At 46.6% G+C, this 144,179-nt stretch overlaps 1 long non-coding RNA gene across 1 annotated transcript; it reads right to left on the bottom strand.

Annotated features, from left to right (window-relative positions):
* Positions 1 to 29,391: 29,391 nt before the first annotated feature.
* LOC138521568 (uncharacterized) lies at positions 29,392 to 141,276 on the bottom strand. The gene is made up of 3 exons (XR_011283075.1): positions 141,167 to 141,276; positions 66,361 to 66,551; positions 29,392 to 29,693 (listed from the first exon to the last, which is right to left on the bottom strand). It is a non-coding gene; the product is annotated as an uncharacterized lncRNA (long non-coding RNA).
* Between the last annotated feature and the right edge of the window lie 2,903 nt (positions 141,277 to 144,179).

The following is a 144,179-nucleotide window of genomic DNA, read 5'->3' as shown; positions in this document are numbered from 1 at the left end:
CCAGAGTTGGCAGCCAGAGAGAGAGAGGAAAGGAGGGAGCTGGTCTTCCGATGAGGCGGATCTCAGTCTTACTGGCATTAAGGCAGAGATCATTGGTGGCACACCATTCCTGAATTGCAGCCAGATAGTCTGGTATGAGAGAAGGGGAAGAGACGGCTGAGGGGAACCTGAAAGAGAGCTGGGCGTCATCTGCATAACACTGAAAGTTGAAGCAGAAAGTAGCGATGCGGTGGGCAAGAGGTACTAGTAGTGGTTGAAAAGCCAGGGAGAAGGTTGGACCCCTGGGGGATACCACAAGTAGAGAGAGAGAGAGAGAGAGAGAGAGAGAGAGAGAGAGAGAGAAGAGAGGAAAGACCCCACTTGCACCCGAGAGGGTTGGTCAGTGAGAAAGGAGGTCAGCAAGGCTAGGGCCTGATCAGTGATACCCAGCTTATCAGAAGACGAGTGAGCAGGATGGCATGGTTGACCATATCAAAAGCAGAAGAAAGATCGAGGAGAATGAGGACAGAAGGAAGGTTAGAGTCAAGGTTAGAGAGCAGGTCTTCATGGGTGTTCAGGAGAGCACTTTCTGTGCTTCTGGCAGCTCTGAAGCCAGACTGGTGGTCGTGGAGACAACCAACAGATTCAGTGTGCACATTAAGCTGGGAGATGGCCAACTTTTCCAACAGTTTGCCCAGGAAAGGATTGATGGAGATCGGCGATAGTTAGCCAGAGTGGAAGGATCGGGAGGGGCTTCTTTAGAAGGGGGTGCCCAAGGGAGTGCTTAAAGGGGGGGTGGGGGGGTTCCAGTGGCAATTGCAGAAATTAGCCAAGGTTGGAGCAAGGGTGTCAATGTGGTCCTTGATGCTTCTGGGTGAGCAGGAGAGAACCTGCTTTGATGAGGCGTTCACAGATCGGACATGTCTAGAAACATCCTCTGGGGTGAACAAGAGAAAGGAGGAGGAGAGATGGCCGCAGGGGGCCCTGGAGTGGAGGAAGGGGAGGAGCTAGAGGTAGAGAGGGTGGACAGGATGTCCTGAGTTTTAGTGATGAAATGAGAAGTTAGGGCTGTGCAGAGGGATTGGGAGGGAGCAAGAGAGTTAGAGACTGCAGCAGGATTGGTCAGCTCCTTACAAATTTTGAAGAGTTTGGCTGAGTTGTTAGATGGTGCAGAGATGCAGGCTTGGATGTGGGCTCTCTCCTTAGCGAGGACAGAGAATCTGTATTGCCTTTGGAGCAGGCGACAGGCCAGTTTGTCAGAGGATGAGCCTGAAGCCCTTCACTTCCTCTCAGCCACCCTGCACTTGCGTTTAAGGGTGATGAGGTCTGAATCATACCAAGAGTTGCACTTGGATTTGGGCTTCAAACAGATCCTTATGACAGGGTCAAGGACATCAAGAGTGATATATAAAAGTTAGAAAGGGCTGTGTCAGGGCATGAGTCGGCCAAAGGTGCAGAAGGAGGAGCAAAAGTAGCGGCGAAAGCCTCAACTGACACATGCTTCATGGGTCAGATGACCGAGAAGGTAGGTGGCAGTGCTGGAATCGGCCTGATGGGGAGAGAGAGAGGTGGGGGTAAAGGAGAAAGTGATCACTCCAGGAGAGAGGGGTGGTGAGAGGGTTGGATAAGGGGAGATCTGAGGAGCTCATAACATCCAGGGTGTGCCCTGTAGAGTTTGTTGGGCCAGAGGGAAGAATAGAGAGAGAGAGAGAGAGAAAGTTGCAGAGGTTGCGAAAGAGTCCTGAATAATGGCAGTTAGCATCCAGATGGATTTTTAAGTCTCAGAGAAGGAGAAGTTGAGAGGTAGAGGCGAGGAGGGATCAGGGGAGGTCAGCCTCCTCAGAGAGGAAGAAGGTGACCCGGCCAGGCGGCCTTCAAAGAATGGCCACAGTGGGAGAGAGGCCAGGAGAGATAGAAAGCCTGCAGGACAGGCATAGAAAGGAGGAGTAGTCCTGCATACGAATGATAGAAGCAGGGATCCACTCTGCGAAGATCAAGGCTACACCCCCACCGGGATGGTTGGTTTTGGAGAGGATCTTGTAGCCACCTGGAAGGAGAGTGCCAAAGCTTGTGACAGAGCTGACCGTGAACCAAGTCTTGGTGAGACCGAGTACATCCAAATCAAGTTCTTCCAGAAGACAGCAGATGTCAGAGGAGTTTTTGACAGCTGAGCAAGAGTTGACAGTAGCAATGTAGAGCAGGTTGCCCCTTTTGTAGGACTTCCGTGGAGGGTTACAAGCCAGAGGAGCGCTCTGCGGAAGTGTTGGAGGTGCGCAAGGATGGGCAGAGGAGGAAGGAGGAGAAGACAAGGAAGCCAGGGAGGAGGAAGAAGGTGCCAGGGGTGTGGCGGAGGAAGGAGGTAACATGGTGGCCAGAGAAGCAGCAGAGGGTGCCGTAGAGCTGGCAGCAGATGAAGGCGGCAGAGGAGCCAGATACAGAAAAGGAGGGCTAGAAGGAGAGGAAAGGAAGTTGATAGGGCGCAGGAAGGGTCTATCAAAAAGGAGGAGGTTGGGCTGTGGGTCTTGAAGCAAGACAAAGCCATTTAAGTAGACATTAATGATGGTCTTGGAGGAGTGGAAGGGGGCCAGGAGGGCCTCACACCAGGTGCCACCATTAATGGGAGAAGAGGAAAAATGAGAGAGAACAGAGACCATATGGTGGGGGGAGGGGTCATAGAATGAAGATGGACACACAAGCAGCAGCTAATTCTGACTTGCACCCATCAACATGACAAGTTTTGCATCTGTCTCTCCCAGTGTGCCATTAATGACCCCAACCACCCCTCCTTTATGTTTTTTTTATTTTATTTTATTTTTTTTAACAGAGCCACGTGCGGGAAAGCCTCCAATAGTGGCAGAAGAGCGCTATGCCAGACAAATGAAATGAGAGTCACACCCATATTAAACACAGGGTCCTCTATAGGAAAGATTAGATAGATGGGGAACAGCAAAGAGTAGAATTCTGGGTCTGGTCATTGGAGAGATACGGCACTCTGCTGCAGAGCATCTGCACATGCCATGAGCTCGGATGAGACACTGATCCTCGGAGCATTTTCAGACAGAACAATGACAAGGCGGAGGGTTCACACTCGATAGCCATCCTCAGCTCCTCCCCCTTTTCTCGTAGGTTTGCAAGGGTTAGGTGGGGACTATGTTCCCTGGTGTGCATTTGCCAAAGATACCCAACTGCCAGAAATAGGCTCTCACGGTGGCATGTTGAAAAGAACTGCAGGGTGAGCTCTTGAGCTGCAACGATTTGAAGGAGGGGAGGGCGCAGTGCAGTTTGCACGGTGCATTACGTTTTCTCCGCAGCTGGAACACACCTCTGTGGCGCTCTCTTGTGCAAAATGACCTAGTGTCGCCGTACTGCAACGTTTCTACCCGAGTACGATTGGATAAGTGAGCTTCTAAGTTCTGTCGTTTTATTGTACATTTTGGGTGTGTGAAGATTTAGGCTTTTTCATTTAGTATAACTAGTTGTACACCACCTGGAGTGCAGTTTGATTTTGGGATTTGTACATCTAACGTTTCCTAAGTGCAGGCGCTAAGGCCAGTGGTCTAAGTGGGCGGGAGCGGTTGGGAGCAGTGCTCCTCTGCTTTCTTTTTTTAATTAAGTTTCACTGTTCCTATACTTTATTTGAAAAAGAAACCGTTCTGGAATGGTTTAGTTTTCAAGTTAAAGTGTAGGAAGAAGTTCAAACTTGCACTTCAGTGCACTGCACTGGACGTTCACTTAAACAGCAGGCACATGTGTTTGGGGGTTTGTATGGTGCGTGGCAGGGGGCGTGGAGATAGGGTTTGTGGGGAGCGGGGGCAGGCCAGCAGGGAACATAGTTCCACCGCTTCTTTTTGTACACTTCGACCATTGGCGCGAACAGCCTCACTCTAAGTCCCGGTGTCTAGGCAGTGAAGTCTTCCATACGAAAGGCCTTTCCGCATGTTATATGTTGGTAAATAAACACGTTAAATGGTGCAGCTATTTAAGGTGGCTCAGCTGCAGAAAGACCCTTTGATAACTCTTTTTGACTTAGGCAATGATACAAAAAATAATATACCCACAACGGCGCACTATAAGGATATTAAATGTCACTGCGGCTCTCTGTCAGGTACACGACTGTGGACCAGTATTTTAAATAAGCAAAAGTGACTTCATACCTTTAGGCACGCTTCATCATGGTTGGACTGGCCTACAGGGAACTGTGGAGATTTCCTGGTGGGCCTCTGCACCCTGAGCCTCTTCTGCATTTTATTTTCACATGTCCACATAGGAAAAGGGTTGGGCTTGCTCAAAATGTGCAATATGGGGCCACTTTTGGTTCCCAGTCCACCCATGTGCTTTATAAATGTTCCCCTAATCCCATTTCACTTTCCCACTTGATGGGGGTACATTATACCATATAATACCAACATTCCAAGGGGTATTCTCCTTTTTAAGGCATCAAGGGGTGCTTTAAAGTTTAGAAGGGCTTTGTGTTGCTATTGGAAATTCAACTGCTTGGGGGTCAGTCCCCCCAGCTGCGCTTCCTGAGAGTGGATTGTGGACCACATAAGGAGTCAGCCACCTGCAGGGAACTTGGCTCTCTGCCAGCACAAGTCTGCAAGGTGCTTGGCCAGTTGTGTTGTCACAACTGGAGCATTGGAATATAATCTGGCAGTTGTGATCTGGCTGCGGGAGGACTTCAGTATAACTGGCTGCTTGTGATGTCACGTTAACAGGATTACAATGTATATTGGTTAGTTGTGACACAGCAAGTGTAGGTTTAGAACAGGAACTGCCCATTGTGATTTCAAAATTGCAATATTAAATACAGAATAATGGTTATTTTAAATTTGGTCCCATCAAACTGTATTGCCATTACCTTATTACAAATGGTAGTAGGTGGTGTTAGTCTCCATTATTTGCAGTCCATAGGACTCCCTGGGGGATTTTAGCTATAAAACTGCCGAAATGGCAGTAAGGTGGAAGAATTACCTCCAGCTTCTTGGTGGAGGTGTTTCCTTCACTTTACCCCAAATCTCGTAGTTGGACAGTGCGGTAATGCGGCGGTAATGATACTACTGCCACATTTTTACAGCACTGCCCAACTTATAATGAGGCTTGTCCTTTCCAACTGTGCATTACAATAATATCAAGAGTAACCAAGACGTTCTGTGCCATAACGCCCTAGGTCAAATGCTTTATAAAAACTCCAGGGTGACTTAATATCCTTATAATGTACTTTTGGGTGCATGTTAATCTTATTAACACCTAATCAGCGGAATTCAAAAAGGTAAAAATATTCACTTGTGATTCTCCAAAATATCAAGTGGGAATGAATTTCACTGGAGAGTTTTAGATGATCGAGAAATGTACTTAGGTTTCTAGTTTTGATCTTAGTGAGGTGCAGGTATTGGCCTCCTGGTAAGAATGAGCCTTATGATATGATAGGTTATTTATAACGTGCTTAATACCCAGAGGTTTCTAAGCACGGACCCGGGGATCAAAACCTATGTTGCTCCGTGTTGTCTTGCTTCCAAGGCAAGCACGTTGCCCCTGAGCTATCCTCCCGAGACATAGCCTTTGGTTATGGATGGGCCTTGAGGCAGGCATAAGGCTTGTAGGAAGACTAGGTTTTGGGCCAGAATGGGCCCGAGGACACAGATGGGACTTCATGCAGAAATGTGCCTTGAATGAGGTGTCTGGCAAATGCCTAAGAGAATAGTCGGATAAGATTAACTTTGGCATGGGAGAGCAGCGAAAACAATTTCTCTTGTATGAGGTGATGATGTCAGAACTGGACAATTACAATATAAGCACTTACTTCAGACCCCATAACCGGTGGATTATAAGATTGTGACCTGAACATTTTGGGGATAAGAAGGCCATTGTGTTCTTTTATTACATACATATAGCATATAATGATGTGTGACCATTTTCGGTGAAAACTGTGGGAAGTAAGGAGTAGGTTTTCCACGAGGCCCGTCTAATGGAGCTGCAGAGACAAGGAATACAGCAAGCAACCTTTGGCACTCCAGATATTTTGGACTACAGCTCCCATCAGCCCTAGCCAGCACAGTTCATTGTGAGAGGTCATGGGAGTTGCAGTGTAAAACACCTGGAATTGCAAACTCCTGAAATAGGGATGGGGCAGAACAGAAAAGTATTAGTGCACATGGTGCCGAGACCCAGATGGAAAGATGGCCAACAACACTACACATCCCGGAAGCTGTCGCTCCCAAGGACTGATAAATACCATCTGAAAAACGACCAGAAGCGAGACACAAGGGCAAGCAAGTTGAAACGTGCAAAGTTAAGAAAAGACAAGGGACGGCTGAGAAGAAGGAACAGAAGCCATTCCTCATACAAAAATGGGTAGTGGACAAACATGTTATTGAGAGAGGAGATGGCGAAAGGGGGCCAATAAAGGCTGTTGAGGCCAGAGGTACAGAGTCGGAGTTGAGGAGAAGGAAGAGGATGATTGGGGAACTAGAAAGAGAGGGCGGGGAAGGGGAACACAGTGAAGGAGGCCTGAGTGATATGAACGCTAGAGTTATGGTGATAGTAGCGTGCTGGCACTGATAAACCGAAAGAGAACACAGAAACATGGGGCTGACGTGGGAAGGCATGTCAAGAAAGTGGAATGCTGGGAGTTGTGGCTCCAACACTCCGACAGCAGCATGGTTCCACTGACAACTGAAAGAGAAGAAGGACATCTGGAGGTTGGGACACCAAGGCGCTCATTCCGAGTTGGGTGGTGCAGAAGGGAATTGAGGTAATTCCGTTACCACCGCTTATTTTGGCAATAACGGAATTACCTCAGATATGCAGAGAAGGTGAAGGATGAATAAGGGAAGGGAAAGCCAACGCTAGAAATGAAAAGCCACGAAAAGGAGATGACGCACAGGGAGGCTTGGAAACGGATAGAAGGTGCCAGGATGGGGAATGAAGAGGACGCAGAGGAAAGTATAAAGAGATCAAGGAGGAAAGATGGAGCGGCGCGAGTCCATGGATGCACCTGTAGGCAATACAGAGGAAGTCAAAAAGAAGACGAGCGTCAAAGGGTAGGAAAGAAAGAGAGAGAAGAAGGCATGGAAGAGCAGAGGAGATGGAGGTATAGATAGAGCAAAGAGTAGACAGGTGAGAAGCAGGAAGACCAACCAAAAGCACAGAGAAACAGTCAAGGGAAGAGAAAATGAAAGGATGAGAATTGAAAAGACAGTAAACAGCAAGCATGACGTACTTTGTAAAGATGAAAATGACAAATGCGGACAGTGTTGGAAATATGTGAGGACGTAATTTCACCAAATTGGTAGGAGCAGTGGAAGTGACATCACATGACCCTTGACATCTGATGACATCACAGGAAGTGATGTCCATTGACCCTGCCCTGGGTAGTGATGGCACACAACCTTTCACCCCTTAACAAAACAGGACGTGGCACATAGCATTGGTCCTCAGTACACTAAGAAAAATGTGGTTACGGTTTCACTGTAATATGATAAACATGTCATCCAAGAATGGATCAGTGTATGTAGCATTAATAGCAGTGTGTATAAGCCCATATTACCAATTTACTGTGAATGTAAGCAGGCGTCCAAAACAACAACCTGGACTATTTTCACTTGGGCTCAACTGTAAACAGACAGAGCATCTCAAAGAGTCCCAAACCCCAAAGCGCAGACATCCAGTGCCTGCCAAGTGTCTGGCCACAGACTGGAAACAGCAACTGACCAACAAAAGTCCAACCAGAAAAAAGATGGTCTGGAGGGTTGGCCGAAGCTGTGCCAGTGGTTATGAATGATTTGAAACATTCCAGCCATCACCTTTTGGCTTTGCTTATTTGGTAAGTAACTCGCCATTTATTTTGTTAGAAGGGAGATAGAAGGGAAGTATGTGTTGCAGATCACAATAATTGCAGGTTTTTTAATAAATGTTTTTAAACTGCAGCATCTCCATAACATCACCCCTAGAAAAGCCTGCTGGGCCTACAGACCTAGTCTACTCCCCACTGATGACGCCCAATGAGGCTGAAACATGTCTGCGGATGCCTGTGGTTTCATGCAGAAGGGATGTGACCTAGTAATTTGGGCTGGGCTGCCCCTATCGGGGTCGGACCAACCCTGATTTGCATATGGTCTTTTCCCTTCTGTAATGACTTTGGCAGGCTGAATAACAATGGTCTGCAGGGCTGCCCAGAGCTGTACCAGTGGTTATGAATGATTTGAAACCTGTCAGCTATCACCTTTGTGTGTTGCTTATTTGGTAAGTAACCCACCCTTCTTGGGAGAGTGAGGGGACGTGTTGGAGGATGTATAGCAGGTCACAATAATTGCAGGTTTTTAAATTTTATAATGTAAGCAACAGCTCCACGACATCACCAACAGGAAAGCTTGCTGGGCCTTGAGACCTGGGCTACTCCTCACTTATGACTCCCAATGAGGCTGGAACATGCCTGGGGATGCTTGTGGTCCCGTGCAGAAGGGATGTGACCTAGCAGTTCGGGCTGCACTGCCTCTTTTGGGGTGGGACCCAGTATGATTTGCATATGGTCTTTCCCCTCCTGTAATGGCTTGGCAGGCTGCAAAACGATGGTCTGCAGGGTTGCCCAGAGCTGTGCCAGTGGTTATGAATGATTTGAAACCTTCCAGCCATCGCCTTTCTGTTTTGCTTATTGGGTAAGTAACCCACCGGTTTCTTTTGTTATATGGGCGATAGAGGGGAAGGATGTGTTGTTGCAGGTCACAGTAATTGGAGTTTTCTAAAGTTTTAAAATGTAAACAGCAGCAGCAGCAGCAGCTCCATGGTATCACCCCTAGAAAAGGCCAATTTTATTTTTTTCTTTGGTCCTTTACATCTTACTTAATGCCAGCCTCCTCCCACTTCTAAGCACTAGAACAGGAACTGAACCCATGTTACACTGCATCCTCTTGTTCCTAAAGCAGGTGTGCTGCCCCTGAGCTATCCTTCCAAATATATATATTTATTTTGTTTGAGGAAGCAACAGATGGTTTACTTCAAACCCGAAGGGCAACTTCATGTAAATTATCTCACCTTGCGTCCATCCATATTGTGCCTGTGATGCAGGTAAGGCCGATCTGGGTCAGGTCACACAGTGCCCAGGCAGGATTGGTGGCATAAGCCACTGGGGCACACCCCTCTCATTACAAGCCCAGTGGCTCACTGGATGTGCAAAGCAGACAACGAGAAACACTGATGAGATGTGAGTTCATGCTGTGCTGTCACTGAGTACTCCAGGCTGCTCTTACCCATCCCCAGCCAGCTTGACCTAGCCCCCATGCCCTTCCTGTTGCTACAATACTGGGTATGGTATGAGCTGCATGGACAGCCCCCTCTGACCCCAACCATTCCGTCATTCTTCATTAATAGACTGCCAACCTGTTAGCGATGGCGGCTTCATGGTTTTTCCTGAATTCCTGTTGTTTCTCCATCTAACGAGATCTAGATTCCAGGTGAGAAAAGCTGTGGCACATTTAGCTGCATTTACAAACACCTCTTTCAGATGCAACACAGATATCTGCTCTTGGCACTGCCTCTTTGTCCAGTGGCCCAGGGGTCGCAAGGACAGGTCTAGGGGTAGCACAGGGGGAGCCAGGAGCAGCAGCTGCTACCTCTGGTAACCCCCAAATGACATCCCTGGAGGAAAAGGAGAGGAAGAGTCAAAAGTGACACCAAGATTGTGAGCAGATGCAGAGAAAAAGAATCGAGACAGGAAGGGAAGGAGTGGAGTGATTAGAGTTGTGGCTCTAACACTTCCAGGCCGTGGCCAAGCAACGCAGACAACTGATCAAGAACCCGGCAAAGTAAAAGGGTTGGGAACTGCGCTTTAACGCATCGTAAAAGAAGCAGAAGGAGGCGGACAGATCGAAGAGAAGCAACTGAACTGAACGTTGGAAGTTACCCTTCTACTCTGATCCTGTGTCGCTGCCAGACTGAAAATAGAACCAAGAGAACTGAATGCTGGGAACTGTAATCCTAACCCTCTGCAAGAGCAGCATAGTGTCACAGACCACCTTGAAAAGAGAACCAGTAGTTCTGAATCCTGGGAACTATGAAGCTAACACATCGTAACAGCGGCACAATAACGCGGACACGCTGAAAGGGAGTCCAGGGAAAGGAACACTGGATGCTGTGTCTGCCCTGGCACTGAACCTTTGCGTTTGTGGCTCTGTGCAATTTCAGAAGACCCAGTGAAAGGGGAACTCTGAGCACTATTTATTTATTTAGGCATTTGTAGAGCGCTCCCAACCCCGAGGCATCTGAGCGCTAAGTGGATGCGCCATTCTGCAAGAAGAGTGCATGTGGTGCAAGCAACTATTACACTACCTAGTGCAATGCAGTGCAACTGCCCCTCATACTAGATAGTATTTACAATACACTCCTGTAGATTTGCCTGCTTTTGCCTCTTCTAGCAAGTGATAAAGCAGGCAGATTCCATAAGAATCCTATGCGTTAGTGCCTGCATGGAAATGTGGTGCTTTCGTTATTGCATGCTTTGTGTCAGGCAGAGTGTATGGGAAAGGCGAACATGCTAAGTTTCTTCTGTGCACCTGCTTAGCCAGACAAAAAAAACAGAAAATGCTCTGGAGTGTTAAAACAGGTGCCAATCTATTGCTACACCTTTTATGCCTGGTTTTTCAACGGTTTTCACACTGATCGGAGGACAGCTATCCTTACTCTGAAACACGCAGAATGGCCTATTGACCCCAATGGAGTGACAGATGCTGCAGCCCTTTTATCCTTACATTCAAATTCTGGGTCTTTCTGAAACAGTATATAGGGTTCTTGTTTACAAACATTTAAATATTAGGGTGTAATATTAGGGTGAGTGTTGTGAAAAATGCATTGAGCACAACGCCAAGTGTGCATTACATATCTAGTCCTATTTGTCACATATAAAGATCTGTGCTCATTCGAATTTGCCACCATTCAAATGTGCTTTTGTGTAATGCAAAGCCGCAAGGAGCCCTCATTGGTGTTATTTGCCCACTTTCCTCCTCCTTGGGAGAGAGTATTTTGAAAGGGTACACTACAAGTGTACCAGACTGCCCATATCGGAATACCAACCTTCTATCAGAAAGTAATTATTAGGATTATTCTAGGTTTTTGTAACATTTTCATTATGACCACAATATGCACTGGAAATGATCTTTAGAAATCAAGATTGTAAACATTTAAAAAGACCCAGTTTACAATGCTAGCAACCTTACATTAAATTTATTTTTGAAAAGCCTCCATTTGAAAAATAAAACAACCCCCTGCTCCCCTCCTTTCCAAGTACCCGCGATTTGTCTCTGGTTGCGCTAGTCAGAAAGCGATGATTAGGGTGGCTCTTGGAAACGCGCACCTGACATCACAATTATAGAACTAGATTCTGTGCTGCTGGCTGTGAAGGAGGCAATTGGTCTGTCAGCAAAACCGAACAGTTCGGTGTGGGCCTGTGCTCCCCTCCGTACTGCATGTGGATCCTGGCACCCCATCAGACTCACCGTGTGATCTGAAATGCGTTATATATACACCCTGTGGCTCGTTTACCTCTGTACCAGAAGTACAAGGGTGCTCTGCTACCAAGTGAAACGGGCCTGGTATCACGACTCAAGGTCAGACCTTCAACGGCAGAAGGAGCTGCTGCACCCTGGGCCACGCCTCTTCCTCAGTCATGCATTTCACCCCGCGGCCAGGAATTAAAGAGCCAGGAGTCCACGTGCTTCACGTCATGGCGCAGTCTGCGTTAAAAAGTACCCGGCACACTATGTCCCAAACGCTGGCCCACACAAGCATGTTGGGCCTGTCCTTTCAATTGCCCCATTGGCCAGTCCAAGGCCGAGAACGGCTGGACAGAAAACTCTGTTGCAGCTTGGCCTGGCCATGTGAATGGCAACAGCTAAAATGTAACGTCAATGCTGTTTTGTCGTGAGGGGCTTCCCGTCAGCTGATCACACAAAATGACGCACAAGAGTCTGACACAAGTTTCAGCGAGTTTTCAAAATAAAAGGCTAAAATCCTGCCCAACAGGTGAGAGTCAATATTAATGTCAGGGAGTGACGTGTTGTGGCGCCATCTTAAGCCACCAAATATGTGGATGAATACACGTCATTCTCTCCATTTTGTATAGGTCTGTTTGAATCTAGCTAGCACATCTTGGCCAGTCTACATCATGCACAGTTATCACAACATAGCCAGTTTCCAGCAAACCCACTTAGCAGGCCCAGCGTGCCCAGGCAGTCTGTAGGCAGGTATGGGCGGGGCGCTGACAGCACTCCCCTCTGGGCACTTCATTATGGCGCGTGTCATATTACCAGAGCAATGACCCACTTTCCACTGCAGCAGCGACCGGATCCATGCTGGCTGCAGCGCCAGTAAAATGACTGAATATGGCAGAAGTTCACTCTAGTGCAATGGCAGAATTTGCAACCCTGGGTGGGCAATTCCTGTCTTGAGTTGCAGTTCCACCCCAGTAGCACAGCACCACTGGGCTTAGCTCTGATGCAATGACTACATTTGCACTGGAACTAACACTAGTGCAAACGTGCTCGCTGCAGCTCTAACCGTCGTGCAAATCCTCTCACTGCTCCAGTGCTAAGACCACCGTAAATCTGGTAAAGGGGCTGCATCTACAATCAGGAATCCAGGCCTGCCATGAAAGTGGTCCCAGACACACACTTCCCAGTGTGCACATGAAATGTCATGATCTGGACATATCATACTACATATCATATGACTTCAAGAACTGTCATGCTATGTGGCATAATAGGTCATAGGATGTCATGTCAGGATATGTCCTGCTAATCATGGCATTCCCAGTAGGTCCCCAGTAAGAGTGACATTTCAAGTAGGCTGCTAGTTTGGCATTCCCAGTGAGCTGGACATCCTCAGCCATCTTCCCACACGGGGGCTGGGTCTGCAATACCTTCAACTCTCCCTTTGGAAATACCTTCCTACTCGAGGTCTTTGTTCCTCCACCTATGACTCCCTCAGGGTTAGTCGCTTCTCCAAGCAACGAGTTGGGGCCTCCCTCTGGAACAGCATCCTTGCCTCTCCGAAACTTGAGCAGAACCATCTTCGGTTCCGGAAGCACATCAAGACCGCCCTCTTCCCTTCTGCCTTCTCTCGTCCTCTCCCCTGCTGATCTGTCTGTTTCTGCACTGGGCACCTGTCTACCCTCTAAATTTGGGCCCAGATCCCTGCCCACCCAGCTGTATAACCACACTGCCTCCTGTCAACCTCTGCACTTGGGTCTGTATCTGCAACCCTCAGTCCTTTTACCTGCACGTATTAGACACACATTGGCTGCGCTTAATTCTTGCACTTGCCACCTGCTGGCCACGGTATTACCCAAATTGGTTGCTTCAAATTAACCGTACGGTACACCTGGCCGAATTCTGCCAGTTCCATTTGCTCATTTGGAAACTGCCAATTTGGCTAATCACTACCAAACATGGGGAGCGGAGGTGTTTGATAGTGATGACCTTTGGGAGTAGCCGGGTGTCCCCTGCTTTCGGAGGTCTGGAGACAGGGACGAAAAAAAAAAAGGTGACCCTACAGTGTCGGACCGACCCGCGTAGGAGGGACGGATCCGATGCTGCAGGGTCAGAACATGCAGGGACAGCGAAAAGGTAAGTAGTGGGTGGGGGGGTAGGTTACAGTGTTTTTTTTTTAATAGGGCGGTTTTGGCCATGGCAAAATTGGCTCCACGGACGAATTGACCACGGTCGATTCGGCCGCAAACAATTGTGCCACAGCCAAATCATATACATCCCTGGCTGCACTACCTGTTGTTGTTTGGATCACGTGTTCAGCACTTTCTCATCTACCCTGCCCCTTGCAATTTCCCCCTTCCGTCTCCACTGCACTTGCACCTTCTCAATATCACCGGGGCTAGTAAAACCGTTGTTTTCCTCCCTTGTACCCCTCCCTTGCCTCGTCGCGCCTTGAAACACTTGTCTATGGGCGCGCTATATATAAAATATCATATCATATTCCTAGTAAGTTTAGTTTGCTTTTGTCAGCAAGCTTGATATTCCCAGAAACCAGCAGTTTAACATCCATGGTCAGGCTGTTATAATAATTTGCGTTCTAACATATCACTTCCTGCCGGACTGATGTTATTATTATCCCATTTAATAGTACTTAATGTGTCAACTTGGGGCGGATGAGTGGCTGAGTCAGCCTCCCCTCAGGAATCGAACCTGGAAGGGTAAGCTGTCCCCATGTCTGAGACAATCGCTCAACTCAGGAGCGCTACACCCGGACAGACCAATGAGCTCCCAGTTTGGCATTCCAGACATCATACAAAAGGGCTGTGATCACAGCCTTACTGATGAAACTCAAGGGGAACATTTAAGAGCTGTCCAGCTGCACAGAATAGTCTCCAAATTGCAATTGGAGGTGAACATCCTGGAAAGGGTATTGACAATCCCAAAGTGAAAGCTACGTTTTCTTCTGTGACCACTACCCACTGCCTGTACACTGCTTTTTTTTTGGGGGGGAGGGTTATTTATTCCCTGTTTCATTTTGTTTTTTGGGACATAATGCCATGTATTTTATCATACAAGCTGGTTACGCCATGTCCTGCCATGCCATGTTCCCCTGTAGAAGGCTGACCAGCACTTCCAAGCAGCCAGAAGGCAGCAGGAAGCACTCCAAAAACACTCAAGCAAATAAGTGGTACACATGAGCGGCACTTAGTTTCTGAAAAGGGGCCACAATAAATGTCCAAAGCAGACCTATACATTAACCCTGTTAGAGCTATGATCTCCATGCTGCCCCCTTCTTACAGGACAGGGTAACTGCAGCCCAGATAGAAAAGGATCTACTAGGCTGGATTATCCAGAAGAACTCCCAGCTGAGCCCAGCCTCAACCCAAGAGAAGCCCTGCTTTACCCGCCACTAAAACCATCCCCGTAAAGTTCCCAACAGGACTTAAGAACTTACAGGAAGCCTGGTCCAGGGCTTTGCTCCCAGAGGAGACACAGTTGAAGCCCGACTCCCATTGAAAAGTGCCCATAGTCCCTCCCAAATTTCCTGCCCAGAGATCCTGTCCGTTTGTTGCCGTTCAAGGCTTGCAGAAGTAAGCAGAATGGCGCTGCTCTCCTGTTGCGCTGCGCAGGATTTCAACACGCTCACTATGACACACTGGCACGGTGGAAGGCGTAAAAGCCACAGTTTAGCCACAGTTTAACCACAGTTTAGCCAATAATGTGCTCACGAATTTAGAATATTTTGCAAATTGTTGCGGCATGCAGGAGGACAGATATCTGGCCCATCTCTCCCAACCCACCCTGTTTGTCACCATCCACATTTACCTTTCACACGATCTATTCTTGACCTGGCTACTCTTAGCCAATATGCTTGGCGGGCCCGGAATTAGGATTCTGGATTTTCTGGGGGAGAAACTGTGGGCCTGATTCATGGAAGTGTTTTATAATGGCGCAATCCCAAAGGAAAACGTTCTGTGAATCAGGGCCTGTATGTGTCCTTGGGCAATGAACCCAGACACACTTCAAGGAGTCATGCCGCGGATCCAACACAGAGTCACACACTACAATTTGTATTATTCTATATTAAACCTGCCCTCAAGTAAATTCTCCATTATCTACAGACACCTTTGAACTTACTATTAGCGTTCTGCCAATTCTTTCACATTCCAGGCTTATTGGAGAATCATGCACTCAAACTTTCGCACGCATTACACATCTCTATTTTACCCACCAGTTTATACCTTCCCCCCGTCTGCCCTTTATTTGTTCCCCCTTTTATTCTACTCCTCCACTCCGTCCACTTTTCCCTTTCCGCGCACACTAGAATCTGGAATCCTCTGGCAGGGGCAAAATGCGCCACTTTTCAGACAAACCTAGGGCATCTGAGCCTGCGACAGTAGTGATTTGGAGCAGTATAGAAACTTCATAACATAACACAAGAGACAGAACAACATGGTCCTTTTTGGCAAAGTGAAAATTGAAAATAGGCAATTGGCATTCCTGATATATAACTCATCCCAAGTGTTGCATTTAAATGTTTTACCGGGTGTACAAGCCTCTCGGGCCATCTTTTATTTAGCTTGTAAATTTATTTTTTTTTGCAAATTCACTTGTGTTTCAAAATCTTTCTCTCCACCATGGACCTTAGGACTGTCCTGGAACTTTGGGCCTGAAGACTGGTCAGTGCTGTACAAAGAGCAGTTTGTCCAGTAAACATACATGTGGTTTTTCTGAAGCTCTCTGGGTTCACCCTTCTGCCACTGCTGACCTAACAAGGTAACTGCGTCTCAGGGAAGCCGTTAGAAAGGGGTGGTTTACATGCATGTTATTCCCAGAGCAGCCCAGCAACCACCAAAGAGAGCCTCAGTCTCCACACCACCCCATTAATCTTCAAAGGTTTGCTAGTGTGACACAATGAGTGCTTGGCCAGCAACCTTGGGAATGTATCCTCAGAAGAGGACCTGGTGGGCCATGAATTGCTCCATAAGCACCTCTGCAAGAATGTCCACTTTTCCGCTGCTGCATCAGACTGGATCAAATCGTTCCTTTGTGAAGATACTTCCAGGGTCTCCATCGGACCCTCCTCCGCTGAACCCATTCCTGTCCCCATCAGTGTCCCCCAAGGATTCAGCCGGTCACCTACCCTTTATAATACCTACACCAAACCCCTATTCGACCTGCTTGACTCCCTTGGTATCACTGATAGCAATTTTGCCAACAAGCCACAAATCCTGATCCACCTTCTCGGGTCACCACACCGAAGACACTGCCACTGTAAATAGAGTTTACAGAGTAATTCAGTTCTGGATGGTCACCCCCAACCTCTGTCTCAAAGACGAGAAAACTGAACTACTCACTGTGGGCATCCTTGCCCGCCCAAACACCTAGATCCCGCTCATGCCTCATTCACTGTTGATGGCATCCTCACCCCGGTCTCTAAAAATGTCAAACCTCTGGCTATGCACCTTGATTCTGAGCTCACAATCAACAACCATATCAAGGCCCTCGCTTCCTCCACGGCAAGCTCATTTCCCTGAGCAGGCAGTTCCTTTCTCCAGACAACTGCCTCATACTCGCCCGAGCCATCATCCTCAGTAAATTGGATTACTACAACATCCTCTAAATGGGCACTTACTCGAGAAACATTGCCAAATTACAGCTCTTACAAAACAAAGCACTCCTCCCAGCATTGGGACAACAGCGCTCGGACCACATCTCAGACTCCAGATGAGATGCCCACTGGCTCCCCATCAAATCTCGCATTGAATTTAAAATTCTGATCCTCGCCAATAGATCCATCTACAAAGAGGCCTTCTTTGCCTCACCAACTGCACTGTCCCAAAACATCACGTCCACACGCTACGCTCATCTACCAGTATATCACTTTTCACCCTCAGATTCAACAGTAAAAAGGCAGGATGGGGGGGGTTGCTTCCCATCTACCGCTCCTTCACTTTGGAACACTCTGCCACCCAACATCAGAAACAAATGCACCTACTTGACCATCAAGAATTTGTTAAGACCTGGCTCTTCAACAGATATGACTAATAGGCCACCACTGGTCATCACTAACTATCAAACTGTGACCACATTGCCCTCTCATGTCCTCCCTGAAACTACTCCCTCTGATGCTGCCTCACCCTCCCATGCCCCTACCCTTATGATCACCTGTACAAACACTGAAGCCTGCATACTGAAAGCTACCCTAATATGGCACTGTCTTCAGGGTCACCTACTTATTCCTGCTACAGAACTGGATGTTTAGCGGTGGAGGGGCTCTTCAGTGCTAATCGTTGGGTGTACTGGTGTTAACCTTCTTGGCCTGCAGCCTGAAAGTTTCCCTCCCCACACCTCAGTCTTGTGATCTGCCCTCACAGTGGCATGAAGTGTTATACAAGCATGTATAGCCTTAAGTCAAAGAACTTATGCAGCCTCAAGCATAGGAACTCTAAAACAATATATTATAAGAATTGCGAGTGGGTGTGTGCTCGCCTTGGCTTTTTTGAAAATTTAAATGAAACTGAATGATGATAGATCAACCTCTGGAAAATGTGTGGGGCTAATCCGCACACATTTTCCTATGCTCACAGCACGTCAGACACATAGACCCATGTACTCTGGGTGGACACAGCCTACAGGCGCAGTACTCTGTCATATTTAATTGGGATCTAACAGGTGGAGTACACAATGCATCTCAGAATCGGGACAGCCAAAACCTTCCTCCTGCCATGGCCAACCTAATTAACTATCAAAGGCTTCACGGATCCACCCTGACCGTTTGTTTACCCTCAGCAGATGGTGGCAGCAATTAACATAATTAACAGACTAATAGAGTATACTTCAAACAGGCCCACATGGGGCCTGGCTGCAGAGGCTAAAACAAAGGAGACAGGAAACCCAACACCCCTTTCATATGCAGTGTGTTAACCTGAAGCCAGGTCTTGCCCTAAAGTATCAATGACAGTGAGCTGTCATGTCTGGGACTATGTGTTTACAGTAGGCAACCCCTGCAGGGGGACCCCCTTCAGAAGGTACGAGTATGTGGATTGATAGAGACAGAAAGTCTGTTCTCGCAGCAGCTTCAAGGGAGACCTGCCACTTTAATCAGGAACCACAGAGAGACCCTTTGAACCTAGAGAGACCCTTTGATCCACAACAGACAGGAAGATGGGTGGGACTTAGTATTACATTTGTTCACCCCTTTAACTTTTCTGTTGCAAAGTACTGTGGTTATGACCTCACGCATAAAGGAGATTGTTGGTGGGGACCCAGGATTGGTTCATAAAGGTAGGCTTAGACTAAACCAATCACTATGACCCGCTTTTGGGTAAGTCATCTGAAGACTTTGCAAGGAGTCACAAGAACAACTCAGCATTAAACACCAGCTGAAGGTACAGCCTGCTTATAGCTTCCGCCAGTGAAGGAAGGCCAGGATTACCAAATTGGGAAGCAAGATCCCTCCCCTAAACATTTCCCAGGGAACAGAGGGAGGTACTGAATCCAGAGGACCCTCCAGCAGCTCCAGAACTGGTACCCAGCCAGCACACAGCATGCCATGCTAGGCTCTGCAGCAAGCTCCCTGGGTGGGAAGTGCCAGAGACTCTCTAAACCAAACCAAGGACAAGGCTGTTGCCTTCAACACACTCCTTAGCTTTGAGCCGTCCATCTTAAAGGATGACACAAGCCCAGTGAAGAAGCTCGGAGGAGTGCATCGACAAGCATCAACCAGTGTCTGCCTTAAAGGACATTTTCGAGTCAGTCGAGCCCCTCGAGCTGCAACCGACTGAATTGCTGACTGTTATCACGCGGCAGTCACTAATGTCGTGCGAGCCTCCTTGACCAGTGCTTCAGACCCATCAACCAGCACTGAGAAAATAATTCCTGACCCTCTCCGGCCGTGTAGACCAGTCTGCTGCCATCCATCCAGCCTTGCTCGATGAACTGCCTGCCGCCTGATACCCGCAGCTGTCTCCTGTCTTGAACTTTTTTGCAGGAGCTGGAAAGCACCCTGAAACCGACTCAACCCTGTGAAACACCAATAACCTCTACAAGCATAAGGTACATTGTGGTTCTGGCCCCCCGGTCCTTCTCCGAAGGTCCACACTGACATTTTACAACCCACTTCTCCCTTTGTGCTGAAACCAAGTATCCTTGAACTATTGCAATGAATTACTTCTCCGACTACCCTCCTGTCAGTATCCAAAGTGCATCTTTTTCCTTCTTGAAACTGTCTGTCCTCTGCATTCCTTTACAGGGTGGGTTGTATTTTATAGTGTGCTAGAACGGTCTGTTGAATAATAATAAAGTAGATATTTGTATATAACCTTGACTGGACAGTCCCTTTTATCATTGGGTGATAATTGTATTTTCGCTGTGTTGCAACTAACCAACGATCCATGATCTTGTGGAGATAAGCCTGCCGTTCCATCCAAGTTACCAAAATTGGACACAGAGGTTTATAATTTGCTTGTGTTTCCAATCTGTTTGGATCCCTTCTGGTGTACTAGAGGTGTGGGGCTGATTGATGGTTTAGAAACCGATATTCATTCCTGAACCACTGGTTCCCCAGAAGTTGATTCGTCACATTAATATTAAACGATTCTCCATTGTTTCTGGGGGTCAAGCCCGCACCACATCCTAGAATGTGTCCACAGATCCGTAGGAGCCCAACATACACGTCTGTTCTCCAACTACATTCACCTTTCATACAGTCTATTCTAGACAGTGTCACATCTGTCCTGACAGCTTGCCAACCCCGACAACTCACTATTTGGGAGTTTGCCCCAATTAAAAAAGGAAAGTAGAATCCTGGATTAAAAAGCTGCCTTGATCTAACTGGGTGGCAGGAGCAGATCACACAGCCAAACACTAGGCTTTAACAACATATTGCCCCTCTAGCGCCTTGTTTCCCATGGGTTTAGAGCGCTTTACAAATGGGCAAAAAAATAAACTGCTTCACAAAGAATCCTTTTGATGCCAGACAGGTTTAGAACATAAGTCCTTCCTGCAATTCCAATCTATTCTCTACCTTAATGGGTCCATGAGCAACCCAGCTATCAGAAAACATTCCTTTTCCCCTCCTACGTCACCATATCCCTACACCTGTTGCATTTGCAGTAGACATCAAATTGGCTCGAGAGATTCTCCTCTGCGGGAAGAACGTGCCACCGACCTTCAAATGGAAAATATTTGGGGGCAAGGCCTGGGGTGCAGCAGAATCTAGAGCTTGCTCTCTCGTTTCCAGTCAGTGCTTCACGCCGGACATTCTAACGAGACCGCCCTCGGATCCCTCCCGGACTCTTCGCTGGATCTCAGGACAGCTTTTGACCTTTCTACTTTGCTGCGTAGTGCTGCTTCTTTGGGGATTTCTAGATCTGTTCTTTGCAGTAGAGTAACTTTGCTGAAAATGTAGGGGGGAGGGGGTGATATCTAAAGGAAATGCACCTGTGCAAAATGAGTGGAACAAAATGGTGTGCCACGAATGTTAGGGGGCGCAAACACCCTTGCCCCCACCCTAGAATTACACCCATGGTTCTTTCTTGGTTGTCTCTTCTTCCTAATCCTTCATTCACCGCTCACCTTCTCACGGACTTCCATTTGGGGTTCCTCGAGGTTGGGTCTTGGGATCTTCTCTTTTTACATTCTATATAATTCCACTTGCTTCTCTTATTCTTGTGCGGACAATAAGACGGTCTTTCTCTTCCTTCCATCAGTGGGGATCTCCACCCACATGTGTCTGCCTGTTTATCTGCTATTAATTCATGGATGAGTTTGCATTTCCTCTGCTTAAATCAAAGCAATGAAACCCTCTTCTTTCCAGACTCTTCTTCTGTGTCTTCATTTCTTCCCCACTTCGATTTCTGCCTATAATTTTGATGCTAGCTTCTCCTGTCAATATCATATCCTGACAGTAGTTTCGGCTTATCGTTTTCAATTGGATAATATTCACAAGAGCCGCCATCGTCTTACCTTCCCTGCAGCTGTTGCTTTCCATTCCTTCCAGGATTAATTATTGTTGCTCAATCAACATTGGTCTGCCTGTTTATGCTATGTTGGCTCTTGGTTCTATTTTGTAGTCTGCTGTTCTTGTTCTTTTTTGGCTTCATCTTTATCTTCTGTGTCTCCTTACCTAGTACGGCTACGCTGGCTCTGCATCCCTGCTAGAGTTGACATTTCTAGCTATTATATTTACAGGTGGTCATGCCTTGGCTCCTGGTTGTCTCAGATCTTATTTCTCAACCTACTCGACCACTTAGTTCTGCTTTGCAGTTTCGTCTTTCTTCTCATCTTCGTCCTTAGGTTACTTCTCGATTTTGTCCTTTTCAACTTTTGACTCACAAATTCTTTATCTGTGGATATTTACTGTTCTCCTACTTTATCCTTGTTTGAAAAACCTTTAAAATAGCATATGTTAGCCGCTCATTCTTCTAACATGAGTCACCTGGCCACCGTAAATATTAATGTTTTCTTTATTAATGATTTGTAAGTCGCCACATACAGCTACTACAAGTCATTAATAAAGAAAAACAACAAATGTGTAGGGTGACCAGATGACTCCTGTTAGCAGGAAACCACATTTCCAGTCCTTGAATTTCGCAGCAGAAACAAATGCTTGGAATTTGAAAGTGGTTGGAATCAGTCCTAAGCACTATATAAAAGTGTTGTATAATTATTAATATTATTAATCTCTCAACCAGGGGCACCGTGTTCACGGGTGCTCCACGACCTCCCTCCTCTGCCCCTGCCCCCGGGAAAGTCTATCTGTGCAAAAGTCCCTATACTTATAATGGGATTTTATTTTGTTTTTTTGGGTGCATTCCCTGACCCCCTGGGAAAACCAAATGTCCACACCTGCTCTCAACCAAACTACACTCCCTCATCCAAATGACATCATTGCCAAACAACCCACACCATCCTCAACCAGGCCAGAGTGCACCTCACTCCATGGCACGACACCTATCGTAGCTCCCAACCTACCCCCTGTCCCCATCCATGCCTTACTTCCCTCGCCAGCCTAGAATTATCCCAATTTAAGGACATTTCCTCACAAACAGACCCTGCCTCCCCCACATTTCACATACCCCCCACCAGATGACGCCTCCCTCTGAACATGCCATAATTCCTCCAAGCTGGCTAGCCCTCAAACCACAGGGGTCAACTCACATGAGGCATGCCTTCCCAGGTCAAGCATGCCTCCCCCCAGCCAAGCATGACTCCCCCAAAACCTGTCGGCCTTTTTGCCAAACAAGCTGTGCCTTCCACCTCCCCAGCCGACACTTTATTTATTTTTGCATTTATATCAGCACACAAAGCTCTGAGGCATCTAGGCGCTAGTTACAGAAAGTGTGTAGTACAATTTGTGAAGTGCAAGAACACGCATATTGGTTACAGACAGAGTTGGTGTGTGTATGCTGACTGGTAAAGCCTCACCTCATGTTATGGGGGGGCTATTTCAGGCATACAGGAATCAGACAAAATAGGTGTCTGTACAGACTGGGAACGCCTCGCCTCATGTTACAAGGGGGTACTTCAGGAGAGCACACAAGCATACGAGAGGAAGGAGTACAAGGATGCAAAGTCATAAAAGGTAGGTCACAGTTCAATCGCAAAAGCAGCGCGGTTACAGTTCAATTACAAGAGAAGCGCAAGGCTGCAACGTCATAATAGGTAGATTACAGTTCAATTGCAAGAGTAGAGCAGGGCTGCAGCGTCATATAGGTAGGTTACAGTTCAATTTCAAAGGCAGTGCAAGGCTGCAGGGTCATAATAGGTAGGTTACAGTTCAATTGCAAGAGCAGCGCAAGGCTGCAGTGTCACAATAGGTAGGTTACAGTTCAATTGCAAGAGCAACGCAAGGCTGCAAGGTGATAATAGGTAGGTTACAGTTCAATAATTATAGGTTACAGTTCAATTGCAAAAGCAGCGCAAGGCTGCAGGGTCATAATAGGTAGGTTACAGTTCAATTGCAAAAGCAGCGCAAGGCCAGAATAGGTAGGTTACAGTTCAATTGCAAGAGCAGCGCAAGGCTGCAAGGTAATAATAGGTAGGTTACAGTTGAATAATTATAGGTTACAAATCAATTGCGAAAGCAGCGCAAGGTTGCAAGGTCATAATAGGTAGGTTACAGTTCAATTGGAAAAGCAGCACAAGGCTGCAGGGTCATAATAGGTAGGTTACAGTTCAATTGCAAAAGCAGCACAAGGCTGCAGGGTCATAACAGGTAGGTTACAGTTCAATTGCAAAAGCAGCGCAAGGCTGCAGGGTTATAGTTAGATTGTAAAAGCCGGTTACAGTTCAGTAGTATACGTAGCACAAGGCTGCAAAGTAGAGGTGTATGAGGAGCACAAGGCTGAAGAGCCATAGTAGATAGATTGCAAGTAAAGTTCACTAGCAACACAAGGCTGCGCAAGATAGTTGGAGGTTGCAGGTAAGTTCCACTTACTGCAGAGGCCTGCACAAGTCATGGGGGATTAATCCATGAAAAAAATAGAAATCCACCAGCATGGAACATATTGCACAGTCAGCGTAGAGTGTCACTTCAAGCAGGCATAGGGGGCACTGAACACTCAGATGCTCTGATAGTCATAGTGTAATATATAGTGAATTAGTACCCGGCGAGGGCGCAGTCAGAATGAGAGAACCATTCTGATTGGCCCTTCTTCTTCTTCTTCTTAATTAATGAACGCGTGGGCGGACCCACGCAGGCGCTTCCCCATCCAACTGATTGGCCCTTGCCAAGGCATTACCTGGCCGGGATTCCACAGCCATTGTTCCGGGCGGGGGGCGTGGCAGCCCCTCAGCCAATGAGGAGGCTCGAAGCGGGGCCATCCCCGCTCCGAGCCTTCATGGCTGAGAAGCTGCCTTCGCTCCCTGCTGGGGACTCGGGTACTTTTTTGTTTTGTTTCTCCTCCCCCATCTTCCCCACCCCACTTACCTTTAGCCTGCTTTGTCACTGGTGGGTGACATTGGCAGCCTCCAGCTGTGTGGAGACTCCGGAGCGGGGCCATCCCCGCTCCGAGACTCCACACAGCTGGAGGCTTCCATCGTCCCCCAGTGGGTAGAGAGTACGTTTTTTTTTTCCTTCCCCCTCCCTTCCGCCCTCCCTTCCGCCCGCCCAACCCCAACCGCAACCCCACTTACCTTCTTGTCTTTTTTTTCGGGAGCGGACGCGCTGGGAACAGAAGTGTTCCCAGTGCATCCGCTCCTGATGGCCGCCATGGAAAGGGAAAACGGACTCCGTTTTCCCTTTCCCGGCAGCCATTTTCTTGGTCTTTTTTTTCTGTCCTGAAACGTTTTGGGACAGAAAAAAATGCTTTTAGTGCCCCGGTCACGCAGATCTTGCGGGCCTGGGTACTAAAAGCAACATGACCCGAACGGCGGGGGCATTACCGACTCAGGTAATTCCCCGGGCCTTCGTTAAGGCCCTCCCTTCACTCAGGTCTATAACTATGGGTCCCGGGGCATTACCTGAATCGGTAATGCCCCCGCTGCTCGGGTCATATTGCTTAATTTAACAGTAAGGGGGCCAAGAAGGTAGCGCATACTGGCATAGCCACACCCAGCATGACTGGGGACTACATCAAATGTACGGGTATTGGCGGCAAAATGGCCGCCGGTTCAGTGGCGCGAGTAGCGTACAGCAGTTACATTGCAATGATGTGGAGCAATTACAAGAAGAGCTATGAACCCATGCAACCACATTTCTGACTCTGAGTCCAGTAAACACCGTATATTCCGGCGTATAAGACGACTGGGCGTATAAGACGACCCCCAACTTTTCCGTTAAAATATAGAGTTTGGGATATACTCGTCGTATAAGACTACCCCCTCTTCTTCTCTACTGGTGCTGTACTGTATGTGGTACCCAGTACACAAAAAAACTAGCCAATCACGGCAAGCGATGTACCTTACCGGCGATTGGCTGGTTGTTGTATAGAAAGCCTGCTGGGATTGGTCAGCTCTCCCTGCCTGCCCAGCCCTCCCCGTCTCCAAGACTATCAGAGCAGTAGCGCAAACACAACTCTCACCTGTCTGGCCCTCCCCTTGTATCCTATTACCGTACCTCCTTCTCTGCCTCTCAGATCTCGCACATGCGCGTCTGCGCCGCTTCACTGCAGTCCTCAGCGGCCGTCTTTGAGCTCCCCCCACCATATGACGCAACCGCAGATTCTCCAGTCCGGCTCGGAAGTTTCAGCACCCGGCGTATAAGACGACCCCCGACTTTTGAGAAGATTTTCCTGGGTTAAAAAGTCATCTTATACGCCGGAATATACGGTAAGTCTCAGCACAGACACCACATGCCATTGCTTTCATTAGTACTTTAGCCAACCAAGCCTCGCTTTCCCTCAATAAAGCCACGTCTTCCCCCAACTAAATCCGAGGTCAATCCCCTCAAGTAGGCCATACCACCTGCAAATGGTCCACATGTCCACTGCCCGTGACAGTGTTCCCATTTTTCTCAATCTGGCCTAAAGCCCCTAACGAAGAAACAAAAGCCTCACAAGTGGCACTGCCTTACCTAGGCCATGCCTTTCCAACCGGTTACAGAGCCCACTAAGGAGACCACACCTCACCCAGGCATGGTATTTGGTGACCTGTCCCCCTCTCTCAAGATTATGTTCCCATTGGAAACTGCATTGGTCCCGGTTTTTAGTAGTAGGTCTTCATAGCTGGTAAGCAGGAATGCACAATCTCACACAGAAGAAATGCGGCATTTTACAGCTTAATACAGTGTTAGTTTGCAATAAATTAATTATAATGTGTGTTTATTTGAACAGTAACACTTAAACCCCCATCTCCTCCAACCGCTACTGAAGTGTAGTGCCTTGACAACCACTTTCAAGAGTTAGTCCTACTTTTATGTCATTTGCCCTGTCCTGGATTTTTACTTTTTAATTCAAGGGCTGCTATACTTGGAACGAGGCCCATTGGGTTCTGCTGGTTGCGCACCTGTCAGGGGCCATGAAGGCCCCCATGTCGTGAATTGCGAAGGGGGGCATGGCCCCTTTGAACGTAATGGTCTCCTCCGAGATGAGCGAGGAGCCTCTGAGTCGTGGTTGAACGATCACCACTCATGCTCGATAATAAAATCTTCATCACGCTCCTGCAATTGTCTGCCCCCCACTCCCCTCCTACCCCCCTTAAAAAACAACAGCAAGGTCCCGCCTTCGGCTCAGCTTCGGGCTGTCCATTTTCATTTTCTAAAGTGGGCTCGAGCCGCGGCGAGAGGCCGGGAAGAGGGCCCATATGCTATCGACTGAATGACGTCCCACAAATCTCCCTGGGTCGCTAAGAGTTAATCGCTGCCCATTAGAGCGGGAGAATGGATATGTCAATACAATTCACTTATAGCGCAGACAGGCCGGCGTGGGTGGGGGGAGGAGCACGTGGATGGGGTCCTAAGCAAGTCCTCCTTTAGGGCCACCAGTTTAAGCCCATGCAGGCAGCAAAGCATCCTGGGATTGATAGACTCATCACCATCCTATTGTGATGAGGTGAGATAGCGCTTTTATTTCTTTTTATCATTTGTACAGAGCTGCATGTTGTGGACACCGTTTCAAAATGCTTCTGTCATGTTAATCTGCTTTTATACTGTGCCAAATCACCTCTGTGGGTGTTTCAGAGCTCCTCGGCTTGTGCTGTGCCCCCGCCAGTGGTATCCAGACCTTAGCCTGATGGAGGAATGAAAATTAGGAAAAGGATGATAAGAGGATGGGGAAGCAAGAAATAGATGCTACAAATACAGAGGGAAGGACGCAGGCAGGGGTGGAGCGGCCTGTATGGACCTCTGGAGATTTCCCAGTAGGACTCTGTACCCTCTTTTGTGTGGTAAACCTGTTTTATCTACTGGGGGCCCAGCCAACCCACCCTTAGTCCTAACCTGGCAGAATGCACACACGCATCTTAAACGCATGGGCGCAATTTTAGGGGGGGTAGGGGTGTTTGTCCCCCCCCCCAACTTTGATGGCACATTATGTTGTTCCCATTTATTTGGCTGGGGCACCTTTTCTTCAGATGTCATGTCCCCCCCAACATTTTCAGCAAAGTTACTCCACTGCTTAAACATATATTAAAATCTCCCATACATGGACTTCGGTCCCTGAGGGCATTCCCAAAAAGCGCATCAAGGCCATACAAATGGGGAAAAGGTGCTATATAAATTACAATTATAATTACAATTTCCAAATTTTCTCATAGGAACAGGGTTGGGTTTGCTGAAAATGTGGAATTTGGGGCCACTTTGAAAATTATTTCCACGGCCTCTTTGGGTCCCCAGCCCACCCCTGGATGCAGGGTTGAGGCGATGTTTGTGATAGCCTGGGTGCACATCGGTTCTGGTGTTGGTCAGGTTTGTCCTATGCAGCACAGTCTGTTGGCCGATTCCTGCACATCCCCATTCCTCATTGAAGGAGCGTGGAAATCACTGTGCTGGCAGGCCCCTGTGGCCTCAAAGCGCTTTGCATAGCAAGCAGAGGATAGCGGTGACCATTTTGGTGACCCTTTCAAAAAAACGGACTTCAGGTTAGCAAAACGAGAACGCCCAACAAACCGGATTCTAGGCACCTCCCCTGACCTTTCACCTCTGTGTCTGTGAAGGAAGTCTTTAACATTTGAGATGAACAAGACTAAGAATTGTTTCCAACTTTGTTGGTGGCCCAATTTGGGGTCCCGAAGGAAGGCACACAACAGACACATCCACATAACACTCCACCCATTCAGGGCAAAAAAGGAGCATGGCGAAGGGGCCCGTAACCCCACCTAGAAACCGGTTTGATTGGGAGTGCCCATGTATGCCCTTGTTTCTGGCATCTGTCACTTTAGCTGCAGGTTCTCCAGCTTGGAGATTTAATATGGGCATAGACCCTACGATCGCATTCTTAAGGCCAGGTCCCTAAAACCCAGATGCAGAAAAGACCACGATAGGAAGCGTGGCGCGCAGTGACACGCAGTGATGCGCAGTGCACCCATGTTTTGGGATGCGTTCTGGAGACCATGATTGGGCAGGCTTCCAGGCCTCCAGGCCAGTGCAGAGGCATTGCTGGCACGGGGGGGGGGCGGGGCTAAGGGGACTATAGCCACAGGTCTTTAGGTTGTAGCCCGGCTAGAAGCTAAGGGGCTACAACCAAAAGGCTAGCTAGCCCTGGGTCCCAACAGTCCCAACATTAGTGTATCTCCAGCTCTTTTCCAGACCTGGCAACACCCCTGGGTAAGTGGTTGCGGTGGGGCAGTGCATCAGAAGCCCGGGGCTATGATAGGAGATGTTGGCTTAAACATTGTGCGTTCTGCAGGTTGCCTAGCCATGATCTGGGGTCTCAGTCTCCAATACTCTCACTTCAGCTCCTTTTAAGGGCTTAACCCCCGCAGCCCCCCATATAATATGCCAAGCCTGTAGAGGGGACTCGACTTGCATTGTTGGTCTACAAGAAATCTCCTCTGCTCACTTCATGGTTGCATTGGTATAGTTTTCACTCCCAGAAATTCCTGTGCCCCAGGAAGGCCCCATGCACGGCATCCATATTTAAGCAATCACAGATGAACCTTAGAGAAAAGCAACATATTTTCCAAATATCTTTTTTGACTACAAAAACGAGTTCACCAATGTGCCTCTTTGGGGAGAAATTTTACAATGAATCTCTCCTCCAGCTGGGCTTACCAGTCAGTTTCAGGTCGCAGTTTTGTTACTCCAGTGCTCCAACCTTAGGTTTCACTACAATAAAACAGATCTGGCTTTACAAATTCAGCTGCTCAACAAGCAAGACGAATGGGAAGGCAAGGGACATTTCCTTTACTCTAGTATGTATTGACCAGTCAGAAGGCATCGAGCATCATGGCTCCTGTTCTGACCAAAGAGCAGCATTCTGAAGCACACAATTCAGACTTTCCACACATTCGTTACAGAAAGTCATAATTCTATTAAAGACACGGAGGCGAAGGATTATGGTTACTCTACAACTTTACTGTTCAGCAGCAAAGAAAACAGTACCAAAGAACATGAATACAAATCTAATAAGAAACTACAATAACCATGTTTTTCTGAGAATTTGTAGTTCATTTCGATTGGTCCTCAACTGACCATGTGAATGTTCCATAAACCAATAAACAAGTCCTCAATGGAACAAAACTCCTGTCCTCTTTCCCTTCCTCCTCTTTCGTTGTCCTTGCGAGGATGAGTTCGGTACGTCTTTGATATCCTCGTCCATTCTCAAATTCCTGCTTGTTTGCTATCTGACGTCGTCCCTAAAGAAACATAAATTAGAAAGGTGACTATAAACCGACACAGTGTGGGTCAATCGTAAATTCCACATCTAGTAATATCCTGTATACTCATTGATCATTAGCAACATCTTCATAGTTATTATTCATCCTGTATGATTTATTACATAAATAACAACAGAAACATGACATGTAAACATCTCATTCTTACGATTGATCGGGTGGGATAATCCTTCGCCTCCGTGTCTTTAATAGAATTATGACTTTCTGTAACGAATGTGTGGAAAATCTGAATTCTATGTCAAGACCGGAGGCTCGGATTATGCTTGTTCAAAGCATACTTACCACTAACGATGTTGCACTTTCCATGGGTTTAAAATAGAAAGTTTTAAAAGTCGATTCATTCGACCAATCCGCAGACCTCATAATGTCTTCCACTCTAGCACCTATGTTATATGCTTTAGTAGCCATCGCTCCTCTAGCTGAGTGGGCACCATACCTCTCAATATCTATGCCTGCTTCTGCCATCACCCACCTAAGCCATCTGGCTATGGTAGCCGGTCTAACCGCTTTAAAAGGTTTACAAATTGCTATCAATAATTGAGTTATCCCTTGAGGCCTTACTTCCCTCGTCATATCTTCGTATGCCGCTAGGCATCTGACTGGACATAATTTTGGTTGGTTTGGAAAAGATTCATATGAAATAGATCTCAATCCTGTTTTGGTCCTCTTTGAAATGAGAAAAGTCACTCCGTTAGGGGATATACTTTTCCTATTAACTTACAGAGCTCTAACATCAGAAGATCTCTTACATGCTAAAAGACATAAGAGCATGGCTAAATTTCCTGAAATTGCTTTACGAGTCAAATCCTGATTATCTGGCCATGTCAAAAATAATCTCAAGACCTTGTCTACATCCCATAATTGACTATATTTTTCGCTAGGAGGTTTAATCATCTTTACTCCTCTTAGTAGTCTACAAATTAATGGGTGTACCCCAATCGCTAAGCCATCAACTCTAGGATGCCCAGCCGATAACGCAGATCTGGCCGTGTTAATGGTCCTATATGCCTTAGCTTGCGCTGCCATCTGCGCTAAAAAATTTGCTACATGAACTACATCCGTTCTATCGGGATGTATGTTCCTCTCCAAACACCAGCTACTCAATCTAATCCATGCTGATCTATAAGCCTTATGTGTCCCTGGGGCCCAGGATTCATTAATGATGTTCTCAGCTTTGTCCGATAGTCCTGGCCTAATCCAAGATCCCCCGAAATCGCCCACGCTAAGAGATTGAGTCCTCCTGACTTCACCAAAGGGTGACTGAGGCCTCTGGGATCTCGAATGATTAATTCCCTGTTGGGTAAAGCCAGTGGGTTCTGGTAAGTCAATTCCAGTAGACTGGGAAACCACACCTGACCTCTCCAATCCGGTGTGACTAGGATTAGGGATGCACTCTGACGTCTCACCTGAGCAAGCGTCCTCGTTATCATGGAGAACGGAGGAAACGCGTAGTTCCTCTGATGGCCCCAGGATTGCAGAAAAGCATCTGTCGCTTCTGCTTCCGGGTCCGGTGTCCAGCTGAAGAACCGGGGTAATTGCCTGTTCAATCTCGATGCAAATAGGTCGATCTGGCATGGACCCCACCGAGACATTAGTTCCTGGAACACCCCTTCGTCCAGCTTCCATTCGCTGGCGTCTCTGAGGTATCTGGAGTTCCAGTCGGCCACTTCGTTCTGTTGGCCCGGCAGGTACTCTGCCCTCACTGAAACTCTCCTTTCGAGACAAAGTTCCCAGAATTCCTTTGCCAGTTCTGCAAGAATTCTGGATCTTGTCCCTCCCAGTCTGTTGATATATCTGACGGCCGAGACATTGTCCATTTTCAGCAGAACGCAACATTGAACCTTCTCCTGGGTCCAGCATTTCACTGCAAAAGACCCTGCTAGTAATTGCAGGCAGTTGATGTGGAGACTCGTCTCTTGATCCGACCACCTGCCCCCTGTTGACAGGTTCCCGCAACGGGCTCCCCAGCCCCATCTGCTGGCATCGGATTCGATGATCAGGTCCGGGGATGAACCAAATATGGCTCTCCCGTTCCATGCATCCATATGAATGAGCCACCATTTCAACTCTTCCCTCACTTCTTGGGAAATGTACACCTTTGATTCGAATGATGTGCCCTTCCTGAGGTGATAAATCTTCAACCTCTGGAGTGCTCTGTAATGAAGTGGCCCTGGAAAAATCGCTTGTATTGATGCCGCTAGGCGCCCTACTAATCTCGCAATATCCCTCAGCGATATTTCTCCCTTCGCTAGTGTGTGTCTCAGCTGTTTCTTGATCTCGTTCACTTTGTGAATGGGTAGGCTGAGGGTTCCCTGATTTGAGTCCACTATGAAGCCTAGGAATTCCATTGCCTGAATTGGAACTAAGCTGGATTTCTCCCAATTTATAATAAAGCCTAGGCTTTCTAATAAGTCTATTGTTAACTGTACTTGTTCTACCAATGTCTCCTTCTCTTGGCACATCAGACATATATCGTCTAGATCAGGGGTGCACAACTGATTTTGACAGAGGGCCGAAAGTACCTTACATGAGGGCTATAGTGGGCCGAAAAGTAAATGTGGGCGGGGCGGTGGGCGGGGCGTGGCAGGAGGCTTTTTAAACCCCCAATTTGTACTAAACACATGGAAAAAGAATGTTTTTGAGGGGTAACGATTTTTATTTGCATTTCAAACTTACATTTTGTTCTACACATTTTCTATTGTTATAATTTATTTCTATTTAGTTATTGTATCTCGCCTGTTTAATTAACTTATATATATTTTATTGACCCTAGATACACTATGCCCCATGGCCCCCTCAACCCCAACCAAACACTATGCCCCATGGCCCCCTCACCCCAACCAAACACTATGCCCCATGGCCCCCTCACCCCCAACCAAACACTATGCCCCATGTCCCCCTCACCCCCAACCAAACACTATGCCCCATGTCCCCCTCACCCCCACCAAACACTATGCCCCATGTCCCTCACCCCCAACCAAACACTATGCCCCATGTCCCTCACCCCCAACCAAACACTATGCCCCATGGCCCCCTCACCCCCAACCAAACACTATGCCCCATGTCCCTCACCCCCAACCAAACACTATGCCCCATGGCCCCCTCACCACCAACCAAACACTATGCCCCATGGCCCTCACCCCCAACCAAACACTATGCCCCATGGCCCTCACCCCCAACCAAACACTATGCCCCATGGCCCCCTCACCCCCAACCAAACACTATGCCCCATGGCCCCCTCACCCCCAACCAAACACTATGCCCCATGGCCCCCTCACCCCCAACCAAACACTATGCCCCATGGCCTCCTCACCCCCAACCAAACACTATGCCCCATGGCCCCCTCACCCCCAACCAAACCCCCCAACTCAGAACACACACAAACATGCACACATACAGACCCGAACCCCCCACCCCCCAACTCAGCACACACACAAACATGCACCCATACAGACCCGAACCCCCCACCCCCCAACTCAGCACACACACAAACATGCACCCATACAGACCCGAACCCCCACCCCCCAACTCAGCACACACACAAACATGCACCCATACAGACCCGAATCCCCCACCCCAGCACACAAACATGCACCCATACAGACCCGAACCCTCCACCCCCCAACTCAGCACACACATAAACATGCACCCATACAGACCCGAACCCCCCACCCCCCAACTCAGCACACACACAAACATGCACCCATACAGACCCGAACCCCCCACCCCCCAACTCAGCACACACACAAACATGCACCCATACAGACCCGAACCCCCACCCCCCAACTCAGCACACAAAAAACATTCAAATCAAAACATTCATACACATCCGACACGCATCCGACACCCCCATCCCCCGCATCTCAACATACACACAAAATACATTCAAATACAAACATTCACACACCCCCCCCACATCTCAACATACACACAAAATACATTCAAATACATTCACACACCCCCCCACATCTCAACATACACACAAAATACATTCAAATACATTCACACACCCCCCACATCTCAACATACACACAAAATACATTCAAATACATTCATACACATCCGACACACACCCCCACCCCAGCATCTCAACATACACACAAAATACATTCACACACCCCCCCATATCTCAACATACACACAAAATACATTCAAATACATTCATACACATCCGACACACACACCCCGCAACATACACACACAAACATAAAGCAAAACAGACCCGACACGCAAACACAAACAGACCACTTACCGGAGACGTGCTGGAAGGCAGGCAGGTAAGCGGCAGGTAAGCTGGAACGCTGGAATCGCACTACGACTGGCGTGGTCCAAGGCTGAAATGCCTTCCGGCATCAAGCCTTATGGACCATGCCAGCCGTAGTGCTGGCCCTCCATTGGTGCAGCACACACGCATTACGTGGCTCGTAGGAGCGACGTGGTGCATGTGTGCTGAGCCAATGAGAGCCAGTGTTTTCACCAGCCCCGAAGACAACAAAGACTTTCCTAATGGAGGGCGGCGCGGGCCGCCCTCCATTAGGAAAGTCTTTGTGCCTCGCGGGCCGGTCAAAAGGGCATGGCGGGCCGCAACTGGCCCACGGGCCGTATGTTGTGCACCCATGGTCTAGATATATTATGAGTCTTATCCCTTGAGCCCTGAGGTGTGATACAACTGGCTTCATCATCTTGGTGAAACACCATGGTGCCGATGCTAGGCCGAAGGGTAGGCATCGAAACTCCCATGTCGCTTCCCCCCAGATGAATCTCAGAAATCTGCAGTGTTCCTCTGCTATGGGGATAGTCAGGTATGCATCTTTCAAATCTATCCTGGCTAGCCAGTCTCCTTGAATTAGAATATCTCTTAGTAGGTGTATCCCTTCCATTTTGAAGTGTCTGTACACTACGTAACCGTTTAGACCTCTTAGATTTATTATTGGTCTTGTCTTGTGTTTCCCTTTTACTAGGAACATATTGCTTATGTAACCTCCTGACTGATCTGATGCGGGGCGTATAGCTCTTTTGCTTTCCAGACCTCCCAACTCTCTTTCCAGTAAGATCTTGTCTTCCCTGTTCAATACCATCCCTCTTGGTGGTTTCTCCTGCTGAGGTCTATCTAGAAAATCTATATAGAAGCCTTGAGCGGTCTGAATCACCCAGGAATCCCCCGATATGTTCAACCAATTCTTTAAAAACTGAGCAGTTCTCCCACCTACTTCTATGATATTTGGATGTGGGATTGGTAATCTCACCTGGGTTGTTTTGCTGACGTTCCCCTCGCCAGTTTCTTCCTCTTCCTCTACCTCTCGATGGGAAGAAAGGTGTTTGTTTGCGCTCCGCATAATCTCTCCATTGCACTCTGTCTTGGTAGGATCGATTGTATTGGAACCGGCCAGCCGAACGACCCCTTCCTCTGCTAGCCCGTCCAAAAATCTGCCTTCCGAAAACTCTCTTAAGAGAGGCTTGAGCCTTATCCAAAGCTGCATAGGAATTTACAAATTTGGTGATCTCCTTGATAAAGGAGTCCCCAAACAACTTTCCCTTTGCCTATGTGGCGGATTCTGAGGAGGCTAACTCGCTCAATTTTGGGTCGATCTTTACCAGTAAAGATCTCCTCCTTTCTGTGGTTATAGCATGATTAGCGTTCCCAAACATGCATATCGCCCTTTGGGCCCATCCGATAAGGATTGCCGGGTCTATCGGCTCCCCTTTTACCTTCGCTTCTTCTCCCATCTGGAGAATCTTTGTGAGGGGTCCCGTCATATCAAGCATCTTGTCCTGACACGAACGCCAGGATCTATCAAGGCCCTTCCTCACATCTTTAGTAAACTTGCTCGTAAAGGTTATCATTTTATCATCTATTACCAGCGTGTCTGCCGCCCCTTCAGGGAGGAGTGGTCTGGGGCATTCAGCCCTCATCTTGCTTCTAGCCTCTTTGGCTAATGGCGCCCTCAGGTGTTTCTTTAAGTATGCCGAAATTCTTCTGGGGGGTTCCCATTCTGATGATCTGGGATGGATCAGTGCTTCCGGATCAAAATCCCCCTCATCGGCAACATCCTCCTCCTCCTTCTTCCTTTTCTTTAACGCTTCATGGCTCTCATCCCCTGATGAGGATATTGATAACACTTCCTCTTCCTCGGGGTATTCCTTCTCCTAATCATTCTCACCCTCATCTGAGGAATCGGAGGATGACTCTCGTCCCCTGCTAGGCACCGTCTTACCCTTTCTCTTCCTTTTACCACCTTTCTTCTTCGGTGGGGAGCCCGGGGGGGTGTGGGCTTCTTCCGCCCTACGGGCTGATTTACTGTCCCCTTTTGATTTCATGCGTGCCTTAAGGCAATTGACCTCCTCCATGCCCTGAGAGAATCAGAGCCAGTCCTCCATCAGCGCTATCTGCTGAGGATTATGTCCCAGTGAAGCCCCCAGGGCTTTCTGGAAGACATCAGTCATATCCGATTGGTTCCTCTTTTGGCTGACCCCAGCCTTCCCCTCATCACTGGAGGAACTCATGATTCTCAGGCCCTGGGGAGTGGTATATTTGGTATGAATATTATATATATAATATGCATATATATACACCAGGGTCCTCTCAGTACAGAGGGTCAGATTGTGTATTAAATTGCAAGATTATATAACTTCCCTGGTTCTGTTTATATCTTAGATATAAGATAATATTAAACTCACAGGTTTTACCTGGGTCTGTGCCCGTATCAGGTGCGGTATCAAGAGCTTGCCTGCAGGGGCGCTGTTGAGCCTGTAAAACAGGACGCTACGCTCGTGCGATGCGTGCTGTTGATCGCTCGTATCGAGAAAATAAACGTTCTTTCTTTCCGAGGCTTTTCACCCGTGACTCTCACAAACGCAATATTCTGAAATATAGAAACGAAAGGAGAGAGCGCCGGAACTACGCGGTTCCGTTCTGTAGTGCCCTCTTTGACGGATCGGAGGAGCTGCGGCCGCCGGTGCACCAGCCCCGTCGCGGCCGCAACTCCCTAGAGCCGCCTACACGTTGCGGAATGTTCCGCCTCCGACACCATAACACGCTCGTCACACTTTAAGTGAAAAGTAATATCAATCCGTGCACACCAACACTCAACATTATAATGAGGAAAAAAGTACTTAACTCGCTGCCGAGCAGCAAAGAAAGAGGAGGAAGGGAAAGAGGACAGGAGTTTTGTTCCATTGAGGACTTGTTTATTGGTTTATGGAACTATCACATGGTGAGTTGAGGACCAATCAAAATGAACTACAAATTCTCAGAAAAACATGGTTATTGTAGTTTTTTATTAGATTTGTATTCATGTTCTTTGGTACTGTTTTCTTTGCTGCTGAACAGTAAAGTTGTAGAGTAAGCATAATCCGAGCCTCCGGTCTTGACATAGAATTCAGTATCTCCTTTCATGACCCGCTAGGAAGAAATAGCACTGAAACAGCCTAGCTGACTCAAAGGGACCAGAAGGAAGACAGGAATGATTCGTTCCCTTTACAGCATTTCACTTTTACACTGACGCTGCGTGTGCTAAAGTGATTCCACACACTGCCAAGGAGGTTCAGACGCACAGCCCTGGACGTTTCACTTCAGTGAATGAGTGAAATCCGGAGCTTACCTTCAAATAGGGTGACCAGATTGTCAAAGGACAGGCCACCGACATAGAAGTAGGACTACAATGTCACTGTGGTCACTGACACAAAGGTAGGACTACATGCCAGTAGTGGCTATGAACACAAAAGGGGGCCTACAAACACACACATAGGACTAATGACAGTGCTGACCAACAAGGGATCCACATAGGAATCAATGCAATTTTTAACTCCTTCCAAGAGGTGGCAGAAAAAAAATAAAAAAGAGTTAAAATATCCAGCAAGGAAAAAAGGTTTTATCCTTTACGTGAAGCAGGGCGGTGAGCAGCACTGGTTGCCTGTGCAGCTATTCTTCACTCTCCAGGGAGCCTCACAGACTTCTTAACCCTGCACTCACCTCCGCAACCATGTTTAGGAAAATGCGGTGTCCCAAACACCACTTTCCCTAACTCGTGCATTAGGACCTCGCAAATGCCTTAGCACCTCTCTCCACACTTGTGGGCAGCTCTTTGTCAGTTGTAAATGGCAGAATGTCTCCTTAAATCTAATGTTTGAGTTATAAGAGTTTACGAGGACTTTTGCACCTGAAAGGCCCCACATAGTTCCAGCTTAAATCTTTTCTGAAGACAGTTAAACATAGTTACAAAATAACCCCTTTTTTAAACTCTGATATATTTCTTTTCATTCTGTTGCTTGTCTATTTCCACTCAGAATGGGGGGCGTAAAGCTACAATCATGATCGTTTTGCTTCTCCTCCCACCAGTGCTGAAAATATATGTGGTCAGCCAAGGACCTAAATTGCAGACTGGGCGCAAGTCCTAGCTACACCACATATCTAAAAGTATGTGACCTTGAGCAAATCATTTTGAGTCTAGAAGTGACTCAGCTTATCGTTCACATTTTTCAAAAAAGCCAAAATGGCTTTATGCTATTATATGACTTTACAGTCGAGATGTATTAAGCGCACATGGCGAGTATTATGTAGCTTAAACTCTTTTATTTGTACTGAACATAACACACAAACAATCTTGTGAACCTTTCTTTTGGGTATTCCAAATAAACACAGAACTACATTTCAAGATACCACAACCCTGCAAGACTTGCAACCAGACTGTACCAGTAAATCGCAGGAGCAAAAGGAGTGCTGAATTGCTGAATGAAGTCACAGCTTTTAAATATGCCGGGCAGCCGGTCCCATAACCCCCCCCCCCCCAAAACTCTGTTGTGCTTCCTGCGATGTCAGCTCATAAGGCAGGAAATCCGCCGGTGCCACAGGGCCTCTATTTCCTGCTGGGAAAATGAAAGTACGAGCCTGCGCACCTCTTACAAGAGCAGTGCACAGGCTCATCTAGCTGTGCCGGCTCATGGTCCAGCTGAAAACCGGGGCACCGGACACACACCTGTGCATCCCGGGACCGGTTTATTAAATTAAAAAAACTCTTGGGACCCCCGGACGGAGGCCAGATTTCCAGGACTGTCCATATGGGTTTATGGTCTTTCAATCGAAAATTTTCCATCAAAATGTTTTGCATCAAATGCATTTCTTGTGCATTTTTTATGTGGGGTTCCCCCAAACCCCACCCATTTTTTACCCTTAGAACCCCACCCCAACGAAAAATAACCCTTTACCCCATCCATATATGCATTAGATGCAAACGAATGTGCATTCAATGCAAAAAAATTAGATGCAAAATTTTCGTTGGAAAGGGTTTCGATGGAAACCCTTTCGATGGAATGACCAGATACCGTCCATATGACTCACTCCTGCGATAAACCTGAGGCTCAGAGTGTCACTTTTCACCAGTTTGTGGTTTAACAGGGGTACATTTGGGATGTGTGGAGGAGTCATGTGATACAATATGACACTTGTAGAGATATTCCAACATTAAAATGCTGTCCCTGTAATTGCTAATCCATTCAAATGGAAGCAAATCCTATTAGCACCCTCAGCGGATACGCCAGCCTATCAGGTTGCTCCAAACACCAACCTGCCCTCCACCTAGCTGCAGGCCTCTCGCGACCCACGCTGGCCGCCGCCCACCAGCTCAAGCCCCTTTACACCTCCACAAACTCCTGCCTCCTCTCCTTACCTTAACTCAGCGGCTCCCCTCATCCGCCAGGCCCCAGGAGCTCCAGCTTCCACATGCAGTCATGGAAATGGAAGAAGGACCATGAGGGGAGCCCCGCCTCCCATTTCCATAACAACACAATACCTCACCTCTCCGCCGGCTGTGACGAAGCAGCATTGACATGTTTTTGCTATTAGCATCCTGTGAATTTGCCTAGGGATGCCAACAGCAGTAATCACCCTTTCAGTGGCCTTCAATGACCCAGTAACACACCAGGACCCGCTGTTAAGGCCCTCTCTGCGTTCGAGCACTGGGCCGTTACCAGTCAGTGAAGCCCACAGAAAGGGCGATTATTGCTACACTTTTACACTTGGAATGTTCACTTAGGGTTCCCATTGGACAATCTGCAGGCTGTACGAACCAGTGTAGCCATGAGAATGATTCATACAGCCCATATATATATACCAGAAGGCTACATTCAAAGGCTACCAGCAGCGCAGCAGCGCATACCCGCAATCAATTCCCTGAAACTACACCCTTCGTGTGTCCTGGGAGTTACAAGTCCAGTGACGGGAAACAAAGCCAGGGTGGGTGGTTGGTGATGGAGAGAATAACTTCTGGATATCTGTTCAAGACCTACTGGAGGATGCACTGTGCTGTAAACCAGGGAGCGCTGTGATTGAGAAGGCATTCAGGTGCCCTCTATGGGACCTGAGTGCACAACAACTGACTCCCTTCTAGTTGTGTAGCAGGGAATACTCTTAGCCAGCGCAACAAGGTCGAAGTAGATCTTCCACAAGGGGCAGTGCACATTGTCTCCCTGGAACAGAATCAGGATTTGCAGGAATGTCGGAAGGCCATATTGAAAAACAGCATATGTACCCAATTGAAGACCTCTTCTCAGCCAATCAGAATACTCATAATGCAGTATCTACCTGTACAGGCCTCGTTCCAAACATTCTGCCTTGAGCAGCAGCCTAAAGTCATCCACTTTCCTTTTTAGTTGCACATCTGCATGTGGTAATGTGGTAACACCCCGATAGACCTCGGGGTGCTGGGGAGGTGAGAGGTGTCATGATCACTTTGTATACTGACCCTACCCCAAACTATGGCCCTCAGCTGAACCGTGTGCAATCACTTGAGGGGGGGGGGGAGGATCAGTATCCTGTGATCGTGACCTCTTCCTAAACCTTAAGGATTACAAATAACTCAGTGGCAGAAGTGTACCAAAAAAAAGTAGTGGCGCTATCGTCTCGGCAGGGAAGAGGGTAGGCGGAAGCATAGTGTAACATGTGACAAGGTGTTGCAGCCAACATCCCTATCTCCAACCCTCTAACTACATCTCTCTCCTGGCCAGACTATGCTCTCCTCTCCTCACCTGGAGCTCTTCGGTCCCCCGGCTAAGCCTTTGCCCGCCCTGCCAGTCTCCTTCTCTGTCATTCGACCGATGAAGAGAGTGTCATTTGCAGCTTTTGCCGCAACTTTCATTCCCCCTACTCCTGCCACTGACTCTCACACTGATAAAGCCCTTGCTAACCTTCACATCTCCATCTCCATCTCCATCTCCAACACCCTTGACAACACCCTTGACATCCTTACCTTACCCCTGTCATGAGGATCTTCTGCCTCGAAGCACAACACCTGGTATGACTCCAACCTAGCCTCTCTGAAACGCAAGTGCAAAGTTGCTGATTGATTGATTGATATTTTATTTCTATTGCGCTCGTACACAAGTGTTTCAGAGCGCGACAAGGCAAGGGAGGGGAACAGGGGAGAACAAAACAGCGATCTTACTAGGCCCAGTGACATTGTGAAAGCGCAAGTGCATGGGAGAGGGGGGAGGGGAAAAGTGCATGGAAGGGGGAGAGGTGGAAAGTGCAAAGCAGAGGAGAAACAGATAAATAACAATAAATAAATAATAAAGGCAACAGACAGTGGTAATGTAGCCAGCAATTTGCAAGTGCTAGGTTTAAGGCAGCAGACAGGGTAGGTCTGATAAGTGCAGGAAGAAAAAGGGGGGGCTGTATGGGTACAGATACAGACCCCAGTGCAAGGGGTGGCCCGGAGGCAGTGCGGGAGGGTGGCAGGATGAGCAGCTACCTGGGCCTAAAGGACAGAGTGTGGCCAGGTGCATAGTGCCAAGAGAGAACAGATCAGCAGGGGAGAGGGGGAGCGAAGGCAGAAGAAAAGAGGAAGGTCTTGAGGTGCTTCCGGAACCGGAGATGGTTCTCCTCAAGTTTTAGAGTGGCAGGGAGGCTGTTCCAGAGGGAGGCCCCAGCCAAAGAGAGATCTACCCCCAGCTCGTTTCTTAGAAAAACGACTGACCCTGAGGGAGTTGGAGGTAGAGGAGCGAAGAGCTCGAGAGGGGAGGTATTTGCAGAGGGATAGCTGAAGGTATTTTGGACCCAGGCCCCAGAAAGCCTTGTGGACAATGCAGAGGGTTTTGAATTGAATCTTTGCATCCACTGGGAGCCAGTGGAGAGATTTCAGAGCTGGAGAGATACGATCCCAGGGCTTGAGGCCAAGGACAAGTCTCGCAGTCCTGTTCTGGATTAGTTGCAGAGGGCGGAGAGTAGAGGCAGGTAGATTTAGAAAGAGGCTGTAACAATAGTCCAAGCTAGAGAGAACCCGAGCTTGGGATATCATGAGCTTCTGGGGGAAGGAGAGGAAAGGCAGAGTTCCTCTGAGGAGGTGCAGTCAGAAATTTGACTTTTTAGAGACCTCAGAGATGTGGGCGGAGAAGGAAAGGGAGGAGTCAAAGATGACCCTGAGGTTCTTAGCCTCGCAGGTGGGGGTAGGAGGAGGCCCAAGGGAGGCCGGCCAGAGAGTGAGGGGAAAGGATGGTGAAGGTGTGCCGATGAGGAGGATCTCCGTCTTGCTGGCATTCAGGCAAAGATCATTGAACGGAAGTGGCTAGCTACAAGCACATCCACTGATAGACTGGCCTACCGCCTGCTCCAAAGGCAATACAGATTCTCTATTCGTTCAAAGAAGAGTGCCCATATCCAAGCCTGCATCTCTGGGGCCACCAACAACACAGATGAAGTTTTCAAAATCTGCAAGGAACTCGACAATGCTACTGCAGTCTCCACTTCTCCTCTTCCACCCCATGCTCCATGCACAGCATTAGCCTCCCACTTCACAACCAAAACTCTGGACATCCTTTCCTCACTCTCCTGTACTCTGCTCTCCCCCTCCTCCCTTGCCTGCTCGCAGGCCTCCCTTGGTTCTGCTCCACTTCTCTCTTACTATCTTCCTTTTTGCCCATAGCACCGGATGGGGTCTCTAAGCTAGTCCTCTCTATAAATGTCTCCTCCAAACGAGTGCACCCCAGCTCCTCCAGAACTATCAAGGACAACATTGCCTCCCTTGTGCACCCTCTCCTTAAAATGCATTATGCCGACCCTACCTGCCCAGCTAACTACCGCTCTATCTTCATTACCCCTTCTCCTGGGCAAACTCTTTGAGAAGTTGGTCATCTCCCAACTGATCCAGCACACTGAATATGCTGGCTGTCTTCACGACCACCTGTCTGGCTTCAGAGCAGCCAGAGGCACGGAAACCGCTCTCCTGAACACCCGTGAAGACTTGCTCTCAAACCTCGACTCCAACTCTCCTTCCGTTCTCATCCTTCTTTATCTTTCCTCTGCCTTTGATACGTTCAATCATGCCAGCCTCATAAATTGGCTTTGGGATACCCTTGACATCACAGACCTGGCACTGGACTGGTTGACCTCCTTCCTATCTGAGCGACCTTCCCAGGTTCAACTGGGCCTTTTCCTCTCCTCCACCTCACTCTGTACCTGCAACATCCCTCAGGGCTCTATCCTCTCGCTGTGGCTCTTCAACATCTACCTTGCCCCTCTGACCCACTTGATCTCTACCTTCTCTCCTCACTTCCAGTGTTATGTGGACGACACGCAGCTCTCCTTCGAGCTTCCCTCCACTGCCTCCTCTTCTTCCTCTCTCATTCCTAACTGTCTGACTTCTATTCAGGCATGATCTGCTGCTAACAATCTCAGCCTCAGTAAGACTGAGATCCTTCTCATTGGGACCCATGCTACCTTCTTCCTTCCTACTCTCTGGCCACCCTCCTTGGATCGCCTCCCCTCTCCCTCTTGTGAGGCTAAAAACCTGGGTGTCATCTTTGACTCCTCTAATTCCTTCTCTCCTCACATCGCGGACCTTGCCAAGAAGGCCCACTTTCAGCTTAACCTCCTCAGAGGCAGTCTCCCTTTCCTCACCTTACATGAGAAACTCAATGGGCCTCATTACGACTTTGGAGGCAGCCATGGTGCTATTAGCACCATGGCTGCCTCCAAAGTCGTGTCTGGGTCCGGGTTGTCGGAGTAGGGACTTACCGGGTCATTCCAACCTTGGAGGACCCGGTAAGTCCCCATTCCGATAACCATTCCCCATTCCCTTTTGAGCCCCCATAGGGCTCAATGAGAATGGGGAAGGAGCTAATAACGGGCCCGCAAATAGCGGGCCCGTTATTAGCTCCATGGTCCCTTAGCAGCTCCTGCTAAGGGACCTCGGAATGCAGCCGTAGGGGGTTAACAGCACCGGCATCCTTACTGGTTACGTTAACCCCCTACCGCTGAACTCGTAATGAGGCCCAATGTCTCCAGAGCTCTGTTCCTCTCTAGGCTGCAATACTGCAACAGCCTCTTCCTCAATAGTCCTTTATCCTCCCTTAGCTCCTTCAACTAATCCAGAATAGGACTGCAAGACTCATCCTTGGCCTCAAGCCCAGGGACCGCATCTCCCCAGCCCTCAAATCTCTCCACTGGCTCCCGTTGACTGAGGATCAAGTCCAAGACCCTCTGCATCCCCCACAAGGCTACCTGGGACCCCTCTACATCCAACACTCTCCCTAAATACCTCACTGCTAGAGCCCTCCGATCCTCTAGCTCCAACTCTCTGCAGATCAGATGTTTTTCCAAGCAGAGAGTGAGGGGTAGATTTCGCTCTTTGGCAGGAGCCTCCCTCTGGAATGGCTTTCCTGGCCCTCCCAGACTTGAGCCGGATGTCCTTAAGTTCCAGAAGCTCCTCAAGACCCTCCTCTTCTCTTCCCCCTTCCATTGCTAATGCCCCCCCTCTGCCACTTTGACTACTGCCTGGTCCCTTCTGAGTTCTACAGGGCACCAGGACTTCCTCAACCAGTCTACCCCAGCAACCCCTCTGACCCGCACTTGCCCTTCCAGACCCCCTTTCCCTGAATAACCTGGTGGTGTGTGCATCCCTACCGAGTCTGGTCCACCCCCGTCCTTGCACTTAGCGTGTGGTCCTCACACCCTGCATACCCTGGCACTTGCCCACCTGGCATCACCTTAGCACTTGCATTATCCCTTCTGCCCGGACCGGTTCTCTCCCTACACCCCACTCACCGCCCCTTTGCACTTCCTGTTACTGCCCTTGCACGTTCTGAAGGACATAAGGCCTATTAGGACCGTTATTGTTGTTTTCTTCCCTGTCCCACCCCCTTTTTGTCTTGTGGCACCTTGAAACACCATTTGCTGTATACGCGCTTTATAAATACTCAATAAATAAATAAATAGTCTAAGTGACTATCCCATTACAATTTTACACTAGAAGAGGGACATGAATGGACAAATCCCCTATATAGAATGGTGAATATGATCGTAAAAAGTAGAGGAATTGTAAACAGAAAAAAATAAAAGTAGTGGAACATCGCTACCGACCGTTCCTGCTCACTTCAATCACTGAAAGAACTTTATTATCCTTGAAGTTGCAGCAGACTCCGCAATGTCGGCTGCATACATCATGATGGAAGGAGGCAATGAATTTCCTGGACATCCATAAGGAGACTGCATGTGATGGACGGCCTGACGGGAATGCACAGATGTATTTTTGCACATGGGTGCACTGGTTGCTGAATGTAACTCTGTTTTTGGTGTCCATGGGTGTTTTTCGTGGCATTTGGGGTACATCTATTGCAGTGGACTTCGAAATGGGTTGTGGGAGGGGGGTCATAATTCTGTTTTTCCATTCCAGACAACAGGGGGCAAAATCTGCAGTAACCCCTAGCCATTGGCTAGTGATAGTTGACTCCTGACGTGTAAGAAATGGTGTGCTGCCTATGTATAGAAATTAGGTGGCGAGGGACTTTTTATGGCTGGGTAGTAACTTTCAACTTGAATTGTTACCCCCTGCCTGACACTGTACCCCATTCCAGTTCACTCTATTTCTGGGAGTGTGCTCGGAGCAGCAGTACAGACTTTATGGACTGTAAGGAACGGCCAAAATAGAAAATGCGATGATGACTTTGGGGTTCTGCGAGTTTCAGAAGCACGGGGGACTCCATTTCTTCTTTGAGACGTCCTCATTGCTTTAAAAGGACCCTTTTTTTTGTTTCCTTACGTTTTTGTGCTTGATTAAAAAAAATTGTTGACACAAACGCTGGCATCCATCCTAGCGAAGAAATAACTCCACACCCGATCATTAATCACTAACATCAAAAGGCATTTGCCTACTACTGGGAGAGGCCGGGCTCTCCGTGCCAAGCATCACCAAGAGCGTCTGTACGCTCTGACATGAGAAGGCTTGCCCACACGTCGACATGCAGGCATTACTCACAGAGTCTATGGATTTACAAACACACGCAAGATCATTGTTATACCACGAGCGACCTAGCTCCTTTTACCAGTGTACTCAAAATAACTACCAGGTTCCAAGGCACACACAATGAGATATATCACACCACCATGTGACACATTGCTAAAAGGACCTGTGACCTCACTAGAGCAGGGGCCTGCAACCTTTGGTTCTCCAGATGTTTGATTACAACTATCAACTCTAGCCAGCATAGTTGATGGTGAGGCATCATGAGATCTATAGTCCAAAACATGTGAGAGTCTTAGGTTGCAGACCCCTCGACTAGGTAATGCCAACATTTTTATTACCAAGAGACATGTTATGTTGGTTGCTTGGTCAGCACTGTGATAGCACAGCTGTCAGGCCATCTCAAAGCACGGAAGAGGACAAAGGGAGGAGGAGAGGGGATAAGGAGGCAATGGAGAGATATGTGGGGTACTTTCATAGCCCTTGATATTCCTGTAAGACCATGTTTCGCTGCCCGAGTGCACCTTCTTCAGGAGGTATTTTGATAAGAGAGGTATCTGTTGTCCCGGTGTGCTTCTCACAACGAAGACTGCTTTCCCCAAATAAGAGGTTTTCATAAAAAGCAATGTCAGTGAAGGGTTGCAAATGGGCCACACTCTGCTGCATGCCAGTCAAGGTGCTGGACATTTAGTGGCCACCATACACAAACACTAGTTCAACAAAGTTACACACCCCCTACCAAGAATCCTCCTGAAGAAGATGCACGTGAGCAGCAACACAGGTGTTGACATAACAATGACTGAGGAAAATCATGAATACAGGCCTCAAGGGTTAGGAGAGATGAGTCTTGCGCCTACAAACAGGAGAAGAACAGAGCAGAAGGAATTGGTATCTCAGCTAGCTGTACCCGGCATATCAAATGCCAATATAGCGCTCTCCCTCGCTTTATCACTCTATCTGCGCTCTTTCGATTGGTCTGTGTCTCTTGAGGGGGTAGAGGAGTTGCCTTGGTTTGTTTGTTCCAAAAGCATCAGTTAAAAAAAGAAAATTAAACTGCACTATCACTGTAACCTGGCTCTTTTTAAAATGTTGCAATTTTAATTTTATGATCGCTTCAATTATACACTTTAGTCACAATAAGAATGTTAAATGTGTCTTACTGAGCAAAGCGCACATTATTAAAACGTACAATAATCATTTACATTATTTGACCCCAGACCTAAGTGCATGCTTCCTTTCTAACCGGCCCTCCCAGGTGCAACTGGGCCCTTTCCTCTCTGGACTTCAGTCTCTACCTGCGGTGTTCCTCAGGGCTCTATCCTATCGCCGTGTCACTTCAACATCTACATTGCCCCTCTTGCCAACCTGATCTCCTCGTCTCCTCACTTCCAGTGCTATGCTGATGACACCGCTTTCCTTCAAGCTTCCCTCCCCTTCCTCTGTTTCTCACTCTCTCTCTCATTCCTGATTGTCTGACTGCTATTCAGGCATGGTGCATGGCTAACAATCTCTGTCTTAATACCAGTAAGACCGAGATCCTTCTCATTGGGACCCCTTTTCCCTGTTTCCATCCACTCCCTGTCTGGCTGCCCTCGATGGGTCCTCTACCATCACCATCTTGTGATGCAAAAAACCTTGGTGTCATCTTTGATTCTTCTCTCCCTTTTCCCCCCTCACATGTTGGACCTTGCCAAGAAGGCCCACTTTCATCTTCATCTCCTTAGAGGCATTATCCCCTTCCTCACCTTCCACCAGAAACTCATGTCTCTAGAGCTCTGGCCATCTCTGGGCTGGACTACTGTAACAGCCTCTTCCTCAATCTGCCTCACTCCTACCTTCGCCCTCTTCAAGTGATCCAGAATAGAACTGTCAGATTTATCCTTGGCCTCAAGCTCAGGGACTCCGTCTCTCCAGCTCTAAAACTCTCCACTGGCTCCCAGTGGCTGTGAGGATCAAATCCAAGACCCCCTGCATCATCCACAAGGCTGTCTGGGTCCTGGGACCCTGCTATATCCAACTCTCTCCTTAAGTATTTCCCTGCTAGAGCACTTTGCTCCTCTAGCTCCAACTCCCTGCTGATCAAACGTTTCTCTAAGCAGAGAGCGGGGGTAGATTCCCATCTTTGGCAGGTGCCTCCTTTTGGAACACCCTCCCTGTCCCTCTCAGACTTGAGCCGGACCTCCTTAAATTCTAGAAACTTATCAAGGCCTGGCTTTTCTCTACTTCTTTCCTTCTCTATCTCCCTTGTAATGTCCTCATCTGTTGATGTGACTGGGGGCCTGGCCCCTCATAAATCTCACAGGTTACCAGGCCTTCCTTGTCCAGTCCTTACCAGCATGCCCCCCTTCAGCACTGCTCTTCTACCCCCCTTGACCATCCTGATTGATTGGACTTCCTTCTTGAGTCTTGAGCCACTGTCACATTTTGGAGGAGGCCCCCGCCACTGCCCCCTGCATATATCCCACCTGGTTTCCCTTCAGCACTTGCCTAGACCCTGCCCCCCTGCACTCATGCACATCCCCCTCCTCCCCTTCTGCCTTTTCCTTGCACTTCTCGTACTGCACTTGCATGATCCGAATGTCACATGGCCTTGTAGGTCCATTACTGTTATTTATTTCCCTTCTTCCCTCCCCACTTTGTCCTGTCTTGTGGTGCCAGGAAACACATTTTGCTGTATAGGCGCCATATACATATTCAACAAATAAATACATAAAATCACAATTCACATACAGGGTGCCCTTTAATTTGTGGCAGATCTGCAGCTCTTTCCTCAGTGCCTGATACCCCCCTGTCTCAGAAGAAAGCACAATGTCAAAGAACCTTGGCATCAATGATCCACCCGAAAGGAGTGCTTAGGCTTTACATTAGACTATGTATTAATATAAATAATAAATGTTTAGTTGGTGCTGGTCAAACGTGGAGGCTTTATACCTCCATAGATCACTCACTGGTATGACCACATGAAAACCCTTTTTAGATACATGGTCGCTTCATTTTTAGTCACACACTGAGATGATCATGGAAATAGTTTCCCTTTGTCTTAATAAGAATGTATTCCTTTTTAAGGACTCATATTATAGACAAGGGGCACGGCCATGGGCACCATCTTTGCCCCTGGCTATGCTAGTCTTACCACGGGCTGGTGGAAGAATGTTTTTGTCTGGTCCATGGAGAATGAGATTTACAGTGATGAGGTGGTGACATGGCTGCTTTTTATCAATGATTTATCTGGAGCAGAGATGAGGTTGAATGGCTCAATTTTGTAAGACTTTTAAATCATAATGATATCAATCTGTGTTTCACAGAGACATACAGTAGAACCAAAACTGTGTTTCTGGATGTACATGTTAAATTGAACAGTCATGGATTACGAACAAGCGTTCACAGGAAACCCACTACTTCATTTGATTTTGTTTAAAATGATCTGATATCAATACATTCGATGAAGGATGCTCCTCTGCAACCAATAATATTCTGAAAAGTGAACATTCAAAAAGAATGATAGAAAAAGCCCATGTGAAAGCCAGAAATCTAAAGTGTGATCTATTCTATTACTCAATGGAAACAACATCCAATAAGAAGGATGAAGTGAGATTAATTCTCACTTTTGTGCTCAAGCTGAGTCTATTAGGAGTATCATGCAGAAACATTGGCATGTTTTAAAAGCAGATAAAGACCTTGCATCGATATTACCCTGCCATCCCTGTCTCACCTTTCGGAAATCATTTTCATTGAAGGATAAACCTATGTCTAGTTTTTCATCCTCTAACAAAGTGGAACGAGCAGCCACCACTTGGCTCAAGCAATTTGGTAAAGGTTTTTTCAAATGTTCGAAATGTAAAGTCGGCACTTGCACTGTATCCTCTAGTACTTAGGTTCATCCTGTAATGGGATCCACACTTACGATTCAGCAAAATATCACGTGTTATACAGCTTTTGTGGTATATGTACTTTCCTGTCCATGCAAGAATACAGGGCGGCACCTCACTTTGGGTCATATTTTAGCAAATTTCAGGTTTTGTAGCATTTACCTTTGTCATGGTATTGTTAGGTTTTGAGTTTTTTTGAATGACATATGTAGGCAATTAAGGATGTGAGCAGGATGTTCAAGTCAAATATAATTTTTTATCTGATTTTAGGTGGTGTTGAAACATTGTATTATTTAAGTCACACCATCTTATTAATATTATTATTTTCTTAGACTTTAGCCTTTGTCTTGTTGACTTTTAACCATCAGTATATCATTTTGTGTTTTTATAGTTGTTTAGAAGAATTGTCCTGTGCAGGGATCATTTGACGTATTGTATGCACTATGCACCTTGTGTGGTAGTGTTGACACCAAGCACTTTTTTGTGGCATTGTTGGCACTAAACACTTTATTCATTTAGCACTGATAGTGTCTGAATTGATATTTACATCACTTATGTTTTTTACCATGTACTTTTTGCATTAGCACTTTACTATTTCATCTAGAAACGTTCTCATATTGAGTGCCTGGTAGATCATGCGTACTTTATACTGATATATTCAGGCTCTTAGTTTAAAACTTCATTGTTGATTTTATAATATGGTCATGAGTTTTATACAGTGTTGAAAACATGAGTTTTGTTATTACATAAATCATTACTCATTCGTGTCTTAGAGACATTAGATCGTTACACTGATCTTTGCAATATATGTGTGCTAATCTGGACTAACAACATGACATATAACATGGCCGCCGTTTAGCTTCAGCATTTCCATTAGTGCTTTAACATTCAAGTCAATAGAAACCAAGAATGGACTGGGCGTTTATTTATGTATCACAGTGGTGTCCATTCATTTGTGTGACCAGGAGCCAGGACAGTGCAAAATGCATTGCTTTTGTGGCCCCTTGAATCCTAAGGGAAATAATTAATAAAATGGTGTCATATCATTTACATCATGCGATGCGCATTATTGTGGATTCCTCGGAGTGCAGTCTGGGAATGTTTTTATATATAAATATAATCCATTGGAGCCATGTCCCACAGCCCTCTAGTACGTACATACGTACACACGTGTACACACACACACACACACACACACACACACACACACACACACACACACACATTTAGAATAAAAACCTTCCCCTTGAAATGTGAAAGTCCATTATCCAGGGATCATCAGTGCAGTATAGTCCTGCCAGCCTTGTGGTTGGAGCATTTGGCCATGTTTTCACAACAGCAAGTGAAAACATGGCCAATAACTCTAACCACACGGCTGTCAGGACTATACTGCACTGATGATCCGCAATAAAGGTGAAACAAGGCATGTAGTTGTCCTGACAGTCTTGCAAAATGTCTATCTTGGGTTGATTAGGCTATGTATAAAGAAGTACTGCTCTCTTAGACAAAGACAATTTCCTGGAGAAAAGGTTTGCGCTTGGGCTCATTTGCATACCCACAATACCCTGCTGTTGTGGCTCAGAACTGGAGGTGAACTTCCAGCGAATGCTACTAGGTGGCGTTGTGGAATATGTGACTTGGCTCAAATGGACTTTTCTACTATAATATATATATTTTATTTATTAATTAATTTATTTATTAAACCAATTACCCGATCCACAATGGAACCAGGAAATAGTTGCCGGAATGCACTCATTAGAACAGCAGAGAAAGCCAGGATGACTCTCTACAAAAAGACAGGCACACCAAAGCTCGCCCAAACTGAAAATCCTTTTATTGCATGTAAGTCAGCATGGCAAGGAAAACTGCAAAAACGACCAATATATATATTTAGGTCATTTAAAAAATAGACGACAGACAGATTTACACCAAATGTTCAAAAGCTTGCTTTCGGGAGCAAGCCGTCGCTTCTGCTGAACATTTTGGGAAAATCCGTCCAGCAGTTTGGGCAATAGGCGTGCGCAACATGTCTTTTCCATTGCCTCTATGGCAAAACCCACACATTTTGGGACCCCCCCCTGTAACTTTGCCCCCCGTAGACACAACCTCACCAAACTTCACAGAAAGAATCTGACATGGCTGTATACCTTTTTGGCAAAGGTTCGTGAGGATTCGTCCAGGGGGGCCAAGTTATAAACCGCCAAAAGTGATCTTCCTATGGGTTGAGCAACTTAACCATAACCACGGGGCCGCTGCCGCAGGCCCTGTAATTCAAAGAAAAAACTTTTTAAAATTGTTTTTATTTGCATATTCATTAAGCATTAAAAAGGTTGTCAATACAAACATCACATTAACAAATTATATTGCACATAAGAACCCTTCCACACGCTGCGGTATATACAATACCACTTTAGTCCTATCTACATCAGTGTGCTGTCAAACTGTTTAAATATATCAAGTCATGGACTACAAATCCAAGAATCTTTCCCACATTTGTTGAAAGATTTGTTTTCCTATACCCTCTCTAACTTTGACATTTGCTGTGAGTCCATCAACCATGCAGAGACTGAAGGCATTAGTTCACCCTTCCAGCTCCGTAGTATGATTGCTTTAGCTGAAAGCGAAGCTCTGAAGAACCAACACCTCTGCGGAAATGAGGTTGCAGGGATGTTAAGGTGAGAACTTAATGGAACAAAACTCCTGAAATTCAGCTAAAGCCACCTTAACGGTGTGCCTCCTTTTGTGCAGCTAATGACCACAATTATGACATCACTGATGACATCATGGGTGACCTCACTAATAGCATCATGTATGACAATGATTATTTAACTTATGGCATCAGACACAAGATCACTCTGCATATTTGCCGATATTTAGACCACCCTTATGTTTCTACAGATGTGATATTAGCGTTTTAAAATATTTCATAACAATGAGCACATTGTTTAAAACAGTAAACAGCTACACGTGCATCATATAATTACTTGTGAAGCTTTGCTTTGTAGTACGTTGGTAAAAGATACCTGAATTATGAATTATGAATAGTACACTGCTTAGAATGTTCATGTTTGTGTAAAATATATCTAAAACATGTTCACTATAATATAATCTGTATACACATTTACAAAACAAATTAACAGAAAGAGACAGCAACACATGTTGAACCCCTAACTATTTACAATGTTTTAAAATAAACATATGTAAATACTCAATAGTTTAATTGTGAGAAAAATGTGTACATGTATCATTTTCTTAAGTGACATGGGAAGTGTTTTAAAACAAGGAACATCTAAATATTAGGATATATTTTAAGAAAGTGCATAAATGGGTATTGAAATGAAAGTGGTTATTACTCTAAATGTATTGATTACAGAAAATAAAAATAGAACATTTCCGTGAAAACATGTACATAGATGTTTAATTCTTTCTGTGTATCTTGTGTAACTTATTCACATGTTAAAATTGAAATAAAACACATAGTCCCTAATTACAGGTTTGCCGGTCCAGAATTAACGGTACCGGTAGAACCGTACTGGCACCGTTTTCCGAATGCCCACCCCCCAGGTCTGACCCGGCAGGCGGAACGCCACCCACCCGCATAGATGCACAGAAACACCGGCACCATTACGACACAAATTCACCATTACACAGGTAATTCACTACGGGTCTGGCGGCAGCCTGCCGGTTTTACCGGCATGGCTACCACCGGACTCGTAATGAGGGCCATACTGTACAAAGTAAAAGTAATCTTTAAATCGCATTAATTTGAATACATTGACCTGTGTGTATGTCATTAGTGATGTCACAAGTGATGTCACCAATGATTTCATCGGTGGTGCCATCCGTGATGTCATCATTCTGGTCATAGGCTGTGCAACAGGGAGCCCAAAGTTAAGACGGCTTTAGCTGAACTTCAAGGGTTTTGTTGCGTTAAGTTCTCACCTTAATGTCCCTGCAACTGAAGTTTTTTCCTTGCATTTCAAAGGCTTTGTTACAATGTATTATTCACCTTAATGTCCCTGGAACTCATGTTTTTCCTTGAATTTCATGGGTTTTGTTATTCCATAGCTTTTTCTCGCACATGGCCAGTGGCCATTGCCTTCAGCCGTGCCCACTGTCAATTTTAGAACACTACCAGACCACTTGCCATGGCCTTCATCCATGTCCGGAGGGCATGGCCACTCTATATTTTAAAAAACTTGCAACCCATCACTCAAAGATGTTCATCAATCACAGACTGATTTTGACTTGTTTTGACAGTGGTATTGTTATTTATAAAATATTGCACACTTTGAGAACTTACAATGATTTGAAGCAATGCACAGTGACATTAAATGATTTGCAGAGGATCACACACTGGTTAAGCAGCTTGCTACAATCCCCTTGTTTTATGGCTGGTCTCTTGGTGACTGTTGTGATATATCGCACACCCCCAACTAACTGCATTTAAACAGCACTGAAATGGTTAAAAAAATGACTGCCTGCAAGAATAACATATGCCCAGGTACATTAGACCCATAGCGAAAATCAAAAGCTGGCATCCATGAATATACACACAGTGGGCCTCATTACACGGTAGGCAGTAACTCGGCTATAACCTCTGCTCTCTCTCACATTGAGAGAAAAACAAGATGGCAGTGGTTTCATTTCTAAAAACACCCAGTTTGGGGTAAATCACACTGATATAGCCATCTATTTTTGAGAAGACTGGCCCCCCTCTTGTACCTCGTTTGTCTATAGGAAAATGAATGGGAAGTAGGCCGCAACTTTGGAAAACCTTTTTTTTGGTCTTAATAACTTTTTTATTTTTTAACGAACCTTTATGAAACTTTGTAGACTGGGGGGTGGGGTGGGGGCAGGGTCGCCAGTCCCTAATCACTTTCAAAATGTAGGCCAAATCCGTTACTCAAATCAAATTATTTACACTGGAATTTTATTTTATTTTTTTTTCAAACTGATGTAGGGAAGGACTCCCTGCTGAACACTACCTCACACTGCAGGGAAGCAGTTATACATAACTTCAAATATGTAAGGACTCCTCACCGTATGTAGCAATGTAGCCAATCCTTTATTTACATCATTAAAAATAACTTCTGGCAGAATGAATGTACGCATTTCACCCACAAAGGCTTCTTCAGAATTATCAGAGCCTTGTGTGGTTGCACAATAAATACATGTCTGTACATCAAGTCCCAACTTTGTGTTTACCTTCTCTGTGCACCTGCTAAAACATGGTTGCCATTTTGCAGTGGACACTCCTATCAGGTACAGATGAGTGTGTATATATGCTCTTATTCATTTAGGTTTCACGTTCAATACATTGAAACATCTCACCATGAGTATTTAATGCACAATCATGCTAAAAGTCACCACTTGTATATTTATGTGCAGACAGTGTTCTATTTCCATCATGTTTTCAATGAACATATTATGAAACACTTGTGTATAGGCGCGTTATAAATGCCATATCATATCATATCTGCGCTGCATATTGTCATATTCACTCTACCTATTGGAGTTGGTGCTTAAAATGCTTCAAGATGCTGTTAAATTGCACCGTTGTTTTTGCAATATTCCTTTCCATTTCTGAATGCATCGGCATGGACATGCTTTTATTTAAGTGGCACGTGCTCTTCACCTATGATGTGTTTTGCCATATTCTCACCTTGCCTGGTGCCGCTTGCATAGCAGAGTAGCAATTTAGCTTTGCAATATTGCCTTAACAGTACTAAAGTAAAGTGCATAATACATTTGTTACATTAAAGTGCTGTGTGCTTCATAAGGTGCTTCCTATTTGGCTGTAAGGTATCATCTGCTTTCTGGTTTTAGTACCCCAACCGTTGCGTCTATTTAGCCATGTAATATGCCAGCTTTGTCTCCACATCCACATTTGGGGACGTGCCTAAAGTGCTTAGTGCAAACAATATCACATCTTCTTCTCTGCAGCACTTGTATGAAAGGGCCGAGTGCTTTCATCGCTTTTATGTTTGGAAACATTGCTCTTCGAAATGGCCTGTGTTTATATCTGTGATGTGTTTTAGTTATATCATAATGTTTCTCATCTTACCGGTTGCCACTTAAAGTGCATAGTGCTTGTTTGAGATTGCACTTTGTCTTCTAAAACGTTTGTAAAAGATGCATGTTCTTCTGCTCACAATAAAGTGCTACGTGCTATTAAGGTGCTTGATATTTCAATCAAGTTCTTATAGGGGTGCTCCAGGTTTAATAACCTTTCAAACACTGTATCTGTGTGGTCTTGCTAGATGTACAGTCCTTTTTTTGTTTGAACATAAAGTGCAATATTTTGTCAGGAAAGTGCAATGTGCCTTTGAAATTACTCAATGGGGTATGCCTTCAGTTCTTTTTTTTGTTCACTCCTTAGGAACTACAAATACAAATACATATATATATATATATATATATATATATATATACACACCAAGAAAGTTATGATGGGTTTAAAAAGGTTTGAAAAAAACCTTTCACCTGAAATGTGAAAGTAGGAAAGTCCATTTGAGCCAAGTCACACATTCCACAAAGTAGCCATCGCTGGAAGTTGACATCCAGTCTGTCTTGGGTTGATTAAGCTTTGTATAAAGTAGCACTGCCCTCTTAGACAAAGACAGTTTCCTGGAGAAAAAGGTTTGCATTTCAGCTAATTTGTATACCAACAATGCCTTGCTGTTGTGGCTCAGAATTGGAGGTGAACTTCCAGCGATGACTGCTAGGTGGCGTTGTGGAATGTGTAACTTGGTTCAAATGGACTTACCTACAAATATATTTTAATACATTAGCCAACTTTTTACATAATATACCAATGTATGGACTCTGGCAATGGGCATACCACTACGTGCTGCCACAGATCAACATATATTTATATATCGTTTTTTGTTGTTGTTTTAAATGCCTACCTCATGAACAGAGATGGAAATGATAAATGCATATTCAATGAAGATCTTTTTATGGCCCTTAGTTGAAAGGTGAAACCTGCACTCGCATAGATGTGATGGCAAAGGGCCTTCTGTGTTTGCGTCCAGAAATTCTTGAGAATCCTCTCCGCTATCCTCCAGTCACAGTAATCCATTTAAATAATCACAACACAATATGCAATTAGCTTTCCAGTTAAATATCTGTCCTTTATTGCACAGTGTTGTCTGGGCATTGATGGAGCAGCAGTCACCAATGTCATCATTCTCCTTTGTTTCATCAGCCGCCACTATGCACCCAAAAAGTAGACCAACTGCTTGGTGTAAACATTCTGGGACTTCTATTGTTAGCTGCACAATGAAAATAACATTGCATCTGCATAACACAGCACTATTACATTCTGGAGTTTAAAAATGGAAACCCGGCCTTCAGTACAACCTCGCCTTTTCAGTGGCCTGTCCAGTCTCTTTTAACTGGGGTGGCCCACTGGGGCTGTGCAGGGGTGTCATGAAGTACGAGCACACACACACATATTGATCATAGTTTAGGATAATGGGGCGACTGTGGGACCTGGGGTGGCCAATCAGATTCCAGGGGAAGCACATGCCACCCCCTGGACACGCCACTGCACCTGCTGAGTGACATGAAGGCAGTACAGTCTCCAGTTTCTTTAGTACAGTCTACCAGATGGGATACGATAATGATTGATATCCCTCATTCAATTAGATGTACGAAACGTAAGGGTGCTACCAAGAGTAACATGCCAAGCTCTTGTGACGCCCCCTCCTGCTACGCTCCTATTATACCTCCTTCCACCCATTCACACGTCATTCAGACATGGGCGACTAGCAGGGACTTTTCCACCCTCTCATTGCTTTAATGGACTAAATGCACACACGCATAATAGCACCTCACAATTCTCCCATTCTTTGGACTTTGCTCCCTCCGACGGCGTTCAACCACCAGTGCGTTGGGACCATAATTACGGTGAAAGGTGCTATACAATTGACGAAAATGAATGACTTGTGAATGCAGTGCCAGTGGCATAATAAACAGAATAATGCACTACCAACTATACATTGTAAGGATATTAAAAGTCACAGAGGAGTTTGTTTGCCAAATAGAGCATGAGGCAACAGGCTGGTGCTTTGTACAGGTACATCACTTAAGGTACACCTTGGAGGTAGATTATTCTTTGTGATATCAAAGTCAAAATAGTCCAACTTTTAGTTACAATTCTCCAAAAGGACACGGTTGTGGGAATTCATTTGTTTGGACAATTTTAGACGAGCATACAATTTACCTAGTTCTGGCCCTAGAGTGGGGAAGGGATTGCCCTCAGGTAGAGGTTAGATCTCAGAGCAGAGTTTGAGCTCAGGGTGGAAATGGGCCTCAGTGTAGGGTGGGCCTTGAGGTGGGGGATTGGTCCTGTTGCAATGAGCCTTAGCGTTCAATGGACTGGAGGGTGGGGATGGGCCTGGGTGAGAAAATGGGCCTTGAAGTAGGAGTGGGTCTTGGAACGTGGATCAGTCTTGGAGCCTGGTTGCAGTGATAGGCCTCAGTGCAGGGATGGGCATTGGGCAAGGAACAGGAATGGTTTTGGGGGAGGTGCTTGCACCTGCCTCAGAAGGCCTGGTATGATGCGCAGTGCCTGGGAGAGCTGTGGAACAGTTGCACTCATGTTCATTGTGATGCTGTCTCAACTATCGGATTATAATTAGAAAGTTGTGATGTCATAACTAGCCGATTATTCTGAGCTCAAAATTTTCAACCAGGGCATTCGCCGCACCCAATGACATTCACGGTTCAAGCCCGCATTCCAAGCAACCTGAAGGCTGCTCACACTGTCCGGCCATCTTCCAACCACCCTCCCCTTCATTCCCCATCCCCTAACCCACTAACCTTCCTTTGGCGGTGGTGCCACTGCCGCTCCACGTGCCGTGTCACTATGGAAATGCAAAAGAGGCCCACTTTCCATTTCCATGGTGGCCATCTTAGGTAAATATTTGTTTGAATGAACGGGAGGGCGCAAGAGTGCGCCCTATTAATTCAAGCAAAATTATTGCTATCAGCACCCCAGATTAAAAACCTGGCATGCTAATAGCAATAACACCCTTATCAGCAGCCGTATCAGATGGCAATCATTAAGGCCCGGGCGAACTTGGACCCTCAGGCCACTAGCACCCGAACCAGCCCACCGGCTCACGTGTTATTGCATAATTATAGTTCTATTATGTGACAGTTGATATCTCATTACAGTAACACTTTAGCAACACTATAGTCAAGGTTCTGTGACACTTTACAAAGGAAAATGAGAAAACGTGTTTCTCAGTAACTTTAACCAAATCTATGACGTTTCACCAACTTTGGCAAAGACCTTATTTACCGTACAGGAAAAAATACAAAGATTCCAAGGTATATGTTTAAGTTACATGATGTGTTATTTTTTTGTATAGTGCTCATCAAGTCTTTCGGGGTTTGACACCCAATATTTACTGGGATGATGTTGTCCTTGGATGAAGCCTTATCACGCAATACAAATCCCCTATACCTGGGAATATTTCATAATGTGCGAATGCCCGCTGGGAACATTTCATAGTGTGAGACCACACTCCCTTCCAAGGGCACATGTTCTGTTGTGGGCCCGCCCTCTGAGCTCCACTTGGTGGGGGCATATTTCATAATGTGAGATCAACCTTGCAGGTCCGCTCCGTGCCTCGCTTCGCTCGGGCCTTTAACTCGGGCTGCCAGGCCTTTACTACCCATTCGAGCCCTTGGAACTGGTTGACGCCATATTGTGGGACTGCCTCTCTCTTCACTCCAGGAGGGCACATTTCATATCATGGGACTGCCCTCTCAGGCCCACTCTACAAGGGCATATTTCATATTATGGAGCCGCCCCTTCAACCCAAGTGTCCATATTTCATATCATGGCAAGGCCCTCCCAGCTCCATTCCAGGAAGACATATTTCATATTATGGACCCGCCATTCCAGATCCATTCCACGGGGCATATTTGATATAGTGGTACTGTCCTCTCAGCTACATTCCACGGGGGCATATTTGATATAGTGGTACTGTCCTCTCAGCTACATTCCACGGGGGCATATTTCAAATTGTGGGCCCGCCCTCTCTACGCCTCTCCCTGAAGACATATTTCAAACAGTGGGTCTGCTTTCTCTATGTCACTCTGAGAAGGCAGATTTCAAATTGTGGGCCCGCCCTTGCTGCCCCAAGTAATTAACTCCAGCAGCAACCTTCTTCCAGCCTTACAAGGGCTTAATGAAAAACCTGGGGTGTTGAGGAGAGTCACTGGGCGCCTGGAAGTCACCAGGAAGAAAATGCCCCCTCCTTCTTGAATAGGAGTACAAAAGAGTGTCTGGTACTTCATCAATTGCGCCAGGAACGTGGACTAACTTCTGTTCTCAGGCTTGCTAACTTTCATTCTTAGGTTCTTGAGTTTATTATCATGTTTACTTCTGTTGACACGTGTTTCGGCATCAAGCCTTTATCAAAACCGGACAAACATCAAATCATTCCCATTGTCTTGTTAGAGTGTCACATCAGTTTGATAAATCCCTCTTATACGGAAGGATGCCGCGAAGGAGATCAACTCCGAGAAATCAGAAAGAAGGAATCAAGCCATGATTGGAAAACCACATAGAGGAATTAATCAAACTGAGGTGACGCGCTAACACGACCATGGGAATGATTTGATCTATTTCCGGTTTTGACAAAGGCCAGAGGCCGAAACACGTGTCAACAGAGGACACATGTTAATAAACCCAAGAATCTAAAACTGAAGGACAAATGATAATAAACTCAAGAACCTAAGAATGAATGTTAACAAGCCTGAGAACAGATGTTAGTCAACGTGCCGGGCGCATTTGATGAAGTATTGACACTCTGTTGTACTCATTACAAAGGTTTAATTTGCAGTGTCAATACATGAGGTCCTCTAAATACCGGACACAAAAACCCAGAAAGGCATGCCTTTAGCTCATTCCTCAGCCCTCACTGAATGAGGGAGCGGGGGAGGGCATGTGCGTCCAGGAATCTGGAAAGATGCACACCATGTGGTGGTCCTGCTGCAATAGCACGAATCCTCATGGCGTGGGTCCCCCGTGTCACACAGCGGCGTTGCTAGGAGCAGGAGCTGAGGGGGCTATACCCCCGGTTCTTTTGGTTGTAGTCACGCATAGAAGCTTAGGAGCTACACCCAAAAGGCTGGCTAGCCCCGAGTCCCGACAGTCCCCACATTAGCGCAGCCCCGGATCTTTTCCAGACCTAGCAACACCTCGGCTCCTGTTCAATACAGACAAACACTTGTAATGTAATGCAGTTGGGGCTTGTAAAGGGTCACTTTGGCAATTTTTGGGTGGCCTTTCCTGGGTCTTGAAAGAAGATGGGCGAGTAAGGCTAGTCAGGTGGACGAAGGGGCGCACTTCGTGGGTGGATCACAGATCCTAAAACCCAATCCCTGTTGCCGGGAGGGTCACCAGACCATTGTTCCACATCGGTTCTGCTCCACGGGCGTGGAGGGAGCAGGGATATGCATACATACCAACATGCACCATTCCAATCGCGATATGCTAGTGGAGACCGTTTTTTTCCTCAGCATTCTGGAACTTTTGTGACTTTATAATGGGGAAATCAAGGACAGTGAAGCCTAAAATGCAAACATCGCTTCCTTCTCAGCAAGACATATGTTTAGATCCATCAGTGCTAAAGACAGGGCACGAATCCCACCTGCATGACCGCCACACCCCTGCCTCATCAGATCCGTGTCGAGGGTCTCCATACACTCATACTCTCGTGGCACCATGGCTTCTACTGAGGAAGCCCTCAGCCCCGTGTCGAGGGCCTCCATACACTCATACTCTCGTGGCACCATGGCTTCTACTGAGGAGGCCCTCAGACCCGTGTCAAGGGCCTCCATACACTCATACTCTCGTGGCACCATGGCATCTACTGAGGAAGCCCTCAGCCCTGTGTCGAGGGCCTCCATGCACTCATACTCTGGTGGCACCATGGCTTCTACTGAGGAAGCCCTCAGACCCGTGTCGAGGGCCTCCATACATGCATACTCTGGTGGCACCATGGCTTCTACTGAGGAAGACCCGTGTCGAGGGCCTCCATGCACTCATACTCTGGCGGCACCAAGGCTTCTACTGAGGAGGCCCTCAGACCCGTGTTGAGGGCCTACATGCACTCATACTCTGGCTGCACCATAGATTCTACTGAGGAAGCCCTCAGACCCGTGTCGAGGGCCTCCATGCACTCCTACTCTGGCTGCACCATAGCTTCCATTGAGGAAGCCATCAGACCCGTGTCGAGGGCCTCCATACACTCATACTCTGGCGGCGCCATGGCTTCTACTGAGGAAGCCCTCAGACCTGTGTCAAGGGCCTCCATGCACTCATACTCTGGCTGCACCATAGATTCTACTGAGGAAGCCCTCAGACCCGTGTCGAGGGCCTCCATGCACTCATACTCTGGCTGCACCATAGATTCTACTGAGGGAGCCATCAGACCCGTGTCGAGGGCCTCCATACACTCATACTCTGGCGGCGCCATGGCTTCTATTGAGGAAGCCATCAGACCCGTGTCCAGGGCCTCCATGCACTCATACTCTGGCTGCAGCATGACTTCTATTGAGGAGGCCATCAGACATGTGTCGAGGGCCTCCATGCACTCCTACTGTGGCTGCAGCAGGACTTCTATTGAGGATGCCATCAGAACCGTGTCAAGGGCCTCCATGCACTCATACTCTGGCGGCGCCATGGCTTCTACTGAGGAAACCCTCAGACCCGTGTCGAGGGCCTCCATGCACTCATACTCTGGCTGCACCATTGCTTCTATTGAGGAGCCATCAGAGCTGTGTGGAGGGCTTCCATGCACTCATACTCTGGTGGCGCCATGGCTTCTTTTGAGGAGGCCATCAGATCCGTGTCCAGGGCCTCCATGCACTCATACTCTGGCTGCAGCATGACTTCTATTGAGGAAGCCATCAGACCCGTGTCGAGGGCCTCCATGCACTCATACTCTGGCTCCACCATGGCTTCAATTGAGGAAGCCATCAGACCCGTGTCGAGGGCCTCCATGCACTCATACTCGGGCTGCAGCATGACCTCTATTGAGGAAGCCATCAGACCCGTGTCGAGGGCCTCCATGCACTCATACTCTGGTGCCGCCATGGCTTCTATTGAGGAAGCCATCAGACCCGTGTCGAGGGCCTCCATGCACTCATACTCTGGCGGCGCCATGGCTTCTATTGAGGAAGCCACCAGACCCGTGTCGAGGGCCTCCATGCACTCATACTCTGGCTGCAGCAGGACTTCTATTGAGGAAGCCACCAGACCCGTGTCGAGGGCCTCCATGCACTCATACTCTGGCTGCAGCAGGACTTCTATTGTGGAAGCCATCAGACCCGTGTCGAGCGCCTCCATGCACTCATACTCTGGCTGCAGCATGACTTCTATTGAGGAAGCCACCAGAGCCGTGTTGAGGGCCTCCATGCACTCATACTCTGGCGGCACCATGGCTTTTATTGAGGAAGCCACCAGAGCCGTGTCAAGGGCCTCCATGCACTCATACTCTGGCTGCAGCATGACTTCTATTGAGGAAGCCACCAGAGCCGTGTTGAGGGCCTCCATGCACTCATACTCTGGCTGCAGCAGGACTTCTATTGAGGAAGCCACCAGAACCGTGTCGAGGGCCTACATGCACTCATACTCTGTTGCCGCCATGGCTTCTATTGAGGAAGCCATCAGACCCGTGTCGAGGGCCTCCATGCACTCATACTCTGGCGACGCCATGGCTTCTATTGAGGAAGCCACCAGACCTGTGTCGAGGGCCTCCATGCACTCATACTCTGGCTGCAGCAGGACTTCTATTGAGGAAGCCATCAGACCCGTGTCGAGGGCCTCCATGCACTCATACTCTGGCTGCAGCATGACTTCTATTGAGGAAGCCACCAGAGCCGTGTCGAGGGCCTCCATGCACCCATACTCTGGCTGCAGCAGGACTTCTATTGAGGAAGCCACCAGACCCGTGTCGAGCGCCTCCATGCACTCATACTCTGGCGGCACCATGGCTTCTATTGAGGAAGCCATCAGACCCGTGTCGAGGGCCTCCATGCACTCATACTCTGGCTGCAGCATGGCTTCTATTGAGGGAGCCATTTTCCCAGAATATAGTGGTGGTGATGTCAAAATGCTGCAGACAGAAAAAAGATAACCCAGCGGCATCAGATTATAGATGTTGCAACAAAAATGCCTGCTTAATATGGGCACACGCCGCCACCAAACAGACTGAATGGGAAGCTGGTGGCCTCCATGAGCTCACATGTTGTGTTCCCCGTATGTTGCTCACATCCCCCAGGAGAAGCTACACATAGCGCCTATTAATCATCCTGGCTCTCGAGGGCGCTATCTAGACAACTGTGCCCTGCCCACACGGCCGAAGTGAAACATTCAGCCTGGGGACCCATGGAAATGTGGCCTATAATTGCAATGTGTTACTTTTTCTGGCAGCCTGGGCACTACCCGTTGCCTCTGGTCAAAACTACCAAATGCACAGAGCAGTAACTTCACGCAAATTGGCCCGCTTTGACCAAAAATAAAAAGCGGGGCCATAGTAGCGTGCTGAGCCGAACCTTTGGCAGGCTCAGACCGGCCTACAGGCCAACAGGGCACTGCCCGAAGTGCCAGCCCGTGAGTCTGGCATGGGTCCGGCTTTTTGGCCAGAGTGGGCCAGTTTCATGAGTTATTTCCTTGTACTAAGCAACTATACTTTAAAATGCATTATTTGCAGCGTATTTTATAAAAAAAACTCCACCATGGGTAGTTTGTTTGTTTGTTTATTAATTTGTATAGCACACCTGACCCAAGGGTATATGGGCGCTTAAGCTTCGAGTTACAGGCAAGGTAGGGCACAATTGTACAGTGATTAAGCAACGGTATACTTGACAAGATAGCAATTAGTGCATAGACAATAATATTCTGACATAGTGCAAAATACATTCTTGCAGAGGGTATGCATTCAATCATGGTAGGTTAATTGCTGAGTAACCAGGTGATGACCTTAGTTCTGAAAGGCTGGAAGGTGGGTGTAGATTTGATATCCAGTGGAATGGTATTCCAAAGTTGTGAAGCCAGAGCTGGGAAGCTGGAACCACCAGCTCTTTTGAGGGAGAATTTGGGCACAGTCAGTTGTAGTGTATTAGAGGATCTAGTGGTTCTAGTGTTCTGTCTTAGTGTAAATTTGTTGGTGAGATAGGGAGGGGCAAGGCCGTTGAGTGCTTTTTAGGTGAGGCAGATGGTTTTTAGATCTATTTTTTGTTGGATGGAGAGCCATTTGCATGCAATTCTGGTAGCCGAAATATGTTCTCTTCTGGGAATATTCAGGGCGGCACGGAGTGCATTATTTTGTAGAACTTGCAATTTATTAATTACCGTTTTGTTGGCACCTACATAGAGACTATTGCAGTAATCTAGTTTAGATTGTATAAGTGCTCTGGCTAAGGTGAGGCAGTTGTTAGGGGAAATCAGCGGTCTACAGGCCCTGATTAGTTTGCCCGTGTAGGCCGTGGCTGAGGCAGTCATATTAATAGTACATAGCACCTACATAGTACACAAAGAGTCTGTTCGGAAAAGTAACACATTGTAAGATGTGATTCCTAGCCATTTTGTCATTGATGACTTGACCAGTTGTATGTTGCAGTCAACTCTGCTCTTCGGGTTTCGTTGCCCTTTTGCCATACAGGCCAGTCCAAGTCGGGGGCCCATCGGACCGAACCACATCCTGATTTGCTCCCTTCAGAATAATAAAAGCCCGGGTGTGAAAAATCCAGCGATTTACCCATGTCTGGCGCTATTCGAGTATAGTCCACCTCGCAATTTTGGCTGCCTTCTCATGCATTATGCGAAACGTTTCGCTTCACTAGATATATATATATTTATTGGTCACTTATTAGGCGCTTGTACATTTAGAAAAACTGGTGCTCTTATTGCCAGTCAGCAAAAAAATACACTGAAACACAACTCAGGGCAAAAACTAAGAATTGCTAGTGGCGGCTGAAAAGAAATGCAATGGCCCGTAAAGTGGATTGCTGTCAGGTGTCCCTGAAAGACCAACCATTATCTAATGAATACATGTCTCTAAGACGTGCACCTAGCGAACGGTTCGCTAGGAGCACAGCAGTAAGAATGGGGGGGTTGCTCTGGAGAAAGACTCTGGGGCCACCTCACAAAGAAATCAATGTGTGTGGGCAGGCGCACATTGCGGTAGCGACCACCCGCAAAATGCACATGATTGGCGATTGTCAAAGATTCCGATATGCACCATCTGCACAGGTTTACAGCCGCAGCTGATTGGCCACTGCAGACATGCTTTGTGCCATGGCCGCATTTTTCGCATAAAGATATGATTGGCTCCTTCGGGAGCTGTGGAACGTGTAAACAGAACTCACTTTCCCCTAGCGACAACCCGGGAACTTGCGAGGGCTGGCCACCCAAAACAAAATTACGGAACGAGTGCGTAACCTCCGGTCTCCACAAGACGCAACGCGCTAAGCATTTGATGAGGCTGGAGATGTACTCACAGTTTTGAGGACAGGTGATGTCTGGGCCCGGATGGCCTCCACAGTGCCGGCCACGCACGTCATCCTAGGTGGGCCCCTCCGCTCCCCGGGGCTCGCGGCTCCAAATGTCAGCTTTGAGGGCAAATGGCCACTTTGAGGGCAGGTGCCGGCTCTCCGAGGCCGCCTTCCGGTTCCACACACCGGGAACGCGACTAGGAAGGAAAGAAACAGGTTTGTGAGTCAGCACTTTATACCCATTCATAACGTGCGCTCTCCTTCCCCGTCCTCCCTGTCGTCACCGGCCCCCACCCACGTAGTCTTGGAATGGCGCCAACTCGTACATTAACTCTCGTGGAAATGAAATAAATCTGCATGCCGGGGTCCTGTGCTGCAGTCACTCAACTCCTATAACAGACATGTCAAGTTACACGCCAATAGACACCTGTGCACTCCAACAATGTATTCCAAGTTTGGCGTGCATAAAAATCTGGAGGTAATTCTGTATCGGTCAGATTTTCCTGATGGGAATAATTACGATTTACCACCAGTTTACCGCACAGCCAACCTAGGAGTATGCCGTTGAAATTGAGGATTTACCTCCAGATCAGTGCGCGAGGTAAATCCTCCCTTTAATGCCAAAAACGGGAGTAATTGCCACAGGCAGCATTAGTTCTCCTGGCTATTCCTCCCCACCCTCCATCCCCTCTTTGCATCCTACGGACTCATGAATGTGATCTTACACTGCCACTAGTCATTTGTAGGTCATTTTGCAGGACCAAGTGGTGGCAGACCCTGTTGGGGCAGGCGAAGCGGCAAACTACATGGGGAGCACACCTAAATAGGTCAGGGGTGGGGGGAGCAGGAAGGTGCCCACCCAGACTAGAGCCTCTGAGCTTGCCGCTAATCGCTAAAAAGTGAAGCATTCCTTTGTTACAAACAAAGGAATGCATATTGTGAACCCAGCCTCTGGGATATTCTGGAGACCCACACCCTGTGCCCCTTGCCCTCTGCGTTGGCAGAGCCTTTAAAGTGGGGGTAATTTATAATTGATGGCTCATTTAACGAGTCATTGTTTTTACACAGTACGTGCTTAACATTTCAGTGTTAAGAACTGGACATGGGGTATTTTTATTCTGAAGGCCAGCACAAAGCATCAGTTAGCTGACCATACCTGCGCATTCTTCCGAGAGAATTAACGTGCCGCACAGAAAAAGTTTTAAACTATGTTCTTTAATTTTCATCTCTTTTTATCTGACACAGCAAACATTTTTGTGTATTACTTGTGAGTTACATGTGGATGTTTGGCAAGGTTAACTGTCATTTTCTTGCTTAAGTATTCTAGTGGCTGCTTTGGGGCATGGACTCAATGCATCCGCTCAGCATCAAAGCTCTTCATTTTCTAAACAAGCCAACCACTGCCCAGCACACACCAGATGGCTCCTCACACACGCAGACAGTAGTCTATGGCAAATCAATGCAGTGATATGTGTCCACCAAAGTTTTGTGCGCTGCACAAGCCACCACACTGTTTAATGGGGTCTATGTGGTGCTCCTCTATGTAACAGCACATATGCCTGTTTTTGTCTGATGTGTCCCATGTCAATACAATAGCACACTGGAACATTTTGTATATGTGGCTGTGACGAGTATGATATACTGTGCCCACACGTAAACACATAAATCAATCAAATACGTTGCTTCAAATTGTACATACACTAGGCCAAACACCCTTTCTACACAGCCACAGCATGATGTTCACTATCTCCAGGACAGCACTAATAAGAGATGCTAATGCCAGCTCTCTTAGATAAAGTATGGGCCTGCTCTTTTTGCAGATATAACACCTGAGGCCTGCGTAATGGTGAGGAGGTAGTGGCCGAGAAACTGGGGACCCTTTCCGATGCATTAGAAGCCGGATTTGTTTAAAACACTTCATCAGCTTCTTACTGGTCAGGCTCACGTCACTAAGTGGTACAATCCTTTTTGTGTAGCCTTTCTGTGCATTGTTTATTGGGTGTCTCTTATAGAGTATCCTTTCCTGTCTATAGACATAATTCCCTAAACAGGTTTCTGTATTGGGGGCTGGGCATACTCACACTAAGACCCAGACCCTCCTCATTTTAAACTCTCCAGAAACAAGAAGCAAAAGAGCCTGTGTACCCCATTTGAGTGGCTGATGGTGCAGACATGTTATACTCACTTCCAAAAACTTAAGCTTTCCCAATGAGTATTTATGGTTCATGGATACAAACATTTTAATGTTAGGGTGTGTGTTGTGAACAGTGATGTGAGCACCAAACCATGTGTCTTATGTATTTAGAGATTCACACATACAACCTTTTTATCACAGACTTCTTTATCAAATATAGAGACCTCTGATCACTATTCTATTCCTGAAATGATCTGTGAGTTAATGCAAAGCAGATATGAACATTCATTGGTGCTATTTGGCCCCTTTCCCACCCTCATAGAAGATTTTGAAAGAGTACAATAGGAGTGTACCAGACTGTCCATCTTGGAATGATAGCCTTCTATCAGAAAATAATTCATATGGTTAGTCTAGTATTGCCCCTTGTGAGGTGGTACGAATAGACCATCTGCAACACAGGGCCAGAGGTCAGTGGGCCCTTAGGCACCGGCAGGCTAGTTACACCACAGTGGGCTAGTAAGGACAGTTTGAAACTACATTCAGGCAAGGCCTTCCCTAAGAGCAGGTGACAGAAGAAAAGTACTTGAATTACAATGTAATGAAACCAGCATCGTTTGTATAGCAACGATTTATTGATATTGAGGAGGGGTTTTGTCGCCTGATACAGAGGTGTCGTTTGGGAGTGATGTGTGCCAGTCGGGGGTGCATTCTAGTGTTCCCCCTTGGTCCCCAAGTTGGATCGAAACTACCCTGACAGGGTAATACAGTTTGGCGGTAACTAATGAGGCTCATAGTTCAATGTATAGTTACACTAGTATAGCAGGTCCCGAGTGAAAATGTCTTTTTTAAAAAGGCAAAATAAAAAAAAAAGAATAATAAAAGGAATTAGAAATGCCTCTATGAGTGCCCGGCCCCTGGATGCACATGAGTGCAGGAAGGGACTGGCAGGCACGGTGGAGTGGAAGAGGGGAGTTGTGGGCGTCCCAAGTAAGTGTTTTGGGTTTATGTGTGTATGTGTGTGAGTATGAGAGAGAGTGTGAGTGTGTATGTGAGCCTCTGTGTGTGTGTCAGTCTGTGGAGAGGGAATATTTGCGATGGGGGAAAAGAGGGGCGAGGGGCCGGGGAGGGGTAAATGCGAGTGTGTTTGCGTGTTTGCATGCCGGAATGGGTGTGCCTGGGGTGGAGGAGATGAGGTAGAATGCTTGGGCAGGGAAGTGAGGAGGTGGGGAAGGTAAGGGAGGGTTACCTGGGTGAAACCCCCACATTTCTAAAAAAACCTGCCAGCGTGGGAGGGTTGGGGGCAGGCAGGGCAACGGCTTCCCGAGGTGATGGGGGTGCTGAACCCCCCCCCCCCAACCCACTTCCAGAAGTGATATTCTGCTTTTGAAGGCCGCAAAAACGGCCCAAATAAATCGATCTTTTTGGTGTACGGCCTTCAAAATGCGGAAATATCGCATATAACTTGTAAAACACACCTACCCCCCTGCAGTTGTGTTCCAGTAACACACACAAGCACTTGTAGTGATGCTCCTTAACACACACACACACACACACAGCACTGTGTGCTTTAACACAAATACAGCTCTGTGTGTCATTACACTCCAATAAACACACCCAGCTCAATCTGCAGCCAAACCCCTCCATCACAAAGACCATTCAGTTACACTCAGCCCCATGTGCATTTATACTCCTATAATAAAAACAACCCGATGTGATTACACTCCTATAACACACACTAACCCAGAGGAGATTGGCCTCAATATAATATTTATTTTTTATTTTTGTCGAATATAAAACATAGATTGTATGTATTCTGTTACGTTATTTATTGAGGGCATGGCTTTCATACCTGGCCTCTTATTACCAAAACTACTGCATTCACTTGGCCTGGCTCCGCTGTGTAGGTACTCAGTCAAGAGCCATGTCTTAATTTGATGAAACCTGTGCCTATGCATCTATGTAGGTTTGCAAGTGGTTTCCAGACACACCGGGCTGGGCGCGGCTCTTAATTACTGGGGCTAATACAAGGTAAGTATGCACAATTACGATGATGCAAGGCTCTAGAAATGGGTAGGAGAGGTTACCTTTAATTTACTGTACCCATGTGTGTCCTACTGTGACCAGTGACCCAGTCAAACAGGAGTGAGTTCAAACAAGTTTAGAGGATGCGGTCAGTGGCGACTGTCTGAGTCGCTTGTGATGTTCCTTCGCTGTTGGCCTTCTCCATTCAGTCATGACTACGCAGTTGCTCCTGTTCCTAACTCCACGCCACCATTGAAAAGCCTTTTCACCCCCACACAGTCACAAAGTCATCTCAGCTTAACATGTTGTCCTGCTCACGCCCAAACCTAATCTCAATTTACTGTTTTGCAAGTCACGTGCCTCATGCACCGCATTTCATCAGGACTTGTAGCATGTCATATTGAGTGAATAACAAAGGAACTGCTGGTATGTCTATGTTTCTAGATATGTCCTGGTAGCAGCTGATTCCAATCAATAAGTCCTGATGAAGCACTCGTGCGAAACATGTTCAAACTTCAAGTGCAATACATTAAGAATACCCTCTTAACACATTCAGATATGCCTTTACCAAAGTGTTCATCCTTTGACAGAGGACGGGAGGAGGGCAGAACAGAATGCAAGAACTGCTACAAAGCTCCTTCCCATGTAAATGTCGCATTTGCAATCAAATGTATCATTTAATCACGAGTGATTAAAACGGATGAGTGCAGAGAGGATGAGTGCATAGAAGGGATGAGTACCAGAGGGGGTGAGTGCGTAAAACAGGTGAACGCATAGCACACGTGAGGGCATAAAGCGTACAAGTGCCTGGAGCAATCGAGTGCCCAGAGTGAACTGACACGTCGCATAGAGCGGATGAGTATGTAGGATGAACGAGCACTGACGCATTCAGTACCGATGAGTGCGTAGAATGGATGAGTATGTTGAGCTACTGAATGCGTAGAGCATGAAACAGTCAAGAGTGCATGCCTGGGGCAGTCAAGAGCACATGCGTGAGGCAGACAAGAGGGCATGCGTGGGGCGGACAAGTGGACAGTCGTGAGGCGGACAAGGGTGCACGCGCGGAGCAGTCTAGACCGCGCAGGGCGGACCAGAGTGTATTGGATCAGACTGGGGCGCATAGAATGGATAGGTGTGCACGGTATGGGCTGGAACACATAGAATTGCGTGACGGATATAGTATGGTTTAGAATGCAGAGAACGTTTGAAAGAGCATATAACTCATCAAATCACACCCACGCTTACTCTCTCCTTTACATCACCACTCAACTAGAACACAGAGATACTATGACACCATTCGGTATATCTGTTCTCATACCAACATCCGCCGCTCACTCTACATCATTCTAAATTGACACTGCTGGTCTCACACCCCCCCAGCCAGGCGTTCTCCTCAGGCCTAACGCAGCCGCAGCCGTTCTGGATAAAACCTGCCAGAACAAACACATTCTCCTGATCTCTCAACCACCACACCTACCGCTAAGTAGCAGCTACTACACGGATATCGCACGAGCTGCACACATACCCGGTGCTCACATGTATCTTTTGACTCTCTCTACTCATCTGAACTGAGGTTCCCAAGGGCGTTCAACCTAACAGCTCCTTCAGACCATACCAATGGTATATAAGACGCTATATAAATGCAAAATAACATAACATAACATAAGATAAAAAAGTTGACTCAGAAGTAATTGTCCCACTTCTTCCCTCACCATCCAGAGCAGAGATTAGAGGCCCCAGCAATCGGGAGGAACTCCACTGCTCACCATTCTTTAACCGTCAGAAGAAACAACCATCTGCTGGTCCTATAATTGCCATTAATTGAGCTGAGCTCCAAAACTCCATCTTTACATGGTCCCTTGTGTGGAAAAACAGTTTAAAGTGATTCTGTGGTACTCTGCAAGACAGCTAAATAAAGCTAATGCCACGCTATGTTGCTGGGATATACACCACACACTGCTGCCATTTCCAAGATCCTCAGCTGCTCTGGAAGATCTGAAACGAAAGCAGGTAGGTTGGGTTAGGGATGTCCAACTCCAGGCCTCGAGGGCCTCGAGGGCGGGTTTTCACAATACCCCTCATGAATATGCATAAGATCAATTTGCATACAGCGAATCTAAATGTATGTACATTTTTCCTCATGAATATTAATGAGGGACAGCCCGAAAACCTATAGGCCGGAGTTAGACAATCCTGCGGGAGTAGGAAAATGCTGGACTTATATGCAGTTGTGTAGATGCGTGCAGAGCAGAAGTACCCTGAACTCTGAGTGCAGTTTGTTTCTAGGTGTCATTTGTCCACGGTACAGAGGTGTGCATTTATAGAGGGGACCCTCTGGTGCCCTTGGCACAAGGATGCACTGTCTGGTGGGTGGAGGGAGTGCGGGGGGTGGCAGGGGAGCTTGTAATTTGGTTTAACGTGTAAAGTGGTGTGTGAAGTGTGATGGGGGATCTTTCACATGCTGGTTGTGGGCAGTGTAGCTGGTATGTGTGTAGTACCTTAGAGCGCAGACCACTGAAAGGGTTAGTTGGGGGGTTAGTTGGAGAGTTAGTGAAGGAAGGACACAGCTGGTCTGACATGAAGGCCCAGTTAATTGGTGGCAGATTTCCCAGTTAGGGTCAAGCATAGATCAGGAAGTTAAAGAAACAGGTCTTCAATATAAATATTTTCTAGCACGCTTGTGGCACTGCGGGCGGGCAGTTCCCCACCCGTGTGGACACATTTGGAGTTAAACTACAGCTCGCGCCTGCTCCTTAAGGTTGATGGATGCTCTGACTATCATCACTTCATAATCAATGAGTCTGAGACAATAAGTGCCAGGGATGAGCCCTGGCAAACACCCCCACAAATTAAGCACTGAAGTCAAATTACACTCAATTCAGCAGATTGCTTTTATGAGGGAGCTCCAGAGTTTTGTCGCAATGTCAGAGACAGTTGATCCTCCCCATCTCTCTTCGTGGTGGATCATATGATTACTAGAAGCAGATAGCTGCTGGATCGGAGTGTTCTCCTTGGGTGGTAAGGGGCGACTTCACCTTGCATGGCACTACAAGAGGGATCTGTACCCTCAGAGAACTGGACTCTGGTGAGACCCCAGGCCCGTCCTTACTGCCCAATTCCTGGCTTCCCTCTCCTTACACCAGACATGGTCTCCGGCTTTACTCTTGCTAAGTCACTATTCTTACTCTTCCAGCTGTGCCCGTTTTAATTCATGTCCTCTGGATGGCACCGGCATGCCAGATGAGAGGCAGTTCATGCAGCTACTGCACTTGCTGCAATATTCTCTTAAGGTCTTGCACATCTTTCTGCAGGTGTTTCAGTGTAGGGTCACTAATTCGTGCCACGCTATCCTGCATAAAAACAGCCCCTTACCCCTTAGGGAGTCACATGCCTCCAACACCCCTTCTCTTCCCTTGCCCCCAGATTATCCGTCTATGCATTATAGAGCCTCCTCAGTTGGAAGTCTTTAGGCTTCCGGAGGTGTAGCCTCTAGGAGTGGCCACAATACTCCAGATGTGGACAGAAACCAGTTGTCTGCCAGCAAGTGATGCCTAGCACTGTGCGGCCCAACATGGCCTTTGCTCTTCTCTTAGCAATCCCTTTTACACATATAACACCCACAGGTGACATTGAATAGACACATATGAACCACTGACTAGCCAAGGCGATACAATCATTTTTGGTTGGAGGGGGGCGGGGGCGGTGAGAGCCGATTGAAGTCTATAGAAGGGTATGCCTGAGGTGAACCCACCAAATGTGCATGAGCTGAGAGGAAGGTCTGGTGGATCTCACCCCGATCTGGCACTCTCTCTCTGCCCCCGTGCACTCTCTCTGCTCGGTCTCCAATCCCTGTACACTCTCAGGGCCTCATTACGACCCTGGCGCGAAGGGGTCTGCGCCAGCGTTAGCTGCGCGGACCCCTTACCGCCAACTACGAGTTCCCGGAGCGCCATGGTCATTTTTCCGCCCGCTTTTTGCGGGCGGAAAAATCCATGGCGCTCTGGGACCTTGGTGTTAATTACGCCACCGTACTTTACGGTGGCGTAATTAACTCCTTCCCCACTCCCATTGAGCCCTATGGGGCCGAAATGGGAATGGGGAAGGGTAAATGGGTCAATGGGGACTTACCGCCCCGCCGACCTCGGAATGGGGCGGTAAGTCCGCCATCCGCCATGGCGTAAAGGGACTTTGCGCCATGGCGGAAAAGTCCGCCGATGGCGGAAAAAATCCGCCAGGGTCGTAATGAGGGCCTCAGTCTGCTCTGTCTCTTTGTACGCTGTGCGCTCTGTCTTTCTGTGCGTGCACTTTGTCTCACTGGACCTCTCTCTGCACTGTGTGCTCTGCCACTCTCTCGGGGCGCCCTGTCTCTGCCTGCTCTATGCACGCTGTACTTTCGGGATGCTCTCTCGGTCTGCTCTGGGAGCCTTGTGTGGTCTGTGTGCTGTGGTCTCTGGGCGCTATCTCGCTTTATGATCTTTTTGCATGCCTGGGCGTCCTGCCTGCGCTACCTACTCCAGGTGCTACGTCTACTCCATGTCTCTCTCACTCCCTCTGTCCCCTCTCTCTCTTTCTATCTCTCTCTCTCTCAGTTCTCTCTCTCCTCTCTCTGTCTGTCCCCTCTCTCTTCCCCAGGTTCTCTGTCTCTCTCCCCTCTCTGTCCCCCCTCTCTCTCTCTCTCTCTCTCTCTCTCTCTGTTCTCTCTCCCTCCCCTCTGTCCCCTCTCTCCTCTCCCTGTCCCCTCTCTCTCTCCTCTCTGTCCTCTCTCTCTTCCCCATGTTCTCTGTTTCTCTCTCTCTCTCATGTTCTCCCTCTCTCACTCTCTCTCCTCTCTCTGTCCCGTCTCTGTCCCCTCTCTCTCTACTCTCGCCACCGCTCTCTCTCTCTCTCTCTGCTCTCTCTGCCCCCTCTCTCTTCCCCATGTTCTCTCCCTCTCTCTCTCCTCTCTTTGTCCCCTCTCTCTCTCTCTCTCTCTCTCTCTGTTCTCTCTCTCTCTCTTCTCTGTCCCCTCTCTCTTCCCCATGCTCTCTCTCTCTGTCCCCTCTCTCTTCCCCATGTCCCCCCTCTCTCTCTCCTCTCTCTGGCCCCTCTCTCTCTACTCTAGCCACTGCTCTCTCTCTCTGCTCCCTCTCTACCCACTCACTCGCTCGCTCTTTCTCTTCCCTCAACCCTCTTTTTTTGGGGGTCATTTTCCTAGTACAACCCTGCTTGTCAAAGGTTGTGCAACACATCTTGCATGCGCATGCTCAATCCCCACTGTACAGGCATCCTTGGTATTCTATATATAGGGTAGGGTATATCCTGCTCATCGGGTCTCAAGAAAAGATGTATAGGGGGAGCATTGGAGTGCCTACTTTTGGAAGTTGGGTATTAACCTTTTTTTTTTTTAGGGAGTAGAAGGGCTCTCTGATTATTGACTGGGGTACTGTAAGGCAAGTAAAATACAGTTTATAGGTATTTTTGTTTCAACAGTTCATTCTTGGTGCGCAGTAATAGCCATACATGATTTGTTTTTTTTAACCTTATAGATCGGATAACAAAATAGTGGAGCTCCTCTGTGTGGTAAGTGCTGCTGATGTTTAGGGGTTGAACACTGTACGGGCCGCAGCAAGGACAAACACCTGCTCATGTGTTACTCCCTGTTTTTTAGTTTGGGCTGTTAGGTGGTGCTTTAGCACCTCCTATAAGATGAGACTATTGCATTAGAGTACAGATAGGGGGAAATGGCATATTAGAAGGGACACAAAGCTTGTAAGTGTTGGTTGGCTATTGGCCCATCCATTGACTGCCTATGGCCATTTCCAGCAAGTTCTTGCCACTCCCGCCCAAAACACCTCCTCATGGGAACTCTTTGAGCTTGTTTTAATTAAGCCTTACTATCAAACTTTGCACTCAAAGTGCCTGCCATTGTTTTTCAAAGCAGTCTTTTGAGAGTTAATGACTTAACAGTGCTACTGGTGTAATAGAAAATGTCTTAAAAAGGCCTGCCTTCAGTCACTCTATTTATAAGCACTATGCGTGTCCTTCGCTCAAGTCCTGTTATACACAAGCATTGGCAAAGGCAACAGTTCTGGCTCATGTATGAGTATTAAGCATTTGCCAGGAACTGCTGTTATATGGCCAGGTACTCACACCATTTTGCAGCTGCTACCATCAATGGCCAGTCAACACCACTACGGCAGTGCCTGGCAAGTACCTTTTACATGCCCACACAAAAATCCGAACTGTTGGCATTGCCAATGCTTGTTTTTTCTTGGGAGTATTTGCTTAATTTTAGGGCGTAAAACAGGTAGTACTAAGCTTATCTAGAGGGCTGTTCTTATGTTAACAGTAGAGATCTTACAGATGTTATCCTGTAAAGCACCTCCTGGTGCTAAAGCGGCAAGTATACTACGCCGCTTGGTCATGCAGCGAGACATCCAATGCATGCCTCCAATGCACTAAGCGAACAGTTCCCTCATTAAATGGTATCTTTAATGAGCAGGTATAGTGGGTGCATAGCCCCAATGCCACAGCCAAGGTCATGTCTATGTAGCGCAGAAGCTTTTAAGATTCTGCTCTTGTTTCTCTGGGTGGGATAATACCTGGGCAGGATATGCACACAACTAAGAGGATAACAGCAGTGAGGGGCTGTGAGGGTGGCACGGGCCTCCAAGTTAAAATATTAAATCAAGTATCCCCAAGTGGATCGTATAGGCCCAATTCACAAAATGTGCCCTGTATCAAGCGAGATGCCTGTGAGCACCTTCGATTTGCCTTTGCAACCCTATTCCCAATTTGCAAAGCAGAAATATGGAACACATCTAGAGATGCATGGAATATCTTTAAAATGATTATGTGCAAATGCAATTCACAAAGGTTTGCTCAGGAGCATCTCCAGATTTGCTCCAGTCTTGGGTTTAGCGAGTATGAAAAAGGGGTAAAGAGCACACGACAGATGTTCAAGGCATCGCCAGACATGCTGCCGTTTAGACTTTGTTAATCAGAAATAAAGGGACTAGGTTCAAATCTGAGATGGTCCAGGCATCTCTGGGTTTGCACCAGTCTTAGGCTTTGTGAGTTCAGAAAAAACAAGGGGCAGGTGCACATCTGAGATGGTCCAGGCATCTCCCGATTTGCTCCATTGTGCATCTTGGATAATCAGGCCCCATAGGATTAGGTCACCACAGGCGTGAAACCCCAGGGTGTCTCATAATACTTAGAACATGTACTCGATGGTACTTGTATTCGTATTCAGATTCTTTCTTCTTTTTCTTATCAGCATTACTGGTTCTGCTCTAAATTGGTTTTGTTCCTATCTCTCTAATAATTCTTTCTCTGCCTCTTGGACTGGTAAACTTTCCTCTGCTGCTTCTCCTCATCATGGGCTCCCCAACGCTCAGTCCTTGGCCTTCTTCTTTTCTCTGTATACACTGCCCCGCTTGCACACATTATCAAACCGTTGTCTCTCCGACCACTTCTATGCCGATGACACCCAAATTTACCTCTCTTTCTCTGCATTCCCTGATCTTATTCACAGCATCTCAGACTATTTACAAGCTGTTCAAACCTGGATGCACTGCCATTTCCTTCACCTCAATCCATCCAAAACAGATATTCTAGTCTTCCCCTTGTCTAGCATTCCTTCTGATCACTCTCCTATTGCAAAACCTTTCCTCCTCACATATCTCTTTTTCTTCTTCTGCTAGTAATCGGAGTGATCTTGGACTCTAGTCTTTCCATTTCTTGTCACATCTCAGCTACTACTCGCACCTGCTGCTTGCATCTTTTCAATATCTGTGAAATGTGCCCCTTGACATTTCAGAATAGTAAGCTTCCAATTGACTTTCTCGTTCTTTCAAGGATGGTCTGCCCTTCAAGTACACCCAAATGAATAGTCTGCTGCTGCACTGTCACAAGTGAAGACTCTCTCTAAATCCCAGCCATGAGCCCCCAGCTTTGTCACAATTCATTAGGCGGTCACTCTGAACTCAGGGAGTTCCTTCCCCCCCTCACCACCAAGCAGGTGGCGTGCTCCCAAAGTGCTCATACAGAGTCAACTTTAGTGAGGCCTCCAACCTATCTGCACCACCCCATCAAATACCCTCTGTACAACCAACAAGCTAGGAATCAGGCCGGTGTATAGTAAGGATATATATTTATTTAAGGTTCGACAAAGAACCATAAAACAACCAAAACATCAACCACCAATGCCGTGGCACAACACACTATCACAATTTCAAATTACTTGCACCAATTGACTGACTTGTATTTTTAATGAACTTGCAGATATTACAACACACAGGTCACATTTAGAGACTTTACATCAACACACACAGAGGATGTCTTGAACATTTGAAACAACCCCCAGTGAATGCTTGGGCTTATCACAATGCTCTTCTCTCCCAGAAACCCCCAGCCCCAGTCAAAAGCTATATATCACCCCTTAATTTGAAGGCAAGGTACAGGTAGTGGGAATGCAGTAGCAAAATCGTGTTTGCTTTTATTAAAAAGGCAGGGTTTGAAAAATAGACACAATGAAAAAAAATACTTTTGGGCTTATTATTTGAAAGGCAAAGTTTAGGAAAGGAACTCAACTGGAAAATAATTTAGGTCTTTTTATTTGCATAAAATGCAGGGCCTTGTGAAAATCATTTTGGGATGCAAGTACATAAATGGGAAATTTTGTTTTGCACACTCTACATTCACTTGAATGGCAGCGTTTTGGGGTTACTTATTTTGGGATTATGGATACCCACCTTCTGTACGGAAGGCAGGGGTTTCAGAAAGGTAGAGTCACCCAAGTACTTTGTCTGTAATGGCTCTTACACACTGAGCATGAGCTTTGTTAGTTTCAAACTCTAACAACACTCATCCCGTGATTTTCTATATCAGAATTAATTGATTTAACTTCAATTCAATGCCCTAAGAATCTAGACAACTTCCACCCTCCCTGAACTTTAATTGAAAGGATTAAGGCAGGTAGTTCCCAACACAATTCCATTTAAATGGATAGGGTGATTTTCTATAGTGGAATTAATTTTAGTTTGATTTAATAAAATGTGCCAAGAGTCTCCCCAGTTCCACCCCCCTAGCCGCTATGCGAGATGAAGATTAAGGCTGGCAGATTCCCTGCTACTCTTGTTGGCATGTGGATTAATCTACTTACATGGGAGGCCTTGGTTATGGGGTATCCAGAGAAACAGCAGGGCTCCCCTGAGGACAGCACAGATCTGGTCAAAGGCTTCAGTCAATGGTAGTCCCCAGCACCCATATTTCCTCTGGCTCCTGAAATGGCAGGCCCAGCTAGCTTCTAGATTTCCCAGTATCCCACTCCCATGCAATGTTTAAGGCCTTGGTAGCTCCCTGTCTCTCTGCTAGTTGTTCCTGGCAAGAGTCCAGAAGTAGACTTCCTCCAGCAATGGAGTGGGAACGTCAAGGGAAAATGAAAAGTCCAAAGAAAGGTCCCAAGAGTCAAAAAGTCAAAGAAAGATCCCTCTAAGATTGTAAACTGATCTCTTATAGGGCTGGTGACACTCCATTATTATCATAATTCCCATGCTACGGATTGGCCAGCTCTCTCCCTCCCCCAATACGCCACTGCCTGTTGATTGGACAAGGAGTCGGGAGGTGTGGATGATGGACGCGGAGGGAGGAGAAAGATTCATTATCCCAAAATGACAAGTAAGTTTAACTTTTAGTGTTCCTAAAAATCTAACAATATACCAGCTACCCTAATTTTTCATATAACTGCAGGCACATATATATATATTTGAGATCTATATTTTATGGCAAGTGGGAAAATACTAATCATATCTCAGCACCCTCTTCCCTGGAGGAGCTACTGTTTTTATCGATTTATTCCTGAGCCGAGATAGTCACAACTCTGACCCTTCATGATTCAAACCTTACTTCCATAACCTATCACCACACAACATTTCCATTCCCTCAGAATGATGAGAAGGCCAGGATCATAATTGTCTTCATAACTCAGATTGTATACATCACACAGGATTCATATTTACATGATACCGACAGACTTCTTATCCCATTTAATATGAGTACGGGTGAACTCACTGGGACATACAATTCTCTTTTTATTCAGGAAAAAGGAGTCAAATGTTTATCAATGACAGTGCTTCACCTATTCCCCTCAGTTTCACATAGCCCCCACCTATTCCGCCCCCACCTATTCCTAAGTTTCATTTCTCTATCATCACTTGACACAAACATCTTCTTATCAGCGAGGTCTCTTTCATACACAATGTTTGATCATCCATTAGTGGCTGTGAAGCCATTTCTGGAGGTCGAGACTGCCCTGAAAAGGTCATTTCTGTTGGCCACTACTGCACAGTTAATGGGGAGACCTGACCTTAAAGGTAAATTCTGCTGGCTGTGTTATCTACAACTCTCACAATTTGGATCTAATTCTCTGTTATTTCTTTGCACTTCTAACTGAACCAGGCCTGCTTTTCCTGGTGGCCCGGCCCCCAGGCCTTAGGTTCATAGTTTCAAAGGCACAGACATTTAAGTTCAGTTGGGAAAACACCAGCTGAATCCATACTTCAGAAAATACAGCTTTAAATCAACACTAAAACACTTGTGTACAGGCACGTTATAAATGCCATATCATATCATAACCGGATGGGCTTACATATAATATTTTAGCATTATATCTGGGCATGTTGTTTAAACAACAATCTTTCTTGACACACGGCTTGGACAGATATAAGTACACTTTAGGTATTATTCACACATAGGCCACAGTTACATGGAAAATCAAACAAGTGGGCCTTTACATTTGGATGTCAGTTTATTTGTGAAAAGTAAGTGTCTTTCTCAGAAATATGTCACTTGGCTTCACTTTTTAAATGTAAGGCACAATTCCTCCTTGGCATTTTTACATGCCTATAATTTCAATGTGTCTTTTCCCATGTGTACTGCTGCAGTTTTGAATCTGTCAAAATGTGCCTTTTCTCAGTTTACACAAAGTCAGCATCTGCAGCACCAGATGTCATTTCTTATTCATTGGGCATATCCATCAGTGTTAAGCTTGCAGGCCTTCACTTGCACACCTGTCCATTTCAGTGGAGTTGACTAGGCCAATTTCTTTCCGTTTCACTAGGCCTTATGTTGGAAATCACTGTTGTGTACTGGCTTTTATATTTCAATGAAACTCCACATTAGCCAGTTTCACTCTCACAATAGGGACCGCCTAGCATGGCCCCTCCATCTGTGTCACTCTGGGGCTGTATTTTCACCCCACGAACTGGATCCTAATCTGGGGTGCCACAAAAAGAATTATAACAGGAACAGTTGCCTTCCAGCTTCACAGGTCTCACTTCACCTTTACTCTGACTGTTTCTCACCCTTGTACTCCTCAACCTGATGTTCTTTCCTTCCTTTCTATTCCTTCTTCTATCCTCCCGCCTCTTCCTCCCACTCTCTCCTTTCTCCCCCTCTGATGTTATTCCCAAAGGTGTAGCCAGGATTTTCTAACAAGTGAGGTCTGAAGCTAATGCAGTTGGGCCACCGCAGTGACATTAACATCTGTAAATTCCCACACACTCTGCTGCTGAGTGGGCATTTACAGATTTTGGGTGGGCATTGCCTGTTCAGGCCCTACCCTTCCTACGCCTCTGGTTATTCCCTCTCATGTCTATGCCTGCTCTCCCTCTCCACTGTACTACTCTCCACTCCCACATACACCCTCATTTCACTCTCTCAATCACCTTTCTCAGTGTTACCTACTCCCCTACACTCCCACTCAGTCTCATTCACCATGCATGCACTCTCTCACCCAAGTACGACCTTCCCTCACCAGTCATTACCTTACATTGCACACGCTCTGTAAATCTCTTCCATGCTCCGCTTCACTGTGCTTCCTACTTGATGTAATCCTCTCCTTCCCCTTCATTGGCTTCTACTCTAACTTGCTCCCATGAGCCCACCATTGATTGTCCCCCCTCCCAAGGGTTGGGTTGTGCTGCAGAAATTGAATAAAATGTCTTTCAGGCATCACCCACTTTTCCATCAAGGATTTGACAGGGTCCTATGCTGTCATTCCGACATCCGGATCAGTGGTCTAATGGCCTCCGCCAGTCTGCGACAAAGTGCTGTGAGTGCCGATGTCGGACGTTCCTCTGTCCCGTGGATCAGTGCGTCTTTGGTTTGCCAGCCTTTCCTAGTAGAACATCGCTTTGATACTTTGCTGGAGACATCAATGGTTCCAAATTAGGCTACTGTCAAATCGCTCTTATCCGAATCCAATACATTTCAAACCGCAAGAGTTAAAATTCTACAAAATCAAGTCGCCAGCATTGTACCAACTCCTTCACATTCACTCATACCAAACCTGAATCACTGAATCAAGAATGACCTTTAAATGACCTTTTAATTTGGAAAAGTCTTCCTGTATCGCTTAGACATCAATCTAACTATGGACTTCTTAAGTGACAATTAGAAACATACTTGTTTCTTAATCACTTGTCTAACCTCATAAAGGAGCTGAAATGATCAAGTACCAGGTATCCAGTGGTCGAAGTGTTTGAAAAGAAGTAGTGGAACTATGTTCCCTCCTGCCTGCCCATGCTCCCCACAAACCCTGTTGCTGTGCTCCCTCCCACGCGCAATCAAAACCCCCAAACAAACACAGCTGCTGTTTAAGGGAATGTTAAGTGCAGTGCACTGAAGTGCAAGTTTCAATTTCTTCCAACACTTATTTTAAAGTAAACCATTCCGGAATGTTTATTTTCAAAATAAAAGTATATGAACAGTAAAACATTTTTTTTTTTTAAATAGAGGATCACCGCTCCCAACCGCTCGTGCTCACTTCCACCACTGAATGTATCATTCAGTGCCTAGCACTTTAACACCCACGGGTCTTCAGCGCCCTAAAAAGAAAGTTAAAGTAACATAGCATAGTTGAAAAGGGATTTTAAAGCACATTTGGTCAGTTACATTGACAAAAACTAGCCGCTGCCTTGTAGTAACTCGCCACCTGGCCCACTTTGTATTACAAACGCTGACCCACACTAGTATTTTGGATGGGCCCTCTGAGCATTGCCCTGTTGCCCAATAGGCTAATCACAGCCCACACATAACCATCAGGTTAGGAGGTTTCATCAGGATTAAAAATGTCTAGTTATGATGTCAAAACCAAAGCCATATAATTAATGCTCCTGGTTTTATGATATTTATTTTTCCATCATTTCAGTCTGTATGCATACATACATTTAGTTTGTGGCCATTTTATCAGTGTTTATCCACAGTTATTATTTGTCATATAAAAAGATATGTTGCCACCAGTACTTCTCTGAACTTTTTCCAATGAACAAAAATAACGTATTGTTATGTTATATTATGTTATTGTGAATGGAACACTGAGGGAGGGATACAAGCAGCGGCCCGCCGAGAAAGAGATCAAAGGAGAACAATATTTTACCGCTCAATGGAAGGAAGAAAGCATGGTTCGCCCAGCATAGCCCAAACGAAGGGGGCAGAACAACAATGTCAGGGACATCCACGGTCACTGGCGGCTGATGACCGCGAGTACTCGGAAGGCGGGGTTATAGAAGACCTGAATAGAAGCTTCCCGGCCGTACCCGCTCCCCTCTACCCGGGAAATATACTCTCATGCAAGCGGGGTGACATTAATCAGGCCAGATATGCTCCCCAACAGCCGGTGGATTACCATCGAGCGGTTCCGTTCCCATTGCAGCGGAAAGCCGCGACAGAGGAAAATGTGGGAGTACCGTATTATATAGTTCCCCGCCAACACTCACCTTTCATTTCTAATTGCAGCGGTCCAACGGCCGTGGCAGTGCCGGCTCGCGTGGAAACCGGTGTTCCTCTCAGTTACCCGGGCTTGGCAGACCAGGCAAGGAGGCAGCCTTTATTACGAGAGGAAGGAGGCGGGGCTTATGGGAACATTTATAGACAACCTGAACAAGACCTCCCTGATTGGTTCACTACACTCCAACCCCTATATAAGGTGGACACAAATGACGGACTGGGTGTGTCTTCTCCATTCCCTTGTAGGAACCCCAGAGAGAAGGAGCTACACCTGAGACGCTGTGGTCTTATGAGGACTAGCTACACCTTCGTGAAGCCTCATCCTCACTATAGAAGAAAGAAGAAACCTTTCTTAGAACCTTTGATAAAAATCAGCAATCTCTGTATCCTGAATAAAGGCCTATTTAGTTCAACAATCCTTGCTGTCAGGACTCTCATTTTACAGTTATGTTAACTGTATTTGTTTAGCACACGTTCGCCCAAGGGCATCATGGCACCGAAGAGGCAAGGAGTAGTTGCGAGTAGCGGATCTTAGAAAAGCAGGGTCTTTCTACGGAAGGCAAAGTGATCAATGGTGTCTCGCAAGGGAAGGGGACGGTTGTTCCATGCCTTTGCCGCAGCGACCGAGAAGGCGCGGCCTCCCTTGTGGGCTAACTTGAAACGAGGTACTGCCACCCACAGGGTGGTTTGTGAATGAAGAGTACAAGTAGGTCGGTAGGGGATGAACTTTTCTGGCAGATATTCTGCTCCCATGCCATGAAAGGCTCGGTGCACTAAGCATATGAACTTAAACTAAATTCGGTGAGCGACGGGGAGCCAGCGTAGATGTCTCAACAGAGGAGTCATATGGGCTCCGAAAGGAGGATGGATGATAAATCTAGCATTGTATTGAAGCACACGCGCGGTGGTACACGGAAAAATGCAACCGAGTTACTCTTTATCAATGTCAGCTTCATTTTTATCAGAACAGCAAGCGGCTGCTCCCGAGATTGCTGCCGACCTCAGATACAGTACTCTACATCTATTTTTTTAGGCACATTTTACACTCTCCAGGCTGCCAGTCTGCAATGCCATTGGCATGCTGTGCTCCACTAACAACATGGTGCAACAAGCAGAAAGACCGTTTTCTCGCGTTGTTTCCGTTTTCACAAATAAACACAAAGAGATAGCATATTTGATTTCCATCTGTATTTATGTGTAAAAAACCTGAAAAAACTTAAAAGATCGATTTTTAAATATGTGCCATTGCAGAGTCAAAACTATATTTGCATTGCTGTTTATTGCATCAGTATCTCTCACGACTTGCTCCTAGACCGAAAGCAGGCAGCGCTGGCCACTGACTGCCAGGCTATTATGCAAGTCTATGCAAAAAGGACGAGCATACTCGTCCTTGGCACTTACGGGGTTAATAGCACCAGTTTTCCTATGCAGCCCATTACACAATGCACCACATTGCCTTCCGAGCACTTTGAAACTGGCTTGGCAAAGTGGAAATTGACCTGTTAATTCTATAACCAACATGATGGCACACTTGCCACATTGAAAGATCTCTCGGTGGCATGGCCACGTGTATGTGCACCCCTGTCACATGTCCAGCACAGTGTCAGGGAGCCGTCCATGTTTGCATGAGTCTACATGCAGTCAGCAGATACTTTGCAGATACTAAGACGGACAGCATTGCTGCATCAGGGAGTCAGTGTCCAACAGACACGTGTTCTCCAGTTCTCTAATGCAAGGCAACTTACAGTGTGCAGGGACATGAGGCAGCCGAGTCAGGTTATTTAATTGGGGGTCAGCCCCTTTCTGCCCCCCCCCCCCATAGAAAGGCTGCCACCGCCTATATGTTCCACGCACCTGGAACCGTGTGCTATGAATATGGGGTTAATCATCATTGCTCTTTGCAATGGCATGAAATCGACTTCATAGTCATGAAGGAGTTGCCACCATTATTCAACATGACGCTGTCCCAAAAATCAGCATGAGATTTACCCTCGCGCCGCGCCGCGCAGCAATCAAAGTAACATGAAACCAACAGCAACAAGAGAAAAGAATTGAACTAGAAACAGTGGTAGAAGTGTGCCAAAAAAGTAGTGGAACCGTGACTGCGGAAGGGAATGAGAGATGTGGGAGGGAGAAGGTTGCAACACATGTTTCAAGCGATTATGGAGGCCCAGGTTGGCAGTCTAGTGGGTGAAACAGATGTCAGTTTATCTGTAACTCCCATCAGGAGGTAAAGTGAAGAGCTATGTTTTAACTTAAAACAGTTCCAGACTGGTGGGAGTGTTTGTAAAATGTACTGAAGCTGTTAACAATAAAAAAATATAAGCAGTGGTACTCCGCTCCCGATAGCTCCCGCTCACTTCGACCTCTGTCTAGAAAGCATCACAGGCATGTTGTGAACATGGGAATGAGATGGTAACATTGACACAAAATAAAAAAAAAGGTGATGTGACATGGATTTACACCACGCACTGCTGCCTTTTCAGTGGTCTCAGGCGCTCTGGCGGATCTTAAAGACGGAGGTGGCTTAGGTTAGTGGGGAGAAAGGGAAAGCTGCTTAGAGGCATACAATTTGGAAGGGCCCTTGTGCTGTGTGCCGGTCTGTTTCTAGGGGGTCTGTGTCAAGGGTATTGAGCAGTGGCGGGCAAGTCACAAATCAAACACCACTGGCGCTGATGGAAGTGCATCCAGTGAACATGCACCACCCAGCAAGTGGGTGGCAATGCGGCTTTAGGATGGTAGGGCACAGGTTTCTTTAAAGGTTCTTCCTACAGTAATAAAACACGGAGCTTCTGCTCTGGACATTTATATACAAACTAGTGTGAAAGCCCGTGTACACAGGTTAAAGTGTGTGAGGAGAAAAATGTTCAGAGTGTTAATATATTATGTGGTATATTTGATTGTAATTGATTCTAATTCATGTTCATGGAAAACAAAGATTTGTTTAGGTTTTCATTCACACAGTAGGACCACTATACATTTCCTAAGGCAACAGCTCCCTCTAGCGGTGACAACAGGCGAAGCGGATAGTTTCTACTACACCTGACTGCATCAGACAAACATACATCTGGCCTTTTATTATATTGTATGATTTCTGCACATGGATCTGCAATAATGGTCAAGAGAGGGAACTATACTCCCAATCTCACAGAAGGTGGCCTTGAAATTGTGGAACAGGATCCAGTTGCCACCCATTAAAGCCACTCAGTGGCCCTGATTAGAGCAAAACAATTCCAAGAGGTCAGCGCTGCAGCATATGAACAGGAACTGCAGTGAGATAGATCCAGCCCGGATCCCCAATTCCCTGGATCAGCTCAGCAGAGCCAAGTGTCCCGGTGGAGCAAGGCAGTGGAGCATGCAAACCGATGCCCATTATATAGCTTCATACTGGAGTTAAGGGATTGGATCGATTTTCCGTGTATGAGCAGCAAATGGTCCGCGTTCATGGGCATCTGCCCAGAGTAATATCCGTAACCACCGCCATTTCGCAATCCCACCACGCATCCATATTGGCATCTGAGCTGTGGTGAGTGGCTCACGTTAACGCTCTTGCTGCTCTACTCCTAAACAGCACTCACATGCACTACTTCTCGCATGGGCATGGCACCCAATGATACAGCTCTTCTGCAAGTTGGCGGACAGGCATTCCCACACATAACAGCGGTTTTAAGGAGTATTGATCAATGCCCAGCCATGCTGCTTGCTGGTGTCATGACTGTCTTCAGCTAATGTTCAGCGTTCAGTACAGAGCCATTTAACATCATCCTGGTGCAGGTCCTATTACACTGCCTACCGAATCTGGCAATCGTGGCGTGAAATGCAGGTCAGCCAATCCGCTTGTCCATCGGGCATGAGCCCCGCATACCACATCGAGGTAGTTTGCACCATGCCAGCATGCCATTTTAGCATTGCCAGCCATACGCTGCACCTAGGAGGATGCTTGGCAGTGCAGGCCTCTGTCTCCAGCAGGTGCGAATGTTCCATCATTGCCTAAGTGCCAGCCTCACTGTCCAGTTCTGGATGCCTCAACATCACCATATGGTGATAGAATGGGCCTTGCCCAGAGCCACCCTGCTTTCATTGAAAACAGAACAGAAAGTAATATACTGCCCATCAGAACAGGGGTCCAATGGGGGGAAGAAAGACCACCACAAAAAAAAGAACCCCATGGCCATTAATGGAATGTGCCTCGAGGTCCAAATACCAAAGCACCGGTAACCAATTGACAAAGAGACCGGCAGCAAGCATGGAGAACCACAGAGCTGTGACGCACCTCTAACTGTCACCACCTGGGTGCTTGTATATCACGCCACTGCCATAGGACAGAAAGAGAACATGCGCAGTAGTGTGAAAGGTCAGAAGAAGCACGCGGACACTGATGCAATTTCAGCTGGTTTTATTAAACAATAATCAAAAAGGCCTATCTTTTCCTATTTCTATGGGATATTCCCAGCCTATATAAATAAAGAAAGTGCTCGACAGTCGTTGGGAGGTTACCAAAATAAATAGTAAGTCTGCTGTTCAGAAACGAATACTAAATGACTTTACTAATATTCTAACCAAAAACAAGGTCAGGAGAATGTCACCCTTCTCCCGATTATCTCTTTTGTAGAATTCTAATTTGCTTCAAGGATATTGCTAATGGGCTCTTATTAAAAATATTTTGTGTCGCCTTCTGTACTAGTTCTTGCAACTCTTTCATAAGGTCTTTAGGTTTGCCTTCTTCCCTCGGGATTGACTTCCAGGAACTCCTTGTAGTTTACTGTCTTATACGTTGCCCTGGGCTGATTTGCCGTTTGGATTTAACAGTTCCTTACGGGCATAGGCTTACTTGACTGTTAATGTTCTCCCTCTGCTGGGGTGATTTGGTTTGTGTCTCTTTGCTCTTATGAGCTTCATATGCTTTTACTTCATAGAATTCGCTTTCTCTTATTGGAGCATTGTCTCCCTCCGATTCGCTTCGCTCTTCAGTCTTCAAAGTACCAGGTATTTTCCCTTCTTCCTAGATACTTGTGCCTCTGCTTGAAAAGTCTCTTTTTAAGGCTTAATCATGTGTCCTTTTCTCTCATTTCTAGTACTCTCTTTCTCTTAGATGTTCCACTATTACCTTGGTATCTCCAGGAGAACGTCTCGTAGCCGAACATGTTCGGCTCTTATTCATTTGTTCCTGTTCTCCGGCTTCTTGATTCTGCCGGTGTCTCGCTCTCTGTCGGCTCCCTCTCGCAGTCACATATCACTGTGTGTACGTGCTCCCTTGCCGATTCCTCAGGCGAGTGGTTTTGGCATTGTTATACGAGCTGTGACGAATCTGAGGATGTTGTCCCTTCTGCCCTAGGCTATAGACCTTTCCCAGGGGGGCTACGACGGTGCCTCCACTGAACAATATTCCCCCTAGGGGTGGTGTACAAAGGGAGGTTCACCTGGGAAAGAAGGCCCCTTATGGGATTAGAGACGGCCTTTCTCAGGAGATGCCATATATGTCCTCTGTAATAAACCATCACCACAATCCATAGTGTCAATCAATACCCAGATAGTAGTACCATTTGTTACTGTGAGGTTAATTCACATCAGTGTGTAGAACTGACTAGTAACCCTAGGAATAGTGTGGCAAGGAAGAGGACTGGACGCATGATGATCAGTCCTCCAAATAGGTGGGAACGGTTTAGTTGTTTTCCATCACGGATGGACCCAGGGAAATACAAATATGCTGGGCAGAGTCAGAACAAAAGAGATCCACTTCCAGTCCGAAAGCATGAGAGAAGCAGAGCCGAGGAGCTGCAGGGAAGTACCGCCACGAATGCCAACCAACGTGAGCAATACAATCCGCTCCTGGAGGAGGACCTCTAGGTCATGCTACCCTCACAAACTGGCAAGTGGTCCCTGGCCTAATCCGCTATTGAAAAGTGGACTCCTGCTGGCAAACCGAGAACCTGAATGGGTGGACGTGCCGTCCACGGCAGAACACCCAAAGGGGAAGTGACGAACCTGACTCCGACCACTCACGCGACACGAACGCCACGGAATGGACAAAAGAAAGCCTCATTGGCCAAGAACTACCGACAGGAGAAACAGGTGAGCGAGCAGGAGATGGGTGCAGGAGATCTGGGAGGCTATGGGGAGTCCTGGAAGAAATCCCTAGAAAAGCCACGAACCTTGATAACAAACACATGCAGAGATCATTGGTGGCACATCACTCCTGGATAGCAGACAGACAGTCAGAGATCAGAGCAAGAGAAGAGGTGGCAGAAGGGAGCCTGAAAATGAGTTGAGTGTCATCCGCATAGCACTGAAAATTGGGGCAGAGAGTAGCAATGCAGTGGGCAAGAAGCGCCAGGTATTGGTTGAAAAGCCAGGTAGAGAGGTTAGACTCCTGGGGAACACCACAGGTAGAGATATAGATAGAGATAGAGGAGAGGAAGGACCCAAGTTGAACCTGGTAGGATTGATCAGAGAGGAAAGAGGTCAGCCAAGCTAGGGCCTGATCAGTGATACCCAGGTTATCACGGAGAAGGTTGAGCAGGATGGCATGGTTGACCGTGTCAAAGGCAGAAGAGAGATCAAGTAAGATGAGGACACAGGGGGTGATGCAATCGAGGTTGGAGAGCAGGTCTTCCCGGATGTTCAGGAGAGCAGTTTCCATGCTTCTGGCAGCTCTGAAGCCAGACTGATGGTCATGGAGACAACCAACAGATTCAGTGTGAAGATTAAGCTGGGAGATGGCCAGCTTTTCCAGGAGTTTGCCCAGGAAAGGAGTGGTGGAGATTGGGCAATAGCCGGGCAGGACGGGTATGCAGAGAGTTTCTTAAGAAGAGGGTGCACCAAGCCCCTCTTCGACGATCTGGACCATCTGGGTATCACCTACACTAATTATGCTGATATTCAGATTCTTCTACCTCTTTCAGGTGATCATAACGAGGACTCGGACTTGGTGAATAGTATCTACATCATCATTCAGGCATGGATGGCCACCCATGGTTTATGCCTGAATGACGATAAAAGAGTTTATCATCCTGGGCACCACATCCAGCCTAAAAAAACTCAGCCCCGATTATAAATCCTTTAACATTGACGGTAACAACATTAAAGTTGCCAACGAGGTGAAAACCCTAGGTTACTATCTTGACTCCTTGCTCACATTCACCAAACAAGTAAACTCCATGGCCTCCTCCACTGCATATACATGGAAACCCATCAGAGCAGGTAAACCCTTCCTTTCTATAAAGAGACGTATCACCCTAGCCAGAGCTTTAATCCTATCCAAACTTCATTACTGTAACTCCCTACATAGGCGCCGACAAATACATTATCAAAAAAATACAAACCCTCCAAAATAATGCCCTTAGAGCTGCCCTTAACATTCCCAAAAATGAACATCTCAGCACTGAGAAGACAACACAACTGCCTATCTACCAGTAAAAAAATACAACTGAAAACGGCCTCCCTCACTCACAAATGCCTAAACAATGCAGCGCCACAATACCTCACTCAGAGAATCAAGATAAAAATATCCTCCAGGCCCACCAGAACACAGAACACCAACTGCCTCTATATGCCCAGATTCAAACTCTCCAAAGTAGTAGGCAGCAGCTTCTCAGTCAAAGCAGCGCTGCTCTGGAACTCCTTACCCCATCCTCTTCAAGCAGACCAACCATACATGATATTTAGGCAAAACCTCACTAAGTGGCTAAAAGGCTCCGACTAGCAACCATCACCGGAATAGAATACCAACCGGAATAGAACGCCACCAGCTAAGCACCCCACACCTAGAACCACCCATGTATATATAACTGCACATACTCTGGACACTCTTGTCCCATACTATTTTTATCTATATATATCATTCATGTACATACCTGATCTTTACCTATCACAGAACGGAGAACCCGCTCGCCCATGTATGCACCTATGCCTGTAATCCATATACACTGTACTTTGTAACCATGTATGTAACTAAGCTGTAAGATTTCTTTACTACTGCGCCCTGATACACTAGGGTCTGGCGCGCATTACAAAAAATAAACAAACAAACAAGGCAGTGCTTCAGGGGGGAAGGGAAGACTCCAGTGGCAAAGGAGTGGTTGCAGAAGTCAGCCAGAGCAGGAGCCAGGGTGTCAATGAGGTCCTTGGTGGTTTTGGAGGAACAGTGGTGAACCCTTGACAAGACTTTCATAGATCGGACTTGTCTAGAAACCTCGTCTGGGGATAACAGGGGAAGGTAGAGAAGGAGGGAGGAGAGGTGGCCCAAGAAGGGCCAGAGGAAGAGCAGGGAGTAGAGGGAGGAGGGGGAGAGCAAGAAAGAGAGGACAGGTTGTCCAGAGTTGTAGCCATGAAATGAGATGCCAGGGCTGTGCAGAAGGCCTGGTAGGGGATTGTAGAGGTAGAGACTGCAGCAGGATTGGCCAGCTTCTTGCAAATTTTAAAGAGTTCGGCCGAGTTTTTAAATGCAGCAGAGACACAGGCTTGGATATGGGCTCTCTTCTTCGTGCGGGCAGAGAGCCGGTATTACCTTTGGAGCAGGCGACAGGCCAGTTTGTCAGAGGATGTGCCAGAAGCACACTGTTTCCTCTCAGCATGCATTTAAGGAGTCATACCAGGAGTTGCACTTGACTTTGGGCTTCAAGCGGATCATCATGACAGGGGCAAGACCATCCTTTATTTCCAAAGGAGAGAAAGTTGGTAACAAGCAGTTTGTGTCTTCCTTGCTATGTGATGTTTGAGGGTGAGATGTCTGTCGATGTTGTATCCAAGGGACTTGGTACAGGTGGCCAGGTGGTTTATGAAGCCTGCAAGGTTCATAGCGGAGAACCAGGTTTGGATGTCAGGCTTTTCGGTGTTGTTGGTCAGCAGTTGGAATTCAGTCTTGGAGGGGCTGAGCATCAGGTAAGCACTGGACATCCAGGATTGTATCAATATGAGGCAGGCCTTGAGCCTGTGTAAGTCTTCGGTGGAGTATATCTTGAGGTAGATCGGTGTGTCATCTGTGTATTGGTGGATGAGGATGTTGTGTGGAGTGGGGAGGGTTCTGAGCAGTTTCATGCAAAGTTTTAACATCATAGGGGACCGGATGTATCTTTGCGGGACTCTACAGATGATAGGTAGAGTTGGTTATTGGGAGAATCCATTTGTACAAACTGTTGGTGATGACCAAGGTAGGATGTGAAGCAGCCAAGGACGATCCTGCTGGTCCCCATGTGGCCATGCAGATTGTCAGTGAGTGTTTGGTGGTCAACTGTGTGAAATGCTGCTGAGAGGTCAAGGAGAACTAGGAGGCAAGGGTGGTCATCATCATGGATTTAAAGAGCATTGTCGATGACATTGATGGTACCTGTTTATGTGCTGCATCTGGGTATGAAGCCAAATTGGTAGGGCTGAAGGAGTTTATGGTCTTCAATGTGTTGGAGGAGTTGCGTGACTACTTCTTTCTCAAGGATCTTACCTAGGAAGGGAAGATGGGTGATGGGGTGGCAGTTGCTGAGATTGTCAGGGTTCAGTGTTGGTTTCTTAAGAAGTGGGAGGGATTGTATGGTCTTGAGGGTCATGGGGAAGGTGCCTTGAGTAGGGGAGCTGTTGATGATTGACAGGTAAGGGAGAAGTGCTTTGATCAGAAGGGTCTTGAGCATGAGGCAGGGAGGATGTTGTCCGCATACAATGTGGCCTTGAGGGATGCTACGGTGGCAGTGTGTCTTCTATAGTTAGTGTCTTGAAAGTAGTCCAGATAGTTGTGTTGTTGCTTCGTGTAGTGTGCTTTCAGTTGTGGAGTTGGTGTCTATGTGTTGGCGGATCGTGATGAACTTGCTGACGAAGAAAGAGTTCATGGCGGTAAGCCAGACAGAGGGTTGATGCAGTGCTCAAAGGCCTTGAAGAGGGCTCTGCTTTCATTGTTAGGGTTGGCTATGGTGTTTTGGTATTAATTGGCCTTGGCAGTGTTGATCATTCATCTGCATGTAGCATGAAGTTCCTTGAGCAGGACGAGGTTGGATGGGCTGCAGGATTCTCGCCAATTCCAGTGATCGAAGTGAGCAGGAACGGTTGGGAGCGGTGTTCCACTACTTTTTTTTTTTTTTTTCTGTTTACAATTCCTCTACTTTTTACGATCATATTCACCATTCTATATAGAGGATTTGTCCATTCATGTCCCTGTGCCAGTGTAAAGTTGTAGTAGGAGCCTTAAATACTCATCACTTAAACTATTTATTTATTGAGTATTTATAAAGCGCGTTTACAGCGAATGATGTTTCAAGGTGCCACAAAACAAAAAAAGGGAGGGGGGACAGGGAAGAAAAGAACAATAACGGTCCTAATAGGCCTTGTGTTCTTCAGATTGTGCAAGTCCAGTAACAAGAAGGGCAAAGAGGAGGTGAGTGGGGGACAGAGTGAGTGCCAGTCAGGGCGAAAGGGATAATGCAAGTGCTAATGTGAGGCAAGGTGGGCAAGTGCCAGGGTATGCAGGGGGTGAGGACCACATACTATGTATGAGGACGGGGGTGTACCAGACTCGGTAGGGATGCACACACCGCCACGCTAGTCAGGGGAAGGGGGCCTGGAAGGGCAAGTGCAGGTTGTGGGGGGGGGGGTGCTGGGGTAGAGGAGGTCCTGGTGCCCAGTAGGACTCAGAAGGGACCAGGTAGGCAGTCAAAGTGGCAGAGGGGGGCTTTAGCAGGGGAGGGAGAGATGGAAGGAAGAAGAGAAGAGGAGGGTCTTGAGGAGCTTCTAGAATTTAAGGGGATCCGGCTCAAGTCTGAGAGGGCCAGGGAAGCCATTAAAGAGGGAGGATCCTGCCAAAGAGGGAGATCTACCCCTCACACTCTGCTTGGAAAAACATCTGATCTGCAGAGAGTTGGAGCTAGAGGACTGAAGGGCTCTAGCAGGGTGGTATTTAGGAAGAGATAGTTGAATGTAGCAGGGTCCGATGTCCCATAAAGCCTTGGGGACGATGCAGAGGGTCTTGAACTTGTTCATCGCAGCCACCGGGTCCAGTGGAGAGATTTGAAGGCTGCAGAGATGCAGTTACTGGGCTTGAGGCCAAGGATAAGTCTTCCAGTCCTATTCTGGATTAGTTGAAGGGGGCAAAGGGAGGATAAAGGGGTTCCAGGTCTTAAAATCCCAGCAAAAATGGCTGTGATTATGAAATATCATGGCAAAAATGTCGTAGTTTTTTGTGCCACAATCATGTAAAGGATGCGGGGGACACCCTCGCAAACCCTGGAACCATTATACCATTTAAGGGGAGCGGGGGACACCCCCGCAGCCCCCGCTCCTCTTAAATCGTATAATGGGGTACACCTTTACCAGGTCAAACCACAGCATTTTCGCCGGGATTTTATTTTTACCGGTGACATTTTTGCAGCGATTTTATTACCTGATACCGATAAAGGCAGATTGAGGGAGAGGCTGTTGCAGTAGTCCAGCCTAGAGAGGACCAGAGCTCTGGAGACATTGAGCTTCTGGGGGAAGGTAAGGAAAGGGAGACTGCCCCTGGGGAGGTGAAGCTGAAAGTGGGCCTTTTTGGCAAGGTCCGCGATGTGAGGAGAGAACGAGAGAGAAGGGAGTCATTGATGATGTCCAGGTTTTTAGCCACACAAGAGGGAAAGGGGGAGGGGACCCACGGAGGGCAGCCAGAAAGTAGGAAGGAAGAAGGCAGCATGGGTCCCAATTAGAAGGATCTCAGTCTTACTGGCACGAAGGCAGAGGTCATTAGCAACACACCATGCCTGAATAGAGATCAGACAGTCAGGTGAGGCAGTCAGGAATGAGATAGCAAGAAGAAGAGGCAGTGGAGGGAAGCCTGAAGGAGAGCTGCGTGTCATCCGCATAACACTGGAAGTGAGGAGAGAAGGTAGAGATGAAGTGGGCCAGAGGGGCAAGGTAGGTGTTGAAAAGCCAGTGTGAGAGGATAGAGCCCTGAGGGCCGCTGCATGTAGAAAGTGAGGTGGAGGGGAGGAAAGGGCCCAGTTGTACCTGGGAAGGTCTGTCAGATAGGAAGGAGGTCAACCAGTCCAGTGCCAGGTCTGTGATGCCAAGGGTATCACAAAGACGATTTATGAGGATGGCATGATTGACCGTATCAAAGGCAGCGGAAAGATCAAGAAGGATGAGAACGGAAGGAGAGTTGGAATCGAGGTTTGGTAGCAAGTCTTCATGGATGTTCAGGAGAGCAGTTTCTGTGCCTCTGGCTGCTCTGAAGCCAAACAGGTGGTTGTGAAGATAGCCAACATATTCAGTGTGGTGGATCAGTTGGGAGATGACCAACTTCTCCAGGAGTTTGCCCAGGAAGGGGGTAATGGAGATAGAGCAGTAGTTAGATGGCCAGGAAGGGTCAGCAGAATGCATTTTAAGGAGAGGGTGCAGAAGGGAGTTCTTGAGGGGTAATGGGAAGGAGTGAGTGGCAATGGAGTGATTGCAGAAATCAGCCAAGGCAGGAGCGAGGGAGGCGATTCTGTCCTTGATAGTTCTGGAGGAGCAGCGGAGCACCTGTTTGGAGGAGACTTTCATAGAGAGGACTAGCTTAGAGACCTCATTCGGTGCTATGGCTGAAAAGGAGGAGAGTAGGAGGGAAGGGGAACAGGAGCCAAGGGAGGTCTGAGAGTGGCCAACGGAGAAGGGAAGGGAGTAGAGGAGGGTGAGGACAGGATGTCCAGAGTTTTGGTTGTGAACTGGGAGGCCAGTGATGTGAAGAGGGCCTGGGATGGAAGAGGAGAAGTGGAGACTGCAGTAGGAATGGCGAGTTGCTTGCAGATTTTGAACAATTCAGCCGTGTTGTTGGGGACCCCAGAGATGCAGGCTTGGGTATGGGCACGCTTCTTCGAATGGGTAGAGAGTCGGTATTGCCTTTGGAGCAGGCAACAGGCCAGTCTATCAGTGGATGTGCTTGAAGCCAGCTACTTCTGTTCAGCAACTCTGCACTTGCGTTTCAGAGAGGCTAGGTCTCATGACAGGGATAAAGATGTTAAGGGTGTTGGAGGTGGAGAGGTGAAGGTCAGCAAGGGCTCTATCAGTGTGAGAGTCAATGGCTGGAGCGGGAGGGGGAATGAAAGTAGCGGCAACTGACACTGGCTTCATCAGTCAAATGACGGAGAAGGAGACTGGCAGTGCGGCAGAGGCTTCGCCAGGGAACCAAAGAGCTGCAGGTGAGGAGAGGAGGGTATGCTCAGACCAGGAGAGAGGTGTAGCGAGAGGGTTGGAGATAGGGATGTTGGCTGCAACACCTTTTCAAATGTTACACTATGCTTCCGCCTACCCTCTCCCCTGCCGAGACCACCGTTCCACTACTTTTTTTGGTGCACTTCTACCACTGGCTTCTTGTTTAGGCTTGAGGGTGTGCCACTTCGCTGGGGCATGGCGATTGGTGTTGTTTGTTAGGGTGGTGTTGATTGTAGTTTGTGCACACTCTTGCAATTGGGCCAAATTTGACATTATCGAGTCCATAATGTGTCTCTCAAATGCCCTTCTGCATAGTATCCTTGCCAGCCACCAATAATTACCTTATTGTAGCTATGGCCTTGTTTTACTGGCTTCAATCCTCCTACTTGTTCTTTGAGCTCTCGACTGTGGCAGGGGAGTGTCCGACTTCATCGTGCCACTCTTCCTGGGTGTGCATGTGTTCCCGCAGGCCCTCCCTCTGTTGTACTCTGACTGTGCTGGCCTTCTGCCAAACACTGAGATGGACAATTTGCATGCGTATGCAGCGTAATCAAATCCCCTTCAGGTGAGCCTCTGCTCGTAAGACGAGAGGCCCTTCGACCGTTCAAGGACAATCCTCTCTGCAGAATGTGAATGGTGAAAATGTATTTAAACAAAGTGCACACCTGCCTACTGGGAATCAGGGTCATACACATGGCTGATATCCAATAGTGCGACCCACCATCTTATTCCAACTCCCCCCAAAAAGACCTAAATTATGACAACACTTGATCGCATTCCACTAGTATCCACTCTCCACCTGCGACAGAGCAGACAGGACCCACCACCCTTTACAAATCCTTTGTGCCTCGCAGTACCCTGGCTCTCTCTGCTGTATTTACACCAACCATAATCATTTGGGGTTTTGTATAACGCTTCACATTCAAAGTATTTGGACAAATATAAATTAGAAGGCTTGATAGTCAGACAATACCAATGAGTTGGCCATGTATTCGGACAAATACCAACAAATTGGTCAAGTATTCATCCAAGTGCAAATTAGTTGACCAAGAACTAGGCCAAGGCCAAGTTGACTTTTCGTAAATGAACTTCCAACTTTGATCAACCCCTTTTATGAAAGCAATAAAAAGCACTCTAGAAACGCCTTGTTTTTGCGGTACCTGCAATCCTCTTATTTCATATAATGCCACATATGTAGAGAATAGCAAGTAATCATCAAATAGTTTATGTTCAATTTGTAAAATGGCAGATTCTGCTATAACATTAGGTCTTCATTGTTTCAGTACTTGGCAAATTCCAGCTTTAAATGTTCTGCTTCAGCACGGTAACGATTGGTGTATTTGGCTAACGACGAACATGCCAGTGTAGGCTGACCCTGATTGAATTCCAATTAGAAGCACAGCTGTGTGGCCCCATCTCGTAAAGCAGCAACATTATCCCAGGTAATATGTGCTACACAAAATAATAAGCAGGACAGGCATTCAGATCTTTTAGGTTTTTCTTCTTGAGCTCTTCTAGAAACTCAGACTGACGTGACTTAATAGATGGAGTAGCGCCCGGTGAGCACCAAAGAGTAAACCAAGTATTTGCTAAATACCCAATATTATTATGATCCAAACTCCAACTGAATTCTACAAAGTCTCTACTGACATGTTTCTTGCTGCAATCACTTCCTCAGGGCTAAGATTAAACTTAAGCTAAATGTTGTGGATGGCTCATTGAAGCCTGGGACTCTGCAGAAACATACATTGACTGACTGCAGTTATACACAAGAGCATCATGTTAGATAATACAATGAGTTGGTTAGAACTGAGGCATTATTGATCAATGCACCACATCCAAAAACTTAATTAGGATTACGAATGACAATTACATTCAAATCACTTAGAAAAAAACATCAGGGATCTGACAGTTTATGAACATTTTGTATAATACGTTAATTCTCTCATTCCCCATGCAGACAACGGCTGATGTACAATATGCAGTGCTGCCATTTTTTCTAATAAATTAGTTTCATATGAAGAAATTGCTAAATAGATGATGAATGGCCACTGATAGGAACACCCCTTCTGTGTACCTGTCATTTTTTCTAATACATACCAAGTAGTTGGCCCACTTGGCCAAATACTAGAAGAGAAGGGCAAGTATTTGGCCAAATACGTACAAGATAGCCAGGTTTTCATCCATAGACATCATTAATCTGGGGATGGAATGGCAGAGTAGGAGAAAAAGGACATCCCTAAATTGCAGACTTCCATTAAAGTACTTGGTGAAAGGGTCCTGGTTTAGGAAGGTGGCTCCGAATCCGAGATATGTTTATTAAATGTATGCAACAAACCCCTGCTGTAACATGTGCCCCCTTACTTGTATACCACATTAACCCACTGTAGTACACCGCTCAGCTGCTTCTGGAAACCTGGTCTCCACTCAACAAATACCCCAAATAAATAAATTGGTGCTCTTTCAGCATTGACGGCTGCCCGGCACCGAACTGCTATACATGCGGGTCAGTCTGGATGAATGCCAACCTCTTCACCCAATTTTAGGTTGAACTGGGTGTCATGATATTCATTTGGAATTGAAGGCTGACAGTCTTGCGACTAGGTAACACTTCATGGTCCCCCTACAATAGTCATCAGAAGAACAAAAGGCGTAGACTTCCCAAAGGAGGAACCGACCGACTGACATGTCGGATACAAACAGATTTTTTCACTATAAACTATGAACACTAATCTTGGTATCTTGTAGAAGTAAAAAAGGTAATATGCCCAGTCGAATGCAGTGTATGGGGGCAATTGTACCTCTGCATCTCTTGATTACCGACTGCTGCCTCCTGCCTCCTGGAATGGAACTTCAGTCCTGGCGCGCATTCGCAGGCAGGGCGCGACCTCCCTTCCCCCCTATGTGTGCCAATGGTCTTCTCTTACCACGAAGATTCAGGTTTCACCTACAAAAAGACTTGCTAAGCCAAGAATTGTCCCCTGCCCTTCACCCACCTCTCCTCCCTCCTCACCACTTACATACATCATCTCGAGTTGCTCACCAGCCCCACAATGACCCCAAAGCATTCCTTATCCTGTTGTTGTATGTATAGCGCTCTGTTGCTCTCCAGAATCGATGAACCTTCCGGAAAGCTTCCAGAACATGGTATATTGGCTACTGGTTCGGGGCCAACAGAAATGCTGGCATAGTGTAGATCCTCTGGCCAATCGTGTGACAGAACAGAACTTTACAGCACGTTTCTTCATGGTGGAAGATTTTTGAGCAAGCCAGGAAAACGTGGGCAAGATCACGAGGGACCCCGCCATCCCTCCCCACAACCAAACACCAAACACTAGCAATGCAGAGAAAGGAAGCATTATTTCATCTACATAGCCCCCCCCCACGTAGCTTCCTGGGCTGGCTGTGCCGGGATGGAGACGGATGCCTGTGATTGGCCACAATAGTTGCCCTCATTTGGTCTAAACAACTGGTTATCTTAATTGAACACAAGATTTACCACATCACCTGGGGACAAAACAAGTATGTTTGCGTTTTGAAAAACATATGTGTTTGTACTTTTGAAACTTCCAGTTACAATAACCGATCAGAAGTTTTAGATGTGTTGTATCCAGTCTGGCAGAGACACCTTGGAAGTCTAACTCCAGGGCTCCAGACAAGATACTGCAGTGGACATTGTACTCCCCATTTCTTGAAGTTGGGAGTTAAATGTTTCTTGTTGTTGGGAGGAACAAAATAGTCCCCGTTACCCCCTGGGGTGTTTCTGGTGGTCCTTGTAGTTTATCTATAAAACGTCTGTAACCCATACTTCGTTACACCTGGTAATTCATGTAGTTGAAAAGATGGACGTGTACCCTACATCGCCTCTTCTGTGGGCGTACTGGTAACATCAGAGCCCTTTCCTTTGACAGTGATCTGCTGGGACCGCTCACCCCGGCATACCTCTGGTGCTGTGTGTGTGGGGGCAGGCTCCTCTGTGTCCGTTTCCTGGTTTTACTTGGCAGTACCTTTACTCCATGTGTTAACTCATTGGCAGCCTTAGCCACTTCCTGGAGTGAAAGTGGCTGCTCTCCGCCTACCAGCGGGACTGCCGCATCCCTCTTGTGGCAGCTCAGATCTACGGTCTCCGATATCCTTCCGCGCAGTGCATCGTGGGCCGTGGGCCCGGATGCAGGTAACATGTCGCCTCTCAAGAGCTTTGGCAAGGTTTCAGAACAAGCTTACTTCTCCGAGGCAGAAAAAGGTGAGCAAGATGGTAAAAGATTAAGACACCGACCTCATGACACCCCAGCTGCCACTTGGCTTGCTGGAAAATAGAAGCACTCCATCCTTATCAAGGAGTGCACACTTTCTTTTTCAATCAACCTTCATAACAAATGTTGCAGGTGTTCGAGATTAAATACTAGTCCCAGTGTGGCGGCTTGCTTCCTTATTGCATCAATAAAGGTAGAGTTCCTCATTGCATCAATAAAGATTTATATCACCCAACCGAGAGAAGCCAACTAGTCCTTGTGATGATATCCTCTGCCTGGACAAAGAGGGCAGTTCGGAAGCGATGTAGGTGGGTCCCACCAACCATTGCCTGCTCTGTGACCTGGAAAAAGCATGGGGAGGATTCCCTGTTCTCCGCTCAACGCAGGGGGAGTGATCTGTGGTTAAGAGTTATATTAGCCCCATTGTCCCTTTTATAGACCTGTCAGAAATATGCCTACTGATCCCATGGGCGCATGTCATGTGGACTCGAAGCATTATCATGTGACAGACTTTAGAAAGCATAACTTTTGACATGAAAGTCCCACGGATGACTGCCACAAAACCTTGGAGGCAGAAAGCAAAAGGTCAGGAAACCAGGCTGAAGAATCCTACATTGTGTGTCAAAGATACTGGAGGTCCTTCCGCCTAACTGGCCAAGGGAGCGGAGGGATACAGCAGCCACTGTGGTATTGTCCTTGGCTTCAAGAACAAAGAAGTGCCCGAAAGATCAACACAGCGGTGGGTTGGGGAGACTGATGCAACACCGGTCTGTATTGAAGTCAAGGTTTCAATAGGCAATATTGTATAATGAGCACTGGAACAAACATTGTTAAACGCATGTGATGAAAGACACGAGTAAAATTAAATGACTGATGAATGTTTGAACTTGAGAAGGAAAGATACTATACCATTGGTTGAGTGGTCCAGCACTCGGAATGTTCTCAATCTAAGGGCTCTGTAATGTATCCCACCAAGAAAGGGTAGAAACGGAAGTAGAAGATTGATCAGAACATTATACAAATTGAATCAAAGTGGTCCTGCGACACTTTAAACAAACCCCATCGCACATTCGAAAGTCTTCGGTTTTGATATCAAGAAAATACCATAGAAAGTGAGAGTGCATGATCTGAGCCCGTACAAGGGAGACCAAATGTAAATATTGTAGAAAAGAGATCCAAGCCTGAACAAGGGAGATTCATGATCCGAACCCAAACGAGAGAGATCCATGATCCGAGCTCGAACGAGGGAGATCCATGGTCCGAGCCCAAACGAGGGAGATCCATGGTCCGAGCCCAAACGAGGGAGATCCATGGTCCGAGCCCAAACGAGGGAGATCAAGGTCTGAGCCCAAATGAGGGAGATCAAGGTCTGAGCCCAAACAAGGGAGATCCATGGTCTGAGCCCAAACGAGGGAGATCCATGGTCCGAACCCAAACGAGGGAGATCCATGATCCGAGCCCAAACGAGGGAGACCAAGTGCAAATACTGTGCTAAAAAAGGGGGTCCAAGCCTGAATGAGGGAGACCCATAATGAATACTTAAAGAGAGAACTTGTGTACGTGAAGAACCTGATAAAAGTGGAACTTTGATTTCTTTTTTGTTATGACAGACACTCTGCGGTAAGAGACTGTTATTGGAAAAGAGGCTTTGGCAGAAGCGCTTGATACCTTTGCTTTGAACTGTATCCTCGTGGCAGAGAAGCCAGAGTATGAGCATAGCTCGAGTGTGCTGCCTTGCCACATGCTGAAAACGCAGGGAAGGGAAGCCAACTGCTCAACCAGCCTGAAATATTGTTTCTTGAACACTTTTCTGTTTCCATACCCAATTGTCCCACACCGTTTTGTATTTAGAAGTAAAGATTGAAAATAGGTGTATTAGTATAGGCCCTTTTATTTTGACGGAGACTTGACTAGGACTGCATTATTAATATTTGTTGGTCATAGCTTGCTCCCATTCTTAGATTTATGTTAGAGAGGCGTTCAACCAAACCATTGAAGTTCAATAAACACCCTTGAACTGTGATCACTTGTTTCCGTCTTCACTGTTTGATACCATGCCTTCCTTACAGTTATCTGTGGGCCCACAAAGAAAATCTTGGCTTGCCACCCACGACTACATTCAAAATGTAAACAACAAACACAGCCCCTCTTACACTTCTTCTCAGGTCATAAGTCTGCACCCTCCTGTCCCCAGGTTCCCATCAGAAACATAGCTACAAATCGCCATCACCAGTAATCCTCTTTGGAAGTCCCTCCCTGCCAGATGTATCCCTTTGATGAGTCAATTAATGCAGATCTCTGCAGTAGGTGAATTTTAAAATCAAGAAGACGATACTTGTAGAGCAGTTCTAAAAAAAAAAAAGGCAGGCTGGTATAAAGATGCATCTACTATGTACGTAGCTCCGTGTTTAGAGATGTCCGGTCCAAATGTGAGTAATACTCTTCGTAATCAGTAACATCTGTTAAGCTCTCTGAAACTGGAGCTCCTGGTGTGCAACTCTAAACAAAACATCTCTACCTATCAACACCATGCTGGAAGGCTCTGCATGTAGAAACAACTGATGGGCTGTTATGCATGTCTATGCAAATAGGATGCGCATACTCGTCCTCTGCACTTAGAGGTTACATTCTTGCTATCCGTCTATAAACCCATCCATGGTCAGGCCTCCACTACCTTGCACACTGTGCCCAGGGGTAGACTTGCCTATAGGGAACTCTGGAGATTTCCCAGTGGGCCTCTGCACCTGGGCCTCTTTTGTGTGTTATTTCCACATTTTCTCATAGGAAAAGGATTGGGGTTGCTGAAAATGTGTAATTTGGGGCCACTTTGAAAAGTATTTCCAGGGCCTCTTTTGGTTCAGTCCACCCCTGACTGTGACGCTCTATACTTTCATGGCTTTCACTGCTCCTCGACTGTCTTCAACATGCGTGGCTCTCACCCAGCCCCCTTCTCTCCTTATTACACCTTTTCTCTTTGTGCCCAATTCCCCGGGAATGCTCTTCTGCTAGCCATCAAAACCACCTCCTTAATGGAACCCTTTAAAACAAAGCTAACACTCCACCTGGTAGCATTGGTAGGACCGCCACCCTCCCCCGCCTCACTACCCAAACAAACTGTCTAAGCCACCTCTCCCATAGTCTGCTCTCAGGACTACTCATATGCGAATGCAGCCCGATGGCTTTCCAGGTAAATAGCTAAGTTGTGTGTCGTACCCCCATCTCCGATATAAGTTCTCAATTATGCCCTCGTTGCCACCTAGCAACCTCTCTCCATCAATCAATACTCTTCTGTTGTGACGGCACCTTACTCAAGGACTGCCTCCCCTCTCTTTACCCATCTACTTTGTGCGTCATTTCTTTTTGAAAGGGCTCCCTGTTCTTAAATAGAAAACAACTAGGGCTCCTGGCTAGGCCCTGGTCTACCCGGGTAGGATTGAAGCTGTCAATTGTACTTCACATACATGTCATTTGTTTACCGAAATCCCCAGATTTTGTAAGGGATGATGCATGTCTATCTGCATTCAACTCCAGTCACTGTAACTGGACTGAACATTTGTCTATTTTGTACAGAATGTTATTATTAATGTGTTTCCTGCTTTGAAAAACCAATTTGAAAATTATATTCTATGCATTAAAAGCTTTGGGGCAAAACGCTGTTGGCCCCTCACAGCATTTAAGAACAATGTTTTTTTCTCCATGTAGTGGTAATGTGATGAATGTATGCGAGTTCAGCCACCCTGATCACCTTAGTATATAGCTTCAAACCTCCCCTTTCTTAAAGTCATACAAATATGGTCTATCAGTATATTTTGGTTATAATTATTGCTTGCTACATGTATGGTTAAAGGTTGGAGGATGGTGTTTGGAGACGGGATGGAGAGAAGAAGCCGAGGGATCCTGATTGGTTAGATGTCAGGGATCCTGATTGGTTAGATGTCAGGGATCCCGATTGGTTAGATGTCAGGAATTCCAATTGACCTTTAACGGGAATCTGCTGCATTTTCCCTTCATTCCATTTGTAATTGTTTTGCCCCGTTTTTTAAATGGAGGGTTACAACCCCTCCTACAGCCTTCACTACTTCAACACATATCCCCTTTTTACACTCCCTCTTTCCCCGTTGCCAGTATGTTTTTCACCTGTTTATCCCCCATCCCAGATTACACATGTAAAGCCTTTGCCATCTTTACTTTGCTCAATGGTCGAATTGATGGCTACTCAGTGCAGTTGTCCAATTGGTGCCTGCACACGTCCTGATCCACACGGGTAAGTACTCCATAAATCCGTGTGAACTGCAATGCTGCCCTACACGCCTCGTCCACAAAGTTCTACTCAGCTGGCATTCAGCGAGCCACGCATTCTGTGCTGCAACCCCACCACACTGCCCCCCGCCCCACAATTCAGGTTTCCATCTTTTCTGATGCATCATGAGTCACAAAGGTTGGGGAAACTCCAATGGGAACCTTCAATCTGTTGGGCACCCCATTTTGATCCCACAGGGATAGAAGTTGATGGGTGCCGTCACATGACTACACAGTGGCTTCTCAGCATTAATGGGGTCTTTTGGCAACCAGAGACCCGTGACATTGACTTCTAGTCAGAGACAGCCCTAGCAAGCTCAGTCTTGGATGCACACTGGCTGACTCTGAATGCATCAAAGCAAGACTATTCCTGAGTGACAGCCGTCCTATCCTAGCTCACCCCGCCCCTTCTTTTCAGGCAGATGCCCAAGGCATACACAGCATTTATCCAGCATGGTAAGGCTTCGGCCGCTCTTTTGTAAAGTACCTACTTCATGCCATGCAGTCTGCTCATTCCTCTTTCTGCCTAATCGACATTGGTTCAGCAAGGAACTCAGACATGTTCTGTTATGTTATTGGACATTTGTAGAGCGCCTTTTACCATTGGTCAGATTGCAAAGCCTTGTGGGTTGAACGCCCTTGGGGACCCTAGTCCAAGTCAGTGGAGAGAGTAGTGTAGCAGAGTGCTTGGGTGCACTCCGTAAGTCTTCAGGCAGGGTGGTTTAAGTGGTGTGCAGCTGCATTCTAGTGCTAGGAGGGTTCCGGTGGTTGTATGAGGCGAGTAGAATGTGTAGAGAAGGCCAGATGGACTTGAGTAGCTGCATTCTGGTGGTGGCAGAGATTGTGAATGGGATTATGTATGCAGCTAGGCTGAGTTTCATGGGGTATAGTTACATTCTAAAGACTATTAAGGTGGTTGTGGAGGAATATAGGTATGTGTGCAGCTAGGCCGAATTAATCGAGGGGTATAGCTGAATTCTATTGTTTGTTGTCTACATATGCCAGATATGGCCCCGCCTGCCCACTTAGTTTGCCCATCCTCTCTCTACTTGAACACTATACATTCTACAAAGTCTCTGGCTCTGACTTTTCTGGCACTACACATTTTAGATGTGCGTATAGTTATAGTGCTGAATGTAGCACCTGGTGCAAAGGAACAAAGCAGTTGGAGAGGTTGTCTACGGTTAGTGAGGGTGTTCGAGGCTAGGGAGACACTTCATAACAATAGAGTACATTGCTCATCTGAGTCTGGTGCAGCCATCTTGAATTGTCCCCAGCCACTACGGTGGAAAGGAACTTCCGGACATCTGACGCCCTTTTTGTGAACACTCCTGCCCTTCCCCAAGACTAGCCTTCTCTTGCCCCAGACTAGCCTTCTCTTTTCCATTAGTGTTCTTTAGAGGTAGCTTGGGGGGTTTGCTGCTGAGGGTTTTGCTCTGCTATCAAACTCTGATAATTATCATTTTGAAGCCTTACGTTTCCACAAGAAAAGTTACTAATGAGGTCAAATTAAGTCTCAGCTTTGTTCCCATGTATATTTTCTTGGCATGAGGGTGAACCCAGTTTTATGTCAAATCCCATGCAGTCAGTTGCTACAGCAATTACAATAAAATCAGAATTAAAAAAAGAAAAATGTTGTTAAGCGATGGGATGCAGGATCTGTTTAAAAGACCCACTTGCAGTGTCAGTGTGGGCTCGGCTTTGCCTCACTTTGATTTGCTTATATTTTAGCCGCATTTGTTAGAATTAATTGTGAAGAACCTCTGTCCCTGGAACCTGGCGTAAAGCAGCTCTGAGCTACCTCTTGCCCTTTTCTGGGAAAACTCCTGGAAAAGATGGTAATCTCCCAGCTTACTGTACACACTGAATCTGTTGGTAGTCCTCCCATGTCACCATGACCATCAGTATGGCTTCAGAGCAGCCAGAAGGCGAGGGACTAGTGCCAAGGAGGGCATCCAGAGTGAGTGAGCGAAAGTGGGAGCAGCGATCCCAATGGGAAGGATCTCAGTCTTACTGGCATTAAGGCACAGATCATTGGAGCCACACTAATCATGCATCTCGGATAGACAATCAGGAATGAGTGAGAAGGTAGGGGAGGCTGAGGTAAGCCTAAAAGAGAGCGGAGTGTCATCTGCATAACACTGAAAGTTAGAAGAGAAGGTGGAGATCAGGTGGGCCAAAGGAGCCTGATAGACATTGAAGAACCAGGGTGAGAGGATAGAGCCCTGGGGGACACCAAATGTGGAGAGAGAGGTGGTGGAGAGAAAGGGCCCTAGTTGGACCTGCGAGGGTCGTCCATACCAGGGCCTGCTCCATGATGCCGGGTTCACACAGAGTTGATTGATCAGGGTGGCGTGATTGACCATATCCAAAGCAGAGGAAAAGTCAAGGAGGATGAGGACAGAAGGAATGCTGGAATCAAGATTAGATAGCAGATCTTCACCGGTGGTCACAAGAGCAGTTTCTGAGCCTACTGGTTCTCTGAAAGCCTAAATATTACTGTGACCCCCCTGCCCATTTCGTGACATGCTGAAACACCCACCTCGACCATAGATTCTTCAGAACTTTGGTGCCTTCACCCCATGCCATACATTCAGCCAAGGGGGAACGTATCCCAACAAAGTCACCCAGTCTTCCCCTGGCCTCCCAGTAACCAGAGTCAAGCTTGCCATCCTGGTGCTGCGGCTGTGCCTTCGCTGGTGCAGGACCTAATGTGCCTGCTTTAAAACAGCAGGGCACTACTAGGGGGCTGTCAAAGGGAAGAGGCCTCAAAGTGGGCCTAGAGTAGCCCCTGAAAAAAGCTAATGTGACTTAGTTGCCAGTGAAGCAGAAGCAAAACGCCACTTTGTCCACCAGGGTGGCAAATATTTGGCCTGGCATACGTTGCATCCATGCTGGGCCGCATGTGTATAATACCGCGGTGCCACACAAGTGGATTCCCCAGGAGGAGCTCGAGAAAAGCACATCACTGTTCGCTCCACTCGACCCTCATGCCCCTACCCACCCCAGCACCTTATTCACAACCCCGGGTGCATCCACTGTGTGCAGCCCCCTCCCCAGCCAGGTGTGCACTTTATAAATCCCACACGTGCATACATACATAAAACAGAGCAAAGCGAAAGTAATAACCCGCCATGGGTGGAGGCGGCTTATGCAATGGGGTAAAGCTACTGGCCATCCCTGCAGGTGAAGGTCCTTCCTCCCCCACTGGTGAGATCTCGTGGCCTGTGCCAGGGGTGCAGTGGCCTATAGGGAACTCTGGAGATGTGCCGGTAGGCCTCTGCACCCTGGGCCTCTTTTATGTGGTGACCTATTTCACTTCCAAATGTTCTCATAGGAGATGGCTTGGGCTTGCTGAAAATGTTTAATTTGCTGCCACTTTGAGCATTACTTCCAGGGCCTCTTGCAGTTCCTAATCCACCCCTGGCTCGTGCAAAGGTCACGGCTGCAGGCGGAACCTTTTGGGCACAGATATCAGAGTCTAGAGCCGGAAGCAGCACTGGGTGGAGCAAGGGTTGGGCCACAGGTGTGATGCCTCGGCTCTTGCTTGCTGGCTCACACCCAGGCCAGGTCACTCGCTGGAAAGGTTGCATGTGTGATCTGGCAGCGGGCCTCGACGTCTGCAGAACTGACCATTCTCTTGAATGGATGTTCGCTGGTGCGTTGGAGGGCGGTGAATGCAGTAGCTGATCAGATTAACAACCAGCCTGTTATGTAATGTCAGTTAAGGTGAAGAAAGATAGAAGAACCGGAAAATAGAAGAGATCGGATTAAGAAGCTGAACGGTGTGTGCGACAGGATAAAGAAAGACAATAGTGAATAATAGCAATGATGGGAAGAGGGAAAAACTAAGAATCCTGTGTGGGATGAGTTTATTTATAATTTTATTTTTTATTGGTTTATACAAACCTTTAAAAAAGACAGACTTAAAGAACAAGGATCCATCCATAGAATCAAAACAACCCCACCAAGCCAAACAAAGAAAAATAAAAAATAAAAATTCAGAATCCAAACCAAATTTTGCAGTAAAGGCACAATGTGAAAGCAAAGAGTAAAAGAGGAAAAAAAAAAAAGATCGACCATTTCCATTTGGCGTTTTCGATTTCACAAATCCATTGGGCCCAGCCTTTACACCTTTTCGTCGTCCAGGTTGTTCAAGTCCAACTTCTTTTTAATCTTACTTTGTCAAACCGGATATTAAATTATGCCTCTTTTTACAAACGATTTGTATGTACATTGGCCTACGCCAAGTTGCTTGAAAATTGTACGCGAATAACTCTCTGCGGCAAGGTCTTGACCTTAGAAATTGATGTAAGCCGCCATCTTGAATCAAGCCTCCATTTTAGGTTAGAAACCGCCATTTTGGGGTTTTGTACAAAGTCACCTTGTAATCTAAAATGCCCGTCTCGTGTGTCCTTGTTCTTGCCTTAACCTCTCCAACCTCTGTAGGGGAGTTAATGTCCAACCTGCCTTCAGGCTACATGTTAGGGTCATGTAGACCTTGTCCTTTGTTGACCTCGGAGCAGGGGATTACTTGAAATGTCAATATTAAACTACAAGTATACAAGAACAGTAATGCTATCCAAATATAAACATGCAAAACATTGTTTGGTCTGTATTAAAGCAATATATAAAGAGTGTAAATGTTAAATTGAAGAATAATGGAGTGTGTTAGTAAATGTATTGAAAAGTAAACCGCATGTGCGAGATATGTAAATTAGGAAAGTGAACCTGGCGCGACCCTAGCCCAGTACATGATTAACCCGGGCTGGACATCATTTTACAAATTGTATAAAAACACTGATGTCCAGCTAGGAAATTCCCTCACTGCTCATATTTGACCTGCTGGTGGTCTCTGTGATGTTTTGACGGCCAAATAGCTATTTGTGTACTTTGTTGAATACTGTTCAGTTTTGTAATAAACATTCTGGGAATCTTTACAAGCCTGTGTCGGTGTATTTTCCTTTGCTCGGTGTAACAGCCGTAATATTGTATTTTTCTTATGATTCCACACTTAGCAGATCTGTTAGTGCATATATTAGCTTCCTATCGACCCCATCAAACATCTTCTGCCACCAATCGTTTGCGCTTATTGTCGATTGATTTAAGAAAATAACTCATAGATGTCTTGTTCTTGGTGAGCGCAATTCTCGGCAAAATAGAACAAGATGTTTCAAGGTCTCTTCATCCTGAAAGCAAAATCTACATGCTGGATTAAGATTTGCGTATTTCGTCCAGACTAATAGCCTCTCTTTTGTCTGGAAGGCGTTTAGTCTAAAACGCAGGTACAGGGCTCTTTGTCTCGGGTCTGGAAACAGTTCAACATACGCTTGTACCCTTCCATAATTGTTAGCTTCACATGGTACGTCTTTCATACATCTGGAGCGGATCCTCTGTTCTTCAGTTAAATTCCAATCCTGTTCCCACATTTTTTTCTTTGCCAAGTTTGGGTTTTCATGTAGCATGTCTATAACGACATCATATTCCTTTAAAATCTCTTCACTGCGGTTATTCCAACTTGCTAAGATGGAGTTTGTGTTATTAACTTCATGGGCATGAAACATTTCAAATTGAGGGATTTTTGCCTTTCTTTTGGTTTTTCGAAACAGTGACACCAACTTCCAACTTATTCTTGCATTTATGGATATTAACGATGGTTCGTATCGTAAGCATGCCGTTGACATGCCCCTGGGTAATTGCAATACTTTGGTCCAAAATGTATTTTCCAAGGTTGCCCACAAATCATGAGGGCATCCAAATGCATTTTCCGCACCATAAATCAATGTTGGAACTGCTTTCTGCTGGTAAAAGTTAAGTACAGGCTTTAAGGAAAATGTTCCATATTTTTGGTTCAAGGCATAGGCTTGCGAAGTTAGTTGTTTACATTTGATTTTGACGATTTCAACCCATGGGCCGTCATTTAGACTTGCACTAAATTGCATTCCAAGATACCTTGAATTTATTGATATATTTAAATGTACTTACCCAGAACCCACTTACATTTTTTGCCATTGATTTTGCCTGTATTTCTTAAATCATGCAGGATCAAGATTTCACGCTTTTTGTTATTTATTTGTAGGTCATTCCACCTTACATATTCTTAAGCTGCAGCTATTTTTCTTTGCAGGCCTATTGGTGTTGTATCCATCAAAATCAAATCATCAGCATATAGTAACCAACTGACATGAGTATTATTGAATTTTGGAGGGAAACAATGTACACCGTTTATTGTCTCTCCAATATCAGACAAAAATAAGGTGAATATAACGGCTGCCAGGGGGCATCCCTTTTTCACACCCCTAAATGTGTCCATTTCAGCTGAAAGAGTTCCACTTTGATCTAATCATATCTTAATGTTCATATTCATGTGTAGATCTTGTATTGCAGCTAATAAACTTGAGGGACAGTCCCATTTTCTCAATTTATCCCCCAGTTTCTGGCGATTAATGCTGTCGAACGCGTAAGAAAAGTCGATAAGTGCTAGGTACACCTTTGTCTTTGTTCTCAATGCCTCAATTTTTAGAATATTTAGTATCAGCAGGTTTAGTGAACAGTCAGCACCTTTCACAAACCCTGCTTGTCTCATGTCCACATGATTGGATCGAATTGTCCAGTCACAGAGCTTTCTTTGTAAAAGGGTTGCGTAAATCTTTCCTACTCCGTCTAATAGAGCAATGGGGAGATAATCTTTCGGATTTGCTCCATTCCCCTTTTTGAAAATAGGTACGATTATTGCACTTTTCCAAGACTTTGGGGTACAGCCTTGTTGAGCAATTCTTTTGAATAACGTATAGCGGATGGTGGACCATAGTTCGGGATTCTGCTTGATTATATGGTTTGAGAGGCCGTCAGGCCATGGTGCCCTTGAAGTGCTTGCCTTATTGATTACATTTAAGATGTCATCTACGGGGAATTCAAGTTCCCAACGGGGTAGCACTTGCAAGTTTGCGTTATCTTTTTCACCTTTCGAGCCACATACTTCTGTGAAGTTCAAAATCCAATCTGCCTCAGTTACCGAGTTAACTTGAATTGATGATTGGGAGGCTTGTTCGTTGTTGATAATACGCCAGAATTCTGCCGTATTTTTATTTTTCAGTTTACTCAACATTAACTCAGCATCTTTTTACATCATCATCATGAACTTTAAGCCAATTTTTATACTTTTGTTTGGCTACTCTTTTTATTTCTTTGGATTCGATATTGTTGATACGAAGACAGGATCGAATCTTTGCACCATCTGTCTTTTTCTCTTAAGAACTTCTAAATCGAATTTGTGTCTAGAAGTAAAGCTTCTATGCTTATGCCCTTGCTTTTTCTCCTCAAACTTAGTTAGTAAATGCTGGTATTCCATTGTCATACCTTTTTTTACAATATTGAGTTGCGATTTGGGTGACGGCGTGTACGTCCAGTCGTATTTTGCCTCTGTTAGGTTCCACTTCAACCAAATGATTTAATTTGCGGGTGCACAGTCCATCATATGGTATCAGCCTCATTTTGAGCATTTCGTGATCACTGTGTGTCATTGGGACCACTTTCATAGAGTTAACACGAGTGTGCATTCTTGCTGATACAAATATGTAATCAATGGTGGATTTCTGATCACCTCTTCTTCACGTCGCCACCGGTGGGATATCTCCCAAAATGTTTCCATTCAGCATGGAGAGATTTCTGTGCTCCAATTTCGCGACACCAGTCTTTTGTGAGTTTTTGATTTTGGGACATTTTGCCACTGAACATTTGCTGTTGATTAATGCAGTCTATGTTCAGATCCCCACATAATGATGATGTTAGGCCAATTTGTTTCTTCATAGATCTCATCTAAAAATGAAGTAACGATCTATAAATATGCTTGTGCCGGTGTCTTGATGGTTCCAATACAAATTGATTATGTTCAGTGAAACGGACTTACCCGTTTTGTCGCCTCGCTTGTTAAGGGTGGTGATCTGAATAAATGGAGCAGGATTCTTGGTTTCAAAAATTCTGAATCCTGTATCGTTTTTTATAATCGTTAATAAACCTGCCATCGGTCGGCCTTTATGCTTTTTTATGGCTGGATTTAGTGCCACTTCATATCCCTCTACGTTAGGGCATTCGCACATCCACACTTCCTGTAAACAAGCCAATTCCAAGCTATTCAGCCAATTTGTTTCAAACAGGTGCATAAATCCTCTCGTGTTCCAAGGTCCAAACGAATATTCGATTGGATCTTCCTTTTTTGGCATTAAATTTACTGTTTTGTGGTCAGAGTTGCAGCCAGCCAAATCCATTCATCGGTGGTCTTTGGTTTTTCTGCTATTCTATCAGCTTCATTGGTGCTCCTGCCCGTACTTGTGACCCCTGCAATAGTGATTTTGATTTGATCTCTGTCAAGGGTTGTTTTTGGTTCTCCTCTGATATTTTTGGGAGGAACTTGCAACTCATCCAATATTTGATACTTAACTTTATAGTGTATTGTATCTTCATTTATTTTGAGTTTAGGGATTTGGGATTTTATCATTCCTCCTTTTTCTTCTTCTGTTCTCTCCTCGTACTCCGAATTCCAGGTATAATTTGTGGACTTTTGGGTAAGAGATCGTCCACTTACTTCTTTAGTGGATGATGTTAGATTCTCAGTATTCCTGAAGATTTCAAACCCTAAAGACATTAGTATGGGCGCTGCTTCCATAATCGTATCAGTGATTATTTTGGACTGGCCATCACCTTGTCATTTCTATTTTCTTGTATGAATTCCACAACCTTCAGATCATCCGATGTAATTAGTCTCAGGCATGGGACTAGATGAAATAACTTCATAACGTTGTTTCCATTTAGGATCTACACGTTCATTTATGATTTTATGCAACTTTGTTTGATTAACTCCACTGTTCACTTCCTTTCTGGCGGAGTTGCTGGTTCTTTTCGTGTTTTTATTACCTGCGGGAATGGGTCAGTGTTGCCTCTTTTGAAGGTTTCTATCTGTCCTGTATATTTTATCATCCACGCTACCTTTATCTTGAGCCACTGTCCCATAGGAGATGTGTTTGTCTTTATTAACATGGCTAATGTTGTTTTCCTTCAGTTTATCTCGGGCTAACTGCTCCCATTTTTCGCTTAGGGTAACAAAGATTGGGCTACATACCCTTTCAGGATCCAGGGTGGGTGTTATCGTTGGACAGACAACGGTACATGTTCTTGACTGTTTTGTCGATTTCTGTCCTTGCTCAGTGCTGGTACCGTCACACGTTATCTGATTCAAAGTATCATTTTCTGTCTTGGAATGTATGTCAGTATTACTCTGATGATGTCATTTTACTTGCAGATATTATTTCGTCATCCTCATTATCATCGTAAATTGACATTCAGGAGCTCAACTGGTATGTCCTCTGAGCAGGTTAGTTTCACTTCAGACTGTTTTACTATAGTGTCCTCCAAACAAATTTGTTCCACTTCAGACTCTTTTATATTACTATCATCTGTCTTCCCTTTTTTGATGTTCCTTTTGGTGCGGTTTATTTCTCCATTTACTGTTACATGTAAAGATTTTATGTTCCGAAGGAATTTCCTGGCTCCTTTGCCTCGTTGCATATTTTTTCCAGTTTGGTTTTTAGACTTTTTGATTAGACATTAGGATTTTAGTTTTGTTTCGTTGTTATCCACAGTCGCCACTTTGTTCCCTTTAAAGATTTCAAAAACTCCAACTTCTCCTTTCTCAATGTCAATCACCTCATCTAACTCATTGTTCGAATGTCCTCCACATGGCATAATGGCACTAGAGTTGATGGTATTTCAATATTTTGTAATACAATATTTTCTTTTCCTAAACTTTGTTTGAGTGCCATACTAAAGGACACATCGCTCTCTTGTCCATTTGGCAAACTTGCTGTTTTTGTTTGTGGATCAGATCTTCCATCCTTCGTACTTGGTAATGTTATAATTTTAGGTTGAATTCTTATCTCATCGACATTGCCCAAGGACATTGTTGCACTGCAATTTAGTACTCCTACTAAATTTCAATTTTCCTTTTGCCCATTCACTTTGTTATTATCTTTTGTCTTAGTCTGGTCAGATACAGATTTGTTCTCTGACTCAGAAGACCAGCTAGTACTTTCTGTTGTAATTGTGCCAGTCGCTTGACTTTTTGTATATTGAGAGGAGGTATCTGATTTTCCAGGCAAGGAGTTCTCCACTTTGTTTTTTGGCAAATCTGGAACATTGTGTCATAAGTGCCTCTACTACTTTCTGTTCATTTCTCATTGTTGAAGAGGTAAAGCCTCTCGTGCCACTTCTGCGAACAATTTCTTTTCCATGCTATCATTTTTTCTTTTGTTCAATCAGGGTGTTCAGAGAGACTTCAACTTTTTTGTCAAATTCTGTTTGGGCATCTTTACGAACTTGACACTCATCTTCAATTTTTAGTAATGGAGTTCATTAATGCTACCAATGGTGTCAAATCCTTGGTCTTGTCGCTAACTGTCTCATACATTTTGATGAGTGGCGCGATGGATATCGACATTGAAGCCATTACTAGTGTTTGAAGTTCTTGTAAAGAAGGACTTCTGATTTGAGAGTCTTTGGTCCTTTTGCATTGAAGTTGAGACTTATTTGTTCTTAAGTTTTTTATTCGCCTTATTTTGGAGTATGGACGTTCCATAATCGATGAGTCCATGTTTGAGGTGTCAAACGATGATTCCTCACTTTCCTCTCCAGTCGGTGTCTCCTTGTTGTTTCATCACTCTCGGTGTGCTGCATTCTGGTACTTGCTCAGTGTGACTCAGCCTTTTGTTATTTCTTAGCTAGGAACAGTTAATTGTGGGTGACAAGCTAATGTTAATTCTTCTTCGCTTCCGGGATCCACTCATCCGTAGGTCTGTAGTTCCATTCATTCGGAAGCTCACTTTTTCTATCATTTTTTCAGATGGATCGATGTTAAAACTTTGTTTCCGGTAGCACTTTTGACTGGGTTTTCAGAGTGCGGGTTCTGTTTAACTGTGTCAAATCATGTAGTAGTGTATTTACTACCTCCAATGAGTTGCATCTATTTTCTTTGTCATTTCCATAAATTTGTGTTATTGGCCGTTTAAGCAGTTAAGAGGATTCAGAAGACTTTTCTAAGTTGTCATAAATTCCTGAGTAATCACCCTGCCCACCTGAAAGACCAGATATAATCGCCTTTGGGGAGACAAACACTTCTTCATATTCCTCCTCTACAACATGTGATGTTTTTGAATTACTTTGAATGACTCTGTCCAAAACAACATTAAGTTCCACGTTAGGTTCTGCACCAGTTGCTAAAACATATGCTGCTTTTCGATGGTCTTCCGTTTCCTCCTCCACCCTTTCAGCCTCTAATACCCAGGTGCTGTGCTCGGGGGGCTACAATAGGGCCCACTGTTATTACATCAGATGTGGTGTTGTTAGAAGTACTTTTTTCCTTTGAGTCTGTTGCTTCTCTTAGATCAACTTCCCCGATTTTCTCAGCTTTCTCATGACTTTCAGCTTCCCTAGTTTCCCTAGTTTCCACATCTCTCTTGTGTGCGTTATGAGCAGTGTAAACACGCTACGCCAACACTCGTAGCTGAGGGGGATTTTTGGGCAACACTGTGTGTTCAATCACTTGTTCGTTCTCTAAGCGGTCAGCTGCTCTACCGGGCACAGACACGCTAGTCATGCTTAAGTTCACAGGTGGCCAAATAAAATGTTCACAATTATTAGCACCGGCCACGGTATTTACAATGTTCGCTAAGTTATGAGGCGGTGGAAGGTTCGTGTTGCGATCATTAGCACTTAAATTCTTTTGTCTGTCGGACTCACTTTGCCCTGTACTGGTACACGACAGGTACTGATATACTTCTTGTTGTTGACGGAGGTGTGATTCTTCCGATTTGGCGCCGTTTACTATGGGCGTCCCTTGCCTTCGCTGCGCCCGCGTCCTCACAATTGCAGACCTCTCATGCGCACTTTCGCTCATCGTCGACAGGACTGCAGCAGGGGACCAAGATCCAAGGTCAGGGTTCTGAGCTCCTCTCCTCCTCTCCCTCTGCTTGACTCCGCGGCGCGAGTCAGTTTTTGAAAGAGTCACCGCCCAAAAAGATAGAGAGGGAAAAAATACTCGTAGGGTCAGCAGCTCACTCCTCTCACTCCACAGACTCTGATTGACTCCGCGGCCGTTCCGCGGCACGAGTCAGTTTTTGAAAGAGTCACAGCCCAAAAAGGTAGAGAGGGAAAAAATACTTGAAGGGTCAACAGCTCACTCCTCTCACTCCACAGACTCCGCTGGGGTGAGTTTAAGGATCTAGAATGCTGTGTGAGATGCAAGAATTAAGAAGGAAGTCAGGCATGTACAGACTGGAGAAAGAAAAAGCAGGAATGCTGTAACCAGTGGAATTAGGGCTTGGGACATCCTATTAGGCCTGGAATTCTGTAGAAACATAGATTGAAAAACTGGGGATGATTTGAGACATGGAACCAAGAGCCCTGACTAAAACATACAATCAGAAAGGACTGTCATGCAGCAGGGGTGCAGATGAGGAAGAGTCTGGAGTGTGCTGTGCAAGGTGGCAGGGAGAAGACACAGAACATTATGAAGTATAACACAGTGGGGAATGCACTGCATGGAGTGAGTCAGGAGGAATGGGAATGCTAAAAAACATGGAATTAAGGACAGGAGTATAATATGAGAGTGGTTATAGAAAGTGGTGGGGAATGCTGAGCATCATAGTTTAGTTAAGGATTAGGAAGTTTGTGGAATATAGATTTAAGGAGTCAGCATAGAATAGGAGATTGGATAAAGATAGAGGGTGGGGAATGGTCAACACCTCTGGAGACAGAAAACGGGCAGCGCTATAAAACATATACTTAAGTCTGCAGCTGTGGTGGACTTCCGGGGGTGGTCAAGAGGCGAATGTTCTGTACTTGGGGGTCATCCCCTAAAGGACGAGGAAAGAGAGCTGCCGCTATTGTGCCTCTAGGAGCTTCACACAGCTGCAAGGAGATGCGACTAGGGCCTGGAATCCTGCATGAGAGCAGACAAAGCAAGAAGCAGGGAAAGCACGAAGAGGGGGTCATCAAACGATGCGGATTGGCTAACAAGTGGGGCCTGAAGCTAATGTAGTTGGGCTCGCTGCTGTGACATTAACACCTGTTAATGCCCACACAGCGCTGGTGAGTGGGCGTTTGCATATTTTAGGTGTGACTTGCCTGCTCATGCCCTACCCTGTCTATGCCTCTGGGCCTTGGACAGGAAGAGGAAGTCCCATCAGGGGGTCAGCAGTCTTGCCCAAATTTTAAAGCCTGTGCTGCAGCCTTTGTGCTCCATTCACACTTCGCACCCCCGTGTAGTGACATAAGATTCTGCAGGCATGGGGAGTACACAAAGCGGACACCTACAGGCACACAGGCATTTAAAAGGTGAGCAACTCTTTGTCCAGTCAATGATTCTCATTAAAGAGGTCTGCTGCCAATCTCAGTGGAATGCCAAAAAGTACTAACGTCTCTTCCTCAGAGTGTCTACTACCTTCAGGGAGGCCTCAGCTCAGGTGTGGAGACTATTGTGTGTACACTGGGTCTACTAAAGGCCGTTCAATGGTACTATCCCCCACCTAGATGTATAGTTATCTCTCTCAGAGAGATCTGAATTTCAACAATACATGCTGAGAGATGTAGTTTTATTTTTACCATTGAAAACATTAACCTGGCAGCATGGAATGTCCACAACCAGCACCTGCTCTCGTAGTTTTTCAGTTCCGTGACGCAGCAAATAATTGGATGCCGTATTACCCAACACCAGGGGAGTTGCTAGCCCTGGAAAAGACCCGGGGCTACGCTGATGTCGGAACTGTTGGGACTGGGGACTAGCTAGTCTTTTGGATGTAGCTCCTGAGATTCTATCCGGGGCTACAACCAAAAGATCAGGGGCTATAACCCCTTTAGCCCCCCCTAGCAACGCCCCTGCCCAACACAATGTTACACATTTCAACAAACTCAAATGGAAGAAAGCAAGAGCCGTGTAAACATGGATTTCACTGGGTGACTTGTAAGTTACGCATATATCTGTGCAGCATTTGTATTAACCCACTGAGTTACCTTCCTAACTTGACATTTCTTCTAACGAGGGCGGATCATTTCTCGTTAGAGGCGCGTGCCCCCTGCTCTATGCGCCTAGAAGCAGACCCTTACACAGTACCCGGGTACTTCCGAGCAGCACACGTCAACACAACAGCAACGCTATCTTGCATTTTCCCTCTAAGCACATTCACCCACCCACTCAACTCACCCTTTTTCTGGCCCGCCAAATCTGGAGACCATGGAAACAGGAACGCGTGCGCTATACATCTCCTTAACACAACACACCACATTCAGTCGGTTCGCGCTTTGAATTGTCAGATCTTAAGAAACACACGCAGGTCCAATCCCCTTTGTTTTGGAGGCTATATATATAACAATCCTGAGTGCACCACGACCCTGCCAACCCAAGAGAAAGTAAACAGGAGAGAACCTGCCCTCCGAAAGAAACATTCAACTCACCCTGATAATTAGGCAATCGCTGGAAGCCGGCGGGCACGCTTCAACATCACGGTGTTGCAAACCGTGCGGCCGGCAAAATTCCATACATCCTACGAGTTAGCCACAAATAACAAAACCGCGGTGGTGACAGGACGTGGAGGAGAAACCGCACTGTCTGGAGATTAGGGCAAGGCAGAAAGGATTCATCGCCTACAGTCGCCTGGCGCAGGCTCGGACTGCCTATAGGGCAATGCAGGGGAACCGACTTATGAATTTCCCGGGGGGAGGGGGGGCCAAATACAGGAAGTGACATCACTGGCAGTTATAGGACCAAATTTTCATGAAGTCGCCAACTTAGTGCAACGGCGCGCGGGGGGTGGAGGCGAGCACAGCGCTGAACAGTGGAAACTTTGGCTAGCATGTACTGCCTATACTAAAGTCAACTAAGAAGGAGATTTAAGCCTTCGAGTTGCATTCCAGTAGGCCATCACTGCCCCTACTCCACCCCTCTATAATCATTCAGGTTGTAGTAGCCCTCAAAAGGCAGAGCAACACAACTAGGATGGGAGAACGAAATGCCAGCCCATCCTGTGAGTGTGTCAAACCTCAGAGCAAAGACTGTGCTTGTGCCTCCTACCTTGGAGCACAATCTCACTAATTTGGGGCAAATCTTGCAAGTGGGTGCATGGGAATCCCCTGCGTGTGTGTGGGCTGCAGACCCCGGATCCCATGCTCACTTCTTCAGTGTAAAACTCTGGCCAAGGCTCTTTGGGCAAGCATTCAGGATGGGTCTCACACCTATAAACAGTGTGATACATTGAGTGGGCACCTCACTCCTTGGAGCATAGTATCAACCGTTGCTGGTAATCTCACAACTGAGTGTATAGTTTCACTCTTGCTCATCTCAGTGACCCCATGTATATTAATGGAGTCAGTCTCCCACCTGGGAAGACAATTATATTTCTGTTAAAACACTCTGAATTGTCACTCCAGTTTTCTCGATCTATAGATCCATACCATATTCATTCAGTGTGTGTGCAGGGGTGATAACTTGTGTCTGAGAGAGCTCATTCTTTCATTCAGGAGAGATAAAGGGGTAACAACCCCCTGTATGTGGGATCAGGCTCATTTTGCCCCATGGCCCCTCCAGAAGGAGTGAGCAGGTTTTAAGACCCTGCTGATTCTGCTATCCGACAGGCTCGAGCCTTCTATCCCTTGCCCCATCACAGCTCCCAACATCCTGAGCGGCAGCCTATGGACAGCAGGCAGCTCCGGACATGCCTGTTGCCAGTTGAATGTAGACAGATCTACTATTTAGACATGGGAGAGAGCCATGAATCCACATTGGTGGTGAAGAAGCACTCAACATACAGAACACAATGGTATAGTGTTGCAGTCCTGCTGAGAAAGGACAATTCTGAGCATGTGAGCAGTAGGCTGGATCAGTGCTGCCCCATAAAAGGTGTAGAAGCCTCTGTGAGAAGTGGCAGTACTGGCCCAACGGTGAGAGGTGTAGTATTTTCACATTAACTATGCGTAAGAACTTTGGGTTATTGAATAGTGCTGCTACATTCTGAGTAATTCCATCCCTTTAAATATATGAGCTCTTGTATAACCACGACAGTGTTGAGTTATTCTGATGATGACAGACTTGCTCAATAGTTCTGGTTCTGTATCATTAAATGTACTTCAGATCTTTAGAGTATCGGTAGGATAGCTCAAGGGCAACATGCTCGCCTTGGAAGCAAGATGACACAGAGCAACACAGGTTCGATCCCTCGGTCCGCACAACACAGGTTCTCTCCCTCGGTCCGCGCAACACAGGTTCGCTCCCTCGGTCCGCGCAACACAGGTTCGCTCCCTCGGTCCGCGCAACACAGGTTCGCTCCCTCGGTCCGCGCAACACAGGTTCGCTCCCTCGGTCCGCGCAACACAGGTTCGCTCCCTCGGTCCGCGCAACACAGGTTCGCTCGCTCAGTCCGCTCTTAGAAACCTCAGAGTAGTACACGCATTATAAATAACCAATTAAAATAAAAAGAAATACATCTGTTGAGAAGTGCTGGGGCCCTGCCAATAAGAGTGTAGCAGCTCAACTGAGAGGTGCTGATGTTGTCCCATCAAAAGTATAGCAGCCCCACTAAGATGAACTAGCATTACCTTAACAAAAGCAAAGTATTATCGCTGAGAAGATTCAACAATTATAGAAGCCCTGTTCCAGCAGTACTACCCCATCAAGAGTATAGCGAGCTAACTGAGGAGTACCAGCATTGCCCCATTTCAAATATGGCAGCTCTGCTAGAAAGTGCTGGCTCATACGGCTCCGCTCCCCGCCCATAGCATTCACCCTCACCACGTGCACACTCAGAGACATGCAAACAGTCTCATTTGCCCTCTCCCTGCCCCATCCTCGCTTTGCATCTGTACCTCCATTTCTAAAAATCCTTCTGGGTTGGGTGTACCTCTACATCTGTGCACCCCTCTTGCCAACAGGGGTGCACAGATGTACAAATACACCAAACCCAAAACGATTTTTAGAAATTGAGGGACAGACTTGTTTTGCATCTGGGCCTCCATTTCTAAAAATCGTTTTGGGTTGGGTGTACCTCTACATCTGTGCACCACGGTGCACAGATGTAGAAGTATACCCAACCCAAAACGATTTTTAGAAATTGAGGGACAGATGCAAAGCAAGAGCCTCTTGCTTTGCATCTGTCCCACAATTTCTAAACATAGTTTTTCCCCAGCTTTTACCCGGGCCGCTAGAGAGACACAGTATGGATGGAACAAAGGGCCATCCATACTGCTTCTCTTCTCTCCGGCCCAGGGGGCAGGGGGGCTCAGCCCCGACTTCATTCTGCCAGCGGGGGGCACGGGCCCTGCAGCCTCCCCGTACTCGGCACCCCCGGGACAATGACCGAACCAAAAATGCTAGACTGGGGCAGGGCTTTTTGGTCAAAGTGGGCCACTTTTGTGGCCAGTGTGGGCCAGTTTGAGAAGTTAACACACAGGTTTGGAAGAACAAGTCAAAGTCCACAGCGCTTGTACACTTAAGAAATTAGGGAAGCACTAAAGCCGCAGGTGGCTGAGGGGTGTGGGAGCACTGCCAAATGCCACCCACAGTTCAGAACCTAAATGAACACAGACAGTTCTCAGTCTCACTGCGCTGAACAGTGCAATTGTGACAGGTGTTCCAAGTCATTCAAAGAAGGAGGGATTTCTCATGAGTCCAATGAGTTTAATAATGAAGTAGCCTGACACGTGTTTCGAGTCATCACCGACTCTTCATCTAAGGCTGAAAGTTTCAAGAGCTGGCCAGCACATCTCTGGCACCACCACACCGCCCCCAAGAAATGCGCAGGTCACCTTTGTGGATAGCGTCATCTGAGCATTTTTGCCCTCAACGGGTCGCCATATTTGCACACTAGCCACGCAAAAACATGGCGTCAACCGGCAATGCCGTACCTCCTAGCCGTAAGCACTTTATAAATAAGCAAATCATTATCATTTTGAAGGAGGGAAGTGCACGGCACTTCTGGAAACGCCATGGCCTCAAAGCGCTTTGTGGTAGGAACGCCGGCGCGAACCAAAGTCCAGGTATGGGAGGGTTCTCAGGGGAGGCTTAAGATGCGTGTGTGCATTTGGCCATGATTAGGTTTTAGAAGGGCTGGCTAGGCTCCAGAAAGCAGCCCAAAAAGTCAGGCATGTGGACGGGTGCTGAGGGAGGGCACGACAGAATGCTAGTGCAGGAGACTCGATATGTACCCAGCTAGACCAACATTTGACAGAGGTTGTCACTGTATTCTTATGGCAGAGGTGTTGAGGCAAGTCTGGTGCTTCAGTGCGACATGGTTATGTGACCAGATAGACTGAATTTGTCGTGATCGTAGCTGCATTCTAAAGTGCATGGATGGATAGCCTATTGGTACATGCACATACATATGCATGACGCATATGTATCATATATTATAAATATGCCATGCAAAAGACATATGGAATATAAAACATATTTGACAAATGTCATACATGTCATATGCACCCACCATGCACATTAGATATATGCGATGGATGTGATAATGAGGGAGGCACAGATGCTGTACACCGCCAGTGTACATACGTCACCTTAAAGCCTAACATCATGCATTCCAAGATTATCCAATCCATTCAGGGGGCGTAGTCCAGTACAGGATTTTCCTTTGGATTCTGGGGCTTGTTTTTCTTGAATATGTCCAAAACTCAGGACTACAATTCACAGAATGCAAAGTTAAAACCAGGACTGGACCACCGTTTCCCTTTCCCGGATGGAATGGATAATGCTGACATGTATCGAACATGGACGCCGCAAACGTAAATATATCTGCGTGGGACCCTTGCTTCTGCATCAAGGCATGAAAATGCCCTGCAGCCAGTGCTGGTCATTGGGCCGACTCTCGCCAGATCTGAGATCCAGCACCAGGTGTGTAGCCGGATCTCGGGATTTGGCCAGAGTTAGCCGTTCCAAACCCCTGCTCTACGCTGGGGAGAAGGAAAAAAATTTAAATAAATAAAAAACAAAAAAAGCACCCGCGAGCAAACTGTAACTTCCTTTGGTGACCCCATTCAAGAGGTCACAAGAGGCAGTCACAGTCCTCAGCCTTAACCCAGTTTATTTATTTATTTATTTATGCAATGTTTTTCGGATACATGGACCCGGATTATTTATTTATGCAATGTTTGTCGGATACCTGTACCCGACAAACATTGCATAAATAAATAAATATACAGGTATCCGACAAACATTGCAGAAATAAATACCCCTATTAACATCACACACTGCTTTTGTGCATTGTAAAGAATATTTACTCAGCAACACTGGCCAAAACTATTGCATAGTGAAGTAACTTATTACCAGTGCCATGGAAGTGCTTTAAAGTGGAATTGATATATAGTTTGGAAAAGAAGCAGCATGAAAGAAGTAGTGCCATTTTAAACTATTATTTTGGATATTTCCTTTGATCAGAGGTCAACTGCCAGCTCTGTCCCCCTTAACCTCGCCTCCTCTGGCACCATCCCCCAAACTCCGCCCCCACCCCGGCGGGTTCCCCCACCAATTTATTTCCATTTCCACCACTGCCTGCAGTCGTAGTGTACGCGCATGGCACTATGACAGTTTTGAAACGTACTGCCAACCAACAAAAGCAACACAATTATGACAGTAGAGTTACTTTAGCATTGTAGAGACTACTGGTGGAACGGTAAAATAATGTAGAGTAGCCAGCCCTAAACATAAGCAGCATTCAGTGGCGTACCAAGGAGGGAGTACCGGGGGGGGGAGGCTGTCAGCTCGCCCCCCCCCAGTGCCTCTTTTAGAGCACGACCAGGACATTTGGCGGTGGGACACCTCTACCGTTCGGCACACTCATTGGATGTCAAACGGGTAAGGAGTCCCGCTGGCAGGACAATGAGGGTGCCAAGATCAGCACCCTCATTGTCCAGGCACAGAGAATTACAGTGGGAGCCATATTAGACATTGATGGGAGGGAGGGGGGACAAATAGCAGGGACTTTCATCCCTTAAGAAATGTGATCAGAAGTGAGATGGGTGCATAATGCTGCAGGCTTTATGAAATAATGACTATGGCTTTAAAACCCAAGGGGGATTTGTTATGTTCACATTAGCCTGCATGATGCTATTGTGTCTTTGCATGCAGAATGCAGAGAATAAAACCAAAGCCATACTCTTATTGCTCAACATATTTCTGTGATGATGTATATTGTGAAAAGTTTGTTTATTAAGGAAAGGCTAGTTTATTATGTAATGTGGTTTGCTTCAAATGCATTGCTATAAAGTATTATTTAAGCACATAAAATGCAAAGCCAAACCTTAAATATCTATATCAACTAAACCTGGGAAGATGTGTTCAGTTGCTTAAATTGCCCACATCCCGGTTTCACCATTTAACCAAAGTGTGTGATAGTGGGCAAATCATTTAATTGCACTGTGTCTTATCTGCAGCTCTGTAAGTGATTCACTTCAAAGCTTATGTTAATATATCATGCTATTATATAAAATGAAAGCACAAAGATAGAGTTGCTCCATATATAATAATAGTGCAATTTAGGTATTTTGCACCACCGTTTATCTGTCACTTGGCCTACTAATGGCAACTTATTCTAAAGTCGCTTCCATGGTGCCTTCAAGTATCAAAAACTGATGATGCTCCTTCAAATGACCTTTTCTATGAAGCCAGTTCTGTTGGTGCAATCCATATGCAAATTGCAGGTGTGCATTTATTTTGCCTCACAGAGCCTGGACAGAGCTCTACTAGATGGGTTTCCTGCATCTCTAATGGTCCTGCAGTTTTATTTTGTGTCCTTGTGTTTATGTGTTAAAATGCCATCTGCCACTAATGTTACCAAAAAAGTGTATTGGGGCGGGGAGGGTGGGGGGAGCAGCAGGGGGGTGGGTGCGCAATTGAGACCATCTGGAATCGGAGGCACTGAATTGGAGGATAAAATAGCAAGACTCTTTTGTCCCCCCCCCCCCACTCTTGCAATGCTGGTTACTCCCCTGGCAGAATCCCACTTCCTTTTCCTCCTGTAAAACAGAAAAATACTCCCAGCAAAAAAGAAAGAAGGTAGTAAAAATACTCCTAACTAAAAAACAGCAAAGAACTGGCGCAAAGGAGCCTGACCCCCTGCCTCCAGCTCCCTGGATATATTCATATAAGTGGTACCAGCAGGGCAGTGCCACAAGAAGGAGGCCAGGGAAAGCAGCGCCCATATTGGTACTGCCTGCTCTGAAGAGGAACTCTAAAGTGAAACACATATTTTCATTTGCATTCATTATTTATTTGGTGCAAAGAAATATTGATTACACAAAGATATGTTTTCAAGTTAAAATATGATTTTACTCACCTAAAAAGTATCCTATTTTGGGAATGGGAATAACTTTTTTTAGTTGCCTAAAAATGTCTTTTATTCCCAACTTGGAAAAAACAGGGAGCAAGTATTCCCACGTCCAGGGGTGGACTCGGAACCAAAAGAGACCCAGGAAATAGTGTTCAAAGTGTGCCCAAATCACACATCTTCAGCAAGCACAACCCGTTTCCTATAAGAAAATGTGGAAATAAAAAACCTCACCCCACAAAAGGGGCCCAGGGTGCGGACGCCTACCCAGAAATCTCCAGAGTTCCCAATAGGCCAGTCCAGCCCTGCCCACTTCAAAATCATATCTGGAGCTCTTGCCGTTGCACACGGCGCATCGTGCATCAAAGCACGGCAGAGCAGATGCAGAAAGCAAACCAGGTCACATGCATTTCAATGCATTGCTTTGGACTCACCTTGCGCTTATTAGTTACAATGCATTGGGCACTGCCACTACAAGACAAATCAAACAGACCAGAGAGCACCACACTGCATTTTATTCTAGGAAATATACTTCATTTAAAATGCCAACCCCATAACTGCCAAGTTGCTGTGTGTTATGTTATGTTATGGTATGTTGCTTGGCATTTATATAGCGCTCTATCATTGGTATGATCTCACAGCGCTGGTAGGTTGAATGCCCTCGGGAACCGCAGTTCTGGTCAGTGGAGAGAGATAGTGTTGTAGGATGCGTGGGTGCACCAGTTATGTGTGCGGCTGATGCAATGGCCGGATGGTAGCTGCATCCTAGCGTTAGGTGTGGGGCTTAGGATATCATTTGGATGTGTGCAGTCTGGTGGGTGGACACCCAGACTAGGTTCTGGCTGTGTTAGGCTTCAAGGACGCTTACGTGAGCAAATAGGCCGAAATGTCTTGGGATCGCTGCGTTTTATTAGGGTGATGATGTGTTTGTGTGGTAGTGTTCGTATGTGAACAGCTAGGCCAAATTTATCAGGGGTATAGCTGTGTTCTAGTTGTGTGATGGTGTATAGTAGAGGGTAAGCGTAGTGATGATCTTTAAAGCGCCCGTGACCAGGCACGTGAACAGGGTAGCAGGGAACACAGCGATACGCAGACATACAGAGGCAGGAGGCTGGGTTTACAGTGACTGGGGGGAGGGGGCATACGGGTATTGAGCAACAGCATGGGGAACAAGAAAGCAGGGTACGCAGAGACACAAAGGCACGGTGGGCATACATGGTGTCGAGAGGGTTGGGTAATACATTCGGATACAAAGCGACATCACAGGAGCAGGATAGCAGGGAACACAGCGAAAGTAACAGGGGGCTGGGCGTACAGCGGTAGGAGGGGATATAACAACAGCATGGGGAACAAGGTAGCAGGGTACACAGAGACACATGCACAGCAGGGACTGGGGGGTAGGGTAAATCCATCCATCCATCCTGTCTAGTCCCATCCATCCATCCATCCATCCCATCCTCTCCATCCTCCCCATCCATTCCATCCGTTTCATCCATTCTATTCATTTCATCCATCCCATTCCATCCATTTCATCCCAATCTTCATTTTCATCTATAGCCCAATGAGTGGGTGTATTCATTGAAGACAAGATTGGGAGTCCCATTGTGGATTTAATCCTTGGTTTGTTTAGTCGTATCTTTAAGGTCGATGTTGACGGTATGGAAAGAGCCATGTTTTTAGTAGTTCGCGGAATGTCTTATTGTCTTGGGTGTGTCGGATGGTAGTGACAACATTTAGAGACATTGTTGATCTGGAGGGAGAGGGAGAGGGTTAGGCCAGAGTCCATAGAGCACCCTAGCTTTTTTACTGTGATGGAGGGGGAAGGTGGTTGGCCCATGGGCCAAGGGAGTGGACAAGGTAGAACCTCAGTGTTGCTGCACACCACGATTTCGGTTTTAGTTGGGTTTAAGAGGAGTTGGTTTATAGTCATCCAATGGTCGATATCTAGGAGGCAGGCTGCGAGGTCGGGCTGGGGGTTGGAGTCGATTTGTGGATTTTAAGGATTATTTGGGTATCGTCGGCGTAGTTGTAGCACAGGATATTGTGCAGGCGGATGATTCCAGGAAGGGTGGACATATAGAGGTTGAATAGGAGAGCAGATGGAGATGTGCCTTGCGGTACTCCTGTATTAACTGAGCGAGCAGCTGAGAAAAAAGGGGAGAGGAGGGTTATTTGTTTCCTGTTGTTGAGGAAGGAGGCGATCCATTTGAAGGTGGTGCCACGGATTCCAAGGGAGTGGAGACGGTCAAGGAGGATTGAGTGGTTAGTCGTGTCGAAGGCCGCAGACAGGTCGAGGAGAATTATTGCGGCGCATCCTACAGATTCTGCAGTGATCTTGAGATCGTCCCAGATTGAGGTCAGAGTTGTGTCGGTTCCATGTTGCGGTCTGAAGCCTGATTGTGCGGGGTCGAGGAGGTTGTTAGATTCAACAAAGGCGTTTAGCTGGGAGTATGCTGTTCAGTCGATGAGTTTTGCAAGGAATCTGGTGCTCGAGATGGGTCTGTAGTTTTTAGGGTCAAGGGGGTCAAGAGATGTTTTTTTAAGAAGAGGCTTGACATGTGCAATTGTGAAGGTGTCGGGGAGGATGCCAGAGCGGAGGGAGTCCTTTAGAATGGTTCTTGCATGTTCTCTTACGCAGGTGGACAAGAATATTTCTTTGAGGACTGAGGCGGGGCAGGGGTCTAGGGGGGAGCCAGATGGTTTGTTAGAAGATAGAAGGTCAAGAAATACTTCTCTGGAGATCGGTGTGAAAGAGTCAAAGGTGGGTAAGGTGGGGGTTGGGGCGGAGGGGGAGGGAGGTTTGTTGGATTGGTCGGTAGTTGGGGGGAGGGGGGAGGCAGTTTGTTGTTAAGGGACACCTCGAGCCAGTGATGTTTTTTCCCCTTTGAATGCTGGCATCTGTAGACCTGTACACAGTGGCGTGTCCAGACTCTTTTGACTGGGGTGACCCAAGTGGGCCACTGATATATGCAGCAGTGGCATGAAGTACGAGTGCACACACACATGATGATAGTTTAGGATAATGGAGTGGCACCAGAGGTGGCCAATCAGATTCCAGGGGTAGCATGTGCCACCCCAAGCCACTCCCTGGGCACGCCACTAGCTGCACTTACAATGGGGGGGGACTACAAGTACCAGCATGCAATGGAAAATCCAGGACTGGCTTGGGGTGTCACGCAGAATACAGGGAAACCTGGCAGCTTTGCTACCCCTTATATTTTCTATATAGGTGCTGCAAAGCAACACTGTGACTGCAGTTACCAATTGGCCTCATGTAACCAGGATGACATTCACTTGAGTCTCTTTTATAGTTTTTGCTATAAGGTGATGCTTCAGCGCCACCTATAAGCCAAAACTAATGCATTGGGGTATAGCTAACGAAAAATTTCATATGAGGAGGGACCAATGATTGTAGGTGTTGTTTGGTTATTTACCCACCCATTGCCTGCCCATTGCCATGCTAATACTATGGTCATTCCCACTGACTTCCTGCCACTCAAAACATGTCCTCATCGTATCGCTTTGAGCTAACTTTATCTAGACTTAAATCAAACAATATCCTTAAAGTGTGGGCCAGGCATTTTCAAAGCAGTGCTAATGTTTTAATTGGTGGCGTAATAACAATGTCTTAACCAGGTCTGCCTTTAGTTACTTGGTTTATGAGCAGTATGTGCTGTTAAAAACAAGCATTAGCAAAGCAAATAGTTTTGGCTTATGGAAAGTATTAGATAGCCATTTGCCAGGCACTGCTACCATTTGCCCAGCTATGTGTGCCATGTTCAAGCTGCTACCAATAATGGCCAATTAGTACTATTAGTGCAATTTCGGCAAATACCGTTCCCATGTGTACACAAAAGCCAAAACGGTTGCTATTCCGATACTTGCCTTATAAAGTATGCCTCCAAAACCAGTGTACAAGTCGCTGCTGGCTAAAAAGTCAACAATGGATAAAAGGACCCTGAAGACACGGCATCGTTTATGAAACTCTGCATTAAGTGCTGAAAGGCCAGGGCTCCAGGGGTCCTGGTGACCTGCATTATCAAGCATGCATTTCATGAGGGCGCCAAGCAACATGGAAAAGCGGGAGAGCATTCCCTGGCAGGCAGGCAGGCTTCCCCGCCACCCACCATGACACTGAAGCAGTCAGCCCCCGACAGCGGTGACTCGGGGCCGGCTGATGACCCAATGCCGGAAACAGCCACTGTGAGCCCGGCCACTCGGCCGTATCCAAGAAACCAGGCAGCACTCACAGGGTGCAAGCCTGACATGTAGGCCAGGCTCCTGCTACTGCCAGCCCCACCCTGCGCGTGCTATCCATAGCCCCGCAAGTGTCCCCTGAAACATACACCGAGCATAATCTACCACGCACTCTAAACTACGCACGGCCCGTGATACACACGCCACGTGGTACTTACTCTGAAATACACATAGTGCGTGGTCTACCACTGGCACTAAACTACACACAGCGCGCATGATATACCTGCCCCTGAAATATACACAAACACAATATATCCATACTTGCCAACCCTACTGATTTAGGCAGCAGGCTACTGCTTTTTAAGCAGTGCCACCGCCTACAGATTTGGGTGACAGACCCTACTGCTTTTTACAGGGGCAGGTCATTTATGTGACTCCAGGGCAGGCTGCAGGACAAAGCATGCAACACAGTAGTATGTCTGTGCGGTGGGTGGGTAAGTGATTCCTTTGGGCTCAGACCAATCCAGTGACCTGGCAGCTACATGACTCTGCCCTGCACTCTGGCCTGGACAAGCCTTAGTTGAAGCACCAGTGAAGGCAAGTGGCAGAGCCTACCCTACCTAAGGAAAGCAGAGACTGTGTTCTTTGTTCGTGGTGTTATTTGTGACACTCACTAAGGCAAATGTCTGTGGATCACACAGCAATAATCCTTTTGTCTCAAAGGGAGCAGTGATGGAGCAGCTTGCAGCCTCTGCCATCAGAATGTAGCCATGAAACTGCTAATGATGGGCCATTAGTCACTGAATGGTTACCTGCCTGCATTCTGATGGGAGGGGAGGTGCTGGTGCAGTGGGGTGTGGGTAGTTGCTGTGCACAAAAGCCTCTCTGTAGTAGTGCTTGTGATGTCACACATCACCTTTCATAGGTGCCCCCCACTTTTGTCTGTGCCCCCCCTACATTTTGTCTTTGACCCCCTCTGTGCCCCTCCTAAATTTGATTCCGGGCGACGCCACTGCCTCCAGATAGGACAGAGAATGTCGTCTACCCCATGGCAGTAGCGTGTTACAAAGAAATATCAGCCCTTCTTGACCTCAAGAACCGGCTACAAGAAGCCATGGACAAAGGCAAGTCATCACTCCTCCTACTCCTAGATCTCTCGGCGGCCTTTGACTTGGTTGACCACAAGATCCTATGTAAACATCTTACGGACACAGCCCATTTCTCCCAAGAAGCCACTGCTTGGATCACATCCTTCCTGGATGGTCGAGCCATTAGAGTCTTTTCAGACCAGGCATCTGCCTCTCCATCTCCAATCGGTTGTGGAGTCCCACAGGGTTCGTGCACCTCCCCTGCCCTATATAATCTATTCACTCTCCCTTTATTCAGCGACCTAGAAGACTTTGGCACAGCCTTTACCAACTATGCCGACGACACACAAATTCTACTCCCGCTAACAGGGAACTATGAGAAAGACCTCAAAACCCTCCAAGACACATATGCACGCATCCAGGCCTGGATGGCTGCCAATGGTTTATGTCTAAACAGGGAAAAAACAGAAATACTACTGGTAGGACCCAAAGAATCCCTAAAAAAACTGGACAACAAATACAGCTCTTTCAGCATCGAGAATACTATCGTTACCACCTCTGCTACAGTTAAAACCCTTGGGGTCTACCTTGACTCCACCCTATCAATGAATAGGCAAGTCATAGGTACCATGTCATCATCAGCAGCCCTCACATCTAAAATTATAAATGCGGTGAAACACTACCTCTCACCGGAGAACTGCCTCAACATCGCGAGAGCCACTATCGGCGCAAAATTGGACTATTGCAACATCCTACTCCTAGGAACCTCCGCAAATAATATCAGCAAATTGCAAACTGCACAAAACAGTGCCCTTAGAGCTGCGCTCAGCATCCCCAGGAGAGAGCACATCTCTGAGGCAAGAAAAGATGCCCATTGGCTCCCAGTCAAAGAACGCATAACATTCAAGGCCCTCACAATTACGCACAGATGCCTTGCCCAGACCGCCCCAGCCTACCTAGCTGAAAGAATACACCAGGCTCTGGCCCATCGGCCAATACGTGACCAATACTCACACAGACTCTCAGTCCCAACATTCAACAGAGCCAAAGCTGGTGGAACCAGCTTTGAAATACTAGCCCCCAAAGCATGGAACTCCCTTCCGCTGAATTTAATCCCTCACAACCTTCAGAAAAGCCTTAAAAACAAAGTTGTTTAACTAAACCGTACCTTACTACACTTTCCCCATCATTGTTCCTTTGTAACCTCGGAACAACTGTCAGCTCAGTCATTTTAATGTCTGTCTCCTATGTAACAAATGTCACAACATACTTCAAGTGAATATTCTCTAACAGTGCCACGATGCTGCTGGGTGCTTTATAAATCCAAATAAATAAATAAATATGAGGCACATAATGATTTCCCCTGTCTGGCACACCTGCAGAGCAGAGGAGTACAGTCCTAAAGGTACGTGGTATAAGAAATCCTTTGGGCCATTTGACTGGTGTTGAAGTATGTTATGTTATGTTATGTTATTTTGCATTTATATAGCGCCTTATATACCATTGGTATGGTCTGAAGGCGCTGGTAGGTTGAACGCCCTTGGGAACCGAAGTTCGGGTCAGTAGAGAGAGTAGAGAGAGTCCAAACAGTGCGTGTGCAAACCAGGTATGTGTGCAGCTGTTGCGGAAATCATGTGGTAGCTGCTTCTTAGCGGTAGGTGTGGTGGTTGAGAGATCAGCAGTATGTGTTCGCTCTGGCTGGAATTATCCAGACCGAGTGTGGCTGCGTTAGGCCTGAGGAGAACGCCTGGCTGGGGGGTGTGAAACCAGCAATGTTTACTTAGAGTGATGGGGAGTGAGCGGGAGATGTTGATATGAGAACAGTTATACCGAATGGTGTCATAGTATCTCTGTGTTCTAGTTGATGTATGCTTTTTCAAATGTTCCCTGCATTCCAAAGCATATTATGTACGTCACGCAATTCCGTGCGGACAGGTCCGTGCTATGCATTTTTGTTCATTTCAGGCATTCAAGATTGTCCTACACATTCATGTCTGCTCGACATACTCACGCCCTCTGGTTCACCTTGCGTGCTCTAGTCTATCCTTCATTCTCCAGTGTGCCCCACGCATGCTCTCATGTGTTTCATACGCATGCACTCCTGGCCTTCTCACGCATGCACTCCAGTCTACCCCACGCATGTACCCCTGTCTGCCTACACACTCCTCCGCTCTGTATACTCGTCCGCTCTGTATACACATCTGCTCAGTACGCTCATCTGGTCTACACACTCATCCGGTCTACACACTCATCCGCTCAACATACTATTCATCCATTCAGCATACTCCTCCGTTCAGCATATTCATCGGCTCTACAAGTTCATCCGCTCCGTACACTCATCCGCTCCGTACACTCGTCCGCTCCACATACACTCGTCCGCTCCACATACACTCGTCCGCTCCACATACACTCGTCCGCTCCACATACACTCGTCCGCTCCACACACTCGTTTCAATTTAGCAGCATAGTATGCTCAAAGATGGCGTTCCTTCAGTGGATTATTCCGCTGATGACTGATGACGGAGGGGGAGTGCGTGGCTTCTCCGTACCTGGTAGATTCGTACCTTGCATATCCTGCTTCATCCGGCTTATGGCAAGTCACTGCGAGTACCAGGCCTTGGCCTCTTGCCTAAATCTGCCCCACACAAATTTACCAAGGTGCAGTACCCAATGGTTGGAAGGGTACCGCAGACAGCCATCGTCTTACACCAATATCTCGAGGATTAGATGTCAACAGCCCTGTCTGGCAAGATACTGTAAAGTCTCCATCCGAGGTTCTGTCCAGGACCCCCGATATTCACCATTGCATTCATTGAGCAATGGCTCCGAACAACTCATTTTGGAGTGTAGCCGTTCCTGTCCTTTACGCCTTAGATCAGAGGTATTCAAACGGTGGGGTGCAGCCCACAGGGGGTTGGGGAGGAGAGAGTGGCCGCATTCCCAGGCGGGTGCAAGACCCCAGCCTGAAATGTGTAAAAAAAAAAAAAGAAAACCATTTTTGTTGTTTTGTTTTTTTAGTGAGGAAAGAAAAATCAGGGCAGGGGGAGCCCTGGGCAGGTGTGGATCCTCCATAATGGGTGAGAGGTTGGGGCAGTACGTGCAGGGCTTATGGTCTTATGTCAGGGAACAAGCTACGTTATTAAACTGGATGGTATTTTCAATGCCCTTTGGCACTTCCCTTCCCTATCTAAGGGGCAAAGCCACAGTGGTGCACATGGGCAACCAGGTCACAGTGGCAAATATAAACCGTCAGGGGTGGTGCGACATGGTGCAGGCTTTCTTGGTACCAGCAAGGGAAATAGGGCCTTGGACCGAAACTAGCTATTGTCTATGTCCGTGTCCTGGATCTGGGGCATGGGAGACTCAAAACCACACCAACTTGACAGAGTATCTCGTCCTCGGGACACCACCTCACCCGATACACACTTTCAGGTACATAGTCCTGAGATTTGGCCAACCTTGCATGGATGTCTTTGAAACATGTGTAAACTCGTAGCTACCCCATTTCTGATATGTATTCCTGCAACAGGGAACGTGGTGGAAAGATGTTCTAGCAATCCCTTCGGCCAATTGCCTTTTGTATACCTTCATCCCCCACTTTTTTTTATCCTTGTGATAACCCAGGCTTTACTGATTTTTTGATTAAAATAAAATGGCGTTAATTATGTTTTCTAAAAGAGAGGCCTATTAATCAGCCCTCCCTTTAATAAATGCTACATGCCAACATTATAGTCTGCAAACGTGCCTTGGCTGACATAGTCTACAGTTGTCCTAAGCCCTTCTGCGGCACAGGGTAGGAATAAAGGTCACATGTGCATTGTTGGCTGCTATTGGAACACAAAGTTCCTGAGCAGAGGTGGCTTTTTATTTTTCTAGACCTCTGATCTAAAATATAATAATTGTATACGTTAGTCAGTCTGGTGGCATGTACATCTTTAAATATAAGACATGCCTTCTTTTGGCATGGTGACAGCTAAGGGCACACAATTATAAAGCCACAGCAATTTGATGTCATACTAGTCTTGGCTAGGTGAGTAGGTGAGTGGGACCAACAATGACAGGACTGGTGTATATTGTTGTCTAGGCAGACTGCCTCCGTAGCTGGTATGTGGGACAACAGCCAGGATGCTGCTGCCCTTTTGATTCCCTTGCAGGAAGGGTACACACTCCCCCAAAATATAGAAACTTCCCCCAGTAGATATCCTGGGAACAGTGCTTCAGAGGCAGTATTGAAAGAAAGCCACTCTCATACCAGGGATATTAACTGGATTCTTTTTTAAACCAGCAGGTATGGGAAAGGGGGGAGTTAGAGTAGCCAGAGAGGGAATTTAAGCCTGGGGATGGGTCGCACCATTTTTATTTATTTTAGGGTTCTCTTCCTTCTTCCTGACCACTCCATTGCCTGAAGGGCAAGGCATTTTGGGTGTGATGTCATAATGCAAAGCACACTTGTTACAACAACACAGATGGATCTCTTTCAGCAGGCTATTTTTGGACCAATCCCCTGTGGCATATTGCTTTTAAAAGGAGAGGGGCACACCACGAGTCTTGAATTAATCTCTGGACTTCCACCAGGACAAACAGAGTTCATCGGGACCTCCGTGGGGATTATGTGTACCCCAATGTCTTCTACCAGGGAGGTGAAGAAAAAAGGTATCCAAGACAGATTAGAGCTCTGTCCCCTAACCATACAAATGCAACAGTAGGGGCGACTTCTGTTGGACCAAGGCTCCTACACTGACTGCACTGGAACCAGGAATCCCACAGCGAGAGGCCAGTGGGATCCCATTTAGGCTTCAAGCGACCCCTGGAGTGGGTGGCATGGTGCATTGGTTGGTCCCCAAGCTTCAGAAGAGCTTTAATCTCTCAATGTCTAGGTTTCTTCCCTCTGCCTCCAGGGGATCTCCATTTAGTGTTAAGGGTCCTCCAGTCTTCTACTGTTTGATATCCCTGGAGTCTGTCACTCTGAAGTACGTCTTCTACTAGGTTCTCTTTCTGGTTTGTCATCACTTCAGTTTCACAGGCAGGAGAGTTGGGGTTCTCCTATGCAGGTAGCCATTCCCCGTTATCAAAATGGAGAACTTGGTACTTTGACCCGGTAGGGGCTTCAAGCTTTTTTCAGTGTCTTGGGAAACTCATACTCCAATCCTAATATCCTTTTCTGGGACATGAGGTGGGTCAGCTGCTTCTCCTCGTCGACATCAGGAGAATGGTGCTAGTGTATCTACTATTCAAGGTAGATCCTCTAGGCCCAAGTGTGCCTCATGGGTGGAGTTCCAGAGGGTTCCACTCAAAGACATCATCCCTCACTATTGACTATGTAGGCTAGGGCTAGTGGGTGATGTCCAAAACATGTGAAAAGCCACAGAACTGGATTCTGAAGGTGTTTAAATTATAGATTTAGAAATGGTTATAAACATGCATGCTGCGTCCACCTACATGTCTGTGTGAGTTTATGTGCTGCTACCAATGCTTGGGAATTCCTCGCATAGTGATGACTGGGACGAGTGAGAGGGACATGGGCATAATGCCCATATTATGGCTGTAATCTGTATTACTCCTAGTCATACACTTCCTCGTCACAGTCAATAGGAGGCACCCACGCTCCCTATGAAGAAAAACGATCTCAGTTAGGAACTTTTTGGGCGATATCAATTGTAAGTCCTCGCAACCAAATCAAGTTTAGTTGAGAAAGTGTCACATCAGTGTGTGAAACAACGGAGACCTAGAGTTCCTCTACTCCTTTGGCAAATGGAGAGAAAATGTGTTTCAGCCACACCACTTACTGCGCCACATAAGCAATTCTGTTAACTTAAGTAGAAAGATTATTTAATAATTTCGAACAATGTTCTGGTTTTGTAATGTCTAAGGTTATTTATGGTTGGCCCTATGTGATTACATGTGTTTCAGCACTTGACCGTGCCTTTATCAAATCAGGGCATATCCTTAGTTTGTATCCATATGTATTCTGTCTTGTTGTGATGCGAGAAGAAGTCCCGGGTTAAATCCCACCTTAAAATTCAAATCTCCCGCGTCTCGCGTCGGGCAATGGTGACCATTACCCGACGCGAGACGCGGGAGACTTGAATTGCTTATCTGGCGCAGTACGTGGTGTGGCTGAAACACATTTTCTCTCCCTATGAGGAAGGTTGTGGCACAGTATCGACTTGGTATCGTAAAGGATGTGTATTGGGTGAACCCATTGGTTATGCTATAAGGTGAAAGGAGAGAAGTTTCCCCCAGCATGTTGGTGGGCTGGGTAAATGCTTTGAGAAATGTTCCGGTAGAAGGGGGCACACCTTAGGTAGTAGTGACTGTGACGAGAAAGAGCAGGACTAGGAATAACAAACATTACCATCCGTAATCGGGTCATTATGAGTTTAGAATGATTGCAGTAACGTGTGCCACCAAACCTGGTGGTCCTGGGGAGGGATCAAAATCTGCATTCACCAATAAACATTGGCTAGTGAGAATTGACTCTTGGCGAGTAAGAAATGGTGTGCTGTGTACTTGTGTAGAATTAAAGTGGTGAGGGTTGTTTCATGGCTGGCTAGTAGCTTGCACTAGAAATGTGTACCCACGGTCGTGGGTATGCTAAACTCGCAAGTGTGTCAATTTAGCCTTTTGACTTTTCTATTCAAACCTTGATTCACACCACTGGTCTTCTCTAGATGCTTACGCACAACATCAGGGGAGGAATTGGGCCGGAACAAATCTGCTGAGCTCTGACAAAAACTGTCTTGTCCGTGTACACACAAGTCCCAAACTTCCCAAAATTCAACAAGCTCGCTGTTTGGAGTTACCCCACCCCACCCACGTCTTGCCCAGGTGAGCAACACAAGTTTTCACAGACTGCATCTGAAAGTCATTCTATGCTCAATAGCGCTGTTTGGAGTTACCCCACCCCACCCACGTCTTGCCCAGGTGAGCAACACAAGTTTTCACAGACTGCATCTGAAAGTCATTCTATGCTCAATAGCCCAAACTTAAAGAATATAATGGTCCAAAGCTGTATATATGTCTCATGCTTTGCAAGAATTTTACTGTTAGGGTGACTATTCTGACAGAAGAAATGGGCACCGTACCAAATGTGCATTACATGCTCAAAAGGAATGAACATATTTGAATTACTAGCACATACATGTTTGATAAATTGGTGGTCATTCTTAAGCTCCCAAAATGCACTTTGTTTTTATGCAAAGTAGTTTTCACAGACTGCATCTGAAAGTCATTCTATGCTCAATAGCCCAAACTTAAAGAATATAATGGTCCAAAGCTGTATATATGTCTCATGCTTTGCAAGCATTTTACTGTTAGGGTGACTATTCTGACAGAAGAAATGGGCACCGTACCAAATGTGCATTACATGCTCAAAAGGAATGAACATATTTGAATTACTAGCACATACATGTTTGATAAATTGGTGGTCATTCTTAAGCTCCCAAAATGCACTTTGTTTTTATGCAAAGTAGCCAGGAGCCGATATTCAGGGCATGCATATCATCCAGCACTTAGCTCCACCCCCAGTCCCTCCCACGCAATCCAAGCCAACAACCCCCGCCCACCGGAAGGGGAGGCAGAGTTCCCCCAGTAAATAGTGTAAATTTCCAGCACTGCACAACATGACAAGCCTCTAGAATTCCATTCATACCTCACCCCACTTAGTTGCACCCCATGTCATATTCGTTGCGAAACTGATACTTGGCTCAATATAGCAATACACTCAGCACATATGTGCAAGCCTCGCTCCTAGTTATACTCACTTCATGTCAAATGCACACGATAGGTCCTGGGACACAGAAGCCCTGATCTGACATTTACATCATACGCAAAGCTGCCAATGCCCTTTTCTTTTCCTGACTTCTGATTGGCTAACTTGACCTTCTACCCTGAGCCTAGTCTCCCCTCCAGCCTCTATGTTCTCCTCGGTCTTCTTCCCGCAAACACTGCTCTGTACCGTGGTTTCATCGCAATTAATTACTACGGGCGGGGTAATTGCTTTCCTAGCAATTTACTTCATGGGGGTAAAACGTAGAGGGGCAGGGGTTGTAGAGGAGAGTGGAAGGCAAGGGTGGGGTGGCAAAAAATCTCCCCCACCCCACCATTAAAAGAAACACATAAGAAAATTACCACAAATTACAATGTGGTAATTTATTTCGATGAAACCATGTAGAACCCTGTATTGTTTACTGTCAAATGTGCTTTTACTTACGAATGTTAGCATCTTTTAATCAAAACAAAAATACTTTCTTGAAATAAAGAAAACGGTGTGGCACTCCTACAGAGAAGAGACAGCCCTGTCCCACTTAAAGGTAACGCTCTTTTGTAGGGGCAAGCACTGTCCCATCAGCCCCAGCACTGTCTCATTGACAGTGCTGCAGCTTCGCTGGGCAGTCCCAGTACTGCCCCTTCCAAAAAGAAACTGCGCGGAAATCGGAGCCTGACAGCACCTGCTCAATGCATCAGTCCCTTAGCGGTTTGCATGTCCAGCCCCCCGTCTCAGTCACTGGTCTACTCGCCAGCCCCCAAGTCTGAGACCCTTACCTCTGCTTGTCAGGCTGCTTGTCTCCCCGGCTGTCAGGACTGTGATCCTGCCCTTGAGAGCTTTCGCCCCCACCCTCGTCCCCTCTGACAATCATTAAAGTAAACTTCAGAGAGGCGAGTCAGACGGAAGACAATCAGGGGCCGCCGGGAGATGCAGTCCCGGAGCCTCGCCGGGCACCTAGCAACAGCAGGTTGCAGGGGAGTGAGGGACTACAATCCCCAGAAGCCCCTGTTAGAGAGGAGAGCCCATTGCCTCCTAATAAGGAAAGGGAATGAAATGTGTCATAGACAGAAGGGAGGAAACACAGCTGCACCGTACCTCTCATTTTCCTGGCACTCCGCTACATTCAGGATGCACATAATGTCCTACCTAAAAATCCTTGCCCTGCTCATTTCACAAGGGGGTCGAAACACGTCTATTTTGTCAACAAAGGTCCACATTTCTGATACTGGGGCGCGTGCAGCGGTTTAGACGTGCACCTCTTTTTGTTTTCATGGAAAATGACTGTTTCAATGAATCACCCCTATGCCTGGGCTGGCTTCACCCGTGGTATTAACGTGACAGTAAACGACCACGTGAAAATAAGCAATTCCATTTCTACCCAGGCCCACAACTTCACCAGCGAATCGCCAGCGCCCAAGGTGCCACACTGTCCCTTTGTTTGAGGTTGTCTGGCTGGGGTTTGATTCATTCCCCGGAGAGCCCCCTTTGTGGCATGTCCGTTCTGTCGTGAGTACTTTCTCTAGCCCTGTTTGTTCCTATTCCGGCTGGGAACTGTAGTCCTTTATTTGTAATGGGAAAGCAGAACTGTATGTACCAAAATGCCTAGGAAAAGCAGGACTGGATGAGCTGCTCTCGCCTGACTTGGGACAGTTTGAGATTTCACGTTTATGGTTTTGGTGCTCATAGGCAGTAACCCTGCCGCTGGCCCAACACCTATGTTATATGATAATGAACACGTGTGTATATATATATATATATATATATATATATATATATATTACATGGACACGGTAGCGTCCATGTACATGTAGTTATGGTTAAGTTGGTGTTTCCATAGGAAGAGCATTTTTTGGGTGGCTTACAACTTCGCTCCTTCTGGACAAATCCTCACCAAACTTTGCAAAAAAAGTATATGGCCCACTCTGAATTTTCCTGCAAAGTTTGGAGAGGTCTGGTCCAGGGGGGGCAAAGTTATAGGCGGGGTCCCAAAACTTTTGTTTTTTCCCATAGACATAATGGGAAAAAACATTGCGCACACCTACAGCCCAAACCGCTGGACGGATTTACACAAAATTTGCGGCAGGAGCGGGGGCTTGGTCCCAAAAGCGTGCTTTTGCAAATTTGGTGTAAATCCGTCCAGTAGATCTTTTTTAAATGACCAAAATGTAAGGCAAAAAACTTCCCGGTTCGCTCCGCAGACAGTGCCCTGATTGGTCGAGCGGCTTGCGTGATGTCCGCAGACATGCAACGTTTTCGCCGATTGGACGGCGTGGTGCGTGAAGCGCATCAGATTTTCTGTGGCGCCAGCCATCTTGCATTTGCGGACGACCGCGGACAGCGCAGTGAAACTTGGATTAAAAATTGTATTTAGTGGAGTGTGTTGGTGTGTAAGAGTGTTTGGGGAGGGTGGGGGAGTATGAGATAGGTTCAATGTTCTGTTTTATCTATGTGCTAGACACTTTTGTTGTGTTCGATTTTTCTGCGGACAACACGGCTGTTCTGAAATGTTCGTAAATAAACAGAATGGATTCGGTGTCAAGTTGAAAGTGTTCTAAGAAGACTTGTGGGGTCCTGGAATGTTCGCAGGGGGTGTCCTGAAGACGTTGTCTGTATTGTTCGTGTCAAGCTGAAAGTGTTCTAAGAACACTCCCGGTGTCCTGAAATGTTCGTAGATAAAGAAAATGGGGGTGTTCTGAGGACGTTGTCCGTATTGTTCGCTGGCAAGTTGAATGTGTTCTAAGAACACTCGCAGTGTCCTGAAATGTTCAAAAATAAACAAAATGGGGCTGTTCTGAGGACGTATTGTGTGCCTGCTTAGCTGTATCCAATGAGGGAATGGCACAGAGAATGAAGTGGAAATGGTAGAAGGGCTGTCTAAGAGTTACGCGGTCCGTGGACAGGGCGTGCTACATCCGGGGTTTTCCAGCAAATCCAGCATGGAAAGAAGACTGTAGGGATCAGCCAATCAGATGTTGAGGTTGCGGATTTGTGTTCAAAGAGACTGTGTGTAGTGAAGATGGCAGAAGTGGAGAAAGTCAGGGTGTTGGTGCTTGGAGATATGTTTGTGCATGGTTTACAACAGTATGCTCAATGCAGGCATGTTGCAAAGAATTTTGATGTTAAAGGAGTGGAGGAGGTGTGGAGCACTGTGCCTGATTGCAATGTACAGGGAATTGTACAAGTTTGTGAAGATATGGGCAGGATCAACAGTTCCCATGTGGTAGTTTTGCACTATGGTGCTTTCCATTTGGGCTATGTCAGTGCCCCTACTTTGTTGGCAGATTTGGAACACTTGGTTCAAGCAGTAATGAACATCCTTCCAAATGCCAAAGTATTTTTTTCTGGATTAGTATCTAGGGCAATATGGGACAATAGTTCATTTTTTTTCCTCAGGAAAACAATGCTAGGTGTGTAATCAACCGCGGCATGTGTGCCTTCCTGCTTAGAGCTGGTATGTTCTTCTGTAACAATGAGAATATTGATTCCAGTAATGCTGTTTATTTTAAAGAAGATGGCATTTCCTTATCTTTTATGGGAAATGCCATTCTGTTTTGGAATGTAAGGGTTGCTTTGGAGAAGGTTATGTGAAGATTTTAGGAGTAAAGTAAGAAAAATAAAATAAAAATACAAAATAACAGGTGTCTGTCAAGCATCTGCAAAACAAAACACCAAAAAACGGCTCTTTTCAGAGCCAACCTCAAAGGGGAAATGGGGCACACTATCACCACGCTCAGATTTTCGATATGTCCGTGGACATGGCGTTAGTCCGCGGACATCGAAATCACTAGC

Source organism: Ambystoma mexicanum, chromosome 13 (assembly GCF_040938575.1).
Source record: "Ambystoma mexicanum isolate Mex_15411 chromosome 13, UKY_AmexF1_1, whole genome shotgun sequence".
NCBI lineage: Eukaryota > Metazoa > Chordata > Amphibia > Caudata > Ambystomatidae > Ambystoma > Ambystoma mexicanum.
This window is presented reverse-complemented; position numbering and strand designations above follow the sequence as displayed.